The following is a 131,706-nucleotide window of genomic DNA, read 5'->3' as shown; positions in this document are numbered from 1 at the left end:
AAATAAATCTTCTGATGCGCATATATACCCCAAATGCCAACATCAATACAGGAAGTGAAGGAAGTAGTGGGTCTTGCAGAAGCTAGAAACTATGACTAGTTTATTTGCTATAGTGCCAAAGATTCAACTTCTAACCAGGATGATAACGTTTCACTTCATTTTTACTTATATCTAGCAAATTTAAAGCCCTGCACAAGGAGTAGGATCCCGGTCGAAGATTCATTTGAACAAAGACCCTAGAACTTTTTTCAAGATTAATGCACAATATGAAAAGTCTCAAAAGATAAATTTGTATTCTGAAATACTGCCACATTTAGAATTTGTGTGCATTTCTGTTTCAGCCCTAATCTCCTTGCAAAACAGTGTAATGGGGTGGGCAGCCAAGAGTCATGAACCCTGAGGCTGTTGCCCAAGCCCCAGTTGGATGATGATGCACATCCTTAGCTGGATGAGGAGTTGGGCACACAGTTCTTCTCCTAATCCAGCTGCCAGGGCTATGCATACAGAGCCCTTATCATGGAGCAATAATCATACTGAACAAGTGAAAGAACATAAAGTTGGATTTCGTTCCCCACTCCTGTATCTCATTTCAGGTGAACAGCTGATTGGTGCAATTACTGCTTTGTAAAGAGGCTCCCTTTATCTAGTCCCAACTGCTGCATGGACACAGGTATACAGCTAAATCTGGGCTGGGCTGGAATGAAACTTTAAGCAGTCTCACACTTGATTCTTGTCTGTTCTATTCACTGCAGAGTAGAGTAGAGCAAAAGCTTTCTACGCTGAGTGAAACATTTGCCACAGTGAAACTGACTCAGGCAATGAATGAAGACATTCTGGAGAGATTGCTGTGGAGTTCCCTGGTTATCCTGGTTTGCAATTCCTGTCAATGGTCTGGATTGTGTCAGCTTTCACAGCTAAGCCATTAAGAATTTAATATGGGTATCATCATGATTTGCAAGTCTGAGCCATTCAAGAAGGTTATGAACGTGGATGAACTCATCTTTGCATAGGACAGTCACAGAATCCAAATGTAAGCATAAAAGGGTATGTGTGTGTGTGTGTTTCACACACATTTGCAATGATCCAGTTAATATGCCACACCCTTCACAATCCAACACAGAAGAATTATGTTAGCAAAATAAGCTGTCTGCCATTGGAAAAAGGACATATTACACCACAAGGAACATGATATGTAGATCATTTTCTGCTGCCTAATGTGGAGCCCAACTGCTGCTCTCCCACCCATCCCCATGTCTAGCATGGCCAGCATCAAGTGTCGGCATAGTTGGGCATCTGCTGAGAGCCCACAGCCCTGTAGGGGCCCACCTGAACCTCCTCTCCTCCTTCACCGCTACAATCAGCTTGTATTCACCTGCTTCTTGCTATGGCCTAGATAACACTGGTGATGGTAGGAAGGAGGAGCAATAAATGCCAATAAATGCCCATTGGCTCTCTGCCTGGTCAACAAGTAGCTGGCAGAAACGATAAGGAAGAGGAGCAGCAGGTGAAGAGGTAGATTCACTGAGGGAGGGGGGCTCATGGGCAGTGTCATGTCCAAGTGTCCTTTAAAACCAGCTGTCTAGGGCCAAGGGCTAAGCATGATTTCTGTTTTTGGGCCCAACCAAACTTGTATCATGGCTCCCTCTTACACATATACTATGATTCCATTCAGTCCTTGTCACTTGCACATGCACTCAGTCCTCTCTGCTATAGCAGAGGGCTTGGACCAGCGAGTCACTGTTCAGAACATTGTCTACTCTGCTCTAACCCTGCTTCTGGTTGGCTTCAGCAAATCTCACAAGATCTGGACAATATGTGTGCAAATACAAGGAAGTAAATTTCCATAAATATCCTCAAGCGTTTATCTATAATTTGGTCTCAGTTCTTTTCCTCATGGTAATGAGGCTGTGGTCTGTGATGCAACTTCCTAGATCTCCGGGCCCTGGGATACGGTGCTGTTTCTGGGACCCATACTTGGGGCCTTACATACTTGGGACCTGGCAAAGGTCAACACTTTAAGAAGTCTTGTTGCATCGTTTAGACAGCAAGTTCTTCTACTCACCCATCCTTTTTTTTAGTACTGTCTGAGGGATAGACGAAGGCTGGAATCTGTCAGGCCCGGGCCTGTGAGCAACCTTATGAATGTGTAGGTCTTGAGGATGAAATGAGGCAAGGCCCCTACCATCACTAGCCAGCTGTTGCCATTACAGCTGAAGTAGTAGTCTGAGATGAGTCAGGAACAAGGAATGTTGGACTGATGGAGAGATGGGCATGAGATGTGGAAAGAGGAAGAGGAAACGTCAGTTATGTGACAGTTGGAAAAAGGGACTTGGAGACAAGCAGAGAAGAGGAAGGAGCAAGGAAGAGCTGCTGAGGAGAAAGACAAGGGAAAACAAAAGAGTAGAGAAGGGCCACAGAGGAAGAAGACAAACTTTAGCCTCAGCTGCTGAAGATGAGGAACACTGAATTCAATAACGGTAGCCAGAAAAAAACAAACTGAGGAGCTGTGGAAGTAACTTCATTCCCCCCCCCCCATGATTGTAATTCTGAAAATTAGAATCAGAAAATTTAAGAAATAATGAATGGAAGCCTAAGTTGTTTTATGTTGATGTAATATCAATGTTTGTTTTGTTGTTATTATTGTAATTGGGTGAATGTGTCTGTATATACACAATCTGCTGCCTCAGATTGAGTACATCAAAAATAAAAATAATGAACTGGCAGCCTAATACCTGGCATCGCTTGGGAATTCCAAGAAACTAAAAAATCAGTACAGTTTTGAAAGGTTCAGTCCACCATCTTGATTCCAAAGGCATCCAGCTTATCCAGACATATACAAAAACCAGCTCCTTGATCTCAGGAACCACCATGCAAAATTTGGTTACAATATCTTAAGAGTATCCAAAAACAACTTTCCAAAATATATTGCAGATGCTGCAAGCGATACTTGCAATAAAATGTTGCAGTGTGGAGTTCGGAATTCCAGCCACTCTACGCAACCACCACCAGCCTCTCAGCTTTCTGTTACCACTGAGCATGCTCAGTTGTCATTGCCCCTCCTTAGGTAAACATACTTTTTTCAAAAGATTTTTCATACATCAGTAAACCCTGGAGTTCCCCTAACCCTGCTAATATCTCTTGTTGGCTGCAGGTGGTACTATTTTGGCCACACAAGCAACAGCTTTAATGACATCAGAAATAGAAGGGGTGATGATACTGTTTTGTGCTTGTGACTGCAGATCGATGGATCAAATATTAAGCATATTCACTTTCTAATAAATCTTAACTAACCCACATGATATATTGAGTGAATGTTATTGCATTATGCTATGCTATGACTATAATTCTCATCACTGGTCATCCATGCTATCATAAGAATCTTAAGGTTTACATCTGAACTATACAGTACATTTAAAGCAGTACTTTAAACAGTTATGGCTTCCCTCAAAGAATCCTGGGAACTGTAGTTTGTTAAGGGTGCTGAGAATTGTTAGGAGACCCCTGTTCCCCTCCCAGAGCTACAATTCTCAGAGTGGTTTAATAATTAATTCCTCTTCCTAGGGAACTCTGAGAATTGTAGCTCTAAGAAGTGAAATAGGGTCTCCGAGTCCTAACAACCCTCAGCACCCTTCACAAACTACAGTTTCCAGGATTCTTTGGGGGAAGCCGTACCTGTTTAAAGTGGTATGATACTGCTTTAAATGTAAGGTGCAGATGTGGCCTAAGGTTTGCATTCAACTAAGTCCTACTCAGAGTAGACATACTGAAATTAATAAAGCTAAATTAGTGATGTCTATTAATTTCAATGGTCTACCTAGCATTGAACACCACCCTAAATATCTATAATAATGGCTTTGTGAACTGTGTAACTCTGAGCCAAAACTATACTCCTTACAAATACTTATGTTGTCGGTTTGATTAACAAGCCTCCTTCTCACATGAGTGTATTTCTCTTTGTTGTGTGAGAAAACAAATCATACAATCAGAAAATCCTCACAGTTACAGGATTGTTTGAATTGGAACCCGCTGCGCCTTAGAATCTCATAAGCCTCGCGTTATGACGTCAACCGTGGAGTCATCAGCACAGTTTCTGAGCAACGGGTAAAAGCAAACAATAGGGGGTGGAAGCCGGGTTGCTGCCCTTTCGTGTCTCACACACAATTTCACAGCACTCATGGGGACGCTAAGGCAGCTCCAGAGGAGACTCAATAATCACACGGGGAAAAGGACAAACGTGGGACAAAAAAGAGTGAGCAGGGAAGAGAGACTGCAAGCAAACAGAAGTCCCTGTGCCTACTCTTCCAGTGCTATAAACGTCGTTGAGGCGAAAGGGACACAGAGGGACGTCCCGAAGTCATCATTGTGCAGCAGAGAGACTGGGAAGCGTTTCCTCCTTCCTTCCTTCCAAAGGATTTGGTCACTGGTGTTTTCTGTCGGAAGAAACGAGGCTTCTGCGTTCGTCAGGAAGGAGGTGCGATGAATGGTAGGAAACGCTCTCTGAGGGCGGCGGCTCCTTGCCTCAGTCAGTGGCTTCTTTTGTGTTTGCTGAACGGTTGATAGCTGGAAATTAGTGGCTGGGCTGACGTTTTTTAAGGCCAAAAGTTCAGGAGCCGGAATTTCCGTGGAGCTGGGGGGTGGAGATTTGGCAAAGACCAAAACGCCTCTTCTATTTTCAGGGGTTGGGGCACAATTGTTAAGAGCTTATTGGAACTCTTCAAAACTCCATTGAACTAGTGGTTGTCTTTGTTTATTATTATTTTCCCTGCTCTGAGGGGCATGTTGGTGGGAAATGGTCATCAGAAAAATGGCGGTTGGCACCCTGTCGGGAATTCTGAAAAGCCACAACTCGTCCCTCGGAAAAAAAATGACCCGCTTTCCTTATTTTGCGGCAAATGGGGCTATAAAATTGAGGTGGGTGGCAGGCTTTGGCCTTAGCTGAAATGCAGTTGTTTCTTAATTAGAAGTTTGGACCCGTGTCACTCTTATAATTAAAATATTTATTTTTAGAACATGTAACATGTTTCTAACGTATGTGTGATGTAATGTGTTTCGACTGTATTTTTATATTGTTTCATAACACCCCCAAGACTGAATTGACACTGTATAAAATGGCTAAAGAAAATAAAGGAAGAATGACCCACCCCAGAGGAGGTCATCACCTCTGTGTTCGCAATGAGTCACTCTCTGAGACCTGCCTCCAGATTAGGAGGCAAGGCCAGAGCAGGGACTCCAGCAGAGACGTAACAGGTAGGATGTGTTCTTTGGGCCCACAGGAAGGCTCAGTTATTTAGCAGCACTCTGATGGCACACTAGCATGATCCTCAGTTCAGGAATTATTGGTTAGGAGATACATGCTCAACAGCATTTAATTCCTCATTACCTATTATCAGCCTAATCCTAGACACAGTGAAATTACACCCACACAATACATTTACCCATAGATGTTGATGTGTTTTAATCTTTTTAGTTACTGTTTTGTTTTCAAAATGTTTCAGTCACTTGCCTTACTGATCATTTTTAATGTTCTTTGTAAACAAACCGTGTAGAGTTTTTTTTTTTTTACAATCAAGCAATATATAAATTTTGTTAAATAAATAAATAAAGCACACAGCATCCCCCAAAGAATCATGGGAACTGTAGTTTGTTAAGGGTGCTGAGAACTGTAGCTGTTTGAAGGTGTTTTTAGAACTGCAACCCAAATGCGAAAATTTTTTGACATTGGACAGATAAGAGCAATTTGAGAGTGATAAAAATTTAGATTTCTACAGTCTTTCAGTGTTGTTATATTTATTGCCCACCCTTCACCAGTAGGCCCCAGGGCAGGTTACCAGAAATTTAAAATACATTATTTAAAACAATCAAAATACTTTACATTCACAAGAATAAGGAGGGGCCCTAAAAACATATGTTTCAAGTGCCGAAGGCCAAGGTAAAGAGGTGTGTCTTTAACATTCGCCAAAAACAGTACAGTAGAGGTTCTGGGACCTCTGAAGAGAGGGAATTCCGTAGCATAGGGGTGGCCAGAGGGAAAGAGCTCTCCTGGGCCACCATCCCCTGAACTTCTGAGGGTGGCGGAACTACCAAGAAGGCCCCCTCTGCTAATCTTAACATGTAGTTATGATATGAATGAAGAACACGTGGCTGAACTCTGTTGGACATAGAATAGGATTTCTGAACAATTCTTATGCAACACAGAACAGAGATGGGAAACCTGCGGCCCTCTCAATGGTGTCTTCTGACTTCAGTTCTCATCAACCCCAGCCAGCATGGACAAGGGTCAGAGATGATGGGAGCTGCAGTCCAACAGCGTCTGGAGGGCCCACAGCTTCCTCATCCCGCATCTCAACTATGATAGGGTGAGTTCCTTCTTTAATCACTTTATTATAGGAGAAAGTCACCACGTGCGTTAGCTCTGAAAGACAATGCCACTGCATATCTAGTCTATACTTCAAAGTAGTATTTCATGGACAATTTTTACTTGTAGTATAACTGGAAAAAGTCACATCTGAAAGTTAACTGGACACACTTTCTTATTTATGTACCTCTCAAAGATTCCACAAACGTTGTTTTAATATCAGTGGGTAGCACCAAGCTGAGCAACTCCCAAAACTCTGTCCCAGGGCAGACTAGTGTGCTGCAAGATGAGCTGAAATGTGCCTTGAAAAATTCACCATGTTGTTGGATGCATTCCCTGCCCTATGCCCCTGTGAGCAGGGAGCTGCCATACAGTACTGATTTCTCCTCTCTGTGCCAATAGATAGGCAGTGATGTCTTTCTGAGCAAGGGAGTAAAGAAGGGATGGGAAGCCTGTGACTCTCCAGATGTTGCTGGACTCCAACTCCCATCAGCCTCAGTGGACGTAGCCAATAGTCAGGGATGATGGGAGTTGTTGCCGGACTGCCTCTGGAGGGCCACACCTTGCCCATCCCTGGAGCAAAGATATATTGAGATTCGCTGACAGGGGTGACATTGGGGCGAGCAGAAGGTAGATTGGGATCTCTTGTAGATCTCTGGGTGATTTGCAGTAGATTGCCACGGGTTTCTGAATCTCCATTATTTAACATCAAAAAGGCTCCCAGCCCCACTTAAATCAGACCACCGAGATGAAGAAAGATTAGGGGTGGGGGAGGACAAGGAGTGGCTTTTTGTGTGAAGGGATTGAGCTAAGTTCTGGGAGTGAAAACAAGTTCCTGGGTTGAGCATGTGCTCAGAGGCACCATCCTTAATTCTATATTGTATTATTCCCCAGCACCCTCAAACAACAGCAGTCTCAATGCCTTCCCCCTCTAAATTCAGGTTTACCCAATACGGAGACAATCCAATAAGCTCAGAGAAATCAAGCTCCAAACGGCTGCACTTAGGGTCTTAGACTATTTGTTTCTGTGATTTGGAGTGGGGGGCTCAGTAGTCACTTTCTGCTACTCCCTTCTCCACACCCACTACTTCCTCCATGCTTTCATTTCTTCTCTGGCCATGGCTGCAACTATTTCTGACATGCTCCTGATCGGAGGAGCATAGCCTTATTTTTTGTTTGATCCCTCAGATTTGGGGGGAAAGAACAAAAAACTGCAGAAGCAAACCACATTAAAAGTTTCTATACCAGATATCTTGCAGCAATATTAATCTGAAAAGCTTGTGCTGAGAATTTACAATTGTCCAACTGTGTGCTTTTGCATATTTCCTGAGCAGGGAGAACTTAAAACCAAAAAGCAATGTGCACACACAGCTATCTGCACTCATCATCATCATAATCAGCATCATAGAATCAACAAATCAGAAGGCAGGGCAAACATAAAAGGGAACACCTTATATGAACTGGAAAGATCAAAATTGCTCCTCGTATATAAATTCAAATATGTATGGGTGTGGACTACTCTGGTCTAATTTGAATAGGGAATAAGTGGATTAAAGGCTAAAAAATGCTCAAAAGTGGACAAGCCAGTAGTTCCTCCCAGGTACACATGCAAAGGGTTGCAGCCACACCATAGGCTTCTTAAGCCAGTACTCTTAACTTTGAGCAGACTGAAGTATGAGTTCTAGATTGCCAAGCATCTGATACTATAGCGTGCTGTGCTATGCAGGCAGGGGACTGAAGCCAGCTAAATCGTACTTGGAGTAGACCAATTGGAAATCAATGGACATATCTAATTTAAGATTACTTTCAATGAGTCTATTCCGAGTATGGTTTAGTTGGATTCAATTCGGGATCAGGGTTCCCAGCCTTGTCCCCTCGCTCTGGAAGCAAATCCACCTCTTAAAATAGGGCAGCAATAGCAGCTCTTGGTACTATTATACTGTTGGTACAGAAAAGCCCCTACATTTATTTTATTTATAAACACATTTGTATACCTCTATTTCATTTCAGAAAACATTGAAGCGGTTTACACCAAATAAAAACCATATAAGTAAAAACCGTTAAAAATACAATAAAAACAAGGCCAACTATTGCAAAGAGACACCTTAACTGCCTGCATAATCCTCGTGGAACAGAAAGGTTTTCAGCAGACATATAACAGTTAAAACAGAAGGCGTTTGCTGAATCTGTTGGCAGAGCAAAAATGGTTTAAGAGTGCCTTGCAAAGGACTGGAGAGAGTGCTTGGATGGGTAAAGCCACTGCCATAGCCTTGCACCTAACTGCAGAAGCCATAGAAGTTGTAAGAAGGGGGAGACGTTTCTCAGATCCAGAGGAAGGCAACCAGGACAGAACAATTGAGGTTCTGCTTGATTGAGAAGGAGAACAAAGGCACAGAGACATCTAGTGTTTAAAATATGGAACTTCATTCATTTAATCTTGTCATGCAGCTACTGCTGGTCCAATCATCATGAAGTGGTAATGTCTGCATATTAACGTTCTCCAGCAATGACTTCTCACAAAACAGCTGCTACATGGAGGCCATTTGAAACTGCAGCTGTGCAACATCTGTCCCACACAGTCAGAGGGCCACATAGAGAATAAAATGCCTGAGTGAGTTGTTGCTCATCTGAGCACAACGGATGTTAACCAACACCCGCCAAAGCTTCATTGCAAACACAGCCCACAATGCTACTCACAGACAGGGTCACTTGAGGAAGTGTTGCGTGGATTAAAATTAATCCTAATGTTCGTGGGAACTTTAGTTTGTGCTGGAAACTAGCTCTGTTAGGGGTAAACTATAGTTCCCAGGCTTCTTTGGGGTAAGCTATGTTTTAAGTGTATGATGTGGATGTGATGTGGGAACCATCATTCTCTATTATATAGAGTCTATTTGCACTGAAGATTCAGGTATTGCCATTTTCTTTAGTTTTTTACATTTCTTTCATATCTTTATTCTAAGCTCAGTCAGTGTACATGCCTTCACAGACACACACATTGACTTTATCTTCGCAACCACCCCCTGTGAGGTAGCTTAGGTTGAGAGCGAATGGCAAGCAGCATGACTAATCAATAGGGACTTGAACCCAGGCCTTCTGGACTGAACCCCCCACAGTGACCCTCCCCATATTGCCTTCCAACGTTCTTCAACGCACCCATCTCCCAGCTTCCCATTCTGTCCCATGCTTCTGATGAAATAGATTGTGGTCTGTAATATATGGGCAGTACCCACAACAGAACATTACATTGCATATGAAAGCTCACTGCTGCCCTTTTAACAGAATGTTGCATGTGAAATCCAACTCTTGAGGTTCTTTGGATTCAAAGCCTCTTCCTGGCTTGCCTCTCTTAGGCCTAATTCTTAGACCTAATTCTCATGGAGATAGTAAACGGGGCTATTTCACTTCAGCTTGAAGGTGGGAACTCGTAGGAAGACTGAATACCTTTAATTTTAAATGTGTCTACATTTATGTAAAAAGAAGAAAACCTAGATGCCAGGGAGAGTAATGGTAGCCTAGATTTTTCCCAAACTATTTTTCTATGTGCACAGCAACTTTGTTTGGGCAAAGAAGCATTCAGGTATTTAAGTCTCCACGTGCAGCCTGAAATGGTACATCCCAGAGAGATTTCCCACTCCACTGAGAACGTGGGAAAGATGAATTGCATGCTGTAGATCCTCAGCTGCACTGGCAGCAGCCCTCTGCCATGGTTGAGCCATGGTGCTGCCAGAAGCCTGCCATCACTGCCGGAGATCTGCCAGGGACAGCCAGCCTGGCAGACAGAAAGCTGGCAGAAGCCCTGAAAATGGTGCATTCCAGGGGCGTGGGGTTATGAAAGATCCACTTCACATTCAGAGCCCTCCCACAGGTCCCGCTCCATGTGGAAACGCCACCAACCAAAAGGCTGGTGGAATAATGAATTGTAATGGGTCTCTATGGGGAGCGCTTAGGAGGCCGATTCATGGGAGCCAGGACTTCCCAGACGGCTTGTGCATGCGGCTCCCTACAGAGCCGGCGTTCAACTGGGCGGGCGGCTCCCAAGCAGGAGGAGGATCGTGCGGAGCTTTCCACCGGCTCCTCTGCCGCCATCCCCCCTTCCACCGGCTCCCCGGCATTTGGATTGCTCTGCTTGTATCAGTCATATCACTTTATGGGTAAAATGGGAGTCAGTGTCTCACTGTGACTGTGATGTAGCAGATAGCATGATAGAACTGGTTTCAGAAGACCTGGAGGAAAATCCTCACTGGACGATGAAGTTCCCTGAGTGATCTAATGTCAATCATGCTCTCTCAGCCTATCTTACATCACAGGGTTGCTATGAAAATGAAATAGAATAAGGAAAGGCAGGAAACAAATGCGATAAAAAGAACAGTGGGGGTGGGGAGGGGGGAAGGCTGCAACACAATTTTATAATTACAAAATTATGGTTGCAAAGTGGTATAGAAATAATTAATTACTCTGTGGTGCTGCAGTGCCTGTTGCCTTTTCTTATGCATAAATCTGGTTTATAGAAAGGATTACAGCACACCAGATGAACTGGAATTCCCCATTAGGCAATGATTATATAAAATGTGGTCAAATGTGGCTTGGTGTCTCTGTTGATATAGAAGCCCTAATCCTTCCCAGTAAGGTGATGTGTGTAACACTCTGAAATCAAAGTACAGCTCCTTCCTTGCAGGGTTGTGACAAGGTATTTTCCCCCAAAGAACGGCTTGCTTTAGCCCAAACAGAATTCATAATATATTTGAAGAACATCCCCATACTTAGATATTTCCATAGCTAGTCACAGTCTGCCTACACCCGACGGTAGGACTGATGCTGTGCTGAACCTTCGCAGGGGCCTTCAGCCTTTTTGTTCAGGGGCGGTGGTGAGGGAGAGTGAAAATACCTTCAAAAGGGGAAGGTGGGTGGGTAGAACTTTGTCAGGAATTTTGTGAGATGGGTCACGGGGTTAGGGGAGTTGAAGTTCACTTATGAACTTAACAATGTGGTTGATGGGGTCTTTTTATTCAGCTCAGACATTATAGAAAAGTCCCCCACTCGTTCACGGAGATACTTTGCAGACAGGCTTCCAGCCTGGCAGGATTTCTTGAAATAACCACGTGACCACACTGCTGTCTGCAAAGAGCGCTGCGCTGCTGCGAACACAGAGCTTTTCTAAAATGTTTGAGGAGGGGGGACCTCAGCCACCTTGTTAAGTCCATAAGGTAAGTGGGACCTCCTCGCTGCCTCCTCCCACTTCATTTTTTGCAAAGTTCTCTTGCTGTCTAGGAAAGAAATAGAACACTTGTTTCGTTAAAAAAAGCAGTTTTTGGCATAGCACTAGCTAGGCCTAGTGATGAAGCAGGAAGGGGACAAAAATGGGGATAACTTTTCAGGGAAGAGATATTGAAGTACAACATCACACCCTCTTAAAACTTGCCTAGTAACAACCGATTCATTTATTGTCCTGTGAATACAAGATGGCCTCGTTATCAAATTCCATCATAATGAGATGGCTCACAGGTTTATTCATCTGCAGAGCAGACAAGTCTTTGGGTCATATGTATTGGGTGTTTTGAGAAGCTACCAACAATTGTCTCTTCAGCTCCTCCATGCCCTACATACTATTGTGGACGTCTGGCGATATCACCAAAGTTGTAATCACCTAGGGGGTTGTAGTATGTCCAGCTCATAATGCCAGGATGTATTTAGATCAGAGGCAAGCTCCCTTACCTTGAAATTCTTACTTCTTTAGAAATAAAAAATGTCTCTACCTATGGTGCAGAAGGTGTGTCTGCACTGTAAATTTATCATTGCTTCATTTGCATGGGGGAAGGTGTCTCCCTAGACAAGTTCCTGCCAAAGAAGAGAAAAACACTTTTCTTTTCACACAAATTTGAAATTCAGCATCGTGCAGAATTTATGGCGGAGTGAGTAGTGCAAGTGTGGGGAAACTTTCTCAGACCGAGGGCTGCATTCCCTTCTGGACAACCTTCAGAGGCCGTATGCCAGAGGTGGGTGGGGCCAGAGGCAAGAATGGGCAGAGCGATAAATATAAATTGTATCTTTGTACAATAGGCTAGTCTCTACACACTCCTCTCTATCCTCCATCCAGGCAAGGAAGAAGCATCGTCAGAGTTCAAGGACATATTCCAGCCAGGCAAAAACACTCAAGGAGGGTGTGAAGCAAAGCCAGAGTGGGATATGGCCTAGGCGGAGCCGCAATGGTCAAGTAGAGAGGCCTGGAGGGCAGCATTTGGCCTTTGGGCCTGAGGTTTTCCACAACTGAGGTGGACCAGTGAGAGATCTGTGTTCAGCCGATGCTCAGCTACAAGGAATCTTGGGTAACTTGTGCCAGTCAGTCTTGAAGCCTGATCTATCCAACAGCAGTGGTACTGCTGCTATGAAAATGAGATGGGAAAGCCTGAGCTCCATAAACAGCTGTGGGAAGCGTGATTAGAAAGGTAGCTAGATCATGATTCAGTCACAGTTAAGCATTTAAAAAGTTCTGTTGATTTTAATGAGAGACTGAATCGTATGTTTCATCCTATACCCTCTTACCCAGGAGTAAGTCCCATGGAACTCAGTAGGACTAGCTTCCGAGCAGACATCCCTACAGTTGTGCTGAAATTTTTTAATTCAGATAAAAGGGACTTAATAGTGTTTAACTGACTGGCTCACACCCACAGAATTTGATCTCTCTTTTTTTTCAAAGTGCTAAGTCTTCAGATTTCATTTCTGAAATTCACTTTTGAGGGATATGTGTTTAAAGTTAAATCTAGTGTCTTGTTGACAACTTTCCGTTTAAAGCACTAATATAATCATCAACTTGCCAAATTCAGTATTTTCATATTATTTATAAAAACTGCATACATAGGAAAGTATAAGTGGGTAGAAATCAAACTAAGATGTTTGTAAATATATTTGAATTAGGAAAATTTGCTTGGGAATCACACGCAGACACACAAAAATCATTTCTGGTATAGAGCCTGCTTCGTATATAATTCACATTTATCTCCTATCAGCAGATTTATGTATTATTCCAGCCAAATAATATACATGGCAGGAAACAGACTTGCGATCCATCTAGCCAACCGTTTGCCCTGAACCTCAACCCTTCATCCACCAGACCCAAAGATAAGAACCTATGCATTGCAGATCACATTGTGCTACATCTGCAAGAGTAGTAAAGCATTTTACTCCACATGTGAAGAGATGTACTGCAGAAAGGTGCTTACAGAGCAAATAGTACTAGAAGACTCAAGAAAGTAAACCAAGCCACATGCTTCAGGTAAGACAATTTCCCAGGGTCAATAGCTAACTCTGGAAGAAAATTCTTTGCGGGCCTCATATCTGGCAAATCAGTTAGATCTTGCCCATATGCAGAATGCATCTTCCAGATCTTCCTCTCTGTGCTGTTGTGTTTTTCACAGATTCATCTAATCCTTCAGTGCATGCAACTTTGTTTCCATTCACTGGCAGGGAGTTCCACAGTTAGCAACATGAAAAGGCCTCATTGGTGGGAAGGGCAAGATTTTCCTGATATCTGGTTGGGTGCTGGTTGGATGATGAGTGGAGCATCATTGAGCCCTCCTGCCCGGACCCCAGGATAGAAGTAAGGCCGGAGGGTTACCGAGAAGGAGTCTGCAAAGGTAAAGATGTGGGACCCATTATCAGCGTTATAGAAGGAGACCTCTCCTGCATCATAGTCCAGAAAGATGCCAATGACTCCAGGCCTCGGTCTCAGGACTAGTTCCGTGAGAGGGGAAGTGAGGGCTGCGTACTCGTCTCCATTCCTCAGCCACACCGTCCAGAACCCTGTTGCCGGCGAGGGTGTAAAGATACCTTGGCGGCTCACAGATTCTCTGCACACACCTAGCGTCCAGCTGGTCTTGTTCTCCACACACACTTCCCAGTACTGCCTCCCAGATTTGAACTGCTCACAACCCAGCAGGCAAGTGCATGTCTCAAAGCGGGACAGGCTGTTGGGCAGATGTTGCTTCCGATCCACAACTTGCACACTGAGCAGGTCCTCAGATAGAAGCAGGTAGGGATTCGCTGTGTCAGGGTCGAAGGTCACAGGTACTGAAGGCAGAAAGAGACACGGTCAGCCCTGCTACTGCAGTCATACAAAACATGTGAAGGTAGGAAGCTGCCTTACAACTGACCTGCCCGACTATTAAGGTCTGCTGTGGAAGCCCTACTTGTTTGTGCCAGCTTTAGCTTCTGCTGGGCAGGTAGCGATGTGTGATGGGGCATTCTCAGTGGCAGCCTCCGAACTCTCTCATATGACATTATGATGTCCCTCACGTTGGCCACATTTCAGCAATTTTTCTGTTTGCTGTGGCCTTTAGGATGTAACTGGCTTTTAAAAAATGATTATTCTAAGAGTTTTACTCTCTGCTGTTTTTATTCTGCTTACATACCTACTTAAGATGTAACATTTTTACCATGGTGGACTCCCATGTATGTGATACTGTACTGTTAGCTGTCTTGTGCTCCCATTGGGAGGAAGGGCAGGATAGAAGCATGAGGAAATGTAGACAAACTATACCAGGTCAGACTACTTGTCACCTAATCTAGGATTGGACTTGTGGTGGCTGTTTAGGAGAGTTACAGCCTACATGGTGTCCTCCAGCTGTCTCTGGACTACAACTCCCATCAGCCCCAAGGCAGCCCCAGTGGCAGTGGTGGAAATGTTAGTCCAAGAAGACCTGGAGGGCTGCACATTGGCTTCCCCATGCTATAGGATGTCAGGCAGGGTCTTTCCTGTCTCCTGTTCACCAAGACATCATTCAGCTAGTGATGTCAGGGATTGATCAAGAAACCTTCCACATGCAAAGCTTGTGGAAAACATGACAGAATTTTGAAAAAATAAAAACATAGTTAAAACAATTAGAAAAGCATCCGTAAGTACCACATTGGTCGGACAAGAAAATTCATATTAAAAGGCCTGTTTAAAAATGTTCGGTTTTCAGGAGATGCCTGAAAGAAAGAAGGGATGGTTCTTGCCGAACCTCTATTGGTAGGGAGTTCCACAGGGCAGGACCTGCCACACTAAAGGTTCGGTTCCTGGTGGCAGCCAACTGAACCTCAGGGGTGTGAGGAACCACTAAGAGGGCCCCATCAGAAGATCTCGGTGATCAAGATGGAACACAGGGAGTCAGGCAGTCCCCTCCAAAGCTTACTTATGGTTCCTTCCAAAGCATTCTGTGTAAATGTGAGTTGTGCTTAGGGTTCTAACTTGGAGCGAAGAAGATGCTCAGGGAAGTGAGTTTAAGAACAATCACCACCACCCAATGCTGTTGTCACCAAATGATCTCACCCAACCCCACACAACTGGTGGTAGGGCTGTCCATGGTGGAAGCATGTTCATGCGCTCGGCACTGAAGTTTCATGCAGAGTATATGAAATGGGGTTTTAGTAGTGGGGTGGGCAGAAGGTAAGTTGAGATCTTCAACTATATCTCCAAATGATTTGCACTAGACCAGCAAGGGCTTATGACTCCTAATGATTTAATGAATCATTTAATTGCCCCCCTGGGCTCCTACTGGGAGGAAGGGCGGGATATAAATAACAAATAAATAAATAAAATGGAAGTGACCACAAAAATGGCATTTCCTTCCACCCTCCTAAATAAGCTGGTGCATAGGAGCATCATGTTTAAAATATGCACTGTTGGCACTCTAAGCTTCAGTTGCTTGTAGTTCTTCATGGCTCAAAGCAACCAAAGTGTCATTCTGAACGGGAAAAAATATCTGCAAACTTTGGCTACAGGCTAGAATGAAAATCCATCTTTCAGTTTCTGCTTCATCAAACCCAGAGGCAGAGAGGGAGGGTTCAGCACAGCTGTAGGGCAACAGTAATTCAAGAGTCCCTAAGTCTTTTCTCGTCACCACCCTCATCAATTAAATTAAATGGAGGAGCTCATTTTAATCTGTGATTAAAGCTTAGTTGATTGATCCCACCAAGTTAAGTTCAGAGAACTCAAAACTAAAAGCCATAGATAATGCATGGCAAGCAGGTCCTGAGAAGAATCTGTTCCATTTGCTACCAAGTTCACATGCCTAATGCAGCTTTGCATCCTCTCTCATTTACCTCTGTATCTTTGGAGTGACTCCATCTGCCCAGGAACGTCATATGACTCTTGTAGATCCAGCAGGATGGGCTGGGGTTCCTGCAGAGATATACCCTCACTCCTAGGGAGAATGTGTCAATAATTATCCCCAAAAGCCAAAGGTACAGTTTTATGACCCCTCACCTGCCTGGGAGCAGGCCCCAATGAACTACAGTGGGACTTATTTCTAAGTAAGCATGCATAGGATTGGGCTACAATAAAGATATAGCATAACTGACCTGGTCAAGGTGACTTTCACATCCTAGGAAGGAGAAAAGAGAAACCTGTCAATGCCCAGAGACTCTTCGATACTGACTTCTGAACATTGCTTAAGGAGCCTGTGAGTACCAGCATTACTGCTGCTTTATTAATACCATGTTATACCGAATGCGATCTCTAATTCAGAATTCCACAGTATGTTATTAATGCACCCGTTTCTGCAGCACACATGATGTTGAAGAAAAGGTTGGATGAATCCAAATCTTGCAAGACCTCCATTTGTCTATAATTCAGCCTCCTTCATATAGACATAAGATGGCACTTTACAAGTCACTGGAAACGTGGACTCAGGGCTGTGTGCAATGCACAGGAGCTCAGAAAAAGCAGAGAATGTATCACTGGATACAGAATTCAGCTTCCTGAGAATTCATTTCCATTTTTTAAAACAGCATGCTTCTAGTTCTTAATGGCTATGACATTGCCGAATGGTGATGTCTGCTGAAATTGCCTAAGATCTCCAGAGTGTCAGAGTCCTGCACTGCTCCTGGCCCCCATCCCAATTTGCATAAAACTCAATTTGCATAAAATTAAGCACTAAGGAAAGATGTGCCTTCCTTTTTACATAACTGCAAACTGCAGAGTGAATTTTACTCTTGTGGTATCTTTGACTATTTGTTACTTCCCATCAAGAAGTTGTCGCACTGTCAGCCTTGCACAACATCCTTCACACCTCTTCTGCCCAGCTGAGACCCAGCATGGTGCAGCGGTTAAGAGTGCTGGACTAGGATTTGAGAAACCCAGGTTCAATCCTCACTCAGCCTTGAAGATCACTGCGCGACCATAGGCCAGCCACTGTCTCTCAACCTCCCAGGGCTGTTGTGGGACAGGAGGAGAGAAGGACCACACAGACAGTCTGAGCTCCATGGGGAAGTGAAAGAGAAATAAGTTGAATGCGCAGGAGCCCTTTTCAGTTGCCATTCTGGAGAATCTCACCTTGAGGAAGGAGGCAGCTGGCTGCTGGCATTTCCACTCCATCTCCGAGATCAGATCCCGCAGCCCGGCACACTGCCCAAGCAGGAAGGCCCAGTTTATCTGCAGCTTCTTCAGTGTTTCCTGCTCCTCATCCTGAAGCTGCCTCAAAAGCAGCTGCTCCTCTTCAGCCATTGCCTGGCGGCGTCTTTCAAACCCTGATACAACGAGCGCTTTACGTTCCTCCACTTTCTCCTACCGGGGACATACATACAAAGCAGAATTGGGCATTGGACTGCTGAAGAACATGAGAGGAGCCCTGCTGGATCAAACCAAAGGCCCATCCAGTCCAGTATTCTCTTCCCACAGTAGCCAACTAGACATCTATGAGAAGCTCACAAGCAGACATTGCCATAATGGGAAGAGCACTCTCCCACTCTTGCTCCCCAAGTGACTACCAGTGGATGGATCTGTCAGTTTCCGTGTCTCATTTTCCCAGTCTTAAGTTCAGTTCTGCACATTTCTGCAACCGTTTGTAATTTAGAAAAAGGCCTTACAAAAAGTTGTCAGCATTTTAGTGTGCATTCCCACCGATATGCACATTTTTGTATGCCCTAATATAATGCATTTTGTATGTAAGTTTCACTAATATATGCATTTTATTTCTCCCTAATATATGCACATTGTACACATTGTACGGCTGGAGAACTGCATCACAAAATTAGAAGTGCGAATTTCAAAGGATGGCTGTGTTTGGGTTTGTTTCAGGAAATGCAAATTAGACAGATGAGCATTAAAATGTAAACCAGACTGAATTCCTTCCCCCATCCCTACCAGTGACTGGTATGCAAAGCTTTGCTTCCTCTGATAACTGGAGATAACATATGGTCTGCCCTGAATATTTTTCTTCCGCTAACTATTTATAAATAGTTTGCCTGCCCCATCTAAAAGGGAAACCATTCAGGAACACACCTGAAATTCCCTCCACACTCATTAAAATCCATCAAACAATTATCAAAATTCCTCAGAGAGTACTTATCAATGGTTCCTTCTCAAATTGGGGGGAGGTAACAAGTGGGGTACCGCAGGGCTCGGTCCTGGGCCCAGTGCTCTTCAACATTTTTATTAATGACTTGGATGAGGAGGTGTAGGGAATGCATGTCAAATTTGCAGATGATATAAAATTGGGAGAGATAGCTAATACCTTAGAAGACAGAAACAAAATTCAAAGAGATCTTTAGGCTGGAGCATTGGGCTGAAATTTAACAGGGATAAGTGCAAAGTTCTACACCTAGGATAAAGAAAGCAAGTGCACAGTTATAAGATGCAGGATACTTGGCTAAGCAATACTACATGCGAGAAGGATCTTGGGATTGTTGTTGATCACAAGGTGAATATGAGCCAACAGTGAGATGTGGCTGCAAAAAAGGCAAATGCCATTTTAGGCTGCATTAACAAAAGTATAGTTTCCAAATTGCATGAGGTATTGGTTCCCCTTTATTCAGCACTGGTTAGGCTTCGAGCTTTAAAAAGGATGCAGAAAAACTGGAACAGGTTCAGAGGAGGGCAACAAGGATGATTGGGGTTCAGAGGAGGGCAACAAGGATGATTGGGACTGGAAACAAAGCCCTATGAGGGGAGACTGAAAGAACTGGGCATGTTTAGCCTGGAGAAGAGAAGACTGAGGGGAGATATGATAGTACATGAAAGGTTGTCACACAGAGGAGGGCCAGGATCTCTCTCTCTCGATTACCCCAAAGTGCACAACATGGAATAATGGGCTCAAGTTAGAGGAAGCCAGATTTCAGTTGAACATCAGGAAAAACTTCTTAACTGTTAAAGCAGTATGGGAATGAAACCAATTACCTAGGGAGGTGGTGGGCTCTTCAGCACTGTAGGCCTTCAAGAGGCAGCTGGACAGCCATCTATCAGGTATGCTTTAATTTGGATTCTTGCATTGAGGAGGGGGTTGGACTTGATAGCCTTATAGAACCCTCCAACTCTATGATTCTGTGTTCTCGCTGGCTTCATTGCACATTCTTAACTGATATTAGGGCTAGTAATACTATTTCATGTCTTTTGTCTGTGCTGCTTGGCTGTAAGATTACTGGTGTTTTGCAATATTTGTGTTTATTTACAGATATACACTTTGAGCCTTGGTGGTGCAACGCTCCAATAGACAGCCAAAATCACTAAGGGTAGCCAGTGTTAGGTCCAAACCCAACACGCAAGCCGCCCTGTCAACCCCAACTCGCTTATTACACCCGGGAAGAGTGCGGAGCTGAGTGCAAATGAAACCCACTATCAGAGATCAAATGATACAAGACAAAAACCTTTGCAAAGGGGACCCAATACTTACAGCCGAAGCAGGTCAGCATGGGAACCTCGTTTATTGGTGTTCAAGGGTTTATATAGGCTTACCCCAAAGTTTACAATATCGGTTCACGTCATAAAATACAAAAGAAGCAATTGCTAACTGTCATAGCTTTGGGGCATATGAAAGGAGGTAAAGGGGTACAGGGGGAAGGACAAAGTGGAAACATCAAGACTATCTCTTAGACTCTATGTCTGCATATTTCGCATGTCCTTCCTTAACACCAGTATGTTGCCCTCCAGGTGTTGGTGGACTACAATTCCCATCAACCTCAGCCATCGTGGTCAATGAATGATGGGAGTTATAGTCCACTAACATCTGGAGGGTATTACATTGGCTACTCCTGCCTTACAGAGTTCAAAACTGAGTTTTCTATCTCTTTTCTCAGCCTCAAATTGCAGTTTTTCTTCACCGAGATTTTATTTATTTATTGTATTTATATACCGTCCCATAGTCGAAGCTCTCTGGGCAGTTTACAGTAACTAAAAACATTAAAAACAAATATACAAGATACCTGGATTACATCTTTAGCTGAGGAGGGGCAGGAGACTGCTCACTTCTCTGATGGTTTTTTTCTCATTCAGAACACCCCCAAAATAGTTCTGTATCAAGAAGCAATTGGCCAACTATTTAGTTCCCATGGCAACATATCACTTATATTTGCCTAATAAAGGGATGTGCTGAGCCAGACTTCTCTAACCCCCCCAGTCTCACAATATTATCACTTGCTAATGCCTGAATAATTAGCACAGCACAGTATAGCACAGTGGGGAGGAGAGCCTGGCTGGGAGTCCAGACTCTGTGAGTTCAAATCCCCACTCGTGTCTCCTGGGTGTCAAGGGCCAGCTAAAGATTATCCCCACAGCGAGTGACTCAGGGGTTATGTGCCCTGCCATCTGTGCAGCTGTGGGCAAGCTGCATAGTCCCAAGGAGCCCAGTTGCCCCCCAGCTGGCAGTTGTGGACAAGGAAGGGGCTGGCTTGTGCAGCTGTGGCAAGCTGTGGAGGACTAGCCTCAGAGGGAGGCAATGGTAAACCCCCTCTGAATACTGCTTACCATGAAAACCCTATTCATAGGGTAGCCATAAGTCTGGATCGACTTGAAGGCAGTCCATTTCCATTTTTCAATGCCTGAATAACAGCTGGTATTGCAGTGGGGAGCCTGGCTGGGAGTCCAGAGTCTGTGAGTTCAAATCCTGTGTCTCCTGGGTGTCAAGGGCCTGCTAAAGATCACCCCCACAGTGAGTGGCTCAGGGGTTATGTGCCTTGCCATCTGGGCAGCCCTGGGCAAGCGGCATAGTCCCAAGGAGCCCAGTTGCTCCCCAGCTGGCACTTGCAGACAAGGAAGGGGCTGGCTGATGCTGCTGTAGCAAGCTAGGCAGGCCCTAGCCAGCTGGGGAGGACTAACCTCAGAGGGAGGCAATGGTAACTCCCCTCTGAATACTGCTTACCATGAAAACCCTATTCGTAGGGCAGCCATAGGTCGGGATCAACTTGAAAGCAGTCCATTTCCATTTCAAGGCCTGAATAGTAAACCGCTATTAACAACATAGCTACATATTCAAAAGCTGGCAACTGTGAACTTGCCAGTACAAGTCCATTACATCTCTACTATCCTGCATGGCTAAGGGATTTCCTGCCTCTAATCCCTTTGGTTGTAACCATGCAGTTGTGTGCTTTAAAAAAAAATAAAAAATTAAACAGTGTTTCTCAGAGCTGACTTGCCAGACACCTTCTTTCACCCTGCAGTTGTGTTCCCATATTCTGCAGAAACTGAGACTGAGAAAGGAAAGGATGGATCTGAGGAGGCCTCTATAAACAGTACCTAGAAGCTGTCCATCCCTCCCACTGCCCAAGCAGTGGGTCCTTGTGCAACTGGGCTAACAACCATGTGAATGAAGATCAAGTGCCTCTGAGAAAGTGCAGAGTATCTATCCCCCTGCCCCCCCTCTCAAGTAACCACAACAGCAGCTCCTCACAAATGTAGGATCAAAAGTGAAGATTCTCCGGCAGCCTTTGAGCCCTTTGTATTCTGTTTTAGAAATCAAGAGAACTTAAGCAACAGATTGGGCAATTGTGGGTCTTTCCCAACCACTGGAGCGGAATAGCTTCCTGCTGATTCAATTACATTCTGGGTTGTAAAAGGCACCGGGGTGGGGACGGGCAAACGCATGTGCAGAAAATGATGCCCATGGCCCTTACAGGATTCAGAATTCCATCACACGTTCTTTGTCACCTGTGGGCCTCCTCCTCCTGTGCCTTTTAAAACACCAGCAGGAGACACAGAAAATTAGATAGTGGAGCTTTTCCCAGTACTTCTCTCCTCACACACACCAGGCTTCTGTTAAAAAGCACAGCAGAAAGGGCCAGTTAAAAACAAAAAAGCAGGCAACCCTACACTGCCCTCCCCCAAACCCGTTGAAACAGTTGTTGACCATACAGTGGTCTAAGCCGGCCACAAGATGGTAGCAGAGCCCAAGGAGCCTTCACAAAGTTCTGGTGCTTGAGGAAGCTGCAGTAGACTGACTGAGTCAGGCCATTGGTTCGTCCGACCCAGCACTGACTGGTAGTTTCTCTCTAGGGTTTCAGATAAGTGTTTTTACCAGCACTACCTGGAGATGCCAGGGATGGAACCAGGAAATGTCTGCATGTAAAGCATGTGCTCTACCACTGAGCTGAGGTTCCTTGAGGGCAAATGTCATGTCTCTTATTTTCATGACATAAATAAATAAATAAATAAACTTTAATTTATAGGCCGCCTATCTGGCCAATGGCCACTCTAGGCGGCGTACAATAAAGCACGATAAAATACATGGTAAAATAGGTGTCTGCAGTGGCACTAGTCTACCCCATCTGCTACGTGGCACTTTAAACCACAAAGCAAAACATGCTTGAAGAGTGCTCCAGAGATCTTCACATTTTCCCTATGAGTCCGGCCATCACAGCGGAAGGAGACGTGATGTCCGTACTCATAGGAAAATCACCCTTCAGGTGAGACCAATGGTCCAATCCAAGCCACAGAAAAATGCGTTACTGGTGTCAGGTCCATGCAGTGTCCTCCACAGGTAAACAAAGATAGAGCAACTACCCTTTTTGGGAAGAGGGTGTGTCAGCTGCTTGTCTAAGTGTGCCATAAACAAAAGTTGTCTTCGTCATACAAGAATGTTGTGTGCTCCACTGCATATCAACTCACCACCACCAATTGCCCACAATGTTGGTTCGACCTCTCCAATCCATGGATAATTTGAGGGATTTGATCTGTGTAAATTCCTAGTTAAATAAAATGACCTGATCTGCAGCTCTGAGACTAATGTGAGGACTGGAATTTAGCAATCTGCCAATTTCCGCACTTCTTCTAATGTTGCACAATGCAGTTTTTGGCAATTTAAATTTATCACAACACACATTACATATTTTAAGATGATTTTTTTAAAAAAAGATAAATGTGAAAACAACTGAATTATGAATAGAAACACATGAAAGTAACACGAACTGGAAATAGACAGATTCACTATGCCGACTCCAATCTGTGTTTAGGATGAGCCACTCAGCACTCCTACACTTTCAAAAACTACTTGACTAATTAGATAGTGGGGTCAAAGAGACCTAATTTTAGTCATAGTTGGGGTGGAGGGAGAAATGTATTTGATAAGGATACCAAATCAATAAACAATACAGATTTCTATTAAGGATTATTGATTACAAAGTGTGTCACTACACAGGGAAGGTATCCAGGATCTGTAATAAATTGTGACCTCCAATGTTAATTCATATTGAATCTTGCAGATAATCTTCTAATTCCTACTGAATTCCTATTGAATCTTGCAGATAATTCTGAAGTTATTAATTTTAAATTTTAAAAAATCAAGACTGACTTATTAACTCTCCCTCCTCTTAACTGTGCATCATCCACATAAAGTGGCTTGGGACCACAATACCTGATGGAACACCTCTCCCAATACGAAGCCACCCATACACTACGTTCAAGATCAAAGGCCCTCCTCCAGGTGCCTACTCCGAGGGAAGCTCGGAGGGTGGCAACAAGGGAGAGGGTCTTCTCAGTGGTGGCCCCCAAATTATGGAATACTTTTCTTGACAAGGTGTGCCTGGCGCCAATACTGTTATCTTTTCAGCACCAAGTCAAGAGTTTCCTCTTCTCCCAGGCATTTTAGCATGTTTTCGATTGTTTTATATTTTTACATTGTGTTTTAAATTGTTTTTAAAAGATGTGTTCTTAAATTTGTATATTTGTTTTAATGTTTTTAGTTACTGTAAACCGCCCAGAGACCTTCGGCTCTGGGTGGTATATAAGTACAATAAATAAATAAAGTAACTACTGCATTGTTAAACTAGAATTTTCATCATGCAGCATTTCCCCCCATTCATTTTGACCCCCCCTTGCTGATTTAGTGAAACTCTTCAAGTTACAAAACAAACAAAAAACACCACACACACACAATGGGTGTGTGTGAAATGTCACAGAACAACCAGTCCATTTATTATAGGAGAATAGCTGGACATCATGATAAACAGCATCTCCCCCCCCTTCCAGGCTTCTGCACAGCTGCAAGGAAAAGATTTAAAACGTTTGCACTTCTGATTAACCATAGTTCAGCATTCTCTCTGAACCCTAAACTATGGTTAATCTTAACTGTGGTTTGTTGTAATAATCCATGGTTTGAAGTTGTTTTATTTGAAGCAAACCACAGTTAAAGATTAGGTAAGAGGAGAGGGGAGTGCATAATCATTTCCATTATAAGCCATGATTTATCATTATGTATGAATACAACTGTGGAGTATGAAGTAGCACAGATTGTTTGGGGACAGGGGTTACATTTTAAAATCCCTTTTTGAGGCCAATTATTATGCTGACGATCCTTCAAGTGTAGGAGAATCAGGCTTTACTGTCCTGGATTGCCAGATGTTCCCTGTTTTAAAGGGCACACAGCCTTGCTATTTCAACACCCGACAGACTAGCTGCTACAGCAGTCCATGGTGCCCCTCAACAAAGTTTTAATTAGGCACTTACCTTCCACCGAGCTGTTTTCTCCGCCTCTTGTGCTTCCAGCTTTGACGCTTCCCCCAGAACGTTCCTGAGAACATCCACAGCTTCCTGGAGCTTAATCTAGGAGAGGAAGCACACACACCTAGGGGGGAGTTCAGCAGCTTCCCTCCAGGACACCACGCTAAGGCAGCAATGGCTGTAGAGTCAGAGTTCTTCCCCCCTCCGGAGGCCAGAACCTTCTCTACCAAGTGTCCACATAGAGTGGGCTGGGGACCTGGTGGCCTGCAGGCTGGATGCAGCCTGTATGGCCTCCCCATCTGGACCACAGCATCTTCTCCTTGCCTCTCCTACACCTCCAGCAATAAAGCTGGGGGGGTGGGGAGTTTTCTGTCGCAGCCACTTTTTTCCAAACCTTATACCGAGCCAGATCATTGGTCTGTCCAGCTCTGTACAGTCAACACTTTATTTTTTATTGTGCCAAGGTACGATCCTTCCCTCTTCGCTGCTGCAGACAAAACAACCATGACAAGAATATACGAGAGAGAAAGAACTGAATGGGTGTGGAAGCAAGCTTAATGTACTGTGCCAAATAGAGTTGTTGTCTTTCCCCTGCAAAACTCACTGCTCCAGCAACTGGCACGTAGAAATTAAACAAGTGACTCTTTTCCCATTCTCTGTCTCTACCAGGAAACCTTCACCTGCTGGGTTTCCACATGTCAGGCTGGGTTGCTAAATGGACAGGGACAGAGCCAATTGGAAAAATAATATGTTGGCAACCCCAAGATCGAAATTGAATCCCGACATGTTTCAAACCACACAGTTTCAGAGAAATTGCTCAAGAGCTGCACACACAAAAATGATGCCGTCCAGTTGTGGTATTAAATTAATGAAGGAACAGTCATTTTTGGGCTTGTTGAAACAATTCCTTTAAAACCACAGAAGCATTGGTTCTCTCATTCAGAGTATTATTTTTACGTCCTAAAGTGTATTTATTTACTGAAAGTAACAGCAACACGGGTGGAGAAGCTATGGCCCTCCGGATGTTGTTGGACTCCAGCTTCCATCAGCCTTGACCATTGGCCTTTCTAGCTGGGGCTGATGGGAGTTGTCATTCAGCAACATCTGGAGGGCCAAAGGTTCCCCATGCCTGCAGTAGCATATATCTTTAATTTAGGACCAGCAAAAACGTCCCAAAGTATTGAGCAAACTTTCAAATATAAGAACTTGTCTTCAAGGTAGATATTAAGCAAAAGGAGAAGAATTTGGTTCAGGCTGGGGGGAAAGAGATAGGGTTTTCCTGTGCCTGAATTACAGGGGATAGACTAGAGCAGTGTTTCCCAACTAGTGGGCCACCAGATGTTGTTGGACCACAATTCCCATCTTTCCTGACTGTTGGCAATGCTGGCTGAGGCTGATCGGAGTTGTGGCCCAACAACATCTGGTGGCCCACTAGTTGGGAAAGGCTGGACTAGAGGGAGCCTTGGATGTCAATTGTTTTAAAAGGGTACAGGAAAGAGGGAGGACTCAGTTGGGAAGAGTGGAGAGTGGCACTTGTGAATTTCTGTAAGTCAAGCACTGGCCGTGCCAGACTAAAAACAAACAAACCAGTGTGTAGCTTGTAATAGTCATATGAAAGAGAGAGGTGGAGGCATTGTGCAGACTTAAATTAGGTGAGATCCTGCCCATAACAAAAGGATCTCAGGTTGCAGCAAAGGCTACTGGGGGAAGAGAGCAATAGCTGCTCTCCCAGGGTAGATAAGAGCCAGTAGGACGGATCCTTCTGATTTACTGTGGTTTCCGTGGAGGTGCTAGGCTCCAGCTATTTACATCAGAGCTCATCCTAAAAATGCAAGAGAGCATCTGGATAGCACTTTTTAAAAATTGGAAGGGAATTGGGGGGGGGGGTTGATAGTGGAAATATCTTGAATTTCAGGAGAAGCCAAAAGGGTTTCCATTAGATTGGCAGAATCTGACTTGTAGTCTCGGAGCACCTGATGCTGTAGCAATTTTGAAGGTAAGTGCCCGGTTAGAAAGCCAACAGGAAGCCCCACCTAAGCTGCTCTAAGCGTTCTACAAAAGTAGGGTAGAAGAAAAACTCTTTGTTAGGATTAGTGAATTTTCTCAGGAGTATTCTGCACTTGTCCAAGCTATCATCACATTGTGCTTAATGCAAGGGTGACTAACCTGTGGCCCTTCCAGTTTTTGGACTCCAATTCCCATCATTCCTGACCATTGGCCATGTTGGCTGGGGCTGATGAGAGCTGGAATCCAAAAGCACATGGAGGACCACAGGTTAGCCACCCCAATCTAAAACAAAGGTGGAGATCATTCCTTGGGCAAAACTTTTGCTGGATTTTAAGGAAAGCAACATGAGTTGCATGTGCTTGTGTGCTTTTACGTGTGTTTTATAAGCATTGTACATTTTCTTAGGAAGGTTCACATCTCCTTAAGGGCCAGTGTGGATGTGATAGCAGCTGCCATTCACATATAAAGCCAGGGAGTGGTTAAGAGTGCCTCTCACTATATCTATCTGACCATGCTTTAAGATCCGTGGAGGGAGCTCTTCTTCACCTTTTGCTATTGGAGGAGACTAGTTCGTTGGTGAGGTAGGAGAAAGCCTTCTTCACGGCAGTGCCCACATTGTAAAATACCCTCCCCTTACACAGCAGGGGTAGCTAGCCATTTTTGGCACAAAGGCCAGTCTTCTGTGGGGGTCATATGCCAGTGTTGTGACCAAAAGTGAGAGTGGCTACCACACACACTAACACACATATACATCACACGCAGGGCACGCAGATCCGTGTGGGTCAGCTGAGGAGGGGGGGTTATCAAGCACCGTCCGTGTCTATTATTATTATTTGCTTTTTCTCATCATCATCATCAAAATTGGTGGCACCTTGGAGGGGATAGGGGTGAGGTCAGAAAGATTTGCTTTGAGGCCACAACAGCCCCCAAGGCCAGGGGTTAGTCACCCCTTCATTACAAGTGCATCAGGTGTCGGTGTTGTTATTTTGATGTCAAGTGAAGACACACCCATTTTACTCAGGCTTTTTAGGTTTTTAACAGATGGCTGTTGCAGCCTTCTCCACTGTTTAGTTGTTTTTAGATGTCTTTGTTTTTAAGAACTGGTTTTTGTTGTTTACTTAAGGGTTGGTTCTAATTTGTTGTTGGATCCCACCCTGGTATTAGTATTAATGAAGGATGGGCTATGCATCTTTTAATTAAATAAATAACATCACTTCTTTTTTTTAAAAGCACATGTAAGTAAGCAAAGTTGATGCCTCCCCGCTTTACCTCCTCAACGCCTGCCACCTGGGCTCTATTTTTCCTAGGCTGCGGTGGCAGGAGGAGAGCGCCTAAGCCGATGGGCCATGGTTTAGAATTTCCCTCCTCTGCTTGTCTTCGCTGATGCTCAGATTAGACCCCATCCCGTTATAAACATGAATGGTGCAGCAAAAACATGAGCAAACCTACATGGCTGCTTGCCACCCCCCACTCAGATCTAACTAAGCTCACAATTAAGAATCTATTCTATTAGATTTATTACGGTCAATTGACCAGCCAGACAATTAAGAATCAAGAAGACACAGGCTCACCTTGTAGTCATGAGCAGCCTCCTCAATGGGCAGGACTGTGTGATCTCGATGCTCTCGGGATTTGTCACACACCAGGCAAATAGGCTCGCCATCGTCTTGGCAGAAAAGCCGCAGCTTCTTGCCGTGCCTCTCGCACAAGGCCTCGCCAGGGCCTCTGCTCGGCTGCAGAGCCAGCTGCTCAATGCCCTCCACAATGTTGGCCAGTTGTTTGTTGGGGCGTGAGCTGCTAAGCAAGAAACTGGCCCGGCACTGCGGGCAAAGAGCTAGCCCGGTCACAGTACTGGCTCCACGTTCGCAGTAGTTGGAAATGCAAGCATAACAGAAGTTGTGGCCACACTCGATGGTCACTGGGTCCCTGAGATACTCCAAGCAGATGGAACAGGACACCTCTTCCTGAAGCCTCCCCACGGGGTCTTCCACCGAGGCCATGTCTGCTAAAGAAGGCTTCTTCAATCCTTCTGACAGGTTGGGTGGTACTGTCCTTTCCGAACTGAGGCCCAGCACATTCTACTGTGGTGGGAGTGGCTACCATAGGGAGGGAGATCTGGTTGAGAATTTCCTCCTTGGAACTGCTCCATGGCTTTCTGTGTGGCTGGTGGTTTCCATTCCAGAGCTACACAACAAAAACACAGAGGCAAGCTTCTCTCGCAACAAAGCAGCCTCAGAACTGGGGAAGAGCGAGAAAGAACTGGGAACCTCGCCAAGAGATGAGGTCACCACCTTGGAGGATCTCACAAACAAGGCAAACAAGTTCCTGTGGTGCAAGGCAAGCGGTGCTTGGCTTCCGAGACTTCCCTAGAAGTTCACATGGGCTTTGCTCATCCTGTTATTGGCTGCAGGCACTTTTGTACGAGATTTCACTCAACAGCATTTCCACTGGGTCCACTGATGTACCTCCCCCTGCCTCCAAATGACTCAGAATCACTGGTAGCCAGTTCTCCCATTCCAGGAGAAGGCTTTCTTGATGCTTTCCCCATCACATCTCTATGCAGCCCACGTTGTGGACAGTTGGTGAGAAACACACCCACATTCTTCCTGCCAGTTTAGAATTACATCCATACCCCTCAAAAATGCATACGGCACTGTTTTCCTCCTCTAAGCAGGGATTAGTTAGATGTAGGTGGTGTCTGTTTATCATTATCAGCATCTATTGTTGTTGTTGTTGTTATCCTAATCCTCTTCCCAAAGGAGCCTGTGGCAAACATAAACAAAACAATTTAACAAGAAAAAAGAAAAACATACTAAAAACAGTTTAAAACATTCCAAAACACAGCTGAAAATGTTGTAAAACACAGTTAAAGTATTATAAAACACAGCTTAAAAACATTCTTTCATCAGTGAGCTTCAGGTTGCTAGGAGCAGTCCCCTTCAGCCACCAAATGCCTGGGTAAACAGGAATGTTTTCAAATCCCTCCTGAAAGTTAATAGCGATGGAGACAGACACTCTTCACTGGGGAGGGCTTTCTGTAAACAAACTCATTAGCAAACTCAGGTAGTGCATGCCCACAGGACGGGGCTAGAAGAAACTTCAGGGAGTTAAGCAGAATGCTTGGGGGAGTGCCAAGGTTTGCAGAAGTACAATCAATATATAGTTATAAAAACTGAGGGGGCAACCCACACCCACTGACAAAAGTCAGTCCAGTGAAGACTGAGCATGCTTAGTAAGCCACATAGTGTAGAATGACTGATGGAACACAAACACAGAACACTACTTGGAACGAGTGCCTTGCTGGAAGCCTGAAGGGGAGCACTCCTTTTAGGAGGGAGGATTCAGTGAAACATATAGGCTGCGTTGCCTCTTCCCAAAACCATTCCTAACAAAGTTTGCATGCTTCCCTTTTGCTAGACAAGTCCCCAGCAGCAGAAAGCAACACTTAGCTGCTACCCAGGAAAGCAAACCCAGCTGCCCACCTGCCAACACAGAGCTTCACCAGGTGGGGCATTTCCATGTTAGTACAAACTTCTAACATACCCTCTACATAAGGCTTTGTCTGCTCTAGAAAACGTACTAGAGGATCATTGGCACCCTTAAGCATGGTAGCCTCCATTGTTTCAGCAGCTTGTATTTCTGATTGATTTATAGCTAAAGACACAAGAATGGCATGTAAATACTATTACGTGTATAAAAGTAGGATCAGACTTCTATGCACTCCTGCGGCCTAACACATTTACACTGTTATGCACAGGAGTCTGTATATCCTGTCAGCAGCATGGGCTCTCATTACACCCCACAACTCAAAGCCCTGAGTATTCTAGTGCTTGCATCTCACTCCTGCTGACAAGCCATTGGTTCCTCCTTCCTGTGGAGCTAAGGAACTCAGGGTCCTGTTCTTGAGGCACCATTTATCACATTGAGAACCACACTCCTGTCTCTATAAATTACAAGCTCGAGAGCATGTCTGGGGTAGCTGTTGCCCTCCAGGTAACATTGGACTACAACTCCCATAATCCCTAACCATTGGCTATGCTTGCTGGGATTGATGGGAGTTGGACTCCAACAACATCTGGTGGGCCCCAGATCCCCTGTCTCTGCCCTCGAGTTTCCTGTACAACCTCCCTCCCACCATTGTGGAGGAGGGTCTGGGCCAGCAGCTCTCTGTCCAAAATGTTGCTTGTTCTGTTCTACACTGCAACTGATTGGCTCCAGCAAATCTCACACAAGGTCTGAGATCTGGGCTCCATCTTCAGAGAAACAAAGATTGCATGAACTCTCATGAGCAGCCTTTCCCAACCAGTGTGCCTCCAGATGTTGGACCACAATTCCCATCTTTCCTGACCATTGGCAATGCTGGCTGAGGCTGATGGGAGTTGTGGTCCAACAACATCTGGAGGCACACTGGTTGGGAAAGGCTGCTCATGAGGTACAATTGAGCTTGCAGCCTGAGCCATTGCCCTTGAATACCCAAGGCTCCAATAAAGTGTATAGATTGCACAGATCCCATCTCCAGCGTTTGGATCTTGGCTTGCAATTTTATTCTCTGCCAGTTTCCTGTAGCTGCAGGGCAACAGGACTCCTTTTGCTAGCTGCACGTGGTTTCTGACCTGGTTTCTGACCCCAATTTCCTTGTCTTCAAGGATCTGTTTGCTGCAACAATGGTGGTGGGGTTCCCCATTATCATAATAGCCAGCTCAATTCTCAAAGTGCTGGCCCTTATGTAGTCAAAACACCACCATCCACAGACCATAGGGAGGCACTGGCAGGGTTGGGGGGAGCCCCAAAGTTCACAGAAGCACAAAAAGTAGGGGGGAAATTGAAACGAGACCCTAAAACAATGCAATGAGGACTGAACATGCTCGATGGGCCCAGAATGTTGACTATTTGGGGGATGGTTGGAAAACTGGGAGGAGAGTGAATGGAATATCCTGACCAGGGGCACTCCATGCTGCAACATTTTGTTGCTGGTCACTCTAGTTTTCTCCCAATAAAGGGTTGCAGCTTAGAGGTTGCAGCTTGTTAAAAGCCATCCTGTTCATTTGTTGCCATGGTGAAACCGGAACTGGGGACTTCCCAGATTGCATCATACTCGTAGGAACGGCACAACTTCTGCTCAGTACCATTCACAAATTTATTATGTACACAAGTACACTCCAAAGAGGCATGCTGGAAAGGAACGAGGAAGACTGTACTCTAGTAGCCTTCAGAGGAATAAAGCTAAAATTGCTTTTTAAGATGTTATGTTTTAATATATTTTAAAGTCTACTTAAGGTGTTTTAGAGTGTTTTTAGTGTTTTGTTTGCCACCCTGGGCTCCTGGAAGAGCAGGATATAAATTGAATAAGTAACAATAATAATGTGGTGACTACATCCTCCTCTCCAAGCAAAGAACATACTCTTGCCTTTTTTCACTTCAGATTGTTATAACCTGTGGCCCTCCATATGTTGTTGAACTACAATTCCTATCACCCCTGAACATTGGCCATAGTGACAGAGACTGATGGGAGTTGGAGTCCAGCACCATCTGGGGAACGATAGGTCCCCTATCCCTGGAATAGCTGATTCCAGTGGAAAGGAAAGTGGCATAACACCCAAGGCCCAGGTGGTAGTAAGTGGTGAACAAGCCAAGAATCCCACACTTCTTACTGTGCATGCGGCATCTAAAATTTGCATTACTTTGGTAGCTGCCATATCAGAACTACAACCTGGAAGACCAGGGTTCGAATCCCTACATAGCCATGAGGCTCACTGGGTGACCTTGGGCCAGTCACTGCCACTCAGCCTCATGAAAACCCTATTCACAGGGTCTCCATACATTTTGGTTTCTGTAGCTGTCAAAGACCAAGTCTACCATTAGAGGGTGATGCACCATGGATAACCTGGTAAAGTGGAGACATGCATAGCTCATTAATAGGTCTATCAACAGCTAGTAGCTGTGATAGCTAAAAATAACCTACCAGTTCAGAGCCAAGTTGCAAGGAGACAAGGAGATTTGGCCTTCACTTCCTGTTTGTGAATTTCCCAGAATCCTCTGGTTGGCCACTTGCAAAAGAGGTAGCTGGACTAGATCAGAGATAAGAGCCCTGTTGCTCTCCAGCTGCTGTTGGGCTCCAACTCCCTTCAACCCCAGCCAGCATGGTGAAGAGGGATGATGGAAGTTGTAGTCCAGAAACATCTAGAGGGCCACTAGTTCCCCATCTTATGTCTTCAACAAGGACTCACTTGTCACTCAGAAACTGACTTACTGTTTTGTTCTGGAATACCCTGCATAGCCCTGGAAGATAGTACCATTACCCTTAAGGCCCTGGGGAGCTGACAGCGGAACAGTACCAGGAAGGGAGTTCTGTTTTGTGCTGTCCAGCAGCATTTCCATGCCAGCGGTGGATGTGTTGACAAAAAGGAGGGGATGCCAAATACTCTCTCCTTCCTTTAGGATAGCGTGAGCTCAGCTCCACAGGTGAAGACCAAATCTAGACATGGTTGTTTTGCTGGTTGCTATGGAGACCTCTGTCTTTGGGTCTCCAGGGAGGAAGTACACACTTTCACCACCAACAGAAGTCTACCATTTCAACTGGCCTTTATTATAGCCAGCCACAATTTGTGACTGCCACATCCCAACTGTTCCCCTGACATGCAGGAAGACAGGGTCTCATTTCTGACATGACCTTCCCTAGCTACAGGGACCCCATCCCTCCCAAGCCAGTGATAGTTGTCATCCTTTTCCCCAGAATGCTCTGGAATAATGCTATGCCTGAGGCATTGGTAGAGGAATGGTTCTTCAGCTGGTGGCCTGCTGAAGTACCGCAGGTGGCAGTACTAAAATAATTTTGTTTAAAAAGAAAAAAAGGACTGTTCCAGTGGCACAGCAAATAGTAAACCTGGCAATTTTTGTGGAGAATTCTGCTAGCTTCCTAAAATTTGGTCAGCTGCGAAAGAGATGGTGAACCTGGGGGGGCTTCTTCTATTATTCAGCCCTAGTTAGATCACCTCTGAAACAGAGTGGAAGCTCAAGGGCGACTCACTAACTCCTTCCCCAGCTCCAAACTCAAGAGGAGGGCAGGGTCTTAATCACATTACAGTGCTTCTTTGAAACATCCAGTAACACCTGGACAGCACCAGATGGAGGGTGTTCTAGAAGCAAATATTTGGCTATGCAGAGGCAGGAGAGTAGACTAAGGCTCCCTCCAGACGTCCTTTTTTAGTGTGCATTCATGATTTGTGCTCAAGCTGCTATCAAAGGAGTCACACGCGAAACCGCTTTCAATACTGTCCACGCCTGCACAAGTTTTGGGGCAGTCACACTGCTTCATTTCCAATCAGTGCATATCCTGCATCTCCCTGCTACATTTTGTAACTTTTTATACCACAAATTTTCTGGATTATTTTTGTCCCACTTTTGTTGCACTGTAATCCCTCTGGAGAGCAATAACGTGGTAGCATTGGGGAAGCATCACAGAACAAGCTAAAGCAGAATAAATCAACCACTAAATGCACTATTATTGTGTCAAGAACATGTTTTAGAATACAACCACAATAAAACAGCAGTCTGGAGGGGCCCAAATAAGATTTACAGTACGAGTTTCTCAGAACGTTTCTTAAGCCACACACTGGAGATGGGCAGGGTAGGGGAGAGATGTTACTTCATTTTAGCTGCTAGGCAGGTGGCCAACTGTAATATGGTACTGAACATTACCCCCTTCATCACTAGCCCCTTAGCATTATTATTCTGACTGGTTCTATTTGGCCTGTAGTCAAAGTAGTGTTCTGATGCATCAGTGCCTGTCCATGCTTGCCCTATGAGAGCTCTTCCTGCAGTTTCCCAAAGGTTCTATGCGTGGTTCTGAAATGTCATCTAAACATTTTATTTTTTACTAATTCCTGGGTGGCTTAGCCATTGTCCAGTGCAGGTTGATTTATGTAGAGTTCCAGTTTCTTTTCAGTATTACTTTTTCCAGCTGCTTGATGGTGGACGGCCATCTCCTTTACTTCTTCTGCATGTAGGAGCAAAGACTAAATGATGCTATTTATTGTGCCCTTTTTTCTCTCCTGGAAGCACTGGTATGGTGCTAATGGTGCCATAATTAATGACCAGTAAGATATAATGGATGACTCGTATTTTTTAAAAAGGCACTGAAATAAAGCTATGGAAGCTGGCAATGGTACTCAGGTAGTTTTCTGATGCAGTATATAAATCTGTCCAGCTGATAATGTTTGACTATATTATGAATTAAGCATTTCCCCCAGCAGTTTTTCTTAGGGTTGCAATGTTAAGCAACTTTCTGAACACATATGATCAACATTCAGCAGTTCAGGCATCCGAGTGGATAATTTAACCAGTCTGCATCATCTCTGAATGATCAATGCTTTGCCTGCCTTTTTGTGGGTCTTGAGTCATGTGCCTGGGAGAGAGGACTCAGAGCCAACTGGGGAGATTTGAGGGGGGCCCAATTAGCGTAGTGACGGGTAGAGGGAGATATGGCGTGAGGAGAACTTGCCAGGTAAGGGGAACACAGCCCAGGCAGTTAATGACTGTGCCTTGTTCCGGTCCTCCCCACACCCGCAGGTTTGTTGGTTGCCCTATCAGCCAGCTTTCAGGCATCTGGATGCTGCTCCTAAACACCAGATCGGTGCATAATAAGATCTCCCTCATTCATGATTTAATTGTGGATGAGGCAGCCGATCTGGTATGCATAACCGAGACCTGGGTGGGTGAGCAGGGAGAAGTCAGTCTCTCCCAACTATGCCGGCCTGGGTACCAAGTCCAGCATCAGGGTAGACCTGAGGGTCAGGGGAGGGGGGTTGCTGTGGTCTATAGGAGTTCCATCTCCCTCTGCAAGCACCCTGTCCATGTGACTACTCGTCTGGAGTGTTTGCACCTTATGTTGGGTCAGCGGGACAGACTGGGGATTCTGTTGGTGTACCGCCCACCCCGCTGCCCAACAGACTCCCTAGCTGAGCTGACGGAGGTGGTCTCGGGTGTACTGTTGAGATCCCCCAGACTGTTGGTTCTGGGGGATGTCAACATCCATGCCGAGGCCACCTTATCCGTGGCGGCTCAGGATTTCATGGTCTCCATGACAACCATGGGACTGTCCCAGTATGCCATTGGCCCAACACATGTAGCAGGGCATACTCTAGATTTGGTTTTTGCATCTGGACATGGAGTTGATCTGAATGTGGGGAGCCTTACATCAGTCCCTCTGTCACGGCCAGATCACTGCTTGCTGAAGTTTAGACTTACAGTGGCTTTTCCCCTCTGCCAGGGTGGGGGACCTATTAAGTTGGTCCGCCCCCAGAGACTAATGGATCCACATGGTTTCCAAAGGGCTCTGGGGAGTTTTCCGGCTGATAGGGCTGGCGCTCCTGTCGAAACCCTGGTCGAGCTGTGGAATACAGAAATGATCTGGGCGGTTGACATGATTGCTCCTGAGCACCCTCTCCTGTGTAGACCTCGTACGGCTCCATGGTATACCCCAGAGTTGAGAGTGATGAAACAATATCAGAGACGGCTTGAGTGCAGATCGAGACAAACTCCTAGTGGATGCAATTATACACTAGTAAGTGCCTATGGTAAGCTGTATTTAGGGGCAGTGAGGGCAGCAAAAAAACAATATTTTGCTGCCACTATCAAATCATCAATCTGCAGCCCAGTGGAGCTCTTCAGAATTGTCCGGGGGCTATTACACTCTGGCCCCAGGGACATGGTAGAACCATCTGAGGCCCGCTGTAATGAATTTGCTAGGCACTTCCAGGATAAAATCTTTAGCATCTGCCAGGACTTAGACTCCAATGTTATAGCAGGTGAATCAAGCGAGGTATCCAGAGCACAGCCTTGTCCTGATTTCTTGGATGAGTTTCAGTTGGTGTAGCTTGAGGACGTTGACAAGGTGCTTGGACAGGTTCGTGCAACCACTTCTGTGCTGGATCCTTGCCCTTCTTAACTAATAAAAGCTAGCAGGGATGGAACAGCCGGCTGGGCCAGGAAGGTGATTAATGCCTCTCTGCAAGAGGGGGTGGTCCCTGGCTGCCTGAAAGAGGCGGTAGTGAGACCACTCCTGAAGAGACCCTCCCTGGACCCAGAAAATCTTAATAACTATAGGCGGGTAGCAAATGTTCCATTCCTGGGCAAGGTCCTTGAACGAGTGGTTGCAGGCCAGCTCCAGACACTCTTGGATGAGACCGATTATCTGGATCCATTTCAGTCGGGTTTCAGGCCTGGTTGTGGCACAGAAACAGCCTAGGTCGCCCTGTATGATGACCTTTGTCGGGAGAGAGACGGGGAGTGTGACTCTGTTGATTCTCCTTGATCTCTCAGCGGCTTTCAATACCATCGACCATGGTGTCCTTCTGGGGAGACTGGCTGAGTTGGGAGTGGGAGGTACTGCATTTCAGTGGTTCCACTCCTACATGGCAGGTCACCTCCAGAAGGTGGTGCTTGGGGAACATTGCTCGGCACCCTGGACTCTCCAGTATGGGGTTCCGCAGGGGTCCCTTCTGTCCCCCATGCTGTTCGACATCTACATGGAACCATTGGGTGTGGTCATCCGGAGCTTTGGAGTGCGTTGCCATCAGTATGCTGATGACACGCAGCTCTATTTCTCCTTTTCATCTTCTTCAGGTGAGGCTGTCAATGTGCTGAACCAGTGCCTGGCTGTGACAATGGACTGGATGAGGGCTAATAAACTGAGGCTCAATCCAGACAAGACTAAAATGCTGCTAGTGAGTGGTTCTGACTGGATGGTGGATGTCCAACCTGTCCTGGATGGGGTTGCACTCCCCCTGAAGGAGCAGGGTCGTAGCTTGGGGGTTCTCCTAGAATCATCTCTGTCACTTGAGGCTCAGGTAGCCTCAGTGGCACGGAGTACCTTCTACCAGCTTAAGTTGGTGGCCCAACTACGTCCCTATCTGGACAGGGATAACCTGGCTTCAGTTGTCCATGCTCTGGTAACCTCTAAATTAGATTACTGCAATGCACTCTACGTAGGGTTGCCTTTGAAGACGGTTCGGAAACTCCAGCTTGTGCAAAATGCAGTGGCCAGATTGGTAACAGGGACCAGATGGTCCGAACATATAAAACTGATTCTGGCCCGCTTGCACTGGCTGCCTTTATGTTTCCGAGCTCGATTCAAGGTGCTGGTATTGTCCTATAAAGCCTTACACGGCTTGGGACCACAATACCTGATGGAACACCTCTCCCAATACGAACCTACCCATACACTACATTAAAGATCAAAGGCCCTCCTCCAGGTGCCTACTCTGAGGGAAGCTCGGAGAATGGCAACAAGGGAGAGGGCCTTCTCAGCGGTGGCCTCCAAATTATGGAATGATCTTTCTGATGAGGTGTGCCTGGCACCAACACTGTTATCTTTTCGGCGCCAGGTCAAGACTCTCCTCTTCTCCCAAGCATTTTAGCATGTGTTCTATATTGTTTTAAATTTTTAAATTGTGTTTTAAATTGTTTTTAAAAGATGTATTTTAAATTGTTTTTAGTTATTGTAAACCGCCCAGAGCGGCTATGGAGCGGTATACAAGTTTAATAAATAAAATAAATAAATAAAATAAATGCATTCTGCTCTGAACCCATCATCATACCGAACTAAGTCTAGAGGGAATCACAAGTCTCATCCTTGGGCTACACACTTGCCAGCAATTAATCACAAAAGGGCAGCATCTCGCACAACTTCAGTCATGCATGTGGTACCAAACCAAACTACTATTCCCATAGGGCAATGTGATAATGTGCACATGCATTGTGCTGTTAGTGTGTATGTGCCAACGGTGCAGGAGAACAAACAAGCTTGTCTCCAAGTATGGTCCAAAAAAGCTTTCAAATGTCGAACTGATTCCAAATCAAAGCAAGTGGAATTCACTTAACACTACCTGTTATGTCTCCACACTGTGTATAGTACAGCATATCTCCCTTTCCATTGTGGCTGATGAAAAGGTTATGCAACTGAAACCTTGTATTCTCCCTCACCAAAAGAAATAGTACTGCTTTACCTAATTTGTGCCTCCTAAGGCAAAGCTCTACTGCTCTCAGGTACATCCACAGACGACAGATAATAGACCACTTCCAGTGGAGGTTAGCTACAAAAGATATGGGAGTATCCAGCACATAAGCAGCTGTGAACCAAAGCAGGAGTACCAAAAGAGTTTGGAGGAATCAGCAGTCTTCATTAGGTATCTCTATACGCTTATGATGTCACTGTGACATGATGAGTGCAGGTCATCACAAATAAGCCTGCTGTCCTCACCGGTATAGGTTCCTCTTGAAAGAGATGGCACCATCAGAAGAAAGTAAGCAATTCACACACCTTCTAAGAATGCCTTGCAACAAAAACTGGGCCTGGATGTTCTCTTTCCCAGGTAAGACCAACAATCAGAACTCAGATGCTGGGTAAATCTGACTCTATCACTGTCTAGAATTTTGCAAGAAGCCACAAGAGAAAATATTTTGCCCTTGCTTTCAGCCCTCCATCACATAAAGACTGACAGTTTCCAGTGTCATTTGCAACACACCTAACTGATAGCAAGAGAGTAAAAGGTGATGCAGAGATAAGGGCAAGTGACTCTATATGAAGTGCACATGCTTTCCACTATTTGTCTAAATGGAGGAAAGGGTTTTTTTTTAACATCCACGACTTTAAAAAAGATAAAGTGTGCAGAGGGAAACAGTAAAAATGTACTATTTATCACATTGGGCTATAGGATATGCCACTAGAGTTCCACCTTTACGAAGCCATCTTCCACAAGTTCTAACCTTTTTAAAAGTGGTATGCTGGAGAAGTGGTAGGAGAAGCAACCTGGGGATTGAGCTGTGCTTCTCACCTGAGTGGTGGAATAGGGAGTGACACAGAGCTGCCACAATGTTGTTGAGACTAGATCATGCCACACCCTACCTGTGACAGCAGCAGAGAAGCAGGTCCATCACATACCTCTTGCCCAGGAATGGGGAACCTCAGGCCCAGAAGCCAAATGCGGCCCTCAAGGCCTGTCTATCAAGTCTTTGGGACTCTTGCCATGCCACATCCCTTACTGGACCTGCTTTACACCCTGAATGTTTTTGCCTGGCTGGAATGTTTCCTTGAACTCTGAGAATGCTTCTTGTTTGCCTCAACGGAGGACAGAGAGGGATGTGTGAGAGTGTGTATAGGAACTGGCCCACTTTTGTTTACAAAGTAAACAATTTGATTTGTTGTTCCGTCCACTTTTGCCTCTGGCCCTGCCCATCACTGGTATGTAGCCCTTTGAAGGTTGTCCAGAAAGGCATGTGGCTCTTGGGGTGAAAAAGGCTCCCCATCCCTGCTCTGGGCTTTGTATGCTGCTTCTGGCGTGACCCATAAGTAGAACCTCAGGATCCCCTGCAACATCACATCTCTCAGGGTTGCCACTGGTACCACTTGAAAAAATCAGTATGTTCCCTGGGCACCAATAGGAAAATAATATGTGAGATAAATCAGTTCCCTTGGATGTTGGTTCATTCAAGTGTGTTAAAGGACAGCAGAAGGCCAAAGAAATATTGGAATTAACCCTCAGACTACGCACAGTTGTGGCAGAGTCTGCTAGCCAACCGAAACTAGAATGATGATCCCAGGGGTTTCTTTCCACACATGAGCTACAATGCTGTGTTCAGCAACAAGAAGAAGGAGGACAGGAGGAACATTAGAAAGTCAAATTCCACCAGACATACAAAAGCAAGTCTTGCCATATGCTTTTTTTTTTAAAAAAAAGAACAAATAAACCACCACACTTCTGTTGAACACTGATAAGTGATACATGGGAACTTTTGCTTCTTTCACCATAAGGCAGTCACATGTGGTCCATAAAGCAGCCTGTCTTCAAACCAGAAACTCTGCAGCCTACAAAAGCATCATCGATAGCAGCAGGCACATCCTTTCTCTGGCCTGGGCAAAGCTGGCACCTACTCTTCCTGGCTCCAGGATAGAGAGGAAGGGTACCACCAAGAGAATGAGGAACTTTCCCATCTGCTTGGTACCTCCCAACACTGCCCAGTCTTGAAGTCAGAGCTAACCCATGAGAAGGTACCCTTCCTAGCAGTTCTTGACCCAGCTCAGGTCATATGTACATCTCGTGTCCTAGCCTGGGCTTCTTGCAGCATCAGGATTCAAGGTCTCGGGAAAGCCGCAGAAGTTCCTTCTGGCTGTCAATCACTCTCAGGTGCTGGATGTAGGTCCAGGTAGCAGCTGGGCTCCGAGTGCTGAGGGATTGCTCTGAACCTGAAAGGAAAACAACCAAATACGATATGAAGGAAGGGTGTTGTCAGGTGACACAGTAAGTTCCATGAAAAACAAATGGAGGTATAAAGTATCTTATTGAAGAGTTCCTAGATCATTTCATGGAGACAGACTTTGGGCAATGCAAAATTTCAGAATTGTGTCTGAGTGTGATTTCTAATTGCGAGGGGCGGGACTCAGTGTTCTGTATAGGTTCTTAATCCTCCCCCTGATTAGCAAGTAAAATCTTCAAAACTAAAAAATAAGGACCACTTCCTTACCTGAAGTCTTATCTGCCCATCCCCTTCATTTGGAGAGATCCTTTTGGAGTTTAAAGTTTGATAGGGTCTTTGAGGCAAGGGGGCTCAGGATTTTGATTGTTTATTGTGCAGAGTACACACAGCCTTGACGAGGAGACACTGGACCCAGCTCTGCACACATCCCACAGGGAAGAAAACAATATAAAAACATAAGAACGGAATATTCAGGATGATGTCCTGAGTTATTCAGATAACTGCCAAATTATTCAGGATGGTGAATACCTAATCAAACAGTAAATTCATGAATGTGAAAACCCAATCAAACTGTAGACTCCAACAGGATCTCTCTAAACTAAGGGGATGGGCAGGAAAATGGCAGATGTGCTTAAAAGTAAGGAAGTGTAACGCAAAACACTTCCGGTTAAAAATACTGCATCTGTATAGCGCTCCTGGGACATGAACTGGCTCTGGGTACGCCACAGAAGAGACAGCTAGACAGCTTACTGAAAGCATCAACTCAGCGTGCAGTGGTAGCGAAAGGGCAAGTTCCACCTAAGGCATTTTTAGGTAAGGGACTGAATATAAAACAAATAGTATCATGATGTCTTTATCTGGTCCTGCACTTGCATTTTGTAGCCCTCCCACACACTCAAAAAAACCAAAACACTAATGTCTGGGGGGCAGGACAGACAACACAACACTACCAAAAACACTGGAATTGAATAATTCAATTCAAAACAATCGAATAATTATGCTCTGTGTCTCCCCCATAAAGAGTGAATGAACAAAACACGGCAATGCAAAAAAAAGGAGCTTCTGTCAATGCAGCCTGCATATGAGACACCCTCCCTGCCACATTTGCTTACAGGTCGATGCCCGCATTGCCCGAGCTTCTTCCAGGAGGTGCTGAGGACGACTCCGCAGGGGTGAAAGTGGAACTAAGGAAGCGGGGGGGGGGAAGAAGAGAAAGTTAAAAAAAAGCCCAGTCAGTAGTTTACAGATGAGGAAAATATATCCTAGACCACCTGCTTTAAAAACCTGTTTTTTGTTTTGTTCATCCTTTCAGTGTCTTCCTGCATTTCATCTCTGGGCTGTTCATCCCTTTTACTATGACTCACCTGCTTGCCTTTGGCTGATGGGGTTATTTCAGTACAAAGATTTGTACGGCAAAGATTTAAGTCTCTTTTGTAAAAATAAGCCCTAAGAGCTTCCTATGCCATCAGCGTGAATAAGCCCTCTTAAATGTTTATTTTTAAAAAAGTATTGCTACCTGTCCAGAGCTTTAGGGATGGGAGGAGCTATAAATTTTAATAAATATTCAAAATAATTTTTTGCAAAACAAACAGTGGGGCATAAATGGTTTGCCTGTACCAGAGGCCCCCCCATTCTAGCTGCTCTGGCACTTTTATCTGTTTAAGGGTCTTGCTTTGAGGATCCATCCTTATGGATGGAATAATTTGTTCAGTCTGCTTTATGCAGTAGACCAGCCCAATCTGACAATCCCAAACTCGCTTGTAGATCAGAACACAAGTCTTCACCCAATGACACCCTTCTCTAGATTTCACAGTGCAGTTTCAGCATGCAAAAAGGATGCACAAAAATGCGTATTTTACTATTAAATGCATTTAAAACATGTATTTTATAGAAACGTTAATTGAACAGCATTGAAAATACATATTTGGGAGGAGAGGCATACAAAAATGCATTTGATAATGCATATAATGCATACAATTTAAATGCAAACCTATGGTTTTGTGCCAGTGAAAATTACATGGGATGGACTTAGGCTGATCCGTCCGTCCTAGCCACCATCCCCAACTGAGATATGTACATTGCTTCTGCTTACTCCCACCGACACCTCTCCCACACCCCTACTAGCCTTCCACACTCACGGTTGGGGTGACTCCGGCAATGATGCAAGAGACGAACTGCCTTGGCTGTCATGCGCTATGTGGAACAGACAAACGTTTACATTATATTCATTTTTCCTGTCTCTATTTTACCCCAAGCAAACCATTTGCAGACAAAGAGGCTGACAAAGTCTGCATGTTTATATTGCCCTTATGCACAGCTGAAACTTCATAACATTTAAAAGGACAGCTTATTTTCTCCAGCAGGGGAATGATAAATATCTCCGATAGATACTGGGTTCTCCTGCCAGTAGCATAGCATGGTAAGACTACCCCAATTTCCCCGATGTCTCTCTCCACTCACCAGCTTCTCAAAGTTGACAAGGTTCTCCACCAATGTGCGATTGCCCTCATGGATGAAGGTCATGTCTGCAAAGTGAAGGCCAGCTCTGAGTCTGTTCATCACTCGTTATATAGAGCCAATGTAGTCCAGTACACGAGCAAGCAATTTTGGGGGCTTATATATTTTATATCCTGACTTTCTTCCATCATGGAACTCGAGGCAACATACACGGGACTACCATACAGTTGCCCATTTAGGCACTGACCAGAACTTCTTGACTTTAGCAAGCTGGCTGCATCCTGTGCCTTCAGACCATGCCCTGAAACTGGGAGGGGGAAGGGGGGCATCCATCCCTAACCTCAAAATCCATTTTCCATATTCAGTTGGTGGCCTTGAGGTCCATACATGTCCTGTTTGTGCTCGGATTTATCTTTTAAAACCCGAATTTTCAGACTTTTTTGGGGTCTGTTTTGCTTTTGTGATTTGTCATGCCTCTAAGGCCACCCCGTTAAGGTGACTGGTCCTTAAAGGTCCTTTGCTTTTGTGCATTTTTATGTTCTGGCACATCCTGGAAGAGCACAAAAACATGTATCTGATTTTTTTGAATTGATGCGTATGCAGGTTTGCATTTTTGTAGAAAAAATGATCCAGAACTCGACTAGAGAATTAAAGATATAGGGTCGGTCAGATGACAGAGAGTCTGAGAGAATTATTTTAGGAGGACTGAGAGCCTGCTCAGAGATCAGAGGAATGGATATTTTCCATCCTACACCGTCAACGAGCTGCAGAAAATAGTTCCTGCAAAGAAAGGGGGACCTAGAAAGAAAGGTGTTGGCAGACCAGAAGTTACTTGACCCTTTGTTAAATGGCATCAAAACAGGAAATGGATATGCAAAACGGGGGGAGGGGATATCTCCATGTCACCCAACAGACCTATTCAGGAGAGGAGACATAGCTCAGTGGCAGAGCACTGACCCTTGATGAAAGTCATGACCATTTCTCATTTAAAGCCATTCTATGCTGATACTGAAGACATACCCTTTGTAACATTGGGACAGGCTTGAAAACATAACGCTTGCTTATGATCATGTTTGAGAGCCCCCTGAGCCAGATGGGCCAACCATCTGTGTTGCTACAGCTAGATGCTTTTTCTTAACTACTTCAAACTGTATATTTTTTAAAATTTAGACCTCTAAGATCTTGGGATACAAACAGCATTTATGCATGCAGACAAACATCCAACACAAAATTTCCATCCCTTTAATGGTTTAGTAAGATTCGTGTTATTATACCTTTAAGAAGAAGGGGCATAAAGGGGATCAAGGGTGGAGTCAGCTTGGCCATGGCCAGCCTATAGACACGGTGATTCCATGAAGGGTCCTGGGAAGAAGAAAGACTAGCATTAGACTGTCCGCAACTGAACATGCATTAGGTGTTCAGAGCCTTGCCCCAAATCCATCCTTCGAGTATGTTCCTTTGCTTTTCCAGAATCTGGACCGTGGCATTGGGGATGGGGGGGGGGTAGCATTACACCTCCTCCGTCTATATACCGTTTTCCTGATGAAAATTCCCAGCCCACTCCAAGTTGCTATGTAGTCCGAGTAGGTAGAATTCTTGCCACATTCCATCCCGACGCTTAGAGCAACAAAGATGAGCAGCTTCCTCAAGAGAGGAGACCGACCAGGAGCAGGCATCCTGCTTCATTGTGCCAATGAGCAAGAAAAGCCAGGACTGCAGTGCCAATCAGGAAGCACAAGAAGTAACCTCACTGAGGCTGTTCTGCCTGGTTTACAGAGGGTTTTAAAAAGCAAGAACAGCTAAGCTCCTGAGTGGTGACCTCGCTAGGGAAGGCGTTCCTTTGGTAAAGTACATCTACACCAGATATGTGGGATGAGATATATTTACCCAAGAATCCACCCTGTCCAGAGCACAGTTAAAACACATATAAGTAATAAAGGAACGTAACATTCAGAACAAGTAGTCTTTATATACATAGTTCTAGTTTCTTGATCTGACATAACCATCTGTTCTAAGTTTCGTATCAGCTATCCTACATTTTCTATATATACTTTTTGTATCTCCCTCTTATTTCCCCCTCATTCTCTGTTCCTCAGAATCACACACCCCATCATAACCGCCACTTTTCATCAGACACACTCTTAACTCCATCCAGCATTCCATCCCCCTACTTTCAATCATTCTTCCACTAGATCTTCTGTCACAATGACCTATTATCCAAGGGCAGGCAAACCAGTGAATCCTCCTCGCAAGGTATGCCCCACACGGTACATTTAAAGCACTCTTATACCACCTTAACAGTTATTAACTTCTCAGCTCTTCTGAAAAGAGCCTGAACTCTACTGATAAAGGCAAAAGGATGACTGTGCTCCTGTACCAAGGGCCAGTCCCCATCCTTTTGAGGATTCTTTTGGAAGCTGGTCTCCTGTTGGCTAAACCAGCACCCAGAAAGTAGTGTTGATTAAGTCCAACAGGGAGAAATCTGGGTGCACAGCCACATCTCAGCCACAGACTTTATATGGCATCAATGCAAGCTACTCTTTGTTCTTTCAGCCTCAGTTCCCCATCTGTAACATGGGAAAAATAGTGATTTATCTAACAGGGTGAACATCATAAAAGAAAGCAATTTCCACATGGGAAATGGTGCCTAAAATGAGACACAAAGCAGACAAATAGGGCCACCACTCACCAGCATTCGTTCCATGGTGCCGTACAGCTTTCGCGTCTTGTGTGGAAGCTTCTGGGGCATGAGAGACAGAGGAAGGGATCAGAAAAGGTCTACATGTCAGTGTAGAAAGTCAGGGCGAGTTCATGCATGCACAGCTTGTTATCTGATCACGTGTCAAAACAGATTTGACATATCAAACGTCACGGATAGGGCTTTTGTATTTTCCACAATATCTCAAACACAATACTTTCTCATATAGTTCTCCTGCTCACACACAAGTCATCAAGCAAAGTGCTAGCAAGTTAGGAGATACAGGGCATGTGTAGTCTGACCAAGATGACAATCTTACTTTTCAGTCAGAAAGCACACACTCTCATAATGTGGCCAATTCACATGGACTTGGGGAGATTATTTTTTTTATTATCAGTATGATTGTTTTCCCCATCTGAATGGACAGAATCTGCATGTGACAAAGTCCCTCCGCACATCAGCTGCCACAAGAAAACATCACCAATATGTGTGCAATGAGTTGAGGAGGAAAGCCACACAGCTTCTCATGGACATATGCACAAATGCGGTAACTTACATTTGTGGATAGCACATGCTTACAACTATTTCAATGTGCTTTTGACCCTGTTGTGTACAATCCATTTGATAAACACTCAGTCCATGCAGAGGAAAGTCAATTATGTAACTTCACACACACACAAGATCCTGTGAATCCACGTGAAAAAAAGAAACATACAGACCTAATTCTAACTAAGGTGCTGAACCTGAAACTGGTTTAGTACATAAAGTGCCTCAAAGCATGCGAAGCTCAATTAGTTTCCCTGCCCTCGACAGCAGAAATGTACCTCCCAGGTCCTGGAGAGGCGACTGATGGTGGAATGGCTCAGGCCAAACATCACTGCAAAGAAGGAGTTCAAGTTCTTTTGGTCCTTCAGGCTAAAACCAAAGACAGAAGAGACACTCAGTCCAAGGCGGGAGTCTAGAACAAGGTTGAGTCTGAAACCCCAGATGTTCCCCATGTGAAACCCAAGACTTGCTTACCTACTTCCACAGTACCCAGAGCCACACTCTCCCGGGAAAAGAGGTGACCTGGATACAGGGTTGGGAGGAAGGTAGTTCAGGTCTACAGGCAGATCACTGGACGATTTGCAAGAGATCAGCAAGAATCTCCACTTCCCAATTGCTTAACAACGGCAATAACATAAAGACTTTACTGATATACAGACACTTTAAATGGATTTGACTGTGTCTGGATCTGGCTGTGCCGCCATTATTGCTTTATTGTTGATCTGCTCTGGTTTCGCTGCTGTGGTATTTTTAATTTTTGTGACTACTCTACCCTGATATCACATTGACATTAAGGGCTATTGAGACAAAGAAAGCTTAGGAGAAAACCAGGAATGGAGTTTTCTGAGAACAGACTATGAACTTAGTTCTGGTATTGAGAACACATTTCCTGGTTGAGCATGTCCTCAGAGTTGCCCTGTTCTTTAATACTAAGGATGTCTCATACGTAGAGGCTGCTGAATCTTGGAGTTCTAGTGAAAAGAAACAAAGTCCATCTCGCACACCTGACATCTGTCCAACTACTTTCCTACCAATCAGAATCTTACTGTGCAGCCAGTTTGATGAATTTCCGGAGCAGCTGGGCCCTCTTGATAACATCAGGACAAAGGCAGAGTTCAGTGGTGACCCAGAACTGCAGCTCATTGAAACGACGCAGGAAGCGCTCTAGGTTGGCCGTGGTTGCATTGGGAAACTTCTGCGGCCCAAAAACGTAGTAGAACAGCTCCACCTTAAAAAATACAACAGCCGGAAGAGTCTCCGCTGAACTCCAACCTTAAAAACACAAGGCCTTGGCTCTGCTCCGCTTAAGTCATGCAACCCACCAGTCAGAGAACTCCACTCTGCTCCAGCTTGCACATGCAAGGCAGCTGCCATAAACCTCTGCTCAGTGCCAAGGTCATGAGGGTAAGTAATGGTCCCAGGCTATGGTCTGAAGGCACATGAGGCCAGCACCCTGCTGAAGCTAAGCAGGGTCAGGTCTGGTCAGTGCCTGGATGGGAGACCGCCTGGGAACCATATGTAAGCTGCATGGGTTTCAATCATGAAAAGAAAGGCAGGGTATAAATGTAATAAATAAATAAATGCAAAGTTGGGGTGTGTGTGCAGCAAAATCTCCTCTATCCCAGAGTCTTGTGTCTCATGACAACAGATTCCAGGTATGGACAAATCTCCGTACTTGATGGATGCTCTTGAAGAGGTTCCAGTCATGCTCAGTGAACTGATTGGCCAGGTCCTTGGAACTGATGAAATCCAGGCTTTCTGAAGAGCCTACAGTGGGGCCTTGCTGCTCAGGGTGAGGGGCCTATGCAAACGGAAAGAACAATGTTAATTCACTTGGCGTGGACACCGCCATGTAAGCGCTTTACGCTGGATACACCCCCCAAGCCACACCTGAACTGTAAGTTGGTCACAGTACGGATGTAGCTGTATCGATCCCACCATCACAAATACATCACATGCACACTGCAAGCCTAACCTATATTTTAAACTGACTCTGCTGTGCCCTCCCCATTGTGTAAAGGGACCTGTGCTGTCTGTTAGTCCTCATCATAAAACTAGAATTCCCAAGATCGTCTGCAAGAAGCCATCAAAGTTAAACAGGGCTATATCTGCTATAGTTTGGATACACGAAATGGCATCAGGCCAGCCGCCTCAGGAAATCATGGTGGTGATTAATAATAATAATTCATTTTATTTCTCACCTAATTTAGTTCTCATCTCTAGGCGACTTACATAGACGACCAATCACCTTATGTTTTAACCCCCCCCAAAAAAAATTAGCATAGAAACATCAATAAGCATGCTAATCATATCCCCACTGCTGGGGCCAAGAAAGCAGTGGTGAAGTGTTGGAGGAGAGAGCTGTATGGGTCACGTGACCTGCCCTACTTCCTCCTAAGCTAGCCTGCTGCTCTCTGGTGCAGTGGAGGATACTGTCCCATTACCAGTGTTGAAGTAAGATTCAATTGCCAGTCTAGTTGAGTTTTCTACATGGAATGGGAGAAAGACACCATCTTGTCCTTTGCCTCAGTCAGAAAGATGTATTGAGCTAGCCCTGAATGGACTCTTCTTTTTTATTGCCCAATATAGAAGGGTTGTGGGTCAGTGGTAGAGCATATACTTTGCATGCAAAAGTCCCTGGAAAGCTGACATCAGTCATCAGTGTACACAACACTGGGCTAGATGGGCCAAAGCTCTGAGTCAGCATAAGGCAGCTTCCTATGTTCCTAGACAATTAGATGTTTGTTTCCTTTGAAAGTGATGCAGTCATAGAGGCTTGCCACATCATGGAAGCTGATCTTCCCACTTGTGAATCAGCAGCCAATTGCAAATCTGATTTGGTGCCTCCCTTGGCACAATGAGCCGCAGCCAGCTATCCAGATGATTCCTTACAATGAGGAATATTGTTCAGTGCACTATTTGTATTGGAAGCAGCAAAAATCGGAGACCCCTTCTCTCTGTGTCTTTTTGCCATGCATCCTCCCTTTGTCAGATGCTTACATCAATAGAACTTGGGCAGGATATATTTCTAGGACTCGTGTTGAAAAGACGTGGGGCCGGGGCAGGGAATGAACACAAGAGGTTCACAGAAGAACTGCAATGTAATGCGTGGATGTGCAAGAAAAACACACTCACCAAGCTGTGAAGTTCCTGGACACTGGCAGCAAAGAGTCTCTCATTCAATCCCAGGGATGTAAACACACCAAAGGTCTCCATGGGCAACACCTCTTTATCTGCCAGAAAGAAATCAGAATGGATAAGAGACATGGCACTGCCCCAAAATGCCACAAGAGAGCACAGTTGCACAAAGTACCAAAATTAAACTCTTGCCAAGTCTAAGGGTGGAAACACACTCACTGGTCTGGTTTCAGTGTGTCTCCACCTCTCCTGAAAACGGGGGAACACAATGCTAGTCGACCCCCTGCACTTTTTACTATAAAACCTGGTAGGGGCAGCTTGAGTGTGTGTGTTTTAATTCAGTTTCAAACAGATTTCACAACTGATCGGCAGATCAACCGTTCCCCCCCTCCAGGTGTGGCTAATGGAAATGCTTTGTTCTGGTGACTAGTGTGTTCACAGCCTAATTGTCTATCTCAGGGGTGGGCAGAAGGTAGGCTGGGATCTACTGGTAGAGTTATTTGCAATAGTTTGGCAAGGGTTTCCAACTCTCAATTTAACAACAACTTTTTTCTGCCTAAATTAATGAAGAAACCTAATCAGGGGTGGACTTTTCTGTGTCAGGACTGTAAACTCAGATTGGTTCTGGTAGTGAAAACAAATCCTTTGGCTTTGGATGTGGCCAGAGGCACCCTGTGTTTTAATCCTAACTGCATGTCTTATGTACCTGGCTCTGGTTAACAGATCCGGGGTTTCACTAAAAAAGTTGAAGATCCAGCAACCCTGAAATCTGGCCACCCCTAGTCTGGCCTGACACCCATTCCCTTTGTCTGCATAATAAGGATTGAGTGGATATAAAAATGGAGGCAGATGTGACATTAACAAATTTTGAAAGCATCCTTTCCACATTCAGAACAATGTAATTTTTCTTTTCCAAGGTCAACCAGGGATGGGGAACCTGTGATCCTTCTGATGCTGTTGGATTACAACCCATCATTCCTGGTCATTGACCATGCACACTGAGGCTGATGGGAGCTGCAAGTCCAACAGCGTCTAGAGAGCACCCAGTTTCCTACCCCTGCTTTAAAAAAAATAAAACTGGTTCTGCAAGTTTGTAGCAAAAGATGGTCATGGATATCACCAACTGCCTAGATCTGTGTCATCCCTAAAACACAACTCACAAATTTATTTATTTATTATTTATCTATTACATTTATATACCGCCCCATAGCCAAAGCTCTCTGGGCGGTTTACAGCAATTGTTGTTGTTGTTATGTGCCTCCAAGTCGCCTACAACTTACGGCGACCCCATGAATCAGCGACTTCCAAGAGCATCTGTCATGAACCACCCTGTTCAGATCTTGTAAGTTCAGGTCTGTGGCTTCCTTTATGGAATCAATCCATCTCTTGTTTGGTCTTCCTCTTTTTCTACTCCCTTCTGTTTTCCCCAGCATTATTGTCTTTTCTAGTGAATCATGTCTTCTCATGATATGTCCAAAGTATGATAACCTCAGTTTCATCATTTTAGCTTCTAGTGATAGTTCTAGTTTAATTTGTTCTAGCAGTTACAGCAATTAAAAACAATAAAAAGAAATATACAAATTTTAAAACACAAAAAACAATTTAAAAACACAATTAAAAAAGTTAAAAACAATTTAAAAACACATGCTAAAATGCCTGGGAGAAGAGGAAAGTCTTGACCTGGCACTGAAAAGATAGCAGTGTTGGCGCCAGGCGCACCTTGTCCAACAAATCATTCCATAATTTGGGGGCCACCACAAATTCCTGGAGCAGTTTTGCATTTTTTAATACTTCTGTTTTTCTCTTTTTTTTAGATAAAGTGACTAATGAACATTAAAGTGACTAATGAACATAAAGTGACTAATAAACAACAGAAGATTTATGTAACTTTAAAGCTGATAATAAGGACATTGAACTTGTCAAGGATTATCAATACCTCAGCACAGTCATTAACCAAAATGGAGACGATAGTCAAGAAATCAGAAGAAGGCTAGGACTGGGGAGGGCAGCTATGACAGAACTAGAAAAGGTCCTCAAATGCAAAGATGTATCACTGAACACTAAAGTCAGGATCATTCAGACTATAGTATTCCCTATCTCTATGTATGGATGTGAAAATTGGACAGTGAAAAAAGCGGATAAGAGAAAATCCACTCATTTGAAATGTGCTGTTGGAGGAGAACTTTGAGCATACCATGGACTATGAAAAAGACAAATAATTGGAACAAATTAAACCAGAACTATCACTAGAAGCTAAAATGATGAAGCTGAGTTTATCATACTTTGGACACATAATAAGAAGACACGATTCACTAGAAAAGACAATCATGCTGGGAAAAACAGAAGGGAGTAGAAAAAGAGGAAGGCCAAACAAGAGATGGATTGATTCCATAAAGGAAGCCACAGACCTGAAATTGCAAGATCTGAACAGGGTGGTTCATGACAGATGCTATTGGAGGTCGCTGATTCATAGGGTCACTATAAGTTGTAATCGACTTGAAGAAACATAACAATGAATATATACATGAATGAATGTAAATATGGTCTTTTTATTATTTAAAGGTAGCCAGTCCACTGAAGCATAAGGGAAGGGGGAAACTAACAGCTAATCTGACATTCAGCTTCATAAAATGTTACTGAAGACAACAGAGGAAATAAAACGTGAGGTCATAGCAGCAACCATGGCCTTGGGAAAGCCTGGTTCTCTCCCTTCTTTGTAACTGAAAATGAGAAGTTCATACTAAAAATGTAAATGTACTGCCTTCAAGTTGATTCTGACTTATGGCGACCCTATGAAAAGGGTTGTCATGAGGCTGAGAGGTAGTGACTGGCCCAAGGTCACCCAGTGAGCTTCATGGCTATGTGGGGATTCGAACCCTGGTCTCCCAGGTTGTAGTCGCAACACCTTCATACTAGTGAATCAAATACTGGCTCAGCCAACAGCCTTGCCACTCTCTGCATGCTTGAGGCAGTATCTCTACCTTTTTTAAAAAAGTATCACATATTGATCCACTATCCATTCATCCATTGCCTTTTTCATGATACCTTTTTTTAAAGGAAATTTTATCTTCAAAGTGCAAACCTGCTCTTCAGATTGAAGGGGTGAGTGGGATATTATTATTATTATTATTAATTTGTCACACTACAAAAAGTTTGTCTCAAAACAACTTACAATTTTTTAAAAAGCATACAAGACCAAATTTAAAACACATCAGAAGATAAAAGAACATTATCAGCAAAAAGTCCTCATCCTGCAGTAACATAAAAAGGACACGTCCTGCCCCACCCAGCTAAAAGATGAACACCAATTAAAAGCAAAATGTCTGGGTGAATAGGAACATCTTCACCCGGTGCCCAAAGGTTGATAGCGATGGCACTAGGTGAATCTCTCTGGGGACAACATTCCCAGGAAATCTTAATGATTTCATGGGAGCCAACCAAGCAGCACTGTGGACCTGCACAGGACCAGCCCAAGGCATTTTGCTGCTTACGACCTGATCACCACCTGGCACCTGCTTCCTGCCCACTCACACTATGCAGCAGCAATGGCATCAGCCTGTGTCGTGGGAGCAGAGCAATGTACACACACACACAGAGAGAGAGCCCCTCCACACTGGTGTTTTATTGTGGGTGTATTCTGCAACATGTTCTTAACACAGTAATAGTGCATTAGTGGTAGGTTTATTTTGTGAGGTTTCCTCATTGATACCACATTATTGCTGTCCAGAAAGGCTATAATGCATCAAAAGCGGGACAAAAATAAACCACAACATGTCTGGAGCAGCGCGTGCACACACCCACACACACACACAAATAAGCAATATACGTGCTGGCCTGGGCTAGCTGTTTCCTTGCCTGTTAATGAGCCCAGCAGACCCGCAACAAGCAAACATCATTGCCACAGGTACAGCAACTCAGGAAAACGAGGACAGCAATCTCCCAGCATCCGCATCCTGAAGTGGCTGCCTCAATCTGCCCAATGGTACAGCCAGCCCATTCCATACACTTCTGTTATAAACCCGCTGAACCAGTTTTTACAGGTTGACATAGGAGACGAAAGCATCTATGGACTGAATGAAGCAAGAATGCTTCCACAGCAGCCCCGTTGCTATAAAAAAAAGATGTTATGTCTAACTTCACCCTCGAGAAAGGGCTGTGAAATGATGCACATTGGGGGGGGGGGCTGCATGCACAGTGCGAGCTGCATCTCCAGGTGATCCTTGCTAGGCTGCTATGGACAGCCACTTATTTCCTCAGAGGTGTGGCTAGGGATGGGGGAGAATGTCTGCTACATTGGACTTAGTACTGGATTCAAACTGAATTCAACAATCTGCTATTTTTTCAGACCAGCACTGATTTCTTGTGGTGAGCTGCAGCTGTAATTGGCACAGACTTTTTGCAGTGGGCCATGGCTGTAATTGGCACGGAGTTGTTTCCAATCCCCCCCCCTGATTTTATGTAATTATCTTCATGATTTCCTCTAAGTTAATGCATTCATAACAGTGTGTAGGTGTGATAAATAGAAAAAAATAAACGACATGGAACACTGTAATCATTTACATAAGCATTTACGTTAAAAATTGCGCAATTTTTTTCCACAGCCAAAAACACCCAGCAGATTGGCAGGTGCCAAAGCGAGCAGGAACGAAAAAAGGGCAGATCGGGATCACACGACGGACTATCAGAATACAAGCAAATTGGAACTAGGCAGCGAAGCCCATCCCTGGCTCACTCACCTCCTGCTGAATTGACCTTGACAAGGATCCATTCTTTGCCCCAACCAGGACAGTCTGCCAGTGACGCAAGCACTTCCTGAACTGAAGCATTCACCTGTAGCAGCGTCGTGAGGCAGGAATAGTCTGGCCTGTATACGTCATATGGGACTATATAGGAAAAGCAGAGAGGGAGAGTGTAAAGCAAAAGGAAGGAGCATTAGGAAAGGAGTTGTAGCTTAGGAGTAGAGCACACAATTTGCATGCAGGAGGTTTCCGGCTTAATCCCTGATATTGCCAATTACAACATGGCCACACAACTTGTGGCAATATCTAGCCAATCAGAACCCTCCAGCCATGGACTGTAGCCAACTGGGGGCTTGATATACATCCCGTGTTGGCCATGGCATCCTGGCATTGCAAGAACAATCCAGACTGAAGAATATAAAGCAGATGGCAGCCAGGGTTGCCTCTGAGCAAGGAACAGAGATAAATATACCTTTGTCCCTGGCTCGGATAGTGTAGCTGCTGTTCAGAAATGGTTGCTCCTGGCTGGCAAACCAGTCCACAGCGCTTCGCACCTGGGGATGAGAGAGAGAAAAGGAAGCTTTAAGGTGTGAAGGGATTCTCTTTCATCCTGATGTTTCTTAGCTCTAGGCCCGTCAAAAAGACTCAGGCTGTGAGCATGCTAGTCGCCTACAGCTAAGCGTTTCCATTAGCCACACCTGGAGGGGGAAGGGGTTGATCTGCCAATCAGTTGCAAAATCTCTTTGAAGCTGAATTTTTTTAAGCAAGTGCACTCAAGCTGCTCACACCAGCTTTTAGAGTAGAAAGAGGCAGGGTTTGACTAGAGTCGTGTGCCCCTGTTTTCAGAAGAGAGAGGTGGAGATGCAAGGAGATCTTACAGGTTAGAGTAGTGGTGTGTAAAGCAGGATTTCAGCCAGGGGCAGAGTTTGACTGTCTCTCCCACTCTATTTTGAGAAGAAGCAGAATACATTTTTGCAAGATACACATACTTATGCAGTTGTTCAAAATTTGCAGAATTTACTCAAATTGCAGGATTCAGCTTTTCTGGGACACAGTTTGGGAAGCCTTGATGCAGAATTTTGGATTTGTGTGTGCATGTCTGATGTACACACAACCTTGGAGACGTGACACATTGGGTGTTGCACAGGTTTACCGACTAGGCAAAACAGCAGACCCTATTTGATGGGTACACTGAGCCTAGAATCTACCTATCATATTCATGTCTATGAATTCTTGGACCTTGCTTTCTGTTCTAGTGGAAGGTGGAGATGACTCCATCCCAGATTCTGTCCCTGCATTAGTAGACCTCATTGTTTTGAAAAATACAATGAAAAATAATCCGATCAAGTTTACCTAAAAGCAAAAAGAGGAGAGCTCTGGATAATCCCACCCCATCCCACGTGCAGTGGAATGGAATGATGTTATTCCTGTCCATCCATTGCCTTTTCTGGTGTGCCTACTACCTCAAGTTCTGCTGTAATTCCTCACAAAAATATTTCAAATTGTGAGGGGTGGGGGTGGGGACACACCTAAATGAATTAAAACAATTAAGCATGTTTGTCTGCTTTGTGTTACTGATTGCAGCGCAGAATCTTAGGGGTAGGGAATCAGTGAAGAATTGTAGATTCTCTAGTTAAGGACCAGTAGCTTACCTGAAGCTTCGGAGATGCACAGTTGCTGCCGTTTTCTAACCTGTCCAAAAGGGGGAAAGATCAGGATTCTACTTCAGACCTTAACAGCTATTCAGGCTGGCTTGGGTCTTGCAGCGCACACATACAGAGCCCTGGGCTCCTTTTGGAGGAGCGGCAGGATATAAATTGAAATAATAACAATAATGGTGATAGCGATGACAATGATAATGTGCAGCAAGTGTGAGAGAAACATACTCTGTAGCAAAGCAGCAATCATAAAATTACAGAGATGAAAGAGATTAGTAACACATCAAGGCATAACCCAGGCTCTAACATTAAGGTAACTGAACCCACCAAACCTGGACATGGAATGGCCAACTGGGACACATCTAGCTTTTGTCCAGATGTTATCTGATGCCCCTTCACCTCTAAGAATATCAGATGGCCCCTGCTGGATCAGACCAACGCCTTGTCTGCTCCAGCATCCTGTTCTCACAGTGGCTAATCAAATGCCTCTGGGAAGCCCACAAGCAGGACATGAACACAATAGCCCTTCTCCTGCTCATTATCCACAGCAACTGGTATTCAGAGGCATACTGGAGGTAGTACATAGCCATCATAACTAGTAAAACATCTCCCCATGTCAGAATGGAAGAGTGAAGTGTCATGCTGAGGCAGCAACTAAAAAAAAAGTCCTCTCAGATCCATTTGTGTCATCATCACAGAATCTTCCAGAACAACCATTGATCACCTGACAGGATGAGCACCTACCAGATAAGAAGGGCTAAACTTTGGTCTGATTAACTGAGTAACTTCACATCTGAAGGCTACTCCACATTTCCCTTTTCCTATACAAAAGTTCAGGAGATAAGGTAACGCTATAGTCGTCCACATGTGTACATTGCTGTGCAGTCACGTGGCAAATTCATGCTGAAAAGCCACAGTGGATCCCAAATTCCCTGCATAGACAAATAGTAAATTACTTCCAGCAGAGTAGCTCCATTAGCTGCAGCAAAAGGCAACTAAGGAGAACATTTCGTGCATTCAATGAAGTGGATTCCAGTCCATGAACAGTTATGCCATAATAAATTTGTTAGCCTTTAAAGTGCCACAAGACCCTTTGTTGTTAAGGTAAATGAGACGTTGCCGTGAGGAAATTAATCATTGTACCATTAGTTTTGCCTGATCATCCTGCATATACCCCAAACCTCTCACAACGCAAACACAAATTGAAGCAGGGTGAAAGACTCACACTCGGTTCCTCCGGCGATCCTGCATCTGTTCCCTAAGAAGGGGGCCCAGACGAGCATCCTGGACAGCGCATTCAGACAGGCTCTGCGAGAAAAAAGCTAACACTGATTAGCCGAAGCAGCCGGCTGACTGCAGCAGAGATGCTGAGCAAGTGGGAGTGGGCCAGCCTCCCAGAGACAGAATCTCACGCCAACCAACATGCCCAAGGGTAATGTTTGTAACTGACAGTTAAGCCAGACATTATGGGAGACACTGCAGTCACCCGACACACCTACTTTTGGTGAAACAGCTGGTGAAACTGAACATTTGTTGACAGGAGTAGTTTTGTCACTCACAGTATTGTGATGTATATTTGATGTTGAAGTTTGATTTTTTCAGATTGCTTGACTTTATTACGTATTAATTTTTTTATACTGTATCCAGCTCTGGGACTGATTTATAACTCATTCATTAAAAAATTTATATTACCTAAAGAAACACCATGCTAAGCAGGTTTTCCCATCCTCATCAGCTGCAGTCAATAAGGTAGAAAAATGGTAGGTAGAAAATAAGGTAGAAAAATGCAGAGAGTGATGACATCATGTCATATGTTCAGTTTCACTAGACATTACAAGGCAATGGGAAGAACTAGACATAGAGGCTGCCATTTTGGGGGGCAGCCACATGTCTCTCAGAAACAGCTAGTTTTGAAAAATGCTTCATTCTCTGTTGCCCCAAAAACAGTGAGGGTTTGGTAGGACTGTAAGTGATGGCAAAAGAGAGGCTCCCACTCTGAACCCATAGCCTTAGCACATTTCTCTGGTATAGTAACCCAGTGTTTCAACCCCCGCTACCATGGTGTCTACAACAAATATCAACTCTTAGGAGCTATCACTGCATTTTCAGGGATCTACTAAGACAATTGCATAAACATGGAGGGGGGGCAATACTGTATCCTCCAGGTGTTGCTAGACTACAACTCCTACCACCAATTAGCCATGCTGGCTGGGGCTGATGGGAGCTAGAGTCCAGCAACATCTGGAAGGCAGTATGCCAGGTACACACACACTTTACATGCTTGCCTGAGTGTAGGTCCTCCTTGTACTGTGTAGAGACACACAGAATTGTACTGCATAGGTCTGTTTCCAAGGCCCATGAGAAGTTGCAGATGGATTTAACATAGGGGTGGGAAGCCTTTTGGGTTCCCATGGGCCAGATCCTTGTGAGCCAAATTTGAGAGGTGAACAGAGATGCCCACCTCTCAAAATCCCTTGTGCTTCCCTTTTAAATCTCTGAAATGGAGAACTTAAAGGGAAAGGAGGGAGACTTACAAAAGGCTTTAAGATAGCCTCTGCACTCCCATTTGAGTAGGAGCCGTCTTAAAGCCTTTGCAAAAACCTCTTTGAAGCAGCACACTCATTCTGCTTCAAAGGGCACTTTTATTAATTTATTATTTATTTATTAGATTTCTCTCCCGCCCTTCCTCCCAGTAGGAGCCCAGGGTGACACAGGTGATGAGCAGGGATTAAATATTGCTGCCCTGGCTGCACAGTCTTGTTCCCTGATGGGAACAGGATAACACAGCCAATGCAGGATTAAACCTTGTTCTCCCACCCAGAACCTGACATTACTAGTGACATCAGATGATAGTGGGCATGGTTTGGGGAAAATGACCTTGTGGGCCAAACTGGACCCCCTGGCAGGCCCTGATTGGCCCAGAGGTTCCCCCCTCCTGATTTGCAGTATGTCTAATATTGGCAGAAACTAACTATCAGGGCCCAATTTCACAGATCTCCATGAGGCATTCTCCTACAAATCAAAGCCTACTTTTACTCATGCCCACTTGATGTTGCACCTCTAGTGCTCCCTACACCCACCCCATTACCTGCAAGAAGGACACAGCACTGGATTCTGCCTGCAGCAGGCGGCCATAGAGCAACACCCATTGATTCACCAGCCACAGGATCTTCTGCCTTTTCCCCAGGATGTAGGCAGCTTTGTCCTGTTCAGTGCCCTCCGAAGGTTCCGAATGGAAGGTGAATGTCAGTTAAGGAGACACAGAAAAGTAACTATACACAAGATAGCCCTTTGGACCAGGGCCAGCTTTAGGTTTTAGGGGATCCTGGGCAAAGTGCCCTCTGGTTGGCCTCCTCTTCTGTTGCTAGGCCCTGACAGGCTTACCTGGCAACAACAGCAGGCAGTAGCAGCATTGCTCAAGCAGTACGGGGTGCCTGACATTTTAATTTCCCACAGTATCATCACTTGGGGCATTTTGGAAAATTAAAATGGCAGTTACACCCAGCTGCCAGCTGTTGCTTGGAGTGCCAGACCAAGAAAACAATATAAATTGGGGGGGGGGGGGAAGGATCTGGCAGGAGTCAGCAGAGGGCCCTTCCAGGGCCTTGGGGCCTTGGCAGCTGCCCAAAGATTCCAGGTGCTGACACTGGCTCTGACATGGACTCTGACAGTAAATAGCCTGGTGAATACATACTTCAAATTTCCTGACACTTTAACGACAAAATGTTTTACTTCATGAACTAAATTCAAAATTCTGGAAGGGAATTGTTGAGTTATACAGATTTCTGCTTTGGACACTGGCATCAATGTTTTGTGACCATGAACAGTTAAGGAAAGTATTAGACTCGGGGGGGAAACTAGAGATGTTGGGGAAAACTTCATGATTTTCTTAACAGTCAATACCAAACTTGGCTACAATAGAAATGCTCTGATATTACTGTAGACATTTGAAACAAAACAATATCAAATGTGCTATTTGTAAAATAAATTTTTAAAAACTATATATTAACAGATATAGCTGGGAACATAGGTTTGTTGCACTTAAGTCCTTCTGATATCAATGGGACAAATTAGTCATGATCTAATTTAGACTGGATCCAAGCCATTAAAAGTTTAGGCTGAAATCCAATTAAATATGAAATCAATTCATCATATGAGTTGTAATCAATTAATGTATCATTTAAATTTGCATATGGGTAAAAATGTTTACAGAGCAGAAAGCATACTTTCTTGGATGTTTAAGTGGAGACATACATTTTCAGCAGGCATCGTCTTAGAAGAGGCATTCCTATTGTGCACAAGCGAAGGCTTCTTTTGCCATCTCCCATTTCCATAAGAATTTGCATTTTAATATCATACTGAAAAAATATGCTGCTCAATTAATGAGGGGCACCTTTTTTAGTCAAATGTCTTTTAATTGATTGAACGAACTAATTCTACAATTAAATGATGCAACCCTAATTAAAACATATACTATTCTGACAAGGCCAGTTTTTATCTCTCTAGGGCAAGGATGAGCAACTAGCAGCCCCTGGGCCAAACCTGGCTCCCAAGTGACCCTATCTCCTCCCCAGCACTGCTATTTACCAATCCAGAGGTGAGAGGGGTGTGTGCAGGGAGTTGCTTGCCAGCAAGCAGTAGCCCACCATAGCTGGGTCTCCAAAATGGTCCTTCAAACAGAATCTCTTGCTGACTAGGGCTTACAGCCTAGGATCCAATGGAGACACATCCCATGCAGGATATTGCTGGAGCAGAGTTCGGCACAGCTGTGGCGTTGGCATGAATACATCGTGCGTCAGAAGGAAATCTCCAAGGAAGGTGTCTGCAGAGAGACCAGAGAAGCCCTGTGAAACAATGGATTACCAGGCCAGAGGATCTGATCTACTACCAGCAAACCACAGGAGATCTGAATTCACATTTCTACCTGTATATCCTAACATACAGCCCAATGTACACATCTTGCATGTGTTAAAAGAGTCCATTGTCCTGTTCACTTTAAGGGAAAAGGCAGCCGCACTAACAACGAGAAATATGCATGTGGAGATACCCCCTCTGTTAAAATGAATGGAGTGGCCTTTAAAGGCATAGAAGATCAGTTGTTTCCCAGAGACAAGCCAGCACTAAGGGCTGCTCCTGACAAGCTGGTTTCTCCACCCTGTTCATAGCACTAAAGTGGCCCATTAGGCAATGACTGGCATGGACTTTTCTCCTGTGTGCTCTAATAATTCTCTTTACTTACCTACAGGATCAGAGAGGGTGGAGTCTGGACGCATGGATTCCAACAGATAATCAAGTATTTTTTCAGGGGTCCCAGCCATCACTGAATACCTGAATAGAAGAACAAGGCATGGGCATCTCAGGCAGCATAACTACAAGATGGAAACCAGTCTTAGAAGATGCAGCTAAGCAGCAAACGCTAGGCAAGTTTTGGAGCCCACCCTTGGTATCATTAGCTGATTTTGAAAGCCCCAGGTTTGTGTGGCATATGATTAATTAGCTTAGAATCACATTGCATAATGGGTTTTGTAGTCTACAATTGCCACTCAAGCAACAAGTGAACATCTGCCCACAGTTGCACTGTATCACAGATTTTGTCATCTTGAAGCTGCATAGGATGCAGTGTATCTGTGAGCAAAATAAGCATGCAGAACAACTACACAATCAGTTTACACGAGAACTATTCACACAGTGATCTTACTGAGCAAATGGAGATTTAAACACGTCTTCCTGCAATTCAGGGTGGGGAGAACAGTAAAGTTTTCTCTCTGATTCTATTTCACACGGAATTTTACAGAAAAGACAGCAGAGCCGTTGGGATGAGCTGCTTTTGCAGCTGCCTGTACAGCACTTCCAAGAGTACTTCTGGAAAGAAGCACAAGTTCTTGACGCCCTACCCTGTCTCATGGGGAAAACTGAAAAACAATGAGGAAATTGAGCTTGTGGATGCAGCGGAAAGAAGCTACTTAAGGGAGGAGCAGGGAAATGGGGGCCAGACCGCTGTACCTACTGCTCCCTGGAGTCCCAGGAAGGTGACTGGAGGTACTGCCTTTTGAATTCTTCTCCAGAACAAGCACCACCATCCCATGTTCCTTCAGCCGCAGGGTGTTGGCTTCAACATCCTAGAGAGGAAAGCAGAAGCTAGTGAGTGGGGTTGCATTACCACACATTAAGCAAGCTCCTGGCCCTAGGCAGATGTTCTCAGGTTACATTCACACCATACATTTTAAGCGCATTTAAAGTACACTGCTTCCCCCAAAGAATCCTGGGAATTGCTCTGCAAGGAGTAAACTACAGTTCCCACGATTCTTTGTGGGAAGCCATGGGTTTTTAATGTGCTTTAAATGTATGGTATTGATGTGGCCCCGACTTCATCATAACAGGCATCCCTTTCAAAAGCAGATCAAGGATCAAATTCAACATTAGGCATCCCATCAAGATACTAGTCCTGTGCAACTCCCTCCCCTGATCTCAGAGTAATCAGCACATGTCATTGGACACTACCATACAGCTAATTTTTATGATTGTGGCTGCTGGTACTTGACTGCACCCAGTGAAGACTGGTGGCTTAGATATCAGCGGGGCAGAGAATCTGCTCTGGGTTTTAATCCACAGATTCAAGGAGCTGTAAAACCCAGAGCAGATTCGCTGCCCCATTGACATCGAGGTCACCAGTCTCCACTGGCTGCACCATCCACCTTTCATACTGAGCTCTGCCATCATTGCTCCACCACACTCATTTTATTTTTTAACACCCAGCAGATGACAGGAAGTGGCGCTTACAGTTTGCTCTAAACTGATAAAATGGAAGCGGAGAAAGACTAGCCAGGAACAGACAAATGTCTAATTGGAAAAGGGCAACTTGTATTTTATCGATTGATATAATAAGGTCATTTTATAACCTGCCCTTCACAATGGATCCCAGAGTAGGAGAGATCCAAAGAACACCTAAGGGAAGGCCAGGTAGCTTCTGGAAAGGTCTTGAAGGGGGGGGGACTTGAAAGCAAGAAGGTTGGTGTACAGAGGAGGGGAGCATGTTCAGGCACATAATGGGGCAGGAGTCCCGGAGAAAGCTTTGGTAACTTCATTCATTCCTGCCTCCTGATCCCTCAGATTGCTTGTGCTTGAGCCAAGCTTCCTTCCCAGGTCAAAGTCTACTGAGTGCTGCAAACCATCCCAGGGTGGAAAGATCCCAGGCCCACCTTGAGGATGCGATTGAAGTCCCGTTTGTCCACACGTAGGAAGTGGCAGCTGTCTTCACGGAGGAGGATGGTGGCTGCACGGGGGGCATCATTCACCAGAGCCAGCTGCCCAAAGTCATCCCCCTCATGCAGGGTGGACACCAAGCCCTGCAAAGTGGTTGGACCACGTCTATTATTGTTCCAAAGGTGCAACCAGACATTACCCTGACAAACACGGGTGACTGTATCGTGGTTGCTTGTATTCAAAGGCCACCCACCAATTCTCCCTGACATTCTCTCCTCCAATGCTGTGAGCATCACCATCCCTCACAATAGACTTCTGTCTTTTCTCAGAGCCTGGCTGGGGAAGGAACAAATTATTCAGAGCCTGAGAGAGGAGTGGGGGAAGGGTTAAGCACATCTCTGATACCAGGTTTTGCTCTGCAAATACCACCCCCACCCCAGCATTCATTACAAGGCAAACATGGATTTTGGAAACATGTGTCTTGTAACATTGTTCCATCCTGTAATACACTTTTAGGATATATTAATTTTCTGTTATATGTTTACCACACTCTGTTACTTTGTTATGACACTGAGTGCACCAGAAAAGAGGCAGAGCCACTTCTCCATGCTACTTTCCCCTCTGTGTATGTGCGTGCACGCACAGACATACAGACACACATGTTTATGTGAGCATCTTTGCTGACTAAAAGGGGCCAGGGTTGACCAGAGGGACTAGAGTGGCATGCTAAAAAAATAACAACCCCAAATTCTTTAAACTGTATATCCAAAAATAGATATTGGGTTAAATATAAATATATGCATATATACCAGCTGTCCAATTCCCTAAAATTATGGGGAGGGATTACCTTCCTCATCAGAGTATGTCCAAGAATTTATTGCCAGGCCATAGGCCATCACAACATACATATATAATAACAAAGTATAAAATCATGTAAGACCAATTAAAACAAAAGTTAAAAGGAGGAAAGAAAAACATTCAGTGAGAGAGCCTATACAAGATTTAAAAGCTTTAGTCAATATAACTATAATAAAACTAAATATACGTTCTTCGATAAAGCCTATATAAGATTTTAAAAACTTGGTCAATAATATATTTAGCCCTCATTTTTTGAGCCGCGAGGGCAAAGTGAGCCACCCTGTAAGTAACCCTATAGTCCATATCGGACAAAAGATAAAAAATAGTTTGGGATGCCCGGTCAGGCCCTTGGAAATTGGGAAGGGGATTAAGAAACTGGGATCTTGGTTGAGCATAAATGGGGCAATCCAATATGTAATGCAAGAGATCTTCCACCTTTTGGGAGCAGCATACACATTTCCTCTGATCTCTCGGAATCTGAAGATAACGGCCAAACATAAAGGCATTTGGCATCGTCTGAAATCTCAGAGATGTGAAGGCATGTCGTAAATGGACCGGAAGGGGGAGTAAGAGATAATTTGCAATGGAGTGGTCTTTTTTATATACCCCAAACCATGACGAAAAGTTGGAATTCAAAATTGTCAGGTTATCCATCCATATACAGTGGTTTTGTATCTGTTTACGAAGTTCAGACTTATCTAGTAGTAAATTTGACTGATTAGAGATATGATAATGGAGCTGAATCGCTTGAAGTTTTGAGCTCCAAAACCTATCCTTAACAGCAATTTCATGGCACGCCTTGACTAGTATCCTAGAAGTTGCGTTAGTTAGGGAGGACCAGTATATCAGCAGAGTTTCATGTATACGGGCGCTAACAGGGAGTAAGCCCACTTCTGCTCTCATCAATGCTGAAGGAGTGCCAGGAGGTAAACTCAAGAGCCGTCTTAAAAAGTTATTTTGGACCGCTTCTAATGTGGAGAAAAGAGGGATCAACCAACCCCAAATGGCAGCCCCATATGTAATCTGTGAAAGAACTTTATTCTGGAATATTTTTAGGGCGGGAGCAATCAGGTGACCCCCCTCAGTTCTATAAAATCTAAGAATCATCCCAAGGGATTTTAAAGCTGTAAGTTTAACGGCTGCAATATGTTCTTTCCAAGAGAGAGAATCTTGGAATAAAATCCCTAAATACTTAAACGAGCGACACTGGGCTATTGGATGTTCTCCTATGGCCCATCTATGTTTAATAGATCTTTTCCCGAAGACCATTGTCTTTGTTTTATGGTAATTGATCTGTAGTGATTCTTTTTTACAGAAATCGTCCAGCTTGGACAAAAGCCTCCTTAGGCCTATGGGAGTAAGAGACATGAGAATCATGTCATCCGCATATAATAGGATTGAGAGTTTTCTCCCACCTATTGAAGGTGGAAAAATTTTTGGTCCCATCAGTTCAACAACTATGTCATTTAGATACAGATTAAATAAAGCCGGAGCCAAAGGGCAACCCTGCTTTACACCCTTATTTGCCATAATTGGATCCGACAAATTGTTACCCATTCTAATTCGAAGGAAATTATCAGAGTAGATTTCTCTGATTAGGTGTAATAGACGTTTGTCTATATTGGTGTTAGCGAGCTTGGCCCATAGACGGTCTCTGTCGATAGAGTCAAAAGCTGCCGCCAGATCAATAAAGGCAGCATAAAGATGTTTTGTGGGGCCTATCATTGACTGCCTAGCTATAAAATGTAGAGTGGCGCAATGATCGATAGTGCTCTGCCCTTTCCGAAAACCCGCTTGTTCTGGGTGAATGAGTATGAATGCAGAGAATACATTCCCTCATGCAGATTCCTAGACAAGGCTCCAAAGAGATGGGGGGGGCAACTTCACATTTTATGCATTCATCATTATTTGCTACAGGTATACGTGTATGTGCACATGTGTATGTGGATATAGATAGATGGATATAGAAACACACACACACACTTTTGATGTAGGTTCTTAAATGCTATGGGTGGCATCCAATTAACTTGTTCCATCAGAGCAAGGATTTTTGCTTCTGCAACAGAACTCCTCCCTCCCCTCCCTATGAACTCCTCCCTCCCCTCCCTATGCACTCCCCCCCCGTGTACCCCACACTCTCCTCAAACCTGTTCTGGAAGGTTGGGGGAAAACCCATATGAGATGCTGGGGGTGTAGGGTAGATCTGTTGTTTTGTCCGGGCAAAGATTTCTGTTTGCACAAGTTAGATACCGCTATATGCATAAATACACACATACACACTAATCCGTACATAAATACACACACACCCCTGACAGCCACAGCATTTCAACAAGGGTACTGGGGTGTTTCAGGACCTCCTCCTATACTTGGCACATACACTGAGGGAAATATTAGCATTCACATCATGGCACCTGCAGCAAATTCAAGTGTTGCATAAAACGCAAAGCAGCCCACAGCTGCCATTGAGCCAGGCTGGTGGCACCTATGGCAAACCATCCCCTTCTCAGTCTAGAGAACAAGCAGCTAGCTTCCTGCTCAGGTATGCGATAGAACACTGCCAGCCCGGGACTGGTTGCTAGAGTCTGTTTGCGTGCAATAGGGGATCATTGGGGCTGGGATTATACAGATTCCTTGGGGCCTCCCCAACAAACTCCAGAAGCTGTCCAAGAACTGGAATTGCTAAGTACCACCCTATTAACATCCTTGGGGGCTTGGCACACAATGGGCTTGAGATGATGGGTAAGGCAGAGAACAGAAATTTCCAGTAAGGTGGTTGTAGAGTATCAACTAAAGAGACCATTTGAGTTGTGCGATTTTTAGGGAAACACGCCACTCTTGGAACATAGACAGCTGCCTCACAGCAAGTCAGACAATCAGTACATCTAGCTCAGTATTATCAACAGTGACCAGCAGCAGGAGCAACTCACATGGTGGGGCACAACTGCAGTCATAGCCTCCCAGCAGTGCTGTCACTGCCACTTACCGGGAGTGGCGAATAAGCAGCAAAGCTGGGGCTGCACAGGCTCACAGGCAAGGGTGCGGGATTGGTTCCGCCACCTCAGCCCCCACCTTGCCCCTTCTGGTAAGTGGCAGTGGTGCTGTTGCCAGAAAGCTATTGTTGCAGCTGCGCTTCACCAGGCAAGCCACTCCTGACTGGCAGTGGTCCTCCAGGGTTTTATGCCCCACCTAAAGATGCCAGGGATTGAACTTGGGACATAGGTGAGGAATACATGTACTCTGCCAATGAGCTGTGGCCCTTCCCTAAAGGCATGTTCATTGATTGGGATTTTCTTTTAAAGGAAGGACTGGAAGCATGGTGGGGTTAGGGATGGCTGCATCAGCAGGGTTGGTTGTGAAAGCAGAAGGAAAGATATGGCAAGTAAGAGTTGGTGAACCTTTGGGACAAATAAGTACATAGTTTATCTGAAGGACTGTATCTTCCCATATGAGCCTGTCCAAGCCCTGAGATTATCAGGGGAGGCCCTTCTCTTGGTCCCACCACCCTCACAGGCACATCTGGTGGGAACACGGGAGAGGGCCTTCTCAGCGGCTGCCCCCAGGTTCTGAAACTCCCTTCCTGGGGAGGTTAGACTGATTCCCCCCCTGCTGCCCTTCCTTCAGCAGATGAAAACGTTTCTGTTCCGACAGGATTTTGGGAACTGACTACAAGGGCTGTTAATAGGGTGATGCTCTACTTATCTTTATCACTGGCTTTTTAATGGACGTGTTTTAAATGGCTTTAATTCTATAGATCCTCCTCTTTGGATGCACACCTTAACGTGGTGAGGGGGGTTGAGAGTGCTGAAGAAGCTGAGAGCAATGCCGTCAGGAGTCTAGACCAAGAGGCTAGTCTCCTAGCAGGGGCACCCATGGCGGAATGGTCAAAGCTGAGACACCAGACTAAGATGCATCCAAACTTGGAGGAAGGCAATGGTAAACCACCTCGAATATCTCTTACCACAAAAACCCTATGAACAGAGTATCCAAAATGCAACATGAGATAGTGCTGGAAGATGAGACCCCCAGGTCAGAAGGCACTCACCGAGCTACTGGGGAAGAACAAAGGACAAGTACGAGTAGCGCTGTGACTAATGACGCAGCTGGGTCAAAGCCGAAAGGAAGCCCAGAGGTTGATGCGCACAGATGCGAAAGGAAAGTCCGGAGTTGTACAACACACACAATAGGAACATGGAATGTGAGAAGCATGAACCAAGGAAAGTTAGAAATTGTCAAGCAAGAAATGGAACGCATCAACATTACAATACTTGGTGTGAGTGAACTAAAATGGACAGGAATGGGACATTTCCAATCAGGCAACTACAAAATATTTTATGCAGGAAATGAGAAATTAAGAAGAAATGGGGTTGCTTTAATAGTGAAAAGTGATGTAGCAAGAGCAATTAGGAGCTACAACGCAAGGTCTGAGCGAGTGATATCAATGAGATTAAATGGGAAACCTATCAACATAACCATCATCCAAGTCTATGCTCCAACGGCAAACGCAGAAGAAGAGGAATTGGAGAGATATTACACAGAAGTACAGGAAGAAATTGATCACACACCACAACAAGATGTGCTGATAATCATGGGGGATTGGAATGCAAAAGTAGGGAACAGAGAAGAACTAGGAATTGTGGGGAAATGGGGCCTAGGAGACAGAAACGAAGCAGGAGAAAGACTTCTTGAATTCTGTGAAGCCAATAATTTGTTTCTTGCGAACACACTGTTTGAGCAACCGAAAAGACGACTATACACATGGACATCACCAAACAGTCAATACAGGAATCAAATGGTTATATAATTGGTAGCAGAAGGTGGAGAAGTTCCATACTTTCTGCAAGAACAAGACCAGGAGCAGACTGCGGTACAGATCATGAACTGGTCGTATCGAAAATCAGAGTAAAGCTAAAGAAGACCAACAAAGCAATCATAATGCCAAAATACAATTTAAATAACATCCCAGAAGCATATAAAGATCAAATAAGGAACAGGTTTGAGGCTTTAAACTTAGTTGACAGAGAACCAGAAGAACTATGGAATAAAGTCAGAGACGTTATCAGAGAAGAATGCAAAAGGACAATACCTCTAGTTAAAAAGAGAGAAAGACCCCAATGGATGACTAAAGAAACTCTTCAAATGGTTAAAGAGAGAAGGAAAGCAAAAGCAAAAGGAGATAGAAACACAGTCAGAACCCTAAATGCAACAATGCAGCAACTAGTACTTAGGAACAAAGAGAACTATTACAATAGTTACTGTATAGAAATAGAAGAGGACAACAAAAAGGGAAGAACAAGAGCCCTGTTCCAAAAGATTAGAGAAATGAAAGGGAAATTTAAACCAAGAGTAGGGATGTTGAATAATCAACAGGGGAACACACTGACTGAGCGAGATGAAATAAAAGGAAGATGGAAGCAATACACTGAAGAACTCTATAAAAGAGATGACAGGATGACAGATTCATTCACAGAGGAACCATATGATGAAGAACCAGAAATTTTAGAATACGAGGTGAAAGCTGCTGTTAAAATACTTGGAAGAAACAAATCACCAGGAGTAGATGGCATACCAATAGAGTTGCTACAAGCTACTGAGACTGAATCAGTCCAAATTTTGACTAAAATCTGTCAAGAAATATGGAAAACTAAACAATGGCCCACAGACTGGAAGCGTTCCATATACATCCCAATTCCAAAGAAAGGGGACCCCAGGGAATGCAGTAATTATCAAACTATTGCCTTAATATCCCATGCAAGTAAAGTAATGCTCAAGATTCTACAACAAAAGCTCTTGCCATACATGGAGCAAGAAATGCCAGACGTCCAAGCTGGATTTAGAAAAGGAAGAGGCACCAGAGATCATATCTCAAATATACGTTGGATAATGGAACGGACAAAGGAATTTCAGAAGAAAATCACTCTGTGCTTTATAGATTACAGCAAAGCCTTTGACTGTGTAGATCATGAAAAACTATGGAATGCTTTAAAAGAAATGGGGGTGCCACAGCATCTGATTGTCCTGATGCGCAACCTATACTCTGGACAAGAGGCTACTACAAGGACAGAATATGGAGAAACCGATTGGTTCTCCATCGGAAAGGTGTGAGACAGGGGTGTATTTTATCACCCTATTTATTTAATCTATACGCAGAACATATCATACGGAAAGCAGGATTGGACCAAGAAGAAGGTGGTGTGAAAATTGGAGGGAGAAATATCAATAATTTAAGACATGCAGACAATACCATACTGCTAGCAGAAACAAGTAATGATTTGAAACGAATGCTGATGAAAGTTAAAGAGGAAAGCACAAAAGCAGGACTACAGCTGAACGTCAAAAAGACTAAAGTAATGACAACAGAAGATTTATGCAACTTTACAGTTGACAATGAGGACATTGAACTTGTCAAGGATTATCAATACCTTGGCACAGTCATTAACCAAAAGGGAGACAATAGTCAAGAAATCAGAAGAAGACTAGGACTGGGGAGGGCAGCTGTGTGAGAACTAGAAAAGGTCCTCAAATGTAAAGATGTATCACTGAACACTAAAGTCAGGGTCATTCAGACCATGGTATTTCCGATCTCTATGTATGGATGTGAAGGTTGGACAGTGAAAAAGGCGGGTAAGAGAAAAATCAACTCATTTGAAATGTGGTGCTGGAGGAGAGCTTTGCGCATACCATGGACTGTGAAAAAGACAAATAATTGGGTGTTAGAACAAATTGAACCGGAGCTGTCACTGGAAGCTAAGATGATGAAACTGAGGTTATCATACTTTGGACACATAATGAGGAGACATGATTCACTAGAAAAGACAGTAATGCTGGGAAAAACAGAAGGGAGTAGAAAAAGAGGAAGGCCAAACAAGAGATGGATTGATTCCATGGGGGAAACCACAGACCTGAACTTGCAAGATCTGAGCGGGGTGGTTCGTGACGGATGCTCTTGGAGGTCACTGATTCATAGGGTCGCCATAAGTCGTAGTTGACTTGGAGGCACATAACAACAACAATTCTATAGATAGTTTAATTACATTTTAACAATAATGTTTTGTGTGTTTTTATCTGTATTTGTTTTAATTTTTGCAAGCCACCCTGAATCTCAGTTTGGGGGAAAAGGCAGGATATAAATGGATAAAATAAATAAATAAAGTTGTGTACAAACATAATCAGATCTAAAGCATCAATGTAAGACAAGAAGCACCTACATATATAGATTTCCCTTAGACTGAACGTGGATATGAAAATTCCTAGACACCCCCAACCACTCTGGATTTAACCCTTTTCCAAGCTGACCCTTTTCATATGAATCCAACAGAGATTAAATCTACATACCTTGTCATGTGTGACAACATTGACTGATCCCTTCCAGATGATGTACCAGGAGGTGCCCTTGTCTCCTTGGCTGAATACTGTGGGGGGGAAAGCCCTGTATGTCAGTGCCATGGAACCTATGGCTTAGACACATGCACAGCCAGTGCCAGATGACACAGACCAGCCTCCCCCAACCTCGTATACTCTAGAAGTTGTGAACTACAACTCCCATCAGCCCCAGCCAGCAAGGCCATGCTGATGGGAATTATAGTTCAAAAACCCAGAGGTCACCAGGTTGGGGAAACTTGGCATAGACAACTTGTTACAGAGAAAAGAAGAAATGAACAGCTTGGACTGTTGGGGAAACAGGAACAAGCGGGCTAAGCAGACAAGTGTTTCACCAGGGAGACTGGTCCCTGGGAAGAGCTGCCGGAGGAGACTGGACAGGGTGGAGGAATGAGCTCAGAGATAAGGGAGAAGTTTTCCATCCACATTTCATGGGCTGCAGGATTATTGTGTGTCATGTTTGCTCCCTCTCACAAGTCACAGGACGATGGACAGCAACAGTGCACAAGATCCATCACCCTACCAAAGCAGCCAACTCATGGTGGCTGCATGAACTGGCTCTTCAAACTGGGGACAGCTCATACAGATTTACAGCTCATCTGTGGCAGAAGTGAGGAACCTCAGGCTTGGCGGCCAAATGTGGCCCTCGAGACCTCTCTATCTGGCCCTCAGGATTCTCCCCAAGCGATATCGTCTCCTCAGTACACCCATTCTCCCCAGGCTACGACTCTCACCACCCCTGCTTTGCACCCTCCTCAACTGTTTTTGCCTTGCTGAAATGTGTTCTGGAACTCTGATAATATCTCTTGATTGCCTGGATGGAGGATGGAGCGGGGTGTGTGAGTGTGCCTACCATACAAAGGTAAAAATTATATTAATTAATTACTTCTGCCCACTAGGTACGCTTGTGAGACGATTTAAGCTCAAAGTGACAAAACCATCACCAGCCAGTTACTCACACACAGTTCCAGCCTTTGCATGGGATTCAAACAGCAGGACAGCAGCCAGTTCTCTCTTCACCTGCAGCAGGAGGGAGACAGCCAGTGAGCGTGCCTGATAAATACCACCTGCTTACACAGCTAGAGCGCTGGTGGGTAAGTGAAGCAAGGTGGAGTGTAGTTTTGGTGACTAAAGAGGGCACACAGGGTATGACACAAATGCTTCCTCCAGGCACCTGGTTGGCCACTGTGAGAACAGGATGCTTGACTAGATGGGCCACTGGCCTGATCCGGCAGGCTCTTCTTATGTTCTTATGTCATTCATTTGCAGAACATTCGTCTCCACTGCTCACGTTTGCTGTGACAGCAGCAAAGCTTATTTTGGTGGCTTCCACCCCGTGTCATTTAATTTTGCCCCACTCAAAGGCACTCTACGGAAAAATGGTTGCCACTGTGAGAAAAATATATATATTCGGGCGCATTCAACAATGCCATCCTGTTTGCGCAAGGGCTTCCATCTGTGTAGTGGGATTCATTCTCTCTCTCTCTCTCTCTCTCACTCTCTCTCTCTGCACCCTCCCCCAATCTGTTCTGGGGTTTTCCCCAACTCTCCGGAGTAGATTTGGGGAGACATGGGAGATACTCAGGGAGGGCAGAGGAAAGGAAGTCCCGCTGTGCAAGTGGAAGTCCTCATGTCAATGGGATGACTGTGTTGGATATATAATCCACGTCCCCAAATTTCCCACCGGAATGCTCCAGAAAAAAGTATTCTGGAAAAAAGAAAGGTGTTCTGGAAAAAAATGTGGTGGCTGTCAGAGAAAAGTAACCCTCTACTCCCATACAATATGAGTGATGAATGGGGTAACAGAAATGAATTATCCCTACGCCCTTGTTACTCATGGCATTCATATTAAAGGTGGATCAAAGAAGGCAGGATCTGCCATCACTCACTGAACTGGAGAGATGGGCAACAGCTTTAATGTGCAGCAGCTCCTCAAAGATCAGTGCAAGCTCCTCATCCGTGCGCTGGCCCGGGCTGGAGGAGAAAGGTCCAAGTAAGGCACACAGGCATGCCTGTGTCAGGTTCTCCTGCCACTTTACAGCACGCACACACATCCTCATCCCCAAGGCTGTGAATACTACCCTGACTCCTTAAAAGCCAAACAGTTAGCTAAATAAATGATGTAAATTGATTGCATATGCTTTCTTGCTTCTCCAAGTTGCGGGGAAGGACAAACAACAGTGCAAAGTACTGATGCTTCACCCTTGCAGCAACAGTAAGTCCTTCTTAATCTCCATAGGAAATCCTGGCTTCTACGGTAATCCTTAGGCATAACTGCCAGACACCATGGAGCGTAGCCCCACCATCATGAGGGCTAGAAATTCACTTTAAAAGCTAAGGCTAAGATACAGGGGTCACAGGACTCTTGTACCATATACTGTAGCGATGCCTAGATAGCAGAACAACCTTCCTGGGGAAACCCGCCAGGCTCTTAGATAGGCAACTAGGTTGTCCTCTTCTCACCATCACCACCTCCTTTAGTTGCTGTTGTTTGGAGCAGGTCTTCTGATGCTGCTCTTTTAAACCTGTGCTTCTGCGTTTTGTCGCCAAGGGGCTTAAGCTTGATCTCAATATTATTTATTCTGAGTTTTTATTCTATTTCCTGTCATTTATATCCTACCTTTCTTATTTACTTATTGAATGTATTAACTGTTTCCCATAAGAACATCATTAAGCGATTATCCCATCGCAGAGCCCAAGGTGGCATACATCCAACTTCCCAGGTGGTCACCCATCCCGTAACTGACCAGACCCAGACCTGCTTCGCTTCATTCGCCTTCATGTGCCTTCAGACCACACTCTGGAACCACTCCCACTCATCCCTCTCCTACTAATAAAAGTTCTCCAGGCAGCTTACAATATATTTTAATGCCCAAGAAAATAGACCAGAGTTACCCATAACAGACCCATAGAAATGCAGGATTTAAATACAGTGAAAAATACAGTGAAATGAATCAAGTGATTAATAAACCAAAATATGCATTGCTCTACACTATGTATACCAGCGTCCATCAATGAAGAGAAAGCATACAGTTCTGCTGATCAGCAGCAAAGCCTTGAAACTTCCCTCCCCCCCCCCGCCTGCCACACTGCCTCAGTCCTCACAACTCACGGTTTGCGCAGGATGGTAGTGAGCAATGCGGTGGGGCCCAGTTGGGTGAGCAATGCCAGTGCCTCCAAGAGTTCCTCACCATCCCGGTCTTCAGCGCTTGGCTCCAGGGCCATAAAACGGAAGAACTGTGCATCACGATCCTGGAAATAGCTCTCCTGTCGCACTGCATGAGTGAGATAGGTGGATGTTGGATGTGAATAAGAGAGCAAGAGGGAATGCCAGGGACAGGGAGGCCCTCCAGACAATGTTGGATGACCTCCCATCATCTCTGGTCACTGGCTATACTGACTGGGGCTGATGGGAGCTGTAGTTCAACAATGTCTGGGGAGGGGGATACAGCTTCCCTGCTCTTGGAATAGGTCAATAGAAGGTTTGTCCTCACTATGATGCCTTCATGGGAATGTGAAGAGCCACTGGCCAGCATATTTATTGCCAGTTACGTCGCCCCTTACAGCTTTGCTTTGTCACTAGGACAGGCAGCCATCTTGACTATGAAGGAGCAGGAAATGGGATTACAACTACAAGATGCACACATGGGACCATAGAGTTGGAGGGGGGCTCTTGTGGGCCATCGCATACAGCCCCCTGCGCAATGCAGGAAATCCAGATTTAGAGCATCCCCAACAGATGGCTGTCCAGTCTCTGATTAAAGACCTCTAGCAAGGTCTCAAAACTGCTTAGAGGAGAGGGAGGGTTGATCTGGAATAATTTAGATGGAAGGAGATGCAGGCAGAGATGATGGGGGCATCAAGAGCTGAGCTCCTGCTCAGGATGTCTCCACATTATTTAGAAGTCTTTCTTGGCATTAAACATTATAAATCATCAGGCACAGGGGCAAAGGACCAGTGACTATGGATTAGGAACAACAGGAAATGAAAGGAGCGCAGATAAGAAAAGGCAGAGCAGAAGCTGTCCAAGCAGCTCAGTTCCCTGTTTGTAAAAATGTAAATAATCATAGCCTGCCTCATGAGATGGTCACAAACAAGCTCTCTTTAGGCAGATCAGATGAAACAGAGAGCTGGGGCTGATGGCCAATATCTGTTTCTTGCTCAGTCTCAGCAGGGAAGAGATTGTTTATGATGTCATGAAGTGTGTAAGTAGATCTTTGTGACTTCACACCTGGGAGACCTGGCAAGCCATGCGATCACTTCCTCCCAAGAGAAGACAAGTTACCCCTTCAGCATCATTTCCCCATTTATTTATAGCTTTGTTTCATTTTATATCCAGCCTTTCTTCCAAAGAACTCAAGGAGGCGTACATGGGGTTCCTAGGTGGTCTCCCATCCAAGCAATGACCAGCCCTAGACCTGCTTAGCTTCAGAAAGGTTACTACATCATGTGCCTTTAGACCATGCCCGGCCACTTATTTTTACAGAATGCAAATAACTATACATGCACAACTACAGAAAAACCATCGTACAGATGATCTTTTGAGACACAAAAGCACCCCATCAGAAATCATACTAGTGGCAGCAGCCAAGAAGGCTTTGTAAGAGTGAATATTTTATCCTATGGTACATTCATACGTGAGACAAAAGGTGTCCAATGCATTTCAAAAGACTGAAATGCTCCATGCTGTCCGTAAATGGACAAAAATATTAAGTTCTGCTAACAAAGCAAAATGCTGTGCCTTTTGAAGCTACTCATTTACTGTTGGGGTTTTTGATACATGCTACTTGGAGGCAATTAATATTTTTACAGCTCTCAACAAATGCCACATTAATTCTATATGTGCCAATTGTACAACAGTTTGCAGGCAGCCCAACAAAATACATAGCAAACTTAACTGTACAGGGCACAGATAGCCAATGTGGTGCCTTCCAAATGTTGCTGGACTGCAACTCCCATCATCCCTGACCATTGGCCATGCTGGCTGGGGCTAATGGAAGTTGGACTCTAGCAATATCTGGAGGATATTGCATTGGCTACCCCTGGAATAGGAGATCCAATGATTTCCCTAAAAATTGTTGTAACTTTTCCAAACAGTATTTCTACCGTACCATAGAGCTACTATATAGGCATAAAAATTACAACAGTCTTATTACATTGCCAGCAAGCATCATTATTACGAGCACAGATCTGTTCTAATCACTATGGGATCAAGGGACATGGCCTTAAACTAGCTAACAGCAGCACAGTTAAGTAGTGCCTAAAGACCAGTGGGAGCCAGTGCCGGGGTGCCCTGAAAATTGTCACTGCAACTTCGCCTTTACCATTTATTGTATATGAGGGCAATGATCTCACCATGAGCCAGGACCCCTTCATCCATCAGCACCTGGCAGAGTCCAAGGGCCTGGCTGCGGGTCTGAACAGAAAGCCCTGCGCTGAGCAATGCATCCACCAGCTCCTTCCCAGAACAGCACTGCCTGGAAGGAAGACATCAAACAGCATAGGAGTTCCCATGATCTGAGGAGCCATATGACTAAGTTATTAATTTTAGATTAGATTTTCAGGTTAAAGTTCTGGGGCTCTCCAACACCAGCACTGTATTTTCAAGGATTTTTGGCGTGGTTTCCTGGGAAGAATTACACACCATATAATTAATTAGCGGAATTTGCTACTACGAGATGGGATATTGGCTGCTGTCTTACATACAGCCTTAAAAAGGGGGTTAGACAATCAGTGGAGTGAAAAGGGTCTATCAATGGTGACTTAGTCATGACAGCAATATGCAGCCTCCAGATTCAGACCAGAGGCAGTTTGCCTCTGAGTACCTGTTGCTGGTCAGCAACAGTAAGAGGGGGCTATTTCCTTCAGGTCCTCTTTGTGGACATCTGGTTGGTCACTGTAGGATCAGAATGTTAGACTAGCTGAGGGAAGGGAGAGCCTGCGGCCCTCCAGATATTGTTTGATTCTAACTCCCATCAGCCCCAGCCAGCATGGCCAATGTCAGGCAAGGTGGGAGCTGTAGTCCAACTATACCTGGAGGGCCACAGCTTCTCCATCGCTGGATTAGATGGCCTTTCCGTCTAGGATGCATGGGAATATAGGATGCTTCCTTTGAACATTGATTCACCTAGCCCAGTATTGTCTGCTCTGACTGGCAGAAGCTCCCCAGTTTTAGGCAGAGAAAGCTCTTTCCCATCAAACCTGCTACCTGATCCTTTTTAAAATCTGGAGATGCGAGGGATTGAACCTGCAACCTTCGGCATGAGCATTGTGCTCCAGGATCAGCTCACCCAGTGGGGTGGAGCCACTACAATATCCTCCGGACAGCTGAGTTGCTGCTGCTTACCAGGACAGGGGAAGGGAAAGGCTGAAGCAATGTTGGGCCATATGCACACTAAAGGAGTGTTCTCACCAGCGAATTCATTTTGAATTTCACTTTACGCAAAATGTCAGCGGCAGCTGGCTGGCTCACTTGCAAGAGCCACCCCAGCAAAAACAGCATGATCACGGAAACTGCAGCTTACTAGCCGCCTCTCATCCCTTAATAAAGGGGCCAGGCATATGCATACCTGTGAAGCCGAAGGTGGTGCTTATGATCACGGATTAGGTCCGGGTACATGATTACCAAGTGTGCACAGAGCAGCCGTCCTGCTCTCTGAATTTTGTTCGATGAAGCCTGTGAAATAAGACCAGAAGAGCTTTATTTGTTTGTTACATTTGTATCCTGATTTGCCCCCGAAAGCATGAGTGAGGAACCTCAGGTCTGGGGGCCACATGCAGTCCACCAGGCCTCCCTATCTAGCCCTTGGTACCCTTCCCAGACCACATCCCTCAAAGGTCTTGCTTCAAATCCCAAATGTTTTCGCATGGCTGGAATGCGTCTGTGAAATCCGATAATGCCTCTTGCTTGCCTGGATGCAGGATAGACAAGACTATAAGACTGTGTAGAAACTAGCCTACTGTAAAATGTAAATGTACTGCCTTCAAGTCGATTCCGACTTATGGCGACCCTATGAATAGGGTTTTCATGTGGCTGAGAGGCAGTGACTGGCCCAAGGTCACCCAGTGAGCTTCATGGCTATGTGTGGATTCGAACCCTGGTCTCCCAGGTCATAGTCCAACACCTTAACCACTACACCACAAGGTAAAATTTGCATTCATTGCTCCGCCCACTTTTGCCTCTGGCCCTGCCCACAACTGGCAGGTGGCCCTCAGAAGCTTGCCCAGATGGGAATGCGGCCCTTGGGCTGAAAAAGGTCCTCTTGATTTACAGCATTTGTATTTGAGTGACTTTCACTAAATAATACAAAACGTAACCCACCCACAAAGTTAAAACACAGATTTAAAAACCAATAGGCCCAAACGACATAGTGGTTTAACAGGTCTAGGTGAACAGAACGGTCTTCACCTGGCACTGAAAAGACCGGAAAGGTGGAGCCAAACAAGCCTCTCTGGGAAGGATGCTCTATAACTGGGGTGCCATTACAGAAAAGTCCTCTCCCCTGTGGTTATGTCCCTCAGTTTATTCAGTGGAGGCACCCAGAGGAGTAAATATATATATATATATAAATAAGGCAGGTAAAATGTCAGTAAAATTCAATAAACACAATGTTAAAACCAATTACAACATAAAGCATAAGGCAACTTATGGGCCAAAGCCTTGTCTAAATAAGAATGTATTTGCCTGCCAGCAGTAGGCCAGAGACAGGGCTAGCCAGGCTTCCCTTAGCAAGGAATTGCAGAGCCTGGGAGCAATGAGCAAAAAGGCCCTCGCTCGAGGTCCTTCCAAAAGCACTGGGGCAGTGGAACTTTACTACATTGGGACACAGGATCTTCTGGCTCAGTTTCCAGTTACTCAGTATCTGGTAAGCCTGCAACTAATTTTGGATTGTGGGAGGAGGGCTGGAAGAGAGGAAAGGGATGTTATGCATAGTTGAACAAGTCTTCGTTTGCACAATAATAAATATGCATGAATGATTGTGTCATATTTATAAACACTTGACCTCAAAAATCAGATATTTTTGTCTCTGGTTCTTTTCAGCCTTTCACTAACTGCATTTGATAGAGGCTCGTGGATTCCGTTCTAAGATATTATGAGCTTGAACACAGTTTTGTTCACAGTGAATTGAAATTTCATTATAAATAAGATTTTAAAGGGAGAATACATGTAAAAACTGTATGGAGGGATCCTGATATTACAATCCTATCTTGCAGTCACGGCGCTACATCAGCTCTCAATGCAGCAACAGAGAAAAGACAACAAAAGGTACTGAATATGATAAATAACTAAATAAATAATTCTGCCACTGGAGGTTGTATTCAATGTAGCGCTAAGGCAAACATTCTGTCAGCACAAGGATTTCTCCTTGTGGAGCAGAATAGACTCTCCTCCTCCCTCCACCCCGCATGTCCCCTCAATCTGTTCTGGGGGTTCCCCCCAACCCTCCAGTAGGGACAGTGAGGAGAATGCACCGGGGGGGGGCGGGGCGGAGGGAAAGTCCCATTGTGCTCATGCAATTATTTAGCTGACCCATCTCAGGTAACTGGCAATTCTGTGAGCTGCATAAATGATGTAAATTAAGCAACGTTTAATTTATTGGCTTCTTTTCTCTTCTTTTGCTATTCATGGAAACAGCCAAGGGACCATGCAAAGGACCAAAGCCTCGTGTCTCTAACCATTACAAATCCTGGTCATTCTGCCTACCCCTTCATTGGCTTGCTGCTGTTGGAAGTAGGATGCTGGGAGAACTGGAGACTGATTTCACCAGGCACTGTTTGCCACACTTGCAAACCTACCTTCACAACTATGAGGACTAGAAACTTTTTAAAAAAAATGAAAACAGAGATTCTTGGTTTCACATTCTATGGGAGAGAGGGCCTTTTCTATGGCTACACATAGACTCAACACCTTACACCTTGTGGTTCATATAGCCCCACCACACACAACTTTTTCATCGTCAGTTAAGACTTTTGCTGCACCATCTTAGCGTTTGTACTGAGGACAACATTTATTATCTGTCAAGCTTCGTAATTTTTAAGTGATTTTAATATATGTAAACTGCCTTGAGTGTGGTGTAAGCCTCAGAAAGGCTCAGAGTAGAACTCTAAAGAAAACAAGTAAATAAAGGCTTGCACATAACCCTGAATCGCATACCCATATACATGCCTTTACACATCATACAATAAGCCAGTGAGACCATCAGAGGCCAGTAACAATCTCTACTTTTAGGCTGTGCTTTGTCTCTCTCAAGAACTTGTGATATTTACCTGCTTCAGGCTGTGGCCAGGCACCAAGACTGATTCACTGTCTGGAAGAGGAGTCTGGAAAACAAAAAGATCAAGGACATTTCCTTAGTCAGTTCACAAAGCAAGGAAGGAACTGTCTGTTGCATTAGTTAGTCCAGTATGTAGCAACACAGAAGCAAGCGTCCTCCATGCAAAGGAAGTGACCCCCATCCCCCAAGAGGAGCCCCTGGGGTCCACACAGTTACCAGACTGATTGGATGACAAGTGAGTGATCAGTCACATACCAAATGTTAGATACCCACATGCTCATGGAGCATCAGAAAGGAAACTTTGTCATGGGTCACATTTCAGAACAGCTGTGCCACAATCTATGCCAGACATCGGGAACCTCTGGCCCCTCCAGATGTTGCTGAAGTATAACTCCCAACAGCCCAGCAAGCATGGCCAGTGGCCAGGGATGATGGGAGTTGTAGTTCAGCAACATGGGGAGGTCCAAAGGTTGCCTGCACCTGATCTATAACAAGTGTCCTTGTTTGACATTCACTGGACAAAAAAGCTCAGAGATTGGTAGCCAAGTCAACTGCAGCCAGAATGCTACTAGGGGCCAGTCCTGGAGTGGGGAACCTGCAGCCCTCCAGATGTTGCTGGACTATACCTCCCATAATCCCTCACAATTAGCCATGCTGGGTTAGGGCTGATGGGAGTTGAACAACATCTGAAGGGCCACAGATGAGCTGCTCCAAGGCTGGACGGTCCTGTTCATATCACACCAATCTTGCATCAGTTGCCATGGCTACATATTTATTTCTGGGCTCAATTTAAAGTGCTGGTATTCATCTGAAAAGCCCTTAACAGTTTGGGATGAGGTTATTTTAAGGAGCACTCAAATTCATGAAGGGGGAGGGTTTCAACGACTACTAGTCTCGATGGCTGTAAGCTTCCTCTAGGATCAGAGGCAGCATGACTCTCATATTGCTGGGGAACAATAGCTAGAGAGGGCTAGTGTCGCCATCTCATGCTTTGGGCCTTCCCAGAGGCCATCTGGCTGGCCACTGTAGAAAACAGGAGGATGGGTTAGACAGGTCTGTGGTCTGATCCAGCAGGCCCTTCATATGGGCCCTAAGATTGGCTGTCGAGGCCTTCTGGCCTGCTACCAAGAAATATCAAGTTATCAGGTACCAAGAATAGATCTTTTCAGTGATGGCTTAACACCTCTGGAATTCTCTCCCCCAATAATTGTTTGACTTGCTCTTAGGCAATTCTCAAATGTCCCCTAAAACTCTTCTTATTTCGCCAATAAAACAACATACAAAACCTTTAACAATAAAAAAGGGGCAGCCTGCCATGAAGCATAATGCTGGGTGGGTCAAGACCGACAGCTGATCCAGCATTTCATTCGCAGGTAGGTATTTCATTCAAATTGCAAAGCTAGTAAAAAGCCTGGCTCATGCCATAGTCAAGGAGCCACTGCAAGTTCATTTCTTCTGGCCCTATCTGCATATACATTTAAAGCAGTATTATACCATGTTAACTAGCCATGGCTTCTCCCAAAGAATCCTGAGTACCGTAGTTTGTTAAGGGTGCTGAAGGTTTTTAGGGGATCCCTGTTTCCCTTCAGTGAGCTACTACAGTTCCCAGAGTTCCTTTGGAAGAGGAATTGATTGTTAAACCACCATTTATTTATAAGCGTTTATGTACTGCTTAATATTTCAAAAATCTCTAAGCAGTATATAGTCTAAAAAAGAAATATATCATTAAAACATTAACACAAAACTACAACCTAAAACTGCTAAAACAGCAATATGAAAAACACAAACGCATATAAAAGTGAATAAAACAGAAATTGAGAATATTCAAGCATGTACAACAGGGTTCCAGTCTTATGGGTCTGGGAAAGCCCGGGCAAAAAGCGATGTCTACATAAGACATCCGAAGCAACTGATAGTTGTTGCTTCATGTATGGCAGAGGGAGGGCATTCCACAGTACAGGGGCATCAGCAGAAAATGCCCATTTTTGGGTCACTGCAGTATGATATTCTGTAGGGTGCAATACCACTGGTAGAATTTCCCCCGATGATCTAAGTGGTCTTCCAAATGTTACAGGGGTAGGCAATTTTTCAGGTAACCTGGTTCCTAATTGTTAGGGGGTCATAGGACAAGAAACAGGCTGTGAACAAACTAGTCGCCAGATAAAGCATTTCCATTAGTCACACCTAGAGGGGGAACGGGTTGATCTGCCATCTGCCGATCAGTTGCAAAAACTCTTTGAAGCTGATTTTTTTTAAAAAAACTCACCCTGTTTTCAGAAAAGAGAGGTGGAGACGGTCGCCAGAACAGTGAGTGTATTTCTACCCGCAGGCTGACGACAGCCGAATGACTTCCCATACAGCAGACGTTGTTTCTGAGCAGGGCTGTCCCACCCATTGGCCATACTGATACCTGTACCTGAAGCCGTCTTGCCACCCACTCACCCACCCTTGTTCAGCTCTCTAGGGTCACCGCTGCCCCTTTCCTGCTTCACCAGAGCATTCCTGCAGGGCTCTCCAGGGGTGCTAATACCAAAATGCCTTGCGCTAAGGAAAGGGTCCTTTCCCAGTGCAAGCCATTTTGGATGAAGTGGTCCTGGAGATTGGCGCTGGTGGAGCAAGGCACTGTTGGATAGGAAGGCTTGGGGAGGCCCAGCACACCTGTGCTGCCACCTGTGGCAAGAACAAATATTTATTACTACTACTACATTCATATCCCTCCTTTCCTCCAAAGAGTTCAAGGTAGCGTACACACATGGTTCTCCCCCTCCTGGTTTATCCTCACAACAACCTTGTGAGGTAGGTTAGGCTGAGAGACAGTGACTGGCCCAAGGTCACCCAGTGAGCTTCACTGCCGAGCAAAGCTGTGAACCCAAGGTCCCTGTCTGACACTTCAACTGCTAGACCACAGAATGGTGAAGGGTATCAGTGCACAGGGGTAATGCATGGAGCAGCTACAGCTCTGTCTCAGCCTGCAGAATGTCTAGCACCACCCGCAATTCTGAGTAAAAATGCTGAGGACCATGCTGCAGCTCTCCCAGCCACCCACATTACTTTGCATACACAACCTTTGGAGAAGGGTTGTAGCTCAGTGGTGGAGCGGTCCCAGGTTCAATCCCCAGAATCTGCAGGGATGGAGAAGAGACTCCCTGCCTGAAATCCTAGAGGCTCACTGCTAGTGAGTATAGAACTATCAAGATAGAAGGATCAATGGTCTGACTTGGTGTAAGGCAGTTTCCTAGGTTCCAGTGTCTCTTATCTGATAACTTACAGCTGGTATAGCACAGTGGGGAGGAGAGCCTGGCTGGGAGTCCAGACTCTGTGAGTTCAAATCCTTCCTCATGTCCCCTGGGTGTAAAGGGCCAGCTAAAGATCACCCCCACAGTGAGTGGCTCAGGGGCTACATGCCTGCCACCTGTGCAGTCGTGGGCAAGCTGCATAGTGCCAAGGAGCCCAGTTGCCCCCCAGCTGGAGGTTGCGGACGAGGAAGGGGCTGGCTTGTGCAGCTGTGGCAAGCTGAGCAGGCCCTCGCCAGCTGGGGAGGACTAGCCTCAGAGGGAGACAATGGTAAGCCTCCTCTGAATACCGCTTACCATGAAAACCCTATTCATAGGGTAGCCATAATTTGGGATCGACTTGAGGGCAGTCCATTTCCATTTCATCTGATAACTTAGCATTAGCCATAATTATGGGGATAGGCAACACTGTGACAAGTTTTCCATCTCACAGCTATAATATTTAGCAGTACTTCCCATCTGAATCTGGGCCACAGCATGTGAGGAGTTCCCACATCTGATGCGGAGCCGGGAGAGGAAAAGTAGCAATATGGGTAGAAACACACTTTCTGTTCCAGTGCATCTCCACCTCTCTCTTTTGAAAACGGGGGCAAACAATGCTAGTCAAACCCCACCCCTTTTCCCTTTAAAACCTGGTGGGAGCAGCTTGAGTGCATGCTTCTTTAAATTCAGCTTCACAGAGATTTTGCAGCTGATTGGCAAATCAACCCGTTCCCCCTCCAGGTGTGGCTAATGGAAACGCTTTGCTCTGGCAACTAGTGCGTTCACAGCCTCCAATGGCTGAGATTCACACACTGAGTACTGCTCATAGTTATGATGTAGGTGTGTGCGTGCTGAAAACTTACTAATCCCAAAGTATCAGTAGCATGTGCATACCAGGCCTGAATGTGCAACCTGCCTCCATCAAAAAAGAATATGTCCAAAGTGATAAGAAAGCTTTGCCTGTGGTGTTTGATCTGTGATGACTCTTTCACCTATACATCTGTTGACAGGCATCACTCCGTACTGCTCTCATCAAATGGTGAGCATACAGGTGCAAACCCATCTGAAGACAAGCAACTAAATCTGCACCACCCCAAAGAGATGCAGAAGGCAAGGAAGCTCCACCGCTAGGTGCAAATCAGTATACCCCAGAAACTGACACAGAGTAAGAAAATAGTTATGTCACAGGCACAACTTTGCGACAAATGGTTTGCTGGGGATTAGCTGAGTTATGGGTCCTGTTGGTATGAATGCTTGAGAGCAAGATTTATATGAAGAAGACTGCTAAGGATGTGTTTAGGTGATGTTGTGGTGGGGAAGTGTGGGTGCTACCTATTTAGTTGCTAATGATGTTTATATGTGGATTTTTTACTCCGTTGTTGAACATGATTTTTCCTTGTAATGTTTTTTATGTTTAAAAGAACATTTTTACTTATTAATTGTGCTGCTTTAAATGTGAATCTTGATTGCATTTTCTTTTCTTTTATCGTTCCACTTTGTAGTGCTCTGATGTTTTAAGGTAGATTGTAAACTGCTTAGAGGTGTTTTTCAGAACTGTGTAATGGTATAGAAATTATTTTTAAAAGTAAATTAATGAATGCATAAATAAAACATATACTGTTTAAGAAACGTATTTGAAGGGTCTAACCTAAAAAATTTAGAGATTTTTCTGAAAATGTAAAGCAGCGTAGAAAATATTTAAACAAATATTTTTTTTAAAAAAAGTATATGCTTTAATAGACATAAGAACACAGAAAGAGCCCTGCTGGATCAGGCCAGCGGCCCATGTAGTCCAGCATCCTCTTCTCACAGTGGCCTATGGGAAGCCCCCAAGCAGGACCTGCTCAAAAGCTCTCCTCACTTGTGATGCCCAGCAGCAGGTATTCAGGAGCATATTGCCTCTGACACCAGAGGTAGAACATAGCCATAACATATTTGAAGGGACCAGCCTTAAGAAGAACCAGCCCTACAGCGTGGTAATGACAGGCAGCCACCCCAAGTGGTGGATTATGTATTCCATTACACATGGTAGAGTAGGAGAGGATGTCACTGGAATTTTTCTGCCTTGACCCAGCGCTGCTTAAGCAGAAGCGCTTCCTACAAATGAACCAGATTTGCTACACCTCTCTCCCTCTCTCTCTCTCTCTCTCACACACACACACATACAGACACCACTCCAGTTCAGTAAGCATTTGTTTGGCTGAATAGTTCTGGAATTTGGAGTGCTATCATGTGAGGGGCCATGGAAATATTTTGAGTGGTTCAATTAAAAAAAAAAGAGCTCTGTTTGCAAAGTTACCAATAGCTTCTTGAGAAACTGGTCTGCACAGAGTACACAGTACAAGCCCAAGCAGCATTTCGCCTGGCCTGAGACAGAGTAACCACCAAACAATATTCAACATGGAGGAAGACATCCATCCATGGAGAGAGAAAGAGCAGTATAACGTGACACCAAGGCAAAATGTAAGCACGCAAAGCTAAAGCTTGCTACCAGTTGCTGGAAACCGCAGGAGGGGAGAGTACTCTTGCACCCAGGTCCTGCTTGTGGAATCCCCATGGGCATCTGGTTGGCCACTGTGAGGACAGGAAGTTGGACTAGCTGGACCACTGGCCTGATCCAGCAGGGCTTTTCTTATGTTAGCTTTCAGAGCAAATTTAAGACAAAGAAAAACATACCCTGCCGTAAATGCATCCAAAGGAAATTCCAGAACATATGATCTACTTGTCCCGACTGCATTCATGTGCAGTGCAATCCTACCCATGTCTACTCAGAAATGTCCTATTGAATTCCCAGAGCTTACTCCCAGGTAAGTAGTGTTAGGATTACAGCCTTAGGCTGCACAACTAAACATACACAACAAAGAAGTAAGCCCCATGGACACAATGGGACTTGTTTCTGAGTAGGGATGGAAGAAGGCATCCATTTCCATTCCCATTCCACCCCATATCGGTTGCATGTTTCTGCTCCACTGCAGGTCAGTTTCTTACAAAAGTTACACTATAGGTCTCACTGTCCAGTATGGTGAAATATTACACAATTCACTTTGTAATTAATTATATTATCATTACATTATTCCATACCATTCATTTCTGTGCAAAGGAAACACAATGCAAATTGGGTGAGGGGAAAAAGATGTCATCAATTACATATTTTTAAGTATTGTTTGCAGTCTGAAAACAACTAGAACAGCAAACACTGTTGGATTGATGTCTGTTCCAGACATGGGACGAATTTCTTCTCTCATATTGATTTTTATTGGAATTTTCAACATCCCTACTTCTGAGTTATCATTCATAGGATTGCACTCATTATTTCTTTCTCTGCCTACCCAAAAAGGTTCAAAGGAGGCTATATTGAATCATTTTAGCCCTCTTCAGTTGTTCAGTACCTGAGAAAACCAAACATGGGAAGTGGATTCTGAGAACACAGTGGCTAGTCCTATTCCCTAGATATCGATGCAACATGTCAGCTACACACATATATGCCAGCCAACATGCAATTGACATCAATTTTTTTAAAAAGGAAGGCCATAGCTCAGTGGTAGAGCACCTGGCTTTGCATGCAGAAGGTCCCAGGTTCAATCACTGGCATCTCCAGGTAGGGCTGGGAAAGACTCCCTGTCTGAACCCTGGAGAGCCACTTCCTATACTACTGATCTGAAGGGGACCCTGTGTGCATATGGATACGTTTGTGTAGGGCTTCTTCCATGCGGACAGGAACTCTGATTGGCCAGGTTTATTGTGCGTACACACATGTGGGTGAAGCCCATTCAAACTGTCACCAATCAAGCATCATCTGGTACTGCCTCATTTGGGGTCTCTTTTCTGGAGGGAAAGCAGAAAATTTTTTGTCCCAGTCCTGGGTGGATTTGAACCTGCGACACCTGATCATGTTTGTGGCTGCTTTTTCAGATGGTGTCATGGAGAGTCCTTGGCTGTGCTTCCGACCACTGCCTGGTTCTGTTTGGTTTGTGCACTGGGGGAATGGCAATTTGATGCACACCCCTCCAGCTCAGTCTTCATGGGCTGGCTCCCTCCAAGCATGAGCAGCATATGGGCACTGTTGCCACTGCCATCCTCATATTGGGAGGCACAAGTGATCTTTCCAGGGGTGCCATTTTCATTTAGGGGAAGGGCCATAGGTGCACGATAGAGCATCTGCTTGGCATGCAGAAGATCCCAGGTTCAATCCCTGACATCTCCGGGTAGGGCTGTGAGAGACTCCCTACCAGAAACCCTGGAAAGCCACTGCCAGTCTGTGTAGACAATACTGAGCTAGATGGATCAGTGGGTCCAATTTGGTATAAGGCAGCTTCCCATGCAGTTGTTGTGTTTTCCCCTCCCAGGTTGAACATACATCAGATACGGTGGCTGCTCTGCCAGGAAGAGAGGCAGTGTATATCTTCTCCCCCTGCTATAATTGGAGATTAGGATTGCTCTTTTAAATACTTACCTGTAGCAAGTTAAAGGTGACCCCTACTGCTGGAGGAGTACTTCCAGCTACTATAACCTCAGGGATGAGGGAAAGGCGCTCTTTAAATGCTTAAAATAGGGGTGGAGAATCTCAGCCAAATGTGGCCCTCTCTGCCTTTCTATCTGGGCCTCAGGACTCTGCCCAAGTCACAGCCACACTGACCCTGCTCCATGCACATCTGGAGTGCTTTTGCCTGACTGGAGTGTGTTCTTAACTGTGATAATGCCTCTTGCTCCCCTGGATAGAGAGATGCGCATGGAGTGTGTGAACAGGAATCTCTGGCTTTTGCATGGCTGGAACTTTAGCTTCCTGTACAAAAAGAAGAGTCACATGCTTTGCTCCTCCCACATTTGCCTCTGACCTTGCCTACTACTGGCTTTTGGCCCCTGGGAGGTTGTCCATAAGAGAATGTGGTCCTCGGGCTGAAAAAAGAGTTCCCTACCACTGTTTTAAGATAGTTTTTATTTTTACTACGTTTGTTCCAGGCCTGAGCCCAGACAGTGAAAGTGGGCTTCAGGGTTAAAACCCTTAGCCTGCCATAGATCAAAGTGAGCCCTCCTTTTGTACCTTTCTTTCTAAAGGGGATAGATCAGAGACCAGAGGAAGTAGACAGACTGCACAGCTATTGTTGTCTTTGTTCTTGGAAATGTCCTCCGTCTCAGGACACTCTCCCCTCCTTCCCAAGGTCCCTGCTAGTCCCTTCTAAGTTTGCCAGGGCTCATTTTCCCAGCTGCGGAGCAGAAACAGACCTCCGCCCCTCAGTGTATTTACATGGCAAATATCGTAAGGGCTGCCAGCTGCCAGGAGCAGGCGAAATGCCTCAGGGCCAGACTCAGCTCATGAGGGAAGAAACACCCCGCAGGCTTCAGCAGATTGGGGAGCACACTGACTGAGCCCAAAAGGCAGGCAGGCAGGCAGGCCCCAAATTCTGCGCAGGCCTCGTCGTGTCGACTTGCCTGGAACCCAGAGATCAGAAGGGTTGCCACAGCCCAAGCGGGCCACACAAGAGGTATCCCAGCCCTTCCCTGAAGCAGCATACTTGCACATCAAAACCATGCAGAAAAATAAATAGTCCCTGTGAGTTTGGCTAATTCATGTTGTTTTCTTTCACCTGGTTGATCAGGTATCGAGCAAATCCTTAATAATTTAGACACAGGAAAGTTGCATTCAAAGCAGAGAGTGGTGTGGTGGCCCCCAAAACTTTGGAACTCCTTGCCCTCTGATGTACGCCTGGCCCCTGTCACTGAGGATTTTCAGAAAACATGCAATGACATATTTTTCTGGAATGTGCAGTAGTTGTTTCCTTTCTACATACAATTTTATGCAATGGTTTTTGTTTCAATTATTTACTATATATTGCATTTTGTTGTTTATATCCCACTGTAATCCACATTTCTTTAACTGATGGGTTGGCAACCACTACCAGGTCACAGCCCAATCCAAGGTGGGTTGTAACAGCACTACTACCATGCAAATATATGGTAAAAAAAATGGGTCCCCAAATTCACAATTGGGATAAAGGTGGGTCCCAGGTCTAAAAAGATTTATGATTACTGTTGTAACCAATCCGGGACCTTTGGTGAAGGGTGGGTAATAAATATGCTATATGTATACATAACTCCTCCCCATAGGTACTGATGCCCCACCCCTCAGCCCTCCTTTATCTTCCTCATACACTTTTAGGCAACAGGAGGTCAATATGATCACCCACAAACCCACGCAGCACCTGAAAAGCAGGGTAGGTACTTGGGTGGCCACTCACACCTCACCAAAATAGAGGAAATATATCACACACCCAAAAAACTGAGAACGCAGATTTACTTAATAGATGCAAATTTACACACAATCTGCCATTTAAAGAGAAAAGCAATGCATTTCAACACAGTGGGGAAGCTGTGATCAGGTGGCTTGCTCAGTCTGATGTCCAAGATGGAGCTGCTGTTGATGGGCAACTTTCTCCCTCCTTAGGATACTTTCTTTCAACTGGACTCAGACCAGACAGCCTTTCAAGCAGAGGACTTGCTCAAGTAGAGAACTGCCCTCCAACATGCCTTCACATAGAGGACTGTCCTCTGTAAAGTAGGACACATGACCAACCTAACAGGGGCTCATCTGCACTTCACCCTCTGAGTGTCTCCCTGCTCCTCAGGCAGAGAAGACTGGACAAGGTGCTATCTGGTGGGCCATTGGTGGGCTTACCGCTGGAGGCAAGAAGCAACTGCAGCAACAGTGCTCTAAGTGGCACAACATGGCTGGAGTGTAACTTCCAGCCTCATTTCTCAAATGCTCTCAATGTAGTGTTGTTTTGGGGCATGGTGGGAAATTTAAATGGGAGGTAGATCCAGCTTCCTGGCACTTCTTGCAGCACCAGACTGGGGTGGGGTGGGGATACTTGGGTTTTTTTTTCCAAAACAAGGCATCAGCTGTGGGCCCTGCTCAGTTGCTGGGGTGCTGGCATCTGCCCAAGGATACCAGGTGTTGATGCTGACACTGTCCTCAAGCAAAGGGCTCTCTAACCCTCTCTCCTGCAGAGCAGCGAGACAGCCTTTGGCAAGAGCTCTTCTAATCCACCTCAACTGCTCAGTCCCATGAAGAATCCAAGACACAGGGAAATGGTAGCGAGCAACTGAGGTGCCTAAAAGGAAGCTATTTAAAGCACATCAAATGCACATGACTTCCCCCCAAGAAACCTGAGAATCGCTGTTTCCCCCTCACAAAGCTACACATTTCCAGCACCCTTAACAAACTACAGTTTCCATGATTCTTTTCAGAACATTGTGTGCTTTAAACGTGTGTTGGATGTGCTTTAAATGTGTGGTGCGAATCTGCACTCTGCAAAAGCCTCAGTTGCTCATGCCCCCCAACTACTGTGGGAATGAGCCAAAGGGCAGAGCCAGCATTGCTAGCCCTTCAACACTCACTCAGCTGAAAATATGGGCCCTATTAAAAATCAGCTGCCCACCAGGGCCATAGAACCTGCTCAGGAGAAAGATGAATATCTATAACAAACTCTCAGTTGACGTTCATCGTGGATCTCAACCCTGAGAAGGTTGAAGACTGATTGCTGTAATCACTGTAGCTCTGGCAAAGAAGCCTGTCTAATCCGCAATCTCAGAAGCTATTACATCAGCTACGCAGGTGTGCCAGGAGCCTTGTGCCACCTCCTGCTTCACTGAGATAATGCTGAAAAAGCAAATGGATTATCCTAGAAGCACAGGTGAGTCAACCTCCCAAATGATGTGCAGCTGGACCAGCCCTTTCCCAAGCTTATAAGCACCTCACTATTCACCTGTGCTGCATATTAGCCAGGTAAATTAATCTATCCATGCACACATTAGCTTTCCACATATAGAGACCAGCATTTGCACTGCAGGTGAACTAACCCCTGTTCAAGGCTGAGCTGATTATTATTATTCACAATAATAAATAATACCTCACATTTTGAATTTCAAAATCAACATCTGAAAACATTCAAAATGGTTAATAAATCCAATTCAAATTCTGCAATCTCGCTATTTTTCAAAATGAGCCTGCTAAACCATCACAGTACTGGAATAAGAAGAGAGAACTGATGGAGAAGGAAATCCCCTCCTCTGCTGTATGTGTTTGGGCCCACGCATGTGCATGTCTGCTTATCTGTCCCTCCACTGCTAAACATGTATGCCTATATCCCTATTTACTATACCTGCCTGCCTGACTGTGTGTGTTGGCACAGCCACTGCTAGCATGCAACTCAGAGAGGTGGTCAACCCTCAATGCAGCAGCCCTTGGTCCAAAAATAGTTAGCAACCCCTGACTAATGGGAAGTTAGCATTTTCTTTAGAAAGGCTTGACAGCCATGGGTCAAAAGGATATTTAGACAAAATTAAATCAAGACTATCACCCTTCTAGTCTTGCAGGCAATCATATTGTTTAAGTTCGACACCCCCAAGTTCACATTTATTACTTATTTCCTGTCTTTTCTCCAAGGTCCTCATGGTGGCATATGTTGTCGTCCCCACTGCCCTGCATTTTATCTTCACAACAACTGTAGGGTGAGAGAGACTGAGAGAGACTGGCCCAAGATCACCCAGTTAGCTATATGACTTAGGCTGTGAGCCCACTCAGGGCCGGCTCCAGGCATGCCAGGGCCCTTGGGCATCAGCTTGCCCTGGGCTCTGGTGTGTGTGCGCATGCACGGGCCCCCACCTACCTGTCTCCTGTCTTTTACCATTGCCATTAACGAAGAAGGCGGCAGCGGTTTCCCTAAGGGGATGAAGCCTCCGCCGCCATCTTTGTTGATGGCACGCATGCGGCCTACATGCATGCATCTCTGCCATCAACTAAGACTGTGGCAGGGGCTTCGCTACCTCAGGGAAACCACGGCCGCCATCTTCATTAAGGGCAATGTTAAAAAGCAGGAGACAGTCAGGTGAGGCAAGGGAATGGCGGGCAAGCTGAAGCTCCTGCCCTGCAATCTGCGGCCAGTGCTGCAGATCGCAGAAGGGGAGTGGAGGTGCCGTTGAGGGGCCCTCTGTAGCTCCAGGGGCCCTCAGGCCAGTGCCCCACCTGGCTGCCCTTTAGAACCGGCCCTGAGCCCACTAGTCACCTACAGCAAAGTGTTTCCATTGACCATACCTGGGCGGGAATTGGATCGATCAGCCAATCAGTTGCGAAATCCGTTTGAAGCTTAATTTTTTTTTTAATGTACTTGAGCTGATCCCACCAGGCTTTACCGTAAAAAGGGCACGGTTTGACTAGCATCATGTGCCCCTGTTTTCATAACAGAAGCGGAGACACACTGGGACTGGCAGAACAGTAAGCGTCTCTCTACTCTTAGTGGGGATTTGAATCTGGTCTTGCCCACCCGACTCCAACACACCACACAGTTAAAGAAGCATTTCACTTTTAAGTGGAGAAGATTATATCATATTTTACTCCCACATTGGCAAGAAAAATCAGCATCTGTCCCCATAATTTTATTTATTTTTATTTTATTCATTATTTGATTTATATCCCACCCTTCCTCCCAGCAGGAGCCCAGGGTGGCAAACAGAAGCGCTAAAAACACTTTAAAACATCATAAAAACAGACCTTAAAATACATTAAAACAAAACAAGATTAAAAACATTTTTAAAAAGCTTTAAAAACATCTTTTAAAAAGGGGCTAAAAACAGTATAAAAAATATTAACAAGCAATTCTAACACAGACGCAGACTGGGATAGGTCTCAACTTAAAAGGCTTATTGAAAGAGGGAAGTCTTCAAAAGGCACTGAAAAGATAGTAGAGATGGTGCCTGCCTAATATTCAAGGGGAGGGAATTCCACAGGGTAGGTGCCGCCATACTAAAGGTCCATTTCCTATATTGTGCCGAACGAACCTCCTGACAAGATAGGAGGCCCTCACCTTCAGAGCACAGTGATCACCTGGGCATATAAGGGGTAAGACGGTCTTTCAGGTATCCTGGTCCTGAGCTCTATAGGGCTTTGTATACCAAAACTAGAACCTTGAACTTGGCCTGGTAGCAAATGAGCAGCCAGTCCAATTCTTTCAGCAGCGGGGTGACATGTTGGCGATACCCTGCCCCATGAGCAGTCTTGCCGCCACATTTTGCACCAGCTGCAGCTTCCGGACCAACCTCAAGGGCAGACCCACATAGACCACATTACAGTAATCCAGCCTGGAGGTTACCAGTGAGTGGACAACAGTGGTCAGGCTATCCCGGTCCAGAAATGGCCGCAGCTGTCTTCCCAGCCAAAGCTGGTAAAAAACACTCCTAGCCATGGAGGTCACCTGGGCCTCTAGCAACAAAGATGGATCCAGGAGCACCCCCAGGCTATAGACCTGCTCTTTCAGAGGAAGTATGACCCCATCCAAAGCAGGCAACTGACCAATTATCCAAACTTGGGAACCACCAACCCACAGTGCCTCTGTCTTGCTAGGATTCAGACTCAGTTTATTGGCCCTCATCCAGGCAGCGGTCCAGGGCTTGCACGGCCTCTCCTGGTACGGAGAAATAGAGCTGGGTATCATCAGCATACTGCTGACACCTCACCCCAAATCTCCTGATGACTGCTTGCAATGGCTTCATATAGATGTTAAACAGCATGGGGGACAAGATGGTACACTGTGGCACCCCACAGCAGAATTGCCAGGGGCCGAAAGACGATCACTCAATGCTATTCTCTGAAAAAGACCTTGGAGATAGATCAGAACCACTGTAAAACAGTGCCTCCAATACCCATCTCACCAAGTCGGCCCAGAAGGATACCATGGTTAATGGTATCAAAAGCCACTGAGAGATCAAGTTAGAATAACAGGGTCGTACTCCCCCTATCCTTCTCCCGATAAAGGTCATCCTTCAGGGCAAGGCTGACATAATCCTTTGTCATGAGTATGGCTCCATAAACTGCACCTGCAAATGGCATTTGGCCCAACTATGCTTGCCCAGGACAACAGAAGCCACCCTCCAGAACCACCCCCGCTGTCACCATCAAACACCCTGGGGACAAACCACAGTAAATGGTTTATGGGGCAAACCACAGGAAATCGTTTATTGATCATCTCTCTCTCTCTCTCTCTCCCCCCCTCTCCCCCCCTCTCCCCCCTCCCCTCCCCCCTCCCCCCCTTCCCCCACACACAGAGTAGTGGTAGAGACACTTTGAGAAGTAATTCTAGCAGCAAAACAGAGGCAGACAATCATCAGTTCACCATCAATGACCCACTTTCCAGCTGTCCCTTCAGACTTAAGGAAGCCAAATCAGCTGGCGATCTTTCTTTCCGAGGCAATGAGCAGATTTAAAACATATATTTAGGATTCCAAGGGAGACAGATACTGGTATCATTCCCTGTGCTCTTACCTTAGGGTCAGGCAGTTGGGTGCCTACTGAGACCCTTAGCTTTGTGAATGTGGGTCTAGGCTCCATAAAAGACACAGGCTCTGCTATTTCGAAAGCTACAGAGATCCTTCTTTGCTGCCACATTCTGGAGATGTAGCATTTTAATCTGCAGCCACATATGCTAGATGTCCTGGGGTAAACCTTGGCCTGAAGAGGACCAGTCTGACCTGTTTCTTAGCCAGACTGTTAGAAAAGTCTGGGATAAAACTTCAGAAATTAACTCATTCAGCACTTCCCAGGCAGGATATATCTGCTTGCCAAACAATTAGGAATCACTCTGTACAGACTTGCAGCCAAATCTGGCTGGCTACCAACTAAAAAATACACAAAATTAAGTTGTCCACACCCCTCTGCACTCTTTCCCACCAACAGCGGACAGAATCTGACCCTGAACGACCTCCCACCCACCCACCTCCTAACTGCTTGATACACACTTGGCTCCCTGGACCCTGGTCATGAAAAAAGAGAGCCCATAGCTCAGTGGCAGAACACACGTTTTGCTTGTAGATTCAGTCCTTGGCATCTCAAGTTAAAAGAGTTCAGCTAGCAAAGTAGGGAAAGTTTGGAGACCTGCTACAACTCAAACTATACACTACTGACCTAGACGAGTCAGCGATATGACGCCGTAAGACAGATTCATATTGTTAAACACAACAACCCAGTCTCAGAGCAGTAAGAGGTTTCTACAGTCCCAGCACATACCTTTGCTTTGGTTTCCTTGGAATGCAAGTCACTGTAGATTTATGTATTTCTGCGATATAAAGTTTTATTTTCACATATATACAGGCTAAGCATCAAATGGAAGGTTCACAACACTAACATTCCAACAGATCCTGCTCCCTCAACTTTTTTTAAAGGGACCTAGAAACATGAAAGCCTGGGGGTTTCCCCCCATTTTTCATTTTCCCAGAAAAAAAAGGGGGGGAGTTCCAGTTTTTCCAGGCCTTCACATCTCTAGCCAGGGACCGTTAAAGCCATACCTTCCCTCTGTTTCTTTCAGACCCAGCTTTGACACTGCCAGTCTACTGTTTTCCTTCACACAGAAACACTTTCATGACTTCATCTCCAGTTAGGGGAGGAGGAGAAGACAGACATTTTCCCCTTTGAGAAGGATCTCCAGTTATTCAGCTTCTGTGGCAACACATCACCTATACTTGGCCATCTTTTCAGTTATGCAGAAGCCCATTTTCCCCAACAAAATTGATCTGTCTTGCTAATATCGTCCATTTAATTTTATCTCTTTAGCACTCTCTTTTATTTGTTTTGTTTTAACATTGTGTAAGTCACTTGGGGACCTTTGGATTTCAAGCGACTAATAAATAAATAATAATATTTTTTATAACCAGAGTCACAGGATTTGGGAGGTGGGACCTCAAAGATCCATGTAATCCAACCCCAATCTCATGGCAATATGTTCCCTTTACTCCCCCCACCCCTGCCACCATAGCACACATTTAGTCTTTTTCCCAACCAAACCAAATTGCTGCTTCCCTTGAAGCAACTCCATTGAAACATTTTCACTGATCTTCAACATTCCAGCATAGACCCTTCCACCACAGAGTATCTGTAAATATTCTGCAATATTTTCTTGCCTTATATATCAGCACACTTATTCCAACTAGTGCAGGTGGAGACACTCCCCCAACTTGCCAACCTAGATGATGGTTCATAATACCTTGTAGCTACATTCAGATACAAGCCACATCATGATGAAATTGTGACAGTCTTGACAGTGTGTAACCTTAACCCCTCCCCATTTTCTGAATTACTTGCCTACCATGTAATTTCTTTGTCATCCTGCTTTGCTGATGAAACCAATAAGAATGGAGAAATACTTTGTCAATTTAACGTGTCTGAGTGTTTCTTTAAAACAGAAGGCATATGTACTTCAGTAGGCATACACATAGTACAGGGGTGGGGAACCTGTGGCCTTCCAGATGTTATTGGACTACAACTCCCATCATCCCTGACCACAGGCCATGCTGGCTGGGGCTGATGAGAGCAGGAGTCCAACAACAATAAACTGCTTAGAAGTTATGGATCATTAAATAGCATACAGTATAAATCCAGTTAATTAAACCTGGAAGGCATCAGGTTCCCCACTCCCACAACACGCAAAAAAAACCTGATGAGGCATCTGCAAAATTGGCACACCCATGTAAAAAATTGAGGACTTGAGTAAGGAGACTCTGGGCCCACACTACAGCAGTACCCCCTCTTGGTGGGCCTAATTCTATGCTAATTTAATCCTTGACATTGAAAGTCTTCTGTGTGCAGAGTGTGAGTGAGTGTATGAGAATTAAAACAAGGAGCCTACCACACATGGGGAGCGTAACAGAAGAGTGAGCAGAAGAATGTTTGACAGCAGGGGAGTGTGATGGATGGTTGGGTAGAGTTGGAGTGAGTGACAGTGGGACAGCTGTGGTGGAGAACTGCAGTCGAATAGCTGGGGAAGAGAGAGATAGAATCCTCCTCCAGACAATCTGGTTATTTATCATTCGTCCTGATTTGTTTGCACAAAGCTTCCTTGGAGGTTAGACGATGCCCAGCCTTTGTTGAGCATTTGTTTTGATTTGTTTATGGAAAGGTTATACAACAACAAGCACTTATCTTGATTTGCTTGTGTAGTGGCTATACACCTTCCCATTAATCAATTGTTTATCCCACAAATGATGGTGCATTTCTCCATCACCTTCCTAACTGCTAAAAAAGTCTGTTTTTTAAGTGGATTTGTTGCACCAGAACACTTTAATTGCACAAACCTAAATTCCTGGTACTCGATCAAATCCCTTCCACAAAATAGTGCCTGGAGGCAACCAGAGAATGATAGGAAATGAGCTGGGGAGATAATGAAAGCCTAAGTAAAGGTAGCTTTTCAGGAGAAGGGTCAGTTGGGTCAGGACAGTGTTCCCCAACCTCATGCCCTCCAGATGTTGTTGGACTACAGCTCTCATCATCCCTGACCATTGGCCATGCAGACTGGGGCTGATAAGCCCCAGGGCACCTAGCTGGGGAATGCTGGAATAAACTATTAGAACTCATCTTTTAGTATTCTAAATGGCTACTAAAGTCATTTAGTACAATGACTACTAGTTCTAGGTACTATTTTCTATAAATAAATACATGTTTACAGTTTTAAATATCAGTGTTCTAGTCTGGGTTGATTACAAGGTTAGTATATCTCACTCCACATTGTGTCCTGTGCATGGAGATATTCAAATAAGAATACTGAGGAGGAGGGAGCAGCAGTAGTGTATTGTAAAGACCATTAAGGGAAACCTGGATTTACTTAGGCTGTGGGCACACTAGTCACTTCAAAAGCAGTGAGAAGAGTTTTCCTGGCTGCGTTTTGGAGTGACTCTGCCCTCAGCTAGACACACCTCCCTTCCCACTGCTGACTTCAGCCCTTTCAAGACCGCCCACAGTAAAGCATTGGGACAATCACCATCTCTGCCTGAGCCAACAGCAAAGCATTTCCATTGGCCACACCTGGAATGGCAATGGGTTGAACTACCAATCAGTTGCAAAATCCGTCTGAAGCTGAATTTAAAAAAAATACACTTGAGCTGATTCAATCAGGTTTTAGAGTAAAAAGAGACAGAATTTGACTAGCCGTTGTATGTCCCCATTTTCAGAAAACAGGAACCAGACTTCACTGGAACCAGCGCAATAGTAAATGTGCCTCTACTCTTAGTTACCTCCAGGCGGAAAGGCCTTATAGGGACCCTGGTAACACCACAGGCTGTCTGTAGTAGTACATTGTAGGAGCCATTTTTTTTTATCATGTAACCTGTTTGTGTAGAGCAGCTTTTCAAATGTTAAGCACTGTGAAACTGAAGATAAAAAAAACATAATTCAATGACAGAGTACATGCTTTGCATCACATTCTCTGGCTAAAATGATTTCAGGTAGCAGGGTAGGGAAAGACCTCTGCTTGAGACCTTGAAGAGCTGCTGCCAGTCAGGAAAACTGGGCTTTGGGGATGACTCAGCGTAAAACAGCTCCACATATCCTTACCACACGCCTGCCCAGTTGTGACCCACTAATCAGAATGTGGCCCATCATCCATGTATGGCCTCAATGCAGCACATGCACAAAAAGCTGGAAGGGATCAGCACCAAACATTCAGGCACAATTAAGCCATGGGCTGTTTGGCTTTTACCATTGCTTATCTCCTTCCATAGTAGCTAGTTTTTGCTACTCCTAATGTTACACTAAGAAGAGCCCGGCTGGATCAGGCCACTGGCCCATTTAGTCCAGCATCCTGTTCTCACAGTGGTCAGATACCCATGAGAAGCCCACAAGAAGGACCTGAGTGCAACAGCATTCTCCCTCTCCTACTTTCCTTAGAAAACTTAGACTGCATTCCTATGCACACTTAACCCCATTGGACACAATGGGACTGACTTCTGAATAAGCATGCATAAGATTGCACTGTTAGCTGCTGAGGAGAGAGATCAATTGAGATAAACAAACAGGGCAAGGCAAGCTGGCTCCTCCTTGCCTGCACATCTGATCCAGCTTTTTCTATGTGTCAGCAAGGGAGTCTGCAGAATTCTCAAAAGGCAATGATAGGATGCTAGTCAGCTATGGCGGCCAAGGGACGGGGGCTCCTGCATCTTCAATAGTTGTGTAAAAGATAAACTTTCAGCAGGTGTAGCTAGTCATGCATGCTATACCTGCTGAAACTCCTACACAACTATTAAAGGTGCAGCAGCCCTGTCCTTATTTGCATTTGGATTCCATAATTATTATTGAATGTATGTCCCACCCTTCCTCCCAAAGGAGGCCAGGGTAACAAACACATCAATACAACATTTTAACAACAAAAGCAATCTAAAAACAGTTACAGATAAAAACATTCTTCCACACCGTGATCTCTGGATTGCTAGGAACAGTCTCCTTCAACCATTAAATATTGGGGTAAACAGGAATGTTTTTAAATTCCTTCTGAAAGTCAGAGTAATGAGGGAAACAGATACACTTCTGGGGAGGGCATTCCACAAATGGGGAGCCACTACTGAAAAGGCCCTGACATGGAGCAATACTAACCGGGCAGCCACTGGTGGCACCACCACCACTAAGGCCTTACCTGCCAGTCATAGAGTCCAAGATGGGTAATGCTGGGGAAGGCACTCTTTTAGGTATTTGGGTCCTAACCCATTTCAGGTTTTATATGCTAGTAATAACATCTTGAACCTGAGCTTGGCTCTTCCATTTTTATTCTCATGGTTCTAAAGAGAATTAATTCTCGCCAACGGTAGATGAGGCAATGTCCAGACTGCACCATTTCAGACTCACAGTACGAGGTGGGGACTCAACAACACTGAACACACACTGTATGCAGGAGGAGCACTCAGTCATGGAAACCCTGACCTGCAGTCTGAAGGGACACATTCTAGATCAAAGTGTCACACCCTCTGCAGTTTAGGAGGAGTAGGTGTAGCATCTTTGCCCCCACAGAGCCCAGCAAACCTACTGGTGAGCAGAGCTCTGGATTACCTCACCCTGTGCAGACCCCAACTCACAGCAGCAGCACTGGTGAATCTTTACAACATTCCAATAAGGCAGGCCAGTATTATTTTGTGCATATTATAGATAGGGGAACTGAGGCTTAGCGGAACATGGGAAGCTTCTGTACACCAGGCCAGACTATTTGTGTGTCTAGCCCAGTATTGTCAACTCTGACTGGCAGGGGTTCTCCCCAGGGTTTCAGGCAGACAGGGTCTTTCATATCACCTGCTACAATGATCATTTATCTAGAGAGGCATTGGATTGAACCTGGGAGCTTCTGAACGCAAAGCATGCACTCTAGTCCTGAGCCACAGTCCCTTCCCAATGGCTCGCCCAAGGCCATTGAATTAATTAGTTCATGGAAAAAGCAAGTCACGAACCAGGGACTTAGCTGCTATAGGAAACTAGCACAATCTGTGTTGTACACCACAGCCCCATGAAGCAATTGGAAGCTGTTTTTACCTTTTGGCCATATAACAAATGCACTGGCCTTTCCTAGATCCCCAGGATGACTCTCGGTTATGATAAGCCCCATTAAGTTGCATTCATTGCTGCCCCCCATACTACAGCGAAGAGGTGATTTCTGCCATCTGCTTGCCCAAAAGGCAGCAATCTTAAGCTCCAGCACCCCATCCACTAGCGTCTGCCGCAATTCCTCTTGCTCTTCACCTCTTTGATTTCCTAATATTTACAAATAAGTTAAAACAGCGCCAGTCCCAGGACAGTCTTTGGGGTATCCCGTTGTTTACATTCCCATATTAATCCACCCTCAGCACAACTCTGTCCCAGCCACAGCCCATGTGTCGATCTGGACAGCTGCTGTTCCAGTCATGCAGCTCCAGCTCCGAGAGCCCAAACAACTTCCTAAGGGACTGTCACCTCCCCCACTTTCCTGCCCATGGCTGCAGGGACAAGAGAGCCTGCCTGTCGCCAGAAATCCGGCCTGTGTGGGCAGCCAGCCAACCCTGGGGCCTGCCGTTTTTTTCCTGGCTATGTTTGGCTACTCCTGTCCCCAAAAGGCCATCGCCCTTCCTTAGACCAAAGAGAGCAGCCAGGAATCTCCCTGGGGAGCCTCCTTCCTCTGGTTTTTCTTATAGGGTGGACCGGGCTGGCAATCATGCAGACTCTGAAGGCAGAGGAATGAGGGCCGTTTGCTTGGGCTTGGAACAAACTCCTAGAATTGTCTATCTTCTTGATGTATATATGCTTCATGTAAGCTGCAGAGCTTCACGGGAACCATGACCCCACTCCTGGAACAGATTGTTTTAGCACCAAGGCTAAAACCTTGGACTGTGAAACAACTTTGGAAATAACAAAGGAAGGGGGTACCTCTGAGCTTGTACAAAGTGCTTTTTTCACTACTGGGTAACGGCACCCTATCATCCCATCTCTCAGATTTTAAAGGACGGCTGTTATTTTCAGAAAACATAGCTTCCAGGCAAACTTGAACGCTCACATACACACCGATTAGACACAAACAACTGGCTGTATTTTTTTTTCTGCTTGTTAGATTGATATCCGCCCTTCCTCCAAGAAAATCAAATCACCAGTTTAGCCTCAAGGCAATGCTGCGAAGGAAGTTAGGCCAAGTGACAATGTTTTGTCCAAAGCCATCCAGGACATGTCCCTTCCCAATGCATTCCAAGCGGGAGAGGCCATGGTGGCAAGCTTTTATCACTTTCTTCTAGAAGCCTCTAGTTAACTTCACAACTTCCTGAGACCGAAGGGTCTACGTTAAAAAAAAAAAACATTTAGGTTGGAGTGCTTTTGAGGGGGTCTCCTTGCCTCGTAGCGCTATAATAAAGGGAGGAGTAAGAGAGTGGCCACTGCCTGCTCTAACTTGACACTGATTACTTGTTTCCTCCTGGGAATTAGGAAGGTGATCCATCACTGGAAAGGAATGGATGGTGGAATGGAACACACTTTGCAGTAAGTGAGGATCCCCTATCTTGAACAATGAGTTGATGAGCACTGAGTGGGATGATCAAAAGCAGAGGATCTGACAGGCAAAACGGTCCATGAACACCATGTCTCACTATGAATCCCAGCTTTTATTTTAGAGTGAAGAGTAAGGTCCACAACTACATGGAACACAAATGGATGTAACAGTATTATTAAAACAAATGTATCCTTAAATGAGGAAAAGGTGCTTCCCATAGGGATGATATTTAACCCTTTCCCACCTGCTGCTTCCTCACTCAGATGCAAGGGGCATAGAAGGGAGAAGAGCAGCGTGGGATGTATGGGTAGCCATCCAAGAGAAAGATGGTCACCTCCCCAAACAGCTTAGACATTTGCTGACCCTGGCCCCAATACACTGATATTTGCACATGGATCTTCCTGCTGAATTTATTTACTCATTATCACGATATCACACCTTTCCTCCAAGGAGCTCAAGATGGTGTACATGGTTTTCCTTCCTCTCATTTTGTCCCCAACGCAACCCTGTGAGGTAGGTTAGGCTGAAAGACTGGAACTGACCTAAGGTCACCCAGTAAGTTTCATGGCTGAGCGGGGACTTGAACCCTGGTCTCCCAGGTCCTTCTCCAGCACTCCAGCCAATATACCACACCAGCTCTGGTGCTGTCCAATTTTGACAGCAGCAGTCACCTCTGGGAGGGAGGGGGCAGAAAGCTCACCATTGGACGCACCAAACCAGTGATTTGATTCCAAGCCTGTTGGATGCAGGCTAAAAAAAACCCAAACCATGAATTATCACTCTTGTTGGATCAGCACAACAGACTGTGTGATTTATAGATATCTTGACTACACTCAGAACCAGAACTTTTTTAAAAAATGGGGGGAAAGTGAAGGTTTTTTAAGAAATCCAAATTATGTGGCAGATACCAGTTTTTGTATGTACAGACCTACAGAACGGAGCAGGTTTATCTATAATTCAGCCCTGTGTAAGGCAGGGACAAGCAATCTTGATCCACCTTAATACAGGTAAACTGTAATAATTGTGGGTTAGGATAAGCTTGTTATTCAACATGGATTAGGTTTGAATGCATGGGTTTGGGGTCTTAAAAGCCCAAAGGTCTTAAAAGCTCCTATTCCTTCTAAACATTTGGCCTGTCTCTGTGTCTGTGTGTGTCACAAACACACCGCTCATGTATGTAAGGAAGGTCATGTTATGATCTCTGCATACATAACATGTTAATTCCTGCAATAGTGCGGCGTGGGGATAATAATTAATTCTAGCCTATCATACATGGTTGTTGTGAAGATTATTGAGCTAGTACACAAAGCACTTTGCACACTAAAAAACTCAATACAAGTGATTATTATTGTTATCAATGCGCCTTCCATGTAAGAATTTTGTAACTCCAAAAACTAATGGGAATATGTTTAGCAAATAGACCTAGACAAGGCTTAAATCTCTGTTCAGCTATAAAATTCATTAGAGCTGCAATCTATACCCACTTACTTGGGAGTAAGCCCCCTGGAATTCAATGGGATTTATTTGTGAGTAGACACCTATAGGACTGTGCTGAGAATGGGCCAGACACACACACTCATTTTGATTGCCTGTCAGAGTTATAGTGAGGATAAACCAAGCTTCTTGGAGGAAGGCAGGATACAAAAGCGATAAACAAAGATCATGCGCAGAGCAGCTTTAACCATTTGCCACACCACTACTACTAGAAAGGATAAACAAACACGCAGAGCAGAACCAGTGCCAACACGACTTCTGCAGAGAACAGCACTGAAAATAATTGCAACCAAAGAAAAAGAGCGGACCAGGTATTATGGACACTGGTATGGGACATGCTCAAGAGTGTTTGTTAGCCCTGTGTTAAAAGGTTATGCAGAACACACACAGATTCCGGTTATGGAAAATGGCTTCATGTCCTTTCTGGAGCCAAGAACACGCTGAACCGTGGCCCTGTTTGTACCAGTGGTTTGCTATCACATTGACTCACAGCGGCCTGCAAAACCAGCTCTGGGCACAATAACAAATAGGTAGCTTGTCCTGGTTGACTCCACATGCTTGCCTGAGGTCAGGAGAAATCTCCCTGTCATTCAAACCCACCTGCCTGCAATCACAACAAGAACCACAGTTGAAAAGCATCGCCCAGCCGTGGAGAGCATCAGTACTCACCCAGCGGATACCCTGGATCCTTGGGGCGCTGCCCACCTGCCCCTCCAGCTGGATCTGATAGCTGTAACTGCGGAACAAGTGCATCTTTTTCCAAATCACATAGAGCAAATTTTCTTCAGGGATGGGATCCGTGAACCCCCAGGGGAGCTGGGGCAGGTCTGAGACGTCACTAAGTGGAAGCCCGACATTCCACCTGCCCTGACCTCTCCAGGCCACCTTTGGGAGCAAAGAAAAGGGGAAGAAAATTAATTTGCTCATGCAGCTTTCTGCCAGCTAGACAGGGGTGGTGCCAAAGGGGGGGGGGGAAAGTACCCCCCCACAAGGAGCTTGCCTCCCCCACTTAGCATATTTTGCCCACCTAGAAATATACTTTGCTCCTTCTGTGTTCCCCCAGAATTTTCTTTTTCTGGTGCAGTTGCTGCAGCAAGATGGGAGAGCCATGATCGTGAGCCCCCCCTCCCCAGGAGATACTGAAGAGCAGTATCTTAATAATACATAAATATGTATATGATTGTTATAGTTATAGTATATGACTTTGGAATGTTTAAAAACACTTTGCCCACATCATCTCAGCACTCCCAACAATAGCCCTGTAAGGCAGCTCAAAATGATTCACTCCAGGGAGTGAAGCGAACCATAGACTGGCTTGCCCAAGCCCAGCACTTGAGCGATGTTAGAGGCCAAATTTGAACTGGGGGCTTGCTGGCTCATTGCTGGTCGACACTTGTCTCTGTCCCCGTATCTCATTCATAGTCCTGCGCATATAGGTGGCCACTTCGCGCATCTGACCAAGTGCTGTCTCGAGTCTCACAAAGCTTACGCCAGAATCAGTTGGTTAACCTTTAAGGTACCGCAGGACTCCGGATTGTTTTTCCGGCCAGAAACAAACCGGGTGACCCCTACGGAATGTGTCGCTTCGGCCGCTTCTAGCAGGCAGGCTACTCCTCCCCGGCTAGAGCTCAGCGCCCACCCATCCTAGCAAAGTGCCTGGGACTGGGGACACCCCAGAGCTTTGAATCCGCACACTCACCTTCATGCCCCTTGTCCGGTCCGCATGGAGAAAACTATCCGGAGAGGGGCCCGCAGGCTTTGGAGGCTAGGATGGATGCCATGAGGGGAAGAGCCGAGCTGAACCATCGGACAGAAGTCCCACCAAGGCAGGCAATGCTGATCCCAGTTGAACGGAAATACTTAAGACCCGGTGCGTGCTCTAGGCAAAAAACTTTGGCTGACCGGCTGGCTGGTGCTCGTGCACGCACACGCCCGCTGGCACTGGGGCAGAAGCCACCAGGATCTTGCTCCCGGCTTCCTGGTCTGACACACACACGGTCCCCAGGAGCGACAGAGATTGGTCTTACACCTTCCCCTCTCCTGGAGAACCGGGAGCAAGAGCAGGAAAAGCGCCGCCAAGGCTGAACTCAGGAGAGCATTTGGCCTCCTGCCCAGAAGCTCTCAGCTGGAAAAGCCTCTCATCAGAGCACCACACCCCCCCCCCGGGGCTGGGTAACTGACATGGCAGGCAGCAACGTTTCTGGTAGAGCAAGTCTTCAGGAGTTCAAAGCAGCCGGCCCATGCTCCTCTGGGCTTCTCTGCAGCCTGCAAAAGAGACAGGCTCTTCCGAACACACACACACAAACAGGCCTGCTGCAAGCCTGTACTCACAAATAATGCTTACCTTTCTTGTTTCTCCTTTGCGTTTCGTACAATTGCAGTTGACTAGAAAGTACATATGATCTTTAAAGGGAGGGGCTCTTCTGTTTTCTAGCCTGCTTTAACACCATTATCATCTCCTTTGTATCTTCCTCCCCCCACATGCACAAAAAGGTTCAGGACCACTCAACTTTGACTTTATGCTCACAACAACCCTGTGAGGTAGGAAGGTAGGGCAGGCTGACATTGGGCCCATGCTGGTTGACATTGGGCCACTGATTCATATGCCTGCAGCCCTGTTTATTTGAGCCCTGTTCCAGTGCTGTTAGCGGGATATTATTGTTATAGTTTAATGTGTTTGTATGCTGCTTTTCCTCACTGTGAGCTCAAAGCGGTTTACATAAGAATAAATACATCATATAATTAAAAATTACAAGACACAATTAAAACAGTTAAGATATCAATAATAAAACCACAAAAATCTGTACTAGAACACAGATTCAAAGCTCAAGGATGCCCTCCCACTTTTTAGATGGGTCTAGAATAATTTCCACTTCTTTTCAACAGACATAATGGAGTCTGGGCTAATTTGCAGTGAAACCATCTAACTTCCTTCCCTCCCCCCCCCCCCCCGTGATGATAAACCAGAAGAGGGGGGTGAGTATTAAAGCAAGATGAATGCATGGGCTTGATGTAGACATGTGCTATGTCAGCTGTGGCCCACCTCCCTTCAGGTGCTTTTCTCTTCAGCTGAACTCTGGTGTCAGAAGTTAATTTGGCTACAGGGACAAGCATGGAGGAGGGAAGGGACTACTTCACCCTGGCTTGGAGATACAGGAGAGCCCAGCCCAGGCTACCACCCCATGACCATAAGTTAAAAGACAAGGCTAAATTGCACACCATGCTTGAGAATTATTAGGAAAATTATATTTCCCTAGATATATAGGGAGTGTCCCTATCTCGTCAGATTTGCTGGAGCCAATGGGGAACAGTGACAGAACAGAAAAAGCAACAATCTGGACTGGGAACTGCTGCCCAGACTCTCCTCCAGAACAGAGAGAGCTTGGTCCAGAAACTGGTGCTTGTAGTTTAAAGAGACTGTGTGTCTCCCTATGTGACACACTCTGTCAAGAACTACAGGATCCAGAGTTCCTTATCTTCTTTTGCTATTTCCTATGCATAGGAAAGAAAAGGAGCCCAAGAGGGTGTGACAGTGGCTTAACAGCAGAAGGGAAGGAGGTATAAGCACTATGATAGCCAGGGTGGTATAGTGGTTAGTGTGCTGGACTTGGACCTGGGAAACCAGGGTTAAAATTCCTGCTTGGCCACGAAGCTCACTGGAGGACCTTGGGCCGGTTACTGTTTCTTAGCCTAACCTACCTCACAGGGTTGTTGTGAGGATTAAATCGGGAGGGAGGAACCATGTTTGTAGCCCACCTTGAACTCCTAGGAGGAAAGGTGGGATATACAGTATATGTAATAATAAAATAAAAAACAAATAAAATAATACTCAAGGCATTGTGTTGTTAGGTACAGCAGAAGCTGGAGTTGCTGACAGGATTTACAGACCCCTGAGTAGTGCTTTCTCTTTTTTTGTGATGGTACTCCCCAGTATGCAGTACCGGCACCTCTTATTTTTCTGCCATTGGCAGCCATTTTGTGCTGGCACCAACAACACTTTTGTTAAGATATGAGTACCAATACCTCATTTCTATCTATACATATAACATTTTTGTAAGCCATCACGCCGTCATGCAGAGTGACAGCAGCATTCCATGGGAGAGGGGAGAGGCACCAGGCGTGAGGCAAATGTGGCAAGGGCATAAGGCAAGTGAGGGTGGTGGATGGGGAGGCAAGCGAGGATGGTGGTCAGGCAGCCGAGCAAGCAAGGTGGGAGAGCGAGGCAGCCTGGGTGAGCCTCGGAGAAACAGCCAGGACAGCCCAGGGTATCTCCTCACCCATTGTTTTGCTCTGCTGTTGCTGCCCCCTCCCTCACCAACAGCCTCAGCAGCAGAAGGCAAGGAGGAGCGGAGCAGCAGGACAGTTGCTGAGGTGCTGCTCTGGCCACCCCCCACTCTTCCTGTGTCACTCCTCCTGGCAGGAGAAGGTCTAAAGGGGAGGAGAGGAGGATGCTTAGCAACCCATTTGGAGGGAACAGAAGAGGGGGGGAGTGACCTGGTTTGGAGTCCTTGTGTTTGTTTGTGAGTCCTGGGGTGGGGGGGTGGGAATCCCTCTGTGTGTGGGTGTATCATGCATGTGTGTGTGTGACAGAGAGAGTGTGTGCCCCTGGGAGAAGTTGGAGTCCCTGTATGTGTATGTTTTGGAGTCCCTGTTTGGGTTGTTGCATAAAGCACACGGGGGAAAAGCCCCTAGTTTTACCAAAAAAGCACTGTCCCTGACCATAAGTGAGCAAATGCGCTAGGCCTCATGTCTCCAGAATAGAGAGAAGAACAGATCCGAGTGACCAGGAGCACTGTGTAAAAGGCATTTGTCACTTGTATAGACATAAAAATATATACATGTCATACTTGTGTCTCTGGCTGTAAATATAAAGCAGGCAGCCCGATATATATGATGCTCAGGGAGCAATCAAACCCAAGATCTGCTGGGATGATGGGGGTGGTGGAATAGGGAGCTCTACGCTGGCCAAAATTTCCCATCCTGGCTCAGCCGGAGATGCACCAGTGTAAGTCCTCCATCCCAGCTAAGCCAGGCCTCAAAGCCGGTCCAGCTGAGGGCAGGGTAAGTCCTGAAAAAGGGGTGTTCTGGGGGTGGGACAGGGCAGGGGAGACTACCCTTATTCCTTATTTCAGCTCAGCCACATGATCTAGCAACTCAGCAGAAGGTACACTGGCAAAAAGAGTAGTGTAAGTCAAACTCTATTTTAAAAGCTTGCTTCCCTTCTACGAGGCTTCGGAGCCGGCTCAGCAGGCAGTAGCCCCACTCCTGAAAGGAGCTTGGAATAAGGGTAACCTACTTCAGCTTAATTTAGGCCAGCATAAAAGTGTAGTGGCAAATTCAGAAGAGCAGGATCCCTTAATGATAGTCACAGCCACGCCCCCCCCTTTGCTGCTGGGTTGAGAGAGAGATCCTTGTAAATGCCTTCTCCCATAACAACAGAGTTCCTTAGGAGCCAATAAGTATGAAATGAGAGTGTTAGCTACTGAAAAGAGTCTTCTCAGTGGCTGACTCAACTTCTTTCACTCTGATTAGCTCTAATCAGCAGGAAAGGATAAGGAAGCATGTTAGAAGACTCTTGTCAGTGGCTAACACAATCCCCTTTCATGTGATTGGCTCGTAGAATGCTGGAGACATAGGGACCCATGCTCCCAAAAAAGTAAGGGGTCTAAGACCCCCTGAGACCCCAGACAACTACACCCCTGGGCCAGCATCAATTATGCTAGCTTCTTTTAGTTTGGATTGCTCTGCTGGAGACTAGTATGTTTAAGGTTACCAACTGAACCTCTAGTTTTCCAAAGCAGACAAGGCCTTTTAGGTGGGGATATGGTACAAGTTTGTACCAGACCCGGAAAACAGGTGCTTGGGCATGCTTGGCTAAGAAAAACTACTTGGAGGTAAACAATGGGTGCAGAGAGGGTTCAGCTCCTTCTACTTAGGCATCCAGCCCCACGGGAATGACTGATGTAAAGCCTGCTGGATTGGTTGAACTTTTGATTTGTTTATCATCAGATGTTTTGTCTGTATATATAGTTTTATTTATGGTTGGTTTTTTTATGGTTCTTGGATTGACTTGTGTATTTTTAAAGACTGCTACATACCACCCTGGGAACGTTGGAGTTGAAGGGCAGAATACAAATTTAATAAATAATAAAAATCCTTTGATTCTAAAAGTTGCCCCCACTTTGGTGCCTGCTTTGCCTATGGTTGATGCAGACCTGGGGTCAAACAAACAGGCCAGCCACCATCATCATTAGCCCAGGCTGAGCCTATGTCTCCGTAGCACATGTCCAAGAGCTATCCACAAGTAGTGCAAGTGAGGCCCAAAAGACCTTTTTGTGTCATTTGCACAATTAAATTAATGAGCTTTCACTCACCCTCTCATATTCATACTCACACTAAAAGTAATGAAAGGGTCCCCATTTCCCATCCTTTCACTATATATTTGTTTATTGATGAATGTGGTATTCTAGCCTGCTTTAGAAATGGTAAGTTCAGAATCATGAACAGGGCTGACACCCAGAGACAAACATCTCTCCCCACCCCTGTGTATTTTAGGCCACATATAATTATTCCTGAAGAGTACCTCTATTTCTGGCTATTTTCACCAGCCAGAACTACACAGGCTCATGTCTCCTCCTCTACTCTGTCCACAATGCAACAAAACACATGACATGACATAATACTTTGAGTGTCACACACACACACACACCTTCATTGGTGGCTGCTTGTGGGGCTGGGGAACCTTGATGATGTTATATCACACATTTTTTAGCGTTAAGGGGTGAGGATATGAGGTTGCTGCTTTTGGCAGCAGCCACACATTTCTATAGTATGTAAGAACTTGAAACCAGCGTGTGAAACCACAGCTTGATCCTAGTTTGTTTTATCTAACTTTGTTTAGAACAAACCAGAGTTTGCTGAGCTCCTACATAACAGAGAATTGCAGGTTACTTTAAAGTGAACGCTTCTGTTTTCCACTCTTGTGCAAAGGAGGGAGGGGAAAGACACATACCCAAAGTTCATTGCAGGTTATTCTCAAATGCCCAAACCATGGTTTAGGACTGTAGTTGTCTGAATTAGCCACTAATAATCACTACATTTATTTTAAATGCCTATATACTGCCTTTGTTAGGCTCAAGATTACATTAATACAAACACAGAGCTAAAATGACTTATATTAATTCAGATGGACTGCTGGTCCATGTAGGTCAGTACTCTTTGCAAAGACTGGGCAGTGCCCTTCCAGGATTTTAGACAGTAGTCTTTCCCAGTCCTATCTAGAACTGCCAGGGACTAAACCTCAGACCTTTTCCATTTCAAAGCATGTGATCTATCACTGAGTTATGGTCCTCCTTCCTTGCCACATCTAGCAGCAAGAATAATAACATTTGATTGGTTGTTCTGACATGATTTTATCTACTGAAATTCAGTGTGTGACATCATAATGCAACACATTATACATCACTGCTTATGTTGTGATGGTATCTCATTCAGTGGACCAATGCGATCTTATTTTCAGAATGAATTGCCACAAACAGAGGTTGAAGAAGTACTGGGGAATGCAAAAGATAAATGTACAAGTAAACCAATTTGGGGATACTTGGATTTCTAAACTTACCAAAACAACTGCACATCTTTGAAAGTGCAAAACTCTGTTAAGAAAATCCAAGACAGTGAAAATTCAGTGTAGCTCCACAGTTGTTAGTATAGCTTTGGATGGGCCAGTAGAAAATGGCCTCTATATCCATTTCTAAACTAATTGGTTACTACTGACTTCTCTAATGGCCATGTCTCAGCAACACCCAGGATTTCATGGAGCCTTATTTACTTACTTATTATAGAGGAAACAAACTAGACTTATCCCAAATCAAATTCAAAGAGCTGTAACAATTAATCAGTCACTAGATTCAGGTCAACAACTGGAGAACATTCACAAGCTCATTAGGTTTGATTAATTCAATGGTTAACCCAAGTTGAAACTAGAGTCGTATAAGTTCCTAAAGCAGTTACCCAACCGAAGCAATCTTACTTTAAGATTCCCCTACATTATAAGTCAATCAGCCAATAATATAATACACCCTGCATCTTGGGACACAAACCAGCCAACCACAAAATGTGATGAGCTACCCAGCATGAAATAGTGAATTGACCAATTACACACTCAAACACCAGGTTCTATAAGGCATAGGGAGAATTTCCATTTAGCCCTGGCTCAAGCCAGTTTCTACCAGCATAAATGAGAACAAGGAGATTGAGCGTGGAGATTAGACAGTTATAATAATGCTGGCTATAAGACAGGGTAAAATCTTGGAAGTATACTTAATGACTTCAAGGAATGGGTGTGCAAAGAGATACAGGCCACATTCACACCAGACATTTATTCTATTATTATTTCACTTTAAGCAGTCATTACTTCCCTCAAAGAATCCTGGGAAGTATAGTTTGTGAAGGGTGCTGATCATTGTTAGGAGACCCATGTTACCTTCACAGGGTTATAATTCTCAGAGTTTTCTGGGAAGATGAAATGACTGTTAAACCACTCTGAAAATGGTAACTCTGTCAGGGGAATAGGGATCTCCTAACAACACTCAGCACCCTTCACAAACTACACTTCCCAGGATTCTTTGGGGGAAACCATGACTGTTTAAAATGGAATAATAGTGGAATAAATGTCTGGTGTGAATGTGGTCACAGATGCTGCCTTCTAAAGGATGGATGTTTCTACCAACGTAAATAAAAACAAGGAGATTCAATGTGGAGATTGGCCTGGGCCTTGCACCCTTTCCTCCAAGGCATACAGCACTTTCTTAACTTTGATTTTGGTTGTGTCCACACTAGGGATGGGGAAGAAATTCAGTTCAGTTTGCATTTAGAACTGAATTTATCAAATTTGCACTTTCTGAAAGAATATGAGAACCAAACACAGCCATCCTTCAAAAAGGTAAGGGGCAATGCTTAATTTCTAATTTAAAAATGTACCAGAGGCCCAGGTGTGCATGGGAGCCCTACCCTTGTACCTCAGAGGGAAGCTCCTTCATTCAAAGTGTGCAGGGGACAAGCTGCAATTGCTCAGCGAATGAGGGGAAAGCATTTCATACATGCTTAGAGGCACTTTTACAGGAATGGAGAACCTTCTGAGGGCCACATGTCAGTGGTGGGCAGAGCCAGAGGCAAGAGTGGGAGGAGCAATGAATGTGAATGTTACCTTTGTACAGTAGGCTAGTTCCTTCCAAGCACACACTCACACACCCCTCTCTGTCTGCTGTCAAGGCAAACAAGAAGCATTATCCGAGTTCTAGGACACATTCCAGCCAAGCAAAAACACTTGGGGCGCAAAAGCTGTGCCAGTGAGGGGTATGGCCTAGGGAGAGGGTGTGTCGCCTGGGGAGAGTTCTGAGACCAGACAGAACATAAGAGGAAGCCTCTGGCCAAAGGCCTATCTAGTCCAGCATCTATTCTCACAGTGGCCAATCAGATGCCCCTATGGGAAGCCCACAAGCAGGACCTGAGCATAACAGCACTTCCCCCGCTCTCAGTACTCTCCCTACTAGAGGCCTGTAGGGCCAAATTCATCCCCCCAGATCTGGGGTTCTTCCTCCCTGCTATATGGAGATCATGTCACTAGCTCTTGAAATCGAGGGTTGTGGGGTCTGGGGGAGGAACCAGGGACAGAACCCAACATTTGGGTGAACTGGAAGCCAGCAGAAAGGAAAATGGTACAGTGTCTTTTGCTTGTGTCAGCCAATTGGCTGGATGGACACAAAATGCACACGTAAACCAAATGTGGGAGACAGCATTCTTCAGCTTTATCCCTCTGATGTACTATTGCTGTAGAACAAATCCAAATTGTAGGGAGCTCAGACCTTCATGTAAAACCAGCTGGGATTTCATCAGAACTGTCTAATTTGTAGAGCATCACAGCAAGGAATGGGCATACTTGCTGTCCACCAGGAAGTGCTTTTGTCACTGTGACATTAATCCCTCCTCCTTAAAGAGTGGCCTGTTTGGGGCGGATCAACAGAAGGAGAAGGGAAGTCTCAGAAACATGAGTCCTAGAGAAGATTATAATTACACAAAGGAAGAGGACCAAACTGTTCATTTTTAAAAAGAAATGCAGAGGGTTTCCCCTCCACGAAAGTCACCCCAAAGACCTAGAAGGCCTGCTCCCAAACCAGGATGTATGGGGACCTTCAAGTGATGACTCAAGGCAGAAAAATATTTTGCACATGCACAAACTCTCTCTTTACTAGTTCCAGTCACTGTTGTAGCAGAAATAACAGAGTCTCTTGTGAAAATTCCATAGAGTTAGGGATGTTAGGCTGCAAACACACTTTCTAGGGCATAGGTGGCTAAACTGTGGCCCTCCAGATGTTTATTTATTTAGACAATTTTTATGCCACTTAACTACAATTGTCTCTAAGCAGTGTAGAAGGAATGCAATACAATGAAATAAAAACTGGGTAAAAAACGTTAATATTGGAATTCAGTGAGAAAGCTTGCTGGATTGAAAGAAGACTTCACTAAGTGCTGGATGTTCAGCAGGGTGGGTGCCTGTCTGGGAGTGCCATAAAATTGTTGTTGGATGCCAGCTTCCATCAGCCCCAGCCAGCATTGCCAATGGTCAAGGATGATGGGAGTTTTTGTAGTCCAACCACATCTGGAGGGCCATAAGTTCCCCACTGCTGCTTTAGGAAGAAAGCAAGCTCCGATGAACACAGTGAGACCTCTTTCCAAGGAAAAACACACCAGGCTACATTGCTGCTTTGCTCCAGCAAAAATCAGTGTCTCATGACACCTTAAAACAAACAGACTTATCATGGTATCAGCTTTGGTAGACTAGAACCCGCTTCATCATAAGCAGGAAAGGTAATCCTTCTCTGGCAGTTCAATACAGAGATACGGGCTGGGGGTGCATATAAACAATGGGGCCCAAAGGCCATGAAAAGCAAGAGGTAACAACAATTCTGCGGCTTTTCACTGCAAAGCTGACATGTTAGATATCAACAGGGTGACTAATAGCAGCAGCCATTGATGATTATATGACCTTTATATCTATTGTGTGCTAATTTAACACGAGAAGAAAACCCAGACTTTCCATTAAATCCAAACTGAATACTGCTATATTGTGGGCGGCATATGTTTGTGTAGGCCATCACCCACCTCAGCGGATGCATGTCTTCATTACTATCACACAGCTTCCTGGCCAGTCTCTGGCGCTGACTGGATAGAGATTCAAGCTTTGGTCTTATGTAAAGCAGCTGACAATATTTTTATAGGGTCTCATCTTTCAGAGGCAGCTTTGTTTTTTAGGCCTCGTGATACTGGCTTTGTAAGCCATAATTAACTGCGGTTTACAGTGACCTGCAAACTGGGTCATTGGTTTAGGATTAGTCAATGTCACAGTTAACCCCATTGTAAACAGATCAGTGCATGGCTTCACAAGGCATTAGAGAGGAAGGCTGAGCTCAGAGATTGACTTAACTTTGCTTGCTACATTGATCAATGTTGTATTTTTGCCCTAGAAGCCAAATAAATAATTGAAGAGACCATCCTTTTCATCCTCCTGGCTTCCTTCCCACAATTCCAACCCATGAGAATAAAGCTCTCCTAAGCTAACTTTAAAAGAGAATTAAGAACAGCAAACCTAATATATGTCTATTCAGAATTCGGTATCATTATGTTTCCAGGGAATGGTCTGAAGGCACATGAGGGTACCATCTTGCTGAAGCTAAGCACGTGTGGGTCTGGTCAGTGCTTGGGTGACTACCTTGGAATCACATGTATACCACCTTGAGTTCCTTGATGGAGGAAAAAAAGTGTGATATAAGTGAAACGATAAATAAAACTGAAGCCCAATGAGACTTGCTTAGATTTTCCAAGTCTCCAGTTTTCTCTAGGAGATTCTGGTCTTTTGAGGTACTCCCCAGATCTCTGGGTGAGTTGCCTCAATCTCCAGACTTTTTGCTTTTTTTTTTTTTAATGAAGTTCCTAGGTGGTCCGGTTCAAGAGATATGCACCTAAATATCAGCTGCCCCCTGCCCCGTAACTTCTGTTAAATGAGCTAATGGCTGGCTGCTCAAATCCCTGCCTTTTTCAGCAGATCTAGAACAGGTCACAGCAGGATCTTTGTAGGCATGCAGACAGAGTAAACAATTTCAGTTAAAATTATAATAAAATTCAGGGGGGGGGGTTCACTTGCAAAAATAGCATATTATACATTTATATTCCAAATAATTTTTGAACAGAAATTTTAAAAAGGTGTATATGCATCACGATGCGATTACAATGTGTTACACTTTTCTAAATATGAGGAGTCAAACAAATTTACATTTTCCTGGACTGTTGAAGAGGGCGGTTTATTTGTCTTAGCCTGTTTTGACAACCTTCCCAATATGAAGCTTTAATCTTATACTCACTTTTCTGGGAGTACAGCTGCAATGCTAATCCCACATTCCTGGGAGTAAACTCCTTTGAATTCAATAGGACTTACTTCTGAGTAGACATGGTTAAGATTGTGCTGTAAATTAATTGGACTTTTGAAGGAATATAGTGAGGGATTGTGTTGTAAATCTTTCTCTCCTCCAATCCTATTTTTTATGCAGTTAGGCAGGGCTTACTTAGGTGTCGCTGCTTTTATTTGGTAGGAAACTTATACTGATTTTCTTTTAAAAAATGTTCTGCCACGACTAATTGGTTTTGACAGTAAACTTTTATATGGGGTGTATGTATTTTTACATCTCCAGTGTGTGTGTGTATGGAGTCTTTCCAACAACCCTGTGAGGTAGGATTGCCGACTAGAGGCTTCCAGTCACAACAAGAAATAAATTAATTTAAAATCCAATAACCATAAAAGCAAGTATAAAACAGTTGCAAAACAGCTTAAAGTGGCTTGATTCTGAATTTTGGGTTGGGTGAGTTAAGTTCCTTATCACTTTAAGTTACAGTCCTGTGCACACTTCCCTGTTTGAGTAAGCCCCACTGAATACATTAAGACTTGCTTCTAAATAAACATGCAGAGGACTGCACTATAAATATATTTATGTGTTGTGTAAATAACAAACATCTTTGATAGTCATGCTTATATAAATATTTCTTCATAATATGTATCGTAAGTATCTGATTTCACACTTTGGTTGTATATTATTATTGGATTGCGACCTGGGAGACCAGGGTTCGAATCCCCACACAGCCATGAAGCTCACTGCCTTGGGCCAGTCACTGCCTCTCAGCCTCAGAGAAAGACAATGATAAACCCCCTCTGAATACTGCTTACCATGAAAACCCTATTCATAGGGTTGCCATAAGTCGGAATCAACTTGAAGGCAGTACATCATCATCATCATATTATTATTTTCTCTACATTTAAGTGTGCCCTTCTTCCTGGGGATGGTCATGGGTCCCCTCTGTTGTTTTCACCCTGAGGGGAAGATTAGGCTGAGAGGCCTGGCAACCAAGAGGTTTTTTGTATCTTTAAAAGTTGTGCAGAGGAAAGGGAGAACTCCATCATGTGGTTTTTCCCATTACAGGGTTGCAAGAACATCCGCACTTGGCTGACTTTCTCTTCTCCCAAAGATACAGGATCAGTCTCAGGGATTGAACCTGGCAATCCTAAATGAAACAATACAATTATTGGCAAAAACAGTCAGCTATTAAAAACATTCAAAATAATAAAGCCACAATGAGTTAAAAACAGATAAAAAACAAAATAACTTCAACATGCCTGTCAGCTCTACACTGCGTCAGCAGTGCCGGTGGGGGGCTGGAAATTCCTGGGTGGTTGGCAGGGAAGCAAAGTCCTTAGCCGGCAGTCTGGTCATAAATCTGCCAGGTCTAGGAGGAGGGGAGCTGATAAGCACCAGGCTTGTCCGAAGCGTACTTGCCAAGTCAGGAGTCCAGAAGTGAGGTCAGTAGAGGTCCAGGATCAAGTGCCAAGGGGTCAGTCCGAAAGAGGGTGCCAGGAAACTAGGAACACACAAGCCACGCCTGACGTTGCAGTCAGCAACAAGCTGCAGCCAAGGTGTGCCTTATAAAGAGCAAGGTTGACAGCAGGTGTGAGTCCTCAGTGTTTGGGCCTTAAGGAGACAGGCCTGCCTCTCTTCTGCCTGACCTTCTGTTGTCTATGTTCTGCAGGTGAGGGGGGAGTATCCTGTGCACTGTCTGTGTCTGGCTGCAGGGACTCTGCCGTATCTGGGGTGCTCTGCAGCTGAGGGGCAGAAGGAGCTGGATTCTCAGGAGGCTCCTCCGTGTCTCCTTCTGAGTCTGCTGCTCCTGGGTCTGCTGCTGTTATTCCCGAGTTGTCCTCATCTGAGGAGTCCTCTGACGGGCCCATGACAATGCTTGTGTAAGCTTGCCTAAACAAAAATGTTTTTAGCAGGTGCCGAAAAGAGTATAATGAAGGTGCCTATCTAATGTCAATAGGCAGGGAGTTCCAAAGCATAGGTGTTGCCACGCTAAAGGATTTTTTACAAGAGCAGAACTACTATGTGGCACCCATAACATGGAAAGCACATATTGAACTTGGCCTGGTAGCAAATCGAGAACCAGTGGTGATTTCAAAGCAGAGGTGTTATGTGCTGATAGGGTCTCACTCATGTCAGCAATTGTGCCACAACATTCTGCACTAAGGGTCAGGTTGTCCTGCATGGGGATTTCTATAACGTTGATTGACTGGCTACCATATTCTTTTAGTTTTGGTTTTTGGCTAGCAACCCTGACTGGTTATGGAATGCTGAGTTTTCTGCTTTACTCATAGGACTCTTGTTGTGGTTGGTATGGTATTGCATTTAGGAAATCATCACTGGGTTTTTTTTTGTATTTGCAGTTCATTTACCTCTGCTCTCACTCCCTTACAACCATAGAAGCAACAACAGTGGTTCCATGCACTCAGCTCAGTTTTCTTAAACCCACTGATGATGCGTGTTGTTTGTTGCATTATGGTTTGTTTCTTACCCTATAGTGGTAAATAAAAGAGAATTCACATACCCAGAAGTGTGGCTGCAATTGCTGTTGTTCCCAAACTACTGCCTATGAAGGTAGACCAAACCATGTGTGTTTCCTCTCTGTCAATTATTACTCACTGGAACTGGGTTGGCTGTCAAAGTGAGTTTATAGCAGCACACAGGGTAGGCAGGAAAGGGTAGATCATCTTCTAACTCATTTCTCAAACCTCTCTCTGCAGTGAAGGGTCAAGTCTGTAAGGAAGTTTGGAGCAGCCACATTAAAAGGCAAGGGTAGGGCATTCCAGGCAGGGAGTTGCTAACCCTGTTTTTATTTGGATATCTTTGCAGAGGATCCCTAGTCAAGCCTTATCAACAGCACAATCCTAACTATATCTACTCAGAAGTAAGTCCTGTTGAGTTCTACCGGGCTTAGTCCCTTAGTAAGTGTGTCTGGAATTGCAGCCTTCAGGGGCATCCATCTTTACTCCTAAGTGCTCCCATTTATCATATCCACAACACTAGGCTCCCTTCTTCCTACAATGGCCTTCTGGTGACTGGTTTGGCCTGAGGGCACTTAAACACTTTTTGCCAGAAGCAAGTAGGCTAGATTAAATGTTCCCTATCCAGACTCCCTAAACAGGTGGGAAGGAATGATCCTGTCACTTCATCTGGACCTGGAAACATCCTCTTTTAGCTAAGATTTCAATCTTAATTTCCAATCAGAAAATGTTTTTGTTTGTTTGAATGGTATGCTCCAAGCAACTGTGGTAGATGCTTAATGTATCATGCTTAATTACATCACTAGATCCCTCCCCTGAAATCTCAGGGTTTGGGATGCTTCTGACTTGGCAACACTAGACTTACTGTCCTAGGTAAGTCATAGGTAGGAGCAGGGCTGGCACCAGGCATGCCAGGGCCCTTGGGTACCAGCCTGCCCTGGGTGCGCATGCCCTTGAGCGCCAGCCTGCCCTGGGTGCGCGGCTTCTGCCTGTTCCACCTACCTTTCTCCTGCGTCCTGCTGCTGCGCACGATGTGCATGTAGGGCTGCCATCAACCAAGATGGTGGCGGAGGCTTCTCTAAGGGTCTGATACCCCCGCCACCATCTTTGCTGATGGCAAGCATGCGTGGTATGCTACGCACATGCATGTGCACATGCCTGCCATCAACTAAAATGGCAGTAGGTACATCAACCCCTTAAAGAAACCTCTGCCACCATCTTGGTTGATGGCAGCCCTGCGCACACAGCACGCAGCAGGAGAAGATAGGAGAGACAGGTAGGTGGAGCAAGAGAATGGGCGGGGGGCCTGGAAGGGTGCCACGGATTGCGGCAGGGGAGCGCTACTCCCCCACTCTAACGAGGGGCCCCATGGGCAGCGGGGCTGTTGGCCACGGCCTGACCCGGTCGCCCTTTGGCACCGGCTCTGGGTAGGAGGCTACGTTAAAAGGACACAGTGAAGACTTTATAAAATACATTTATTCTTAGCTGGTTGTGACCCTTCTGTTGAATGGCGGATCATTTGCAGGGTGGGAGAAGGGTATAATGTCAACTCCACATTGCCAAAGAAAGGAGAAACAAAGCCAGCACTTAATTGGAGCCTTTGGTCACCCCCAAATCTGGTTAGGATGCCCTGAGTTATGTGAGGTAACAGTGATGAAGGCAGTATTTCTAGGAATGAGCAGAGGGCCTTGCCCTTTTCACAGAGTAGCTAAAGCCAGCTCACATACATCTGCAATTAAGAGTTAAGTAAGTTTCCAGATCATGGCTTCAGGCAGGCTGAATCCTGATGCAGCACACTTCTAAAAAAAAAAAGGGGGGGGGGATAATTTAGCCAGTTGTTAGAGGCATAAGAAAGCTGGCATGGGAAAAGACCAACAGCAACTTCCATAGTCAGGTCAAGTCCAGTTTATTTATATACCCCTTTCTTGTAATTGAGAGCCAGTGTGGTGTAGTGGTTAGAGTGCTGGATTAGGGTTCGAATCCCCACACAGCCATGAAGCTCATTGGGTGACCTTGGGCCAGTCACTGCCTCTCAGCCTCAGAGGAAGACAATGGTAAACCCCCTCTGAATATCGCTTACCACGAAAACCCTATTCGTAGGGTTTCCATTAAGTTGGGATCGACTTGAAGGCAGTGCATTTTCATTTCATTTTTCCTACAATTATTGTGCTGAAAGGGAGTTCACAACAAAACTAAATAAAATAATGCTCCATGACAATAAAGTTCATTATAAAATACCTCCAGACATCAGGTGCTTGGGAGAGGAGGATGGCAATCAGCAGGGGAAGGTAGTTGCCTACATGCCCTGCTTGTGGGCTTCCCAGCAGCATCTAGCCAGCCCCTGTTAGGAGCAGGATGCTGGACTAGATGGCTCTTTTGCCCAATAACACATCAAAGCTTTTTATAAGTTATAATGAAAAAGCTGGCAACCTGAGTTTCTGTACCTTTTACTATTCCAAGATTGGAAGAAGATAGGGGACTGCCTTCTACTGAGTCAGATCATTGGTCTATCTAGCTCAGTATTGTCTACACTGACTGGCAGCAGCTCTCCAGGTTTCAGACATGATTCTCTCCCAGCTCTACCTGCAGATTGAACCTGGGACCTTCTGCATGCAAAGCATCTATGTTCTGCTGCCACTGAGCTACAGCCCTACTGTGCTTCATAGCTAGAAGCAGAGTTGCCAGATGCCCACGCTCTGTGCACAGAATACTTTGGAACACTATATTTTTCTTCTCCTATGTTGTTAAATCCCAGTTAAATCGAAGCAGTGAGACGCTGCTAGGTTCTGACTGCGATATTCACCCTGTGTCTTTTATCACAATTTCAAATATCTCTAATGTAACAATAAATGGAAGCTGCTGGGGGGTGGAATGTGAATTGCAACTCCCGCTGATTTCCTGCAATTGCCTCATTAAGCAGAACTCTTTCTTCCATGTCAAATGGAGGTATTGCAGCTCTGCTCTCTCTCATACTTACCCGGTTCTTTAACTGGCTTTTGTTACCTGTACCTGAGTAATCATTAATCTTCTCTAAGAGCCAGGACAGGCCCCGGGCAGGCTTGCTGCTATCATCGCATACATGTGCTGACGTCCGTGTGTGTTTAATGTATGTGTGTCCTGGGCAAATAACAGAACTTGGAAGGAAATTAAGATTTCAGAAACTGCCCTTTGCAATGTGACCTCAAAATGCACATCTTACAGCTGTCAGCTTTCTTTCCAGCCCCTCCTATTAACCACAGCTTTGTTGAGCCTGAATTAGCAGGTGATCCTGCCATGAAAGGCTTTATCTGCTGATTTCTACACATCGAACTGATGCTGAAGGCCCAGGCGCAAGCCCAGCCAGATTTTTCCTCTGGTCGGTTGGCCACCTTATGCAGCAGCATTTTCTTGGCTCTTCCATGGTTTTCTTTGTTGCTTTCTTCCTTCTTACTTCCCCCCAAACACCAACCTGATAAGAGCATTTCCTCTATTTCCGACGTACAGGCAGTGAATGCTGTTCTTTGTGTAGCCAAAATGGCACCACCCCATGCACAAGAGGAAGTCTTAGCAGACTTGGGAGAACCCTGAGGTTTGCAGATGTAGAAAGGATGGGGGAGGGTCTCTAAGGGAGAGAACCTCAAAGATAGCTGAGTGAAGACTGAGTGTGCTCAGTAGCCATGGAATCTAACATTGTTGGGGGAGGGGGTATGGAGTGGCAGGAATTGTAGCCAGGGAGCATTCCACACTGCAACATTTTGTTGCAGTTTGCCATTGTAGAGTGATAATGTGGGATGGATATGCCAGGGTTCAGGGAACAGGAATGTCAGGAACTGTTGTTTTCCTATTGGACCGCTTCTTGGCAGAAGAATGTACAAACATTCAACTTAGAATTCTGCATCAAGAAGAACTCAAATCAAAAGAGCTCTCTCTCTCTCTCTCTCTCTCTCTCTCTCTCTCTCTCTCTGTGTGTGTGTGTGTGTGTGTGTGTGTGTGTAAAAGAAACAAAATCACATCCGCTTGCATCAGGCAGAACATCTTTCTAGCAGTGCTGACTTTGGGTTTTGGGGGGCCCTTGGGAAAGAACGCTCAGTGGTCCCCAGTGGTACTGGTAGGGTGCAAGGCAAGGAGCCCAACAGTAGGTGGAGCCAGAGCCAATGACAAGCAGAGGCAATAAATTATAGTGTTGTCCCCCTCCTCCTCTCTGCTGAGTTCTACTAGGGCAATATTGAGACTGAGGAGGAGGCTGACAGCCAGGGCCACCCCCTGGTTGTAAGTAAGAAGGCAGGCAGATGGGGGCTGGCTGAGCACAGACTGGGGTTGGTGAGGCAATGTCTCATTTGCCCTAATGGAGAAGCCTCACCTGTGTCCCACTCTGAGTGGGGCCACCACCGAGGAGGAAGAGAGCAGACCAGGGAGCTCTAAGGTAGGGTTGGGGAACCTTTTTTAGGGTTGCATTTCCTCATGGGCAACCTTGGAGGGGGATGTCTGGGGATGGGACCAGAGGCAAAAGTGGGTGAGGCAATGGAGGTGGCTCTTTCTTTTGTACATTCCAGCCACACACAAAGAGGTATCCATACTCCCAGCCAAGCTCTCTGTCTCCCATCCAGTCAAGCAAGAGGCATCATCGCCTGTCAAGAAGACATTCCAGCCAGACAAAAGCACTTGAGGGGGGGGCATGTAGCAGGGCCAGTGAGGGTTGTGGCCTGAGGAGAGTCCTGAGGTTCCCCACCTCTGCTCTAAGGAGTTGGCATAGGTCCCCCGCTAGGGACAAACAATCCCTAGACCACTTGCAAGGGTTATTTATGATTAAAATATTAATAAACCACACTTTTAATGGAAGTGCAACAAGGGGGCACTACAACATACAAAAACATGACAGAATTAAAAACCATGAAAAACATCATTAAAAACCATTAGAAAAGCATCCATAAGTACCCCATTGGTCGGACAAGAAAATTCATATTAAAAGGCCTGTTGAAAAATGTTCCGTTTTCAGGAGATGCCTGAAAGAAAGAAGGGATGGTTCCTGTCGAACTTCTAGTGGTAGGGAGTTCCACAGGGCAGGGCCTGCTACACTAATGTTTCGGTCCCTGGCGGAGGCCAGCTGAACCTCAGGGGCGTGAGGAACCACCGAGAGTGCCCCATCAGAAGATCTCAGTGATCAAGATAGAACACATGGAGTCTGGCGGTCCTTAAGGTACTTTGGACCCAAGTTGGTTAGCGCTTTGTGAATTAACACGAGTATCTTGAACGTGACCCGGCAGCAAATTGGCAACCAGTGCAGCTCTTCCAGCAGTGGGGTAACACATTGCCAGTAATCTGCTCCTGTAAGCAGTATGGCTGCTGCATTCTGCACTAGCTGCAGATTCCGGATCAGATGCAGATTCCGGGTCAGATGCAAGGGCAGCCCCACATCAAGGGTGTTACAGTAATCGAGTCTTGAGGTTACCAGTGCATGGATCACTGTGGTCAGGCTGTTAGCATTCACACAGCAGCATGAATGATGCCAGACGGACCTGGAGTAAGGGGAGCCACTTTGCCCCATAGGAAACCCATCTCAAGCCAGCCAACATCTAAGGAAAATATTTATATATATTTCCTTCTGACTGGAGAAAAACTATTTCCCCTACTCTGCCCTCCCCCGCCTGCCCCCAATCAACAAGAAATAAATCTGGCTTGGTTTCATTCCCTTGGGACAGGCGTGACCTGTTCTACTTTCCATGCTTTCTGACCTTAGAATAGATGGGGGAGATAAAGACTATGACACAGACCTTGGGGGAGGGGGAGGATTTCAGGACTGTAAGGGGGAAGGGCAGACTATGCCATCCAGAATCACTCAAAGAGTGACTTTTCTATATGAGCAGCTCATACCAGTCAAACAGCAAACTTTGGTAGGGACAAATAATGTGGGAGCACCCTAAGGTGCACATGATAGGACTTGGCGACGACCACATCATGGATCACTGTTGAACACCAGACATCACAGGGCTGGGCAGTGGGAACAGCCAGGAATAGGATTAGTTATTCATTTATCACATTTTTTTATCCACTCCCTCAAAGGAGCTTAGGATGGCATGCAGTAGGTTTTTCTCCTCATATCTTCACAACCATCTTGAGAGGTTGGCTTAGGTTAAGAGATGATGACTAGCCCAAAGCCAACTAGCATGATCCAGCAGGGCTCGTCTTATGTTCTTATATCACTACCCCATTGCCAGTGTCAAAGCAAGGCTCCACCCACAATATACATTTAAAGCACAATCATTCAATCATACCACTTTAAACAGTCATGGCTTCCCCTGAAAAATCCTGGGAACTGTAGTTTGTGTAGGGTGTTCAGTAGGGTTGCCAGGTCTAGGGCCTGAGACTGATCCTGTATCTTTAGGAGAAGAGAAAGTCAGCCAAGGGCAGGTGTTCTTGCAGCTCTGTAATGGGAAAAACCACATGGTGGAATTCTCCCTTCTCCCTGCACAACTTTTAAAGATACAGAAGACCTCTTGGAGTCTGGGCCTGGCAACCAAGAGGTCTTCTGTATCTTTAAAAGTTGTGCAGGGGGAAGGAAGAATTCCACCTTGTGGTTTTTCTCATTACAGAGTTGCAAGAACACCTGCCCTTGGCTGACTTTCTCTTCTCCTAAAGATACAGTCTCAGTCTCAGGCCATGAACCTGGCAACCCTAGACTGTTCAGAGTTGTGAGAAGAACCCTCACAGACCTACAATTCTCAGAGTGGTTTAACTGGGCTCTTTCTGGGAGAAAGGGTGGGATATAAATTTAATAAATAAATACATAAATAAAATCCCTCTTCCCAGGCAACTCTGGGAATTGTAGCTGTAAGAATACAGGAATCCTAACAACTCTCAGTGCCCTGAACAAACTATAGTTCCCAGGATTATTTGAACACTCAGCTCTCCTAACAACTCTGTTCATGGCCCTTTCCACTAGCTCTAATTATGCTAGTTCTAATCATAAGATGCTTTATAACTGATAATAATAATAATCAACCATGGAACCTTTTACAGGATTAGGACTTAGTCCTGAGGAACACATGGTGAGAGCCAGTGTGACCCTGTAGCTAACAAACTTGGCATGCACCTGAGAGACCTAGGTTCAAATAACGTTTAGGGATGTGTTCTGCTATTGTTGATCTGAAATTGTGTGATTGATTTGAAAATGCAGTGATAAGGCAATGCAATCAGTGTGTATGACACACTGAAGTACACAATCCAATCTTTTGTTCTGGCTTATGAATAACATACTTGGCAGTTTTGATAGCTTTATGCAATTTTGTGGTCCTTGGTGATTTCTCTCTCGCAAAAAAATAGCTAGTTCCTTATTGTTAGTAAAAGGAAATCACAGTAAAACATAGGAGCAGTGGCTACAAAATTGCACTGGGATACTCACCAGAGAGATCATTTCACGACTATGGAGGATCAATAACAAGGGACTAGTCTCTTGTTGGAACTAGTTTAGGAATCTACAAGTGGGATTTGCAACAAAATTTTGCAGTTCATCTTCCTACAGGAGTGTTGCTATTCAGGATTCCAGCCACCCAGCAATGCCTTCCTCCAGGAATACTGCATTCTATTTCCCTCTCTTTGTCTATTTTTCTTTTGCAGAGCATGTTAGGCCTTATTGGACTTTTGTTTTGGTATACTGGAGTTGCCTCTTTTCTATGGTATTTTGTGTTTGTTTTTCCTTTTGGAAGCCTCGGGGTTCCCCTGAGCATGGCTCATACTTTCCTCTCATCACCTCAATTCACTATTAGTAGAAATGATGGTCTTCAAAACCCATGAAAACACACTGGACCATGTTCTTGTCACCACTGCTTTGAACTGTTGATATACAGTGATTATGGATGCAGAATTTCTATGGCTGCAAAAATATCATTCATTTAAAGCAAATTTAAAGCAACGCCCCAAAGAATCCTGGGAACTGTAGTTACCATTCACAGAGCTACAATTCCCAGCACCTTTAACAAACTCCCAGGATTCTGTGGTGGAAGTCATCTGCTTTAAATGTGCTCTAAATGTGTGGTGTACACAGCCTATATTTGTTTTATTTTAGTGTGCATGTGCGGGTGGGTGTATTGTATCTTGGTATGACTAGTTAGTCATATACTTTGTATACTCCCCTGAGATCTGGATGAAGGGTGGTTTAAAATATTTATGATAATAACAAATAACAATAACAACAACAGTAGTAGTAGTAATAGTAATCATTGGCTGGAATTTTTGTAGCCATGCACATTACTGCAGCCTTGATTGTATTTTTTTTATATGATCATTGTTATACATTTGGAAGGATGATATAATTTTCCAGATCTTATTTTATATCATAAGACTTACCTTTTAGCTTATAAAAATGACTAGCATGTTTCTTTTTCTGCAAATGCCCTTGCACAGATAATCTTAGAAATGGCATGCCCCTTTATGGATGGATGGGTTAGGGTCTACGTATATAAAAAAGAAAGGATTATTTCTACCTGCAGTTTCAGTGGCTAGATAGGCATGGCATACGTCTCACCAATTATCCACATGCTTGTGCCAAATTAACTCTATGGGGTAACCCAGATTTGAAGATACGAAAGGAAGTCCTTTTTTTGGAAGAAATGGGTTGATAGTGGTATTTATATATTAGATCAGTTAATAAGATGAGATGGAGAATTTTTGTCATTTTCAATGCTGCAGTTAAGACACTGCCAGTGCTGAATGACAATATCTTCAGTTACAGCACCTTTTGATGTCTGTTTATGGACTGTCAGCTTTGAGTGCTTTGGCACCTCCTATATTCTTGGAGAGAATAAATAGATCTTTACCGAAAGCTAAATTAGTAATTGTTAGAGTGTTCCATACAGCCCAATCAATGGAGAGTTGCTTTAGAATCTATATGTAATGTTTATTTAGATTTAAAACTGAGACTGATCCAACTAAAACGGATGTTTCAGGTATACTGGACTCCACAGAGTCTTCACAGGAAGGAAATGGCTAGTTCAGATAGATGTTTGGCAACATGACACTGATGATGCCTCAGTGAGATGTATGATCTGGTTGTGTCCTTTTTGGCCAGAGATTATTGTCCATATTAACTTTGTTTTAGAAAAATCTTGATATTTGTGGCTGTTCATACCCTTTTAAACTATATTCGTCTGGTATGGGGACTAACAAACAGACAATAAAAGTGGACTGTGCAAACCCTTATGACTACAGAGACTTCAAGGTTGAACGGACAAACACCCACCATTCATTGCTCTGTGATTTCTGAAGATCTTTCTGCCCTTTCTACATTTGAACGCAAATCTTATAATGGTCATTCTTACACTTTTTTTTTTACAAGGAAAGTAACTATAGAATAACTTCTATTTTTAGCTCATTTTGCTGAACTATCTAGCAATTTTTGTACTATTACTGCGATCCTATGCATGCGTACTTGAAAGGAGGCCACACTGAGTGCAAGTAAACCTGCATAGGATTGTGCTGTGACAATAGCTGAGAACACTTTCAGGTTATTTTGTCCTGTTCCTCTAGGATTCCATAAATGTTGCAAAACTGCTGTCTGACACCATTCTAACTGCGGCAGATGTAAGGAACTGCAGGCTCAGGGGCCAATAGTGGCCCTCAAAGTCTCTCTATCCTACCCTCAGGACTCTCCCTGGGTAACACCCTTCACTGACCCTGCTTTGCACTCTCTTTGAGAGTTTTTGCCTGGCTGGAATTTGTCCTTGAATTCTGTTAATGCCTCTTGCTTCTCTGGATGGAGGATAGAGAGGGGTCTGTGAATGAGTGTAACTACCTGCTGTACTAAGGTAACATTTACATCCATTGCTCCACCCACTTTTAACCCTGGTGCCACCCACCACTGGCATATGGGCAGAAGGTTGCCCAGAAGGAATGCAGCCCTTGGGCTGAAAAAGTTTTTTCCCGCCTCGATCTGGGGAAAGTGAGTGACAAGTGATGCAGATTGAGGCAAAAGATCCTGACTTCATATACACACTGATGGGTCTGAACAGGCTAAGACTACCCAGAAGGAAAAGATCACAATGAATAGTTCATGGGAAACAATTCAGTGTGTGAAACAACGGAAAAAGGCAAAGTTCAGAAGGCTCAGGAAAGGAAGTGAAAATAAAACTGCCAATGCCACAATGCCTTTTTAGAAATAGATGGTGTGGCCCCATCTGAAACAAAGTGTACAGTTCTGGTCATCCCCATCTCAAAAAGGGGGACATTGGGAAAGGTACAGGGGGACTGAGCTCCTTCCCACCAAGAAAACACCAAGCTAAAGGCTTTATTTATTTATTTATTTTTAGGAAAAAATAAAAATATAACTGGGAGAGCGTACTACAGTTTTATAGTTATGATGAGTGTTGCGGAGTGGATGGAAAGAAATGGGACTCCCTCTCTCAGGAGGACTAAACAGGCCACTAAACTCAAGCAAGGCAGTACAACGAAAGCAGGAATGTTAAGTGAATGTCAACTGCCAGTGAATGAGGACCCCTTGTGGAAACATTGTGGAATTGTCAGCCCCAACCAATATTCTTGGACAACCCACTCCATCAAGGACCTGACCCAAGGAATGATGACCTCCACTCCACCTCCACAGGACTGTGTTCTTCTCAGAATCTCCTTGGGAGAGAGTTTCAGTCTCAAGGAGTGGGACCACTATGTGACTTCCACATACAATTTCACAGAAAATTGAAACTTCATATTTAAAATGTAAATGCCAACATGTGACAGTTTTGAATTGACTTTTTCTAGGTTCCCATTATTTAGATTTAAGAAGATTATTTATGCCATTTTATGAGTATTTTTTTAAAAAAACTATAGCCATACAATATAGACCTAGTCATTCAAACAGATTGCTTGCTGACTTGAACGCATGACTGCTTGTTAATGTAGGTCCTTGTATTGGTATTGGTGGGGAGTAAACAGTTGTTAACATTTTTCAGTTTTGACAAACTTGAAATATATGTGAATATTCATAACAGCTCCAAAGTATATACCAGCTGCAAATTGCAGTTTTGTCTCAACATGCTTTTTTCTGGAAAGGAAGCTAGTAAATTGTCTGCATTTTTATTTCCTCTTATCCCTAAAGCTTTATGTGTGATGGGGAGAATCAACAAGCTGATTCATATATTACATTTCCTGTGCCATCCTGGCTGTCTCTGCACTGCTCATCATGTGAACAAATGTAGCCTATGAGCTGATATTACACTTATTGGTTGGCAGCAACAACTCCCTTAACTGCAAAGCCAGCATTCTGATACTGGCCTGCATGAGATGCAATCCACCAAAGCAAATGTAATCCACTTGCCACTTATAAAAAATGGAAATGGACTGCCTTCAAGTCAATTCTGACTTATGGCGACCCAATGAATAGGGTTTTCATGGTAAGCAGTATTCAGAGGTGGTTTACCATTGCCTTCCTATTGATCCTGTCTTCTCACATTGCAAAAACAGTGGTCAAGTCAAGCAACTCACTCGAGAGGCCATATATTTATTATTTATTTATTACATTTCATTTATATCCAGCCCTTTCTCCCGAAGGAGCCCATGACAGCAAACACATTAACAAAACATTTTAACAACAACAAAAAACATTCTAAAAACAATTAAAATTCTAAAAACAGTTACAGATAAAAACATTCTTCCCTCTAGTGATCTCCGGGGTTGCCAGGAACAATCTCCTTCAGACATCAAATGCCAGGGTAAGCAGGAATGTTTCAAATTCCTCCTGAAAGTCAATAATGATGGAGACAGATGCTGGGGAGGGCACTCCACAAATAGAAAGCCACCACTGAAAAGGCTCTGGCATGGGTCATCACCAACTGGGCAGCCACCAGTGGCAGCACCATGTGCCAACAGCACCTCACCTGCTGATTGTAGGGTCCAAAATAGTTGATACTGGATGGCTGATGATGAGCTATGTAAGGAATGTTAACTTGTTCAGACCTGCTCTGAGGTCACAGAAACTCCAGCC

The 131,706-nt window shown here is 44.9% G+C and overlaps 2 protein-coding genes across 5 annotated transcripts; both read right to left on the bottom strand.

Moving 5' to 3' along the window:
* Window positions 1–13,189: 13,189 nt before the first annotated feature.
* Window positions 13,190–29,385, bottom strand: LOC133379396 (E3 ubiquitin-protein ligase TRIM58-like). 2 transcript variants are annotated; one of them, XM_061614545.1, is made up of 7 exons: window positions 28,613–29,385; window positions 25,041–25,136; window positions 21,463–21,534; window positions 17,664–17,894; window positions 16,691–16,713; window positions 16,433–16,533; window positions 13,190–14,419 (listed from the first exon to the last, which is right to left on the bottom strand). In XM_061614545.1, the coding sequence occupies exons 1-7, from the start codon at window positions 29,039–29,041 to the stop codon at window positions 13,848–13,850; spliced, it is 1,524 nt and encodes a 507-aa protein (XP_061470529.1). In that variant the 5' UTR covers window positions 29,042–29,385; the 3' UTR covers window positions 13,190–13,847. The 2 variants fall into 2 exon arrangements, with proteins under 2 accessions (XP_061470529.1, XP_061470530.1); XM_061614546.1 differs by lacking the exon at window positions 21,463–21,534 and having other exon boundaries at window positions 28,613–29,384.
* Window positions 29,386–40,745: 11,360 nt separating this feature from the next.
* On the bottom strand, window positions 40,746–107,065 carry RAPGEF3 (Rap guanine nucleotide exchange factor 3). Of its 3 annotated transcripts, XR_009761170.1 has the most exons (29): window positions 106,518–107,064; window positions 105,488–105,703; window positions 81,236–81,289; window positions 78,538–78,644; window positions 77,324–77,445; window positions 75,081–75,243; window positions 73,858–73,942; window positions 72,928–72,988; window positions 71,924–72,000; window positions 63,730–63,876; window positions 62,534–62,649; window positions 61,770–61,858; window positions 61,274–61,352; window positions 59,619–59,769; window positions 57,756–57,838; window positions 56,525–56,564; window positions 55,345–55,426; window positions 54,870–55,016; window positions 50,131–50,228; window positions 48,671–48,796; window positions 48,042–48,223; window positions 47,274–47,364; window positions 46,441–46,491; window positions 45,026–45,113; window positions 43,755–43,819; window positions 43,433–43,487; window positions 42,407–42,478; window positions 41,562–41,711; window positions 41,200–41,283 (listed from the first exon to the last, which is right to left on the bottom strand). XR_009761170.1 is itself a non-coding variant. In XM_061614544.1 (28 exons), exons 1-28 carry the CDS (start codon window positions 106,521–106,523, stop codon window positions 41,165–41,167), a joined length of 2,769 nt encoding a protein of 922 aa, XP_061470528.1. In that variant the 5' UTR covers window positions 106,524–107,065; the 3' UTR covers window positions 40,746–41,164. The 3 variants fall into 3 exon arrangements, 2 of the variants coding, with proteins under 2 accessions (XP_061470528.1, XP_061470527.1); XM_061614544.1 differs by lacking the exon at window positions 41,562–41,711 and having other exon boundaries at window positions 40,746–41,283; window positions 46,441–46,488; window positions 106,518–107,065; XM_061614543.1 differs by lacking the exon at window positions 41,562–41,711 and having other exon boundaries at window positions 40,746–41,283; window positions 106,518–107,063.
* Between the last annotated feature and the right edge of the window lie 24,641 nt (window positions 107,066–131,706).

This window comes from Rhineura floridana, chromosome 3, assembly GCF_030035675.1.
Source record: "Rhineura floridana isolate rRhiFlo1 chromosome 3, rRhiFlo1.hap2, whole genome shotgun sequence".
NCBI lineage: Eukaryota > Metazoa > Chordata > Lepidosauria > Squamata > Rhineuridae > Rhineura > Rhineura floridana.
The sequence above is the reverse complement of the archived record's forward strand: the minus strand, read 5'-3'. Positions and strand labels throughout refer to the sequence as shown.

Coding starts and splice junctions, on each gene's coding strand:
- LOC133379396 (XM_061614545.1), bottom strand. CDS start 29,041: ATGGCCTCGGTGGAAGACCCCGTGGGGAGGCTTCAGGAAGAGGTGTCC. Junction 25,137..28,612: donor AGGCTGCTCATGACTACAAG/GTGAGCCTGTGT, acceptor TTCCTCTCCTAG/ATTAAGCTCCAGGAAGCTGT. Junction 14,420..16,432: donor GTCACTCCAAAGATACAGAG/GTAAATGAGAGA, acceptor TTCTGCCTTCAG/TACCTGTGACCTTCGACCCT.
- RAPGEF3 (XM_061614543.1), bottom strand. Junction 48,797..50,130: donor TCCAGGAACTTCACAGCTTG/GTGAGTGTGTTT, acceptor CCGTTTGCATAG/GCCCCTCACCCTGAGCAGCA. Junction 43,488..43,754: donor TTGTCAACTTTGAGAAGCTG/GTGAGTGGAGAG, acceptor TGTTCCACATAG/CGCATGACAGCCAAGGCAGT.